Below are 144179 nucleotides of genomic sequence, written 5' to 3'. Positions count from 1 at the left end.
AGCTCCACAAAATGGATGCTGCCACCACAGACACGAGTCTGACCTCCTGCTGCTGGGAGTCCTTCCAGCGAGGAGAGCTTGGACAAAGGGTTTCCTGTCGAGGGCGGTGTTCGCACCGTCCCAGACAGGGTTTGTGTATTCTGGGTAGGTAGGGCTTTTGCGAGAAGGTGACTGCGGAGTGGCACCCCGGTGCTCACTACGCATCTGCCGGCCAGAACCAGTTCCAGGGGTGCCAGCCCTGGCCTGGGGAAAGCCCGGCAGGGGAGAGGGGTGTAACTACCCCCCTTCCTGGTCCCACCCTTAGGGCAGGACCTAGTCATGTACCCACCCCTTTCTTTAGAATAAAGGCCGGAGCGGGGACCCTTCCAAATTAGATCATCTTTGAATCAAGAACTACTTTCTACGAAAGGACACTAAAGACTCTTCTCAAGATTTCTCCCTTGTGGCTAAGGAGTAGTCACCCTGCATCAGCGGGCACCATCTAAGAACTCTGCGGTTTGCTGTAAGTCCTTCCTCAAGGAATCCGACGGCCCAGCTCGACGAGAACCGGCTTCCCTGGCACCTCTGACCTCTACCCACGTCATCAGCTCAGCTGTGATCTGTGGGTGCGACGAGACCTCGAGGGACCGGCCATCATCAGAACCTGCACGCTCTTAAACCAGCACGACCATCGAAGCGATTCCCTGGTGAGTGCTCTGGGGTCCGAGAAGCCCCGACCCTGAGCCGCTCTAGCACCGAAGTGCAGTCTCCCAGCATCTCCACGATCTGCGTGGGGCCCTTCTGCTCGCTGCTCAGCCTGTTGTCTGGTCACTAGCCGCTGGCTTGTGCCCTTCCTTGACGACGACCGACAAACAACTCTGCTGGTCTGGTTGCTCCAGACTGGCCCTTGCTTCCATCTTTGCGAGAAGCACCCCGGACCCTCCTGGTCCACTCAAGACGCCATCTTAGGCCCACCACGTGGCCCTGAGATTTGCCAAGGCTTGTTGCCCCATCCTGGGCCCAGCGACGCCGACAGCATCATTCTTCGTGGGACAGCTCGCACCTCCACCGTGGTCGCCGACAACGCCTCCTGGTCCGTGAGACTGCAGAGCCTAGCGTCGCCCACTCACCTAGTCGAGGTGACGGCCAACCGGTGCCCTCCTGGTACCCTCTGACTACTGGCTAGTAGTACGAACTTGGTCCCCTCTGCTTTCAGGTGTCATCACTCTTTGATCCAGGCTTGGATCTCTACGAACTATTCATCACTGGTCGCCGGCCAGCAACTCCTTTTCTTCCGGCTCCTGGCTCGTCAGCGAAGACCCCGACGCCTGTAAGACTTGTGCAGCCGCAGCCCTCGTGGCTAGGTAACTCGGCATTTCGGTGCCTGCATAGCCTCTTTACTCTAGGGTCCTGAGTCCCTCGCTTCCGACTTGCCTTATCGGGTCCGCCCGAGACCTTAAACTTTCCGTGTCCTCGGACACTTGTTTTAATTGTGCACTTGAAGTATTTTCCTAAGAGATTTGGTTTGTGCTTAGTACCCTGTCCTCATAAAGAGTACAGGGCTGTTGTGATTCTTAATAAATATCCTGTTTATTTTCATAACACTTGTGTGGTGTCCTTTCACTTGGTGTTCAAGGGGTACATGTGTGGTAAACAGCTGGCTTAACACGCCCTCTCGAGTCTTTAGCCTTAGACTGCTCGTATCCACGCTACTAGGATAGCTGGTCTATAGGTTGACTTACAACCAAACACCATAAGGGTCGTTGGAACGATACATAGCGGTCGCTAGAATAGCGAACGTTGCATATCGGGCCAACTTCTCACATTGGTGGCAGCGGTGGGATTTGAGCTTGCTGTTGTTTTACCACGCGTATCCTAAGAATATCTTGTTGAAAGATCACATAAGTACTATTAGTACATATAACTAAAGCTTAAAATACTCTGAGTTCTACTGAACCAGCTGTTGCAGCTCCCCAAGGCTTAGCACACCTTGGCTGCAACTCTTAGCAAGGGACCAGTAGGTAAACCCATAGTGTAGGTAGGTGCATCACTTACACCACACTAGAAACAGTATGTCGGACAAAGGAGGAAACCATGAGTCTCCCCTTGTGTCAGTTGACCCTCCACAGGTCATTCCTTCAAGATATACTGCGCTTAACTTCCATGAGTTACGACAAGTATGCACCTCTAGGAAGATTAAGCAAGGGGCTAACCCCACCACCTCCTTTCTGATTGGTCTCCTAGAGACTTATGATGCCAGAAAGGCTGAGAAGCTTCTTAGCCCTTCTAATCCAGAAGGAGACATGCCTCCCCTCGAGGGAACCAGAGACGATCCTGACCTCATCCACCTCGCAACTGAGAACGAAGATGTGGAGGAGGATGAGGATGAGGATCCCTCTGGGGATGAGGCAGATAAGGGACAGGTAGAAGTCGTTAGACTAAGCAGGTCCAACTTAAGCAAACATGACAGTGGTACTGGGGGACTCCTGGGGCCACTATCAGGTCAGCTTAACATTGGGAATGGACGAGCCAGATCTCTGTCAAGAGGCTCTGGCAGATCCCTTCAAACCAATGGCTCTCACAACTCTTCGCAAAGAGGGATGACGTCCCCTCAGCGGAGAATGTACGAAGCTAAGGAAAGGGCAGCTAATCTGAGGATCGAAAGGGAAGAACTTGCCCTGGCCAAAGAGAGGCTTGCCTTTGCTAGAGAGCAACAGTTAAGTGGGGCGGTCCCCACTGGTGGCAGCATTATACCTAGCAATAGGGAAAGGAGTTTTGATACAAAACACCTTGGTAAGATAGTGCCCCCCTTTAAACAAGGGGACGACATCCACAAATGGATTACTGCTTTGGAGAGGGCCTGCACTGTGCAAGGTGTACCCCAGAGTCAGTGGGCAGCTATCTTGTGGCTCTCCTTTGAAGGAAAAGGAAGAGACAAGCTCCTCACCACAAGGGTGGAGGATGCGAACAATTACCAAGTCTTGAAAAATACACTCGTTGAAGGGTTCGGCCTAACCACTGAGCAGTACAGGGTGCTGTTCAGGGATACCCAGAAAACGCAGTCTCAAGATTGGTCTGATTTTGTCAATTGTGCCACTAAGGCTTTTGAGGGCTGGTTGCTGGGCAGTAAGGTTACTGATTACGAAGGATTGTATAATTTGATGATGAGAGAACAAATTTTAAACAATTGTCAGAACCAGTTGTTGCATCAGCATCTTGTCGACTCGGATCTGACCTCTCCCCAAGAATTGGGAAAGAAGGCAGACAGATGGGTTCGTACGAGAGTTAAACAGAACCAGGGCCAGAATCAAGGTGGTCAAAAGAAAGCAGACCAGAAGGGTAAGGATTCTAAGGGGGAACAAAATGACCAGAAGTCTTCGACAGGTCCCCAACAACCCAAAGAGGGTGGGGGTCAGGCTCCCCAAAAGAAGAAAGAAGGCCAATCCAAAAGATGGTGCCAGTACTGTAAAAGTAAATCTCACTGGTTTAGTGAGTGCACCAAGAAAGGAGGAGGGCAGACTCCTGCCACTGCAGCCCCTAAGGCACCTGTGCCCCCTAGTACAGTCAGCAGTGGTAGTGCGCCTCCCAAGGGTTTAGTAGGGTTAACCCTGGGTTCTGAGGGGCGTGACACCTTAGTTGGCACGCTCACTCAGGCTGTCCTTGTCAGTACAGGGGACGCGGACGTGTCCCCTGACATAAGTCCCAATACTTTGGGCAAATACCGACAGACGCCTTTCATAAATGGAAAGATGGCTCAGGCCTATAGGGACACTTGTGCCAGCGTCACCATGGTGACGCCTAACTTTGTGGACCCTGGACAGATCATGCCAGGTACAGAATTCCTGGTGACCAATGCAAGCAATGTCACTACCAATCACAGTATGGCAATTGTAGCTTTCTCCTGGGGAGGGGTAACTGGCCAAAAGAAGGTTGTAGTTAGTCCAGACCTCCCAGTGGATTGTTTGTTGGGCAATGATTTGGAGTCATCACAATGGTCAGAAGTGGAGCACCGGACTCACATGGAAATGTTAGGTTTGCCAGCACATGTGTTCGCTGTGACTAGGTCACAGGTCAGGAAATGCCCCACTGAACAGGTGCTGGATCCTGGAACAACGGACCAGACACCTCCCAAGAAAAAGAGCGGTAGTGTTAAGGCTGCGCCTTCCCCCTTGCCCCAGGTCGTGGATCAAGTCTCAGAGGAGGCTGACCTACAGGAATTGAGGGAAACTGAGCCTAGGGAGTTCGAACTTGATCAAGTTGAATTCTTGGGTTCAGGGGGACCCTCAAGGGAGGACCTGGGGAAGGACCAGTTAGACTGCCCTTCTCTTGAACCCCTCAGACAGCAGGCTGCTGCTGAGGCTGCTGGGAACGCCACAGGTACCCACAAGGTATACTGGGAAGATGGACTCCTGTACACTGAGTCAAGAGACCCCAAGCCTGGCATGACCAGGAGGCTGGTTGTACCCTTGTCTCAGCGTGGTTTCCTACTTACCTTGGCCCACGAGATTCCCTTAGCAGGTCACTTAGGCCGGACGAAAACGTGGGACAGGCTTGTCTCACACTTTCACTGGCCTCATATGAACGAAGATACCAAGGAGTTTTGCCGCTCCTGTGTCACTTGCCAAGCCAGTGGTAAGTCAGGTGGCACGACAAAGGCCCCCCTTATACCAATGCCTGTGGTGGGGGTGCCCTTTGAACGGGTGGGGATCGACATCGTCGGTCCCATGGAACCACCGACAGCATCAGGGCACAAGTTTATACTGGTGGTAGTGGATCATGCCACCAGGTATCCTGAAGCTATTCCCCTTAGGACCACTACAGCACCTGTTGTGGCAAGAGCCCTAGTTGGAGTATTCTCCAGAGTGGGCTTCCCTAAGGAGGTCGTCTCCGACAGAGGTGCAAACTTTATGTCGAGCTACTTAACTGCTATGTGGAAGGAATGTGGTGTCAACTACAAGTTCACTACACCCTATCATCCACAATGCAATGGGCTTGTTGAGAGATTCAACAGGACCCTTAAAGGGATGATTCATGGACTACCTGAAAAGCTTCGGCGTAGATGGGACGTCCTGATCCCCTGCCTCTTGTTCGCCTACAGAGAAGTCCCACAGAAGGGGGTTGGCTACAGCCCTTTTGAACTTTTGTACGGGCATCCTGTAAGAGGACCCCTGTGTTTGGTGAAGGAAGGATGGGAGAGACCTCTCAAAAAGCCTGCAGCCAACATAGTGGACTATGTGCTTGGCCTCCGCTCGCGGATGGCTGAGTACATGGAGAAGGCATCTGAAAACCTTAAGGCCAGCCAAGAACTCCAAAAAGCTTGGCATGACCAAAAGGCTGTCTTGACTGTTTACCAGCCCGGACAGAAGGTGTGGGTGTTGGAGCCGGTGGCCCCAGCAGCACTCAAGGACAAATGGTCCGGGCCCTACACCATCCTGGAGAAAAAGGGAGAGGTCACCTACCTGGTCGACCTGGGAACTCCCCGGAGCCCCCACAGGGTGCTTCATGTCAACAGGCTCAAGGCATATGTCGACAGGAAGGACATGAGTTTGCTCATGGCCCTAGATGAGGGACAGGAAGAAGAGAGTGACCCTCTCCCCGACCTGCTCACTCAGAACCCTGACGATGGATCGGTAGATGGTGTTGTCTTTTGTGGCAGCCTCTCCGAACATCAACAGAGCGACTGTAAACAGGTTCTTCAGTCGTTCAGACATATGTTTTCTCTAACACCCAGTCAGACCGATTGGTGCACCCATGAGGTTGACACTGGTGACAGCTTGCCCGTAAAGAGTAAAATCTACCGGCAGCCTGATCACGTTAGAGACTGCATCAAGAGTGAAGTGCAGAAAATGTTGGAGCTGGGAGTCATTGAACCCTCGGATAGCCCTTGGGCTAGTCCCGTAGTTCTAGTGCCGAAACCTCACACCCAGGGTGGTAAGAGAGAGATGAGGTTTTGCGTAGACTACAGGGGTCTCAATGCAGTCACTAAGACTGACGCCCACCCAATACCAAGGGCGGACGAGCTTATCGATAGATTGGCTTCGGCCAACTACTTAAGTACGTTTGACCTGACCGCTGGGTATTGGCAAATCAGGTTAGCTGAGGACGCCAAGCCTAAAACCGCATTTTCAACCCCTGGTGGGCATTATCAGTTAGTGGTGATGCCCTTTGGTCTGAAAAAGCACCTGCCACCTTCCAAAGGTTGGTGAATCAAGTCCTTACTGGGCTGGATGACTTCTGTGCGGCGTATCTTGACGATATCGCTGTCTTTAGCTCCACCTGGGAGGATCACCTGGTCCACCTGCGGAAAGCGTTAGAGGCTCTGCAAGCGGCAGGCCTCACTATCAAGGCCACCAAGTGCCAGATAGGGCAGACACAGGTTGTATACCTGGGCCACCTTGTAGGTGGAGGCCAGGTTCAGCCACTGGAGAGCAAGATACAGTCAATCAGGGACTGGGCTCCTCCAACCACCCAGACTCAGGTTCGAGCTTTCTTGGGCCTGACTGGTTACTATAGGAAGTTTGTCAGGAACTATGGTTCCATCGTGACACCATTAAATGAACTGACAAGTAAGAAAATGCCAAAGAAGGTTCAGTGGACAGCGAGCTGTCAAAAAGCATTCGATGACCTAAAGCAGGCCATGCGCACGGCGCCTATCCTCAAGAGTCCGGACTACTCCAAACCATTCATTGTCCAAACAGATGCTTCTGAGTTGGGTGTGGGAGCTGTTCTTTCTCAACTGAATTTCGATGGTCAAGACCAGCCCATTGCTTTTATAAGCAGAAGGCTGACCCCTAGAGAGAAGAATTGGTCAGCTATTGAGAGGGAGGCCTTTGCTGTGGTTTGGGCCCTGAAGAAGCTGAGGCCATACTTGTTTGGCACTCACTTCAAGATTCAGACCGACCATAAGCCCCTCTTGTGGCTAAATCAGATGAAGGGTGAAAACCCCAAACTACTAAGGTGGTCCATTTCCCTACAGGGGATGGACTTTACAGTGGAACATAGACCTGGTACTGATCATGGCAATGCCGATGGGCTCTCCAGATATTTCCACTTAGAACAAGAAGACTCACCTGGTCAAGGTTAGCTTATTGTTCCGACGTTTGGGGGGGGGTCATGTAGGAGAGTAGGGTCTGCAATCCTATGATCACCCAGATTTTTTTTGCTTTTGTTTCACTGGTTTACGACTTCCTCTGGCTGTGGGCCTGCCAATCAGACCCACAGCCTGGCTGTTCTCTTTCTAAATTACGACATGTACCCTAGGTGCATTTACCAATTGGTACTGGGCCACCTTATCAGACCCTGTAACTCAGGGCATAGGTGTACCCAGGGCCGCCAGGAGCTGCAGCATGTATTATGCCACCCCTGGCTGGCCGCCTAAATTTGACACAACTGGCTGCATGACAGCTGGGGCGAAGTCGTGTAATCACACTTTGCTATAGATATAGTAGCTCTATATCTAACCATACAATGGACACCCGAGTCCCTATCAGTCACTCCTATGGCAGGCCTTAACAATCCTGAAGGCAGAGTGCGTGGGCTCGTGTGAGCTAGGTTCAGGCCCGAGCCGAGCCCGGTTGCAGCTTGCGGAACAAAGACCCAATGGCTGTTCCATGATAACGCGTACCACATCGGTAACTTCGGTGTCGCGTTATCAAGACATGTCGAGTAAGGTGTCATACGAATCGGGATGCGGCCCCCTCGCCAATTCTGGCGACGAGGTTAGCATTCCGCCCTTCTAGAGGGACACGACATGTACGTAACTGTGAACCCCGGTTAAAGTTAACTAAAGCCTCAGCTCCACAAAATGGATGCTGCCACCACAGACACGAGTCTGACCTCCTGCTGCTGGGAGTCCTTCCAGCGAGGAGAGCTTGGACAAAGGGTTTCCTGTCGAGGGCGGTGTTCGCACCGTCCCAGACAGGGTTTGTGTATTCTGGGTAGGTAGGGCTTTTGCGAGAAGGTGACTGCGGAGTGGCACCCCGGTGCTCACTACGCATCTGCCGGCCAGAACCAGTTCCAGGGGCGCCAGCCCTGGCCTGGGGAAAGCCCGGCAGGGGAGAGGGGTGTAACTACCCCCCTTCCTGGTCCCACCCTTAGGGCAGGACCTAGTCATGTACCCACCCCTTTCTTTAGAATAAAGGCCGGAGCGGGGACCCTTCCAAATTAGATCATCTTTGAATCAAGAACTACTTTCTACGAAAGGACACTCAAGACTCTTCTCAAGATTTCTCCCTTGTGGCTAAGGAGTAGTCACCCTGCATCAGCGGGCACCATCTAAGAACTCTGCGGTTTGCTGTAAGTCCTTCCTCAAGGAATCCGACGGCCCAGCTCGACGAGAACCGGCTTCCCTGGCACCTCTGACCTCTACCCACGTCATCAGCTCAGCTGTGATCTGTGGGTGCGACGAGACCTCGAGGGACCGGCCATCATCAGAACCTGCACGCTCTTAAACCAGCACGACCATCGAAGCGATTCCCTGGTGAGTGCTCTGGGGTCCGAGAAGCCCCGACCCTGAGCCGCTCTAGCACCGAAGTGCAGTCTCCCAGCATCTCCACGATCTGCGTGGGGCCCTTCTGCTCGCTGCTCAGCCCGTTGTCTGGTCACTAGCCGCTGGCTTGTGCCCTTCCTTGACGACGACCGACAAACAACTCTGCTGGTCTGGTTGCTCCAGACTGGCCCTTGCTTCCATCTTTGCGAGAAGCACCCCGGACCCTCCTGGTCCACTCAAGACGCCATCTTAGGCCCACCACGTGGCCCTGAGATTTGCCAAGGCTTGTTGCCCCATCCTGGGCCCAGCGACGCCGACAGCATCATTCTTCGTGGGACAGCTCGCACCTCCACCGTGGTCGCCGACAACGCCTCCTGGTCCGTGAGACTGCAGAGCCTAGCGTCGCCCACTCACCTAGTCGAGGTGACGGCCAACCGGTGCCCTCCTGGTACCCTCTGACTACTGGCTAGTAGTACGAACTTGGCCCCCTCTGCTTTCAGGTGTCATCACTCTTTGATCCAGGCTTGGATCTCTACGAACTATTCATCACTGGTCGCCGGCCAGCAACTCCTTTTCTTCCGGCTCCTGGCTCGTCAGCGAAGACCCCGACGCCTGTAAGACTTGTGCAGCCGCAGCCCTCGTGGCTAGGTAACTCGGCATTTCGGTGCCTGCATAGCCTCTTTACTCTAGGGTCCTGAGTCCCTCGCTTCCGACTTGCCTTATCGGGTCCGCCCGAGACCTTAAACTTTCCGTGTCCTCGGACACTTGTTTTAATTGTGCACTTGAAGTATTTTCCTAAGAGATTTGGTTTGTGCTTAGTACCCTGTCCTCATAAAGAGTACAGGGCTGTTGTGATTCTTAATAAATATCCTGTTTATTTTCATAACACTTGTGTGGTGTCCTTTCACTTGGTGTTCAAGGGGTACATGTGTGGTAAACAGCTGGCTTAACACGCCCTCTCGAGTCTTTAGCCTTAGACTGCTCGTATCCACGCTACTAAGATAGCTGGTCTATAGGTTGACTTACAACCAAACACCATAAGGGTCGTTGGAACGATACATAGCGGTCGCTAGAATAGCGAACGTTGCATATCGGGCCAACTTCTCACATTGGTGGCAGCGGTGGGATTTGAGCTTGCTGTTGTTTTACCACGCGTATCCTAAGAATATCTTGTTGAAAGATCACATAAGTACTATTAGTACATATAACTAAAGCTTAAAATACTCTGAGTTCTACTGAACCAGCTGTTGCAGCTCCCCAAGGCTTAGCACACCTTGGCTGCAACTCTTAGCAAGGGACCAGTAGGTAAACCCATAGTGTAGGTAGGTGCATCACTTACACCACACTAGAAACAGTATGTCGGACAAAGGAGGAAACCATGAGTCTCCCCTTGTGTCAGTTGACCCTCCACAGGTCATTCCTTCAAGATATACTGCGCTTAACTTCCATGAGTTACGACAAGTATGTACCTCTAGGAAGATTAAGCAAGGGGCTAACCCCACCACCTCCTTTCTGATTGGTCTCCTAGAGACTTATGATGCCAGAAAGGCTGAGAAGCTTCTTAGCCCTTCTAATCCAGAAGGAGACATGCCTCCCCTCGAGGGAACCAGAGACGATCCTGACCTCATCCACCTCGCAACTGAGAACGAAGATGTGGAGGAGGATGAGGATTAGGACTAATTTTATTGGACCTCTCTGCCGCCTTTGATACGGTCCCCCACCAACTCCTTTTGGCTCGCCTCACAGATATCGGCCTCACGGGGGCCGTTTGGTCCTGGCTGGAGTCCTTTTTGGACTCACGGTATCAGCAAGTTTGGATGCCCCCTCATTCTTCCTCGGCCAGGTTAGTTCAGACGGGGGTCCCACAGGGCTCAACACTGAGCCCACTTCTTTTTAACATCTATATGACCCCTCTGATCTACCTGGCTGAGAAGCTGGGTGCAAAAATTATGGCCTACGCCGATGACACCCAGCTTCTGTTCACTTGGGGTAAAACACAATCTGAAACGGCCACAGCACAAAGGTGTCTGGCGGCCGTATTCACTTGGTTGGCACAGGCTAGGCTTAAATGCAACGAGGGAAAATCGGAAATTATACTATATGGTCACTTTCCAGACCAATTTATTGAATTGGTTTGGCCCCCCGATTTCCCCCGTCCTCTCTCCGAGGGGGGCCCTGCCAAGAATCTGGGCATTTGGTTTAATGATGATCTGCGATTTGCAGAGCAGATTAAAAGACTGACGGGCGCCTGCTTTGGGACCCTTAAATCCCTAGGCAGATTTTTTCCTCTCCTGCCCCAGCCGGCCAAAGAAACAGTTGCCAGAGCCCTGATACTGTCCCGACTGGACTATGCCAATGCTCTCTACCTGGGCTCCCCCTCTTTTCTGATAAATAAGCTGCAGCTTATCCAGAATGCGGCGGCAAGACTTCTGCTGGGCATCCCTAGACACATCAGTATAAGATCACAACTGGCCACACTCCACTGGCTGCCAGTGGCCCAAAGAGTACAATTTAAGGCTCTGGTTCTCACTCACCGAGCCCTACATGATACTGGCCCGGCGTATCTGAAGAAAAGAGTGACACTTCACGTGCCCAGCCGACATCTCAGGTCGGCTTCTCAACGCAGGCTGGTAATTCCACGCTTCAAGCGCTCTAGACTAGGTGGCTCATCTTTTTCGGTTAAAACAGCTACCCTCTGGAACGCCCTGCCGTTCACTCTCAGGGACACTAAAGATCTGAACTGCTTCAAAAAGCTGCTCAAAACTCACCTTTTTAATCAAGCCTACTAATACAATGCTGTGCTCTCTCTAGGACTTCTCTGTGGTTATGATCCGCGCCAGGATACTCAAGAGTAGTTGTGCGCGTAACAAATACCCATATAACATAACATAACATAACATGAGGATCCCTCTGGGGATGAGGCAGATAAGGGACAGGTAGAAGTCGTTAGACTAAGCAGGTCCAACTTAAGCAAACATGACAGTGGTACTGGGGGACTCCTGGGGCCACTATCAGGTCAGCTTAACATTGGGAATGGACGAGCCAGATCTCTGTCAAGAGGCTCTGGCAGATCCCTTCAAACCAATGGCTCTCACAACTCTTCGCAAAGAGGGATGACGTCCCCTCAGCGGAGAATGTACGAAGCTAAGGAAAGGGCAGCTAATCTGAGGATCGAAAGGGAAGAACTTGCCCTGGCCAAAGAGAGGCTTGCCTTTGCTAGAGAGCAACAGTTAAGTGGGGCGGTCCCCACTGGTGGCAGCATTATACCTAGCAATAGGGAAAGGAGTTTTGATACAAAACACCTTGGTAAGATAGTGCCCCCCTTTAAACAAGGGGACGACATCCACAAATGGATTACTGCTTTGGAGAGGGCCTGCACTGTGCAAGGTGTACCCCAGAGTCAGTGGGCAGCTATCTTGTGGCTCTCCTTTGAAGGAAAAGGAAGAGACAAGCTCCTCACCACAAGGGTGGAGGATGCGAACAATTACCAAGTCTTGAAAAATACACTCGTTGAAGGGTTCGGCCTAACCACTGAGCAGTACAGGGTGCTGTTCAGGGATACCCAGAAAACGCAGTCTCAAGATTGGTCTGATTTTGTCAATTGTGCCACTAAGGCTTTTGAGGGCTGGTTGCTGGGCAGTAAGGTTACTGATTACGAAGGATTGTATAATTTGATGATGAGAGAACAAATTTTAAACAATTGTCAGAACCAGTTGTTGCATCAGCATCTTGTCGACTCGGATCTGACCTCTCCCCAAGAATTGGGAAAGAAGGCAGACAGATGGGTTCGTACGAGAGTTAAACAGAACCAGGGCCAGAATCAAGGTGGTCAAAAGAAAGCAGACCAGAAGGGTAAGGATTCTAAGGGGGAACAAAATGACCAGAAGTCTTCGACAGGTCCCCAACAACCCAAAGAGGGTGGGGGTCAGGCTCCCCAAAAGAAGAAAGAAGGCCAATCCAAAAGATGGTGCCAGTACTGTAAAAGTAAATCTCACTGGTTTAGTGAGTGCACCAAGAAAGGAGGAGGGCAGACTCCTGCCACTGCAGCCCCTAAGGCACCTGTGCCCCCTAGTACAGTCAGCAGTGGTAGTGCGCCTCCCAAGGGTTTAGTAGGGTTAACCCTGGGTTCTGAGGGGCGTGACACCTTAGTTGGCACGCTCACTCAGGCTGTCCTTGTCAGTACAGGGGACGCGGACGTGTCCCCTGACGTAAGCCCCAATTCTTTGGGCAAATACCGACAGACGCCTTTCATAAATGGAAAGATGGCTCAGGCCTATAGGGACACTTGTGCCAGCGTCACCATGGTGACGCCTAACTTTGTGGACCCTGGACAGATCATGCCAGGTACAGAATTCCTGGTGACCAATGCAAGCAATGTCACTACCAATCACAGTATGGCAATTGTAGCTTTCTCCTGGGGAGGGGTAACTGGCCAAAAGAAGGTTGTAGTTAGTCCAGACCTCCCAGTGGATTGTTTGTTGGGCAATGATTTGGAGTCATCACAATGGTCAGAAGTGGAGCACCGGACTCACATGGAAATGTTAGGTTTGCCAGCACATGTGTTCGCTGTGACTAGGTCACAGGTCAGGAAATGCCCCACTGAACAGGTGCTGGATCCTGGAACAACGGACCAGACACCTCCCAAGAAAAAGAGCGGTAGTGTTAAGGCTGCGCCTTCCCCCTTGCCCCAGGTCGTGGATCAAGTCTCAGAGGAGGCTGACCTACAGGAATTGAGGGAAACTGAGCCTAGGGAGTTCGAACTTGATCAAGTTGAATTCTTGGGTTCAGGGGGACCCTCAAGGGAGGACCTGGGGAAGGACCAGTTAGACTGCCCTTCTCTTGAACCCCTCAGACAGCAGGCTGCTGCTGAGGCTGCTGGGAACGCCACAGGTACCCACAAGGTATACTGGGAAGATGGACTCCTGTACACTGAGTCAAGAGACCCCAAGCCTGGCATGACCAGGAGGCTGGTTGTACCCTTGTCTCAGCGTGGTTTCCTACTTACCTTGGCCCACGAGATTCCCTTAGCAGGTCACTTAGGCCGGACGAAAACGTGGGACAGGCTTGTCTCACACTTTCACTGGCCTCATATGAACGAAGATACCAAGGAGTTTTGCCGCTCCTGTGTCACTTGCCAAGCCAGTGGTAAGTCAGGTGGCACGACAAAGGCCCCCCTTATACCAATGCCTGTGGTGGGGGTGCCCTTTGAACGGGTGGGGATCGACATCGTCGGTCCCATGGAACCACCGACAGCATCAGGGCACAAGTTTATACTGGTGGTAGTGGATCATGCCACCAGGTATCCTGAAGCTATTCCCCTTAGGACCACTACAGCACCTGTTGTGGCAAGAGCCCTAGTTGGAGTATTCTCCAGAGTGGGCTTCCCTAAGGAGGTCGTCTCCGACAGAGGTGCAAACTTTATGTCGAGCTACTTAACTGCTATGTGGAAGGAATGTGGTGTCAACTACAAGTTCACTACACCCTATCATCCACAATGCAATGGGCTTGTTGAGAGATTCAACAGGACCCTTAAAGGGATGATTCATGGACTACCTGAAAAGCTTCGGCGTAGATGGGACGTCCTGATCCCCTGCCTCTTGTTCGCCTACAGAGAAGTCCCACAGAAGGGGGTTGGCTACAGCCCTTTTGAACTTTTGTACGGGCATCCTGTAAGAGGACCCCTGTGTTTGGTGAAGGAAGGATGGGAGAGACCTCTCAAAAAGCCTGCAGCCAACATAGTGGACTATGTGCTTGGCCTCCGCTCGCGGATGGCTGAGTACATGGAGAAGGCATCTGAAAACCTTAAGGCCAGCCAAGAACTCCAAAAAGCTTGGCATGACCAAAAGGCTGTCTTGACTGTTTACCAGCCCGGACAGAAGGTGTGGGTGTTGGAGCCGGTGGCCCCAGCAGCACTCAAGGACAAATGGTCCGGGCCCTACACCATCCTGGAGAAAAAGGGAGAGGTCACCTACCTGGTCGACCTGGGAACTCCCCGGAGCCCCCACAGGGTGCTTCATGTCAACAGGCTCAAGGCATATGTCGACAGGAAGGACATGAGTTTGCTCATGGCCCTAGATGAGGGACAGGAAGAAGAGAGTGACCCTCTCCCCGACCTGCTCACTCAGAACCCTGACGATGGATCGGTAGATGGTGTTGTCTTTTGTGGCAGCCTCTCCGAACATCAACAGAGCGACTGTAAACAGGTTCTTCAGTCGTTCAGACATATGTTTTCTCTAACACCCAGTCAGACCGATTGGTGCACCCATGAGGTTGACACTGGTGACAGCTTGCCCGTAAAGAGTAAAATCTACCGGCAGCCTGATCACGTTAGAGACTGCATCAAGAGTGAAGTGCAGAAAATGTTGGAGCTGGGAGTCATTGAACCCTCGGATAGCCCTTGGGCTAGTCCCGTAGTTCTAGTGCCGAAACCTCACACCCAGGGTGGTAAGAGAGAGATGAGGTTTTGCGTAGACTACAGGGGTCTCAATGCAGTCACTAAGACTGACGCCCACCCAATACCAAGGGCGGACGAGCTTATCGATAGATTGGCTTCGGCCAACTACTTAAGTACGTTTGACCTGACCGCTGGGTATTGGCAAATCAGGTTAGCTGAGGACGCCAAGCCTAAAACCGCATTTTCAACCCCTGGTGGGCATTATCAGTTAGTGGTGATGCCCTTTGGTCTGAAAATGCACCTGCCACCTTCCAAAGGTTGGTGAATCAAGTCCTTACTGGGCTGGATGACTTCTGTGCGGCGTATCTTGACGATATCGCTGTCTTTAGCTCCACCTGGGAGGATCACCTGGTCCACCTGCGGAAAGCGTTAGAGGCTCTGCAAGCGGCAGGCCTCACTATCAAGGCCACCAAGTGCCAGATAGGGCAGACACAGGTTGTATACCTGGGCCACCTTGTAGGTGGAGGCCAGGTTCAGCCACTGGAGAGCAAGATACAGTCAATCAGGGACTGGGCTCCTCCAACCACCCAGACTCAGGTTCGAGCTTTCTTGGGCCTGACTGGTTACTATAGGAAGTTTGTCAGGAACTATGGTTCCATCGTGACACCATTAAATGAACTGACAAGTAAGAAAATGCCAAAGAAGGTTCAGTGGACAGCGAGCTGTCAAAAAGCATTCGATGACCTAAAGCAGGCCATGCGCACGGCGCCTATCCTCAAGAGTCCGGACTACTCCAAACCATTCATTGTCCAAACAGATGCTTCTGAGTTGGGTGTGGGAGCTGTTCTTTCTCAACTGAATTTCGATGGTCAAGACCAGCCCATTGCTTTTATAAGCAGAAGGCTGACCCCTAGAGAGAAGAATTGGTCAGCTATTGAGAGGGAGGCCTTTGCTGTGGTTTGGGCCCTGAAGAAGCTGAGGCCATACTTGTTTGGCACTCACTTCAAGATTCAGACCGACCATAAGCCCCTCTTGTGGCTAAATCAGATGAAGGGTGAAAACCCCAAACTACTAAGGTGGTCCATTTCCCTACAGGGGATGGACTTTACAGTGGAACATAGACCTGGTACTGATCATGGCAATGCCGATGGGCTCTCCAGATATTTCCACTTAGAACAAGAAGACTCACCTGGTCAAGGTTAGCTTATTGTTCCGACGTTTGGGGGGGGGTCATGTAGGAGAGTAGGGTCTGCAATCCTATGATCACCCAGATTTTTTTTGCTTTTGTTTCACTGGTTTACGACTTCCTCTGGCTGTGGGCCTGCCAATCAGACCCACAGCCTGGCTGTTCTCTTTCTAAATTACGACATGTACCCTAGGTGCATTTACCAATTGGTACTGGGCCACCTTATCAGACCCTGTAACTCAGGGCATAGGTGTACCCAGGGCCGCCAGGAGCTGCAGCATGTATTATGCCACCCCTGGCTGGCCGCCTAAATTTGACACAACTGGCTGCATGACAGCTGGGGCGAAGTCGTGTAATCACACTTTGCTATAGATATAGTAGCTCTATATCTAACCATACAATGGACACCCGAGTCCCTATCAGTCACTCCTATGGCAGGCCTTAACAATCCTGAAGGCAGAGTGCGTGGGCTCGTGTGAGCTAGGTTCAGGCCCGAGCCGAGCCCGGTTGCAGCTTGCGGAACAAAGACCCAATGGCTGTTCCATGATAACGCGTACCACATCGGTAACTTCGGTGTCGCGTTATCAAGACATGTCGAGTAAGGTGTCATACGAATCGGGATGCGGCCCCCTCGCCAATTCTGGCGACGAGGTTAGCATTCCGCCCTTCTAGAGGGACACGACATGTACGTAACTGTGAACCCCGGTTAAAGTTAACTAAAGCCTCAGCTCCACAAAATGGATGCTGCCACCACAGACACGAGTCTGACCTCCTGCTGCTGGGAGTCCTTCCAGCGAGGAGAGCTTGGACAAAGGGTTTCCTGTCGAGGGCGGTGTTCGCACCGTCCCAGACAGGGTTTGTGTATTCTGGGTAGGTAGGGCTTTTGCGAGAAGGTGACTGCGGAGTGGCACCCCGGTGCTCACTACGCATCTGCCGGCCAGAACCAGTTCCAGGGGCGCCAGCCCTGGCCTGGGGAAAGCCCGGCAGGGGAGAGGGGTGTAACTACCCCCCTTCCTGGTCCCACCCTTAGGGCAGGACCTAGTCATGTACCCACCCCTTTCTTTAGAATAAAGGCCGGAGCGGGGACCCTTCCAAATTAGATCATCTTTGAATCAAGAACTACTTTCTACGAAAGGACACTCAAGACTCTTCTCAAGATTTCTCCCTTGTGGCTAAGGAGTAGTCACCCTGCATCAGCGGGCACCATCTAAGAACTCTGCGGTTTGCTGTAAGTCCTTCCTCAAGGAATCCGACGGCCCAGCTCGACGAGAACCGGCTTCCCTGGCACCTCTGACCTCTACCCACGTCATCAGCTCAGCTGTGATCTGTGGGTGCGACGAGACCTCGAGGGACCGGCCATCATCAGAACCTGCACGCTCTTAAACCAGCACGACCATCGAAGCGATTCCCTGGTGAGTGCTCTGGGGTCCGAGAAGCCCCGACCCTGAGCCGCTCTAGCACCGAAGTGCAGTCTCCCAGCATCTCCACGATCTGCGTGGGGCCCTTCTGCTCGCTGCTCAGCCCGTTGTCTGGTCACTAGCCGCTGGCTTGTGCCCTTCCTTGACGACGACCGACAAACAACTCTGCTGGTCTGGTTGCTCCAGACTGGCCCTTGCTTCCATCTTTGCGAGAAGCACCCCGGACCCTCCTGGTCCACTCAAGACGCCATCTTAGGCCCACCACGTGGCCCTGAGATTTGCCAAGGCTTGTTGCCCCATCCTGGGCCCAGCGACGCCGACAGCATCATTCTTCGTGGGACAGCTCGCACCTCCACCGTGGTCGCCGACAACGCCTCCTGGTCCGTGAGACTGCAGAGCCTAGCGTCGCCCACTCACCTAGTCGAGGTGACGGCCAACCGGTGCCCTCCTGGTACCCTCTGACTACTGGCTAGTAGTACGAACTTGGTCCCCTCTGCTTTCAGGTGTCATCACTCTTTGATCCAGGCTTGGATCTCTACGAACTATTCATCACTGGTCGCCGGCCAGCAACTCCTTTTCTTCCGGCTCCTGGCTCGTCAGCGAAGACCCCGACGCCTGTAAGACTTGTGCAGCCGCAGCCCTCGTGGCTAGGTAACTCGGCATTTCGGTGCCTGCATAGCCTCTTTACTCTAGGGTCCTGAGTCCCTCGCTTCCGACTTGCCTTATCGGGTCCGCCCGAGACCTTAAACTTTCCGTGTCCTCGGACACTTGTTTTAATTGTGCACTTGAAGTATTTTCCTAAGAGATTTGGTTTGTGCTTAGTACCCTGTCCTCATAAAGAGTACAGGGCTGTTGTGATTCTTAATAAATATCCTGTTTATTTTCATAACACTTGTGTGGTGTCCTTTCACTTGGTGTTCAAGGGGTACATGTGTGGTAAACAGCTGGCTTAACACGCCCTCTCGAGTCTTTAGCCTTAGACTGCTCGTATCCACGCTACTAGGATAGCTGGTCTATAGGTTGACTTACAACCAAACACCATAAGGGTCGTTGGAACGATACATAGCGGTCGCTAGAATAGCGAACGTTGCATATCGGGCCAACTTCTCACAATGTGTAATAATATACTTGCAGCAATAACAAGAAGGCTTAGGAAAAACATAATTAATAATGTCACTATACAGTGACTACGGAGTGATTTACAATATGCACGTTTCTTGAGTTGTCTCTGTCTATCTCTCTCTCTATCTCGGTCTAGGGGATACATGTCAGAAACTAATTTAACCGATTCACCTAGGGGAGGACTTAAACAATTAAACTGTCTGACTTGCTAGACCGTAGCTTTAGTCTATACTCTTCGGAGGCGGTTTTCTCAACCAGGGGGAGTTTTGAGTCAGTTTGTGGAGGAGGGCAGGGCTTAGAGTCCAAGTCCGAAGGAAGTCCGTGGAATTTCTTGATGTGGCTCGAGTGCAGCCACCCTTTTCTGCCCTCCAATTTAACAGCCGTCCTTGTCGTCAGAAGAACCAACTTCGGGGTTTGCCAGCGGGGCTCCAGTGGACTTCTCCGGTCAAAATTCCTCACAAACACGAAGTCACCAGGGACCACTTCATGGGGCTTCACCTCGGTGTTGTCGGGAAAGGCTGCAGCTACCTGTGAACGACAAGATTGTAGTGCAGACATCAAGGAGGCAAGGTAATCTGTCAGCATGACACAATCAACATCTGTGATTTTACGAGGTATAGGCGTCCCCCACATATTTGGTGGCCTACCGAAGACCACTTCATACGGGGATAGCCCGGTTCGAGAGTGCGCAACCATCCTCATATAGAAGAGGGCAACTGGTAAGGCTACTATCCAGTCAACGCCTTTCTCTCTACATATTTTTGAAAGTCGGATCTTTAGAGTTTGATTATGGCGCTCCACGAGACCTGCTGCCTCGGGATGCCGGACACAGTGGAACTTCCACTGATACCCTAACAGGAGGGTTATGTGCTTCACAAGCTCGGATGAGAATGGCTGACCGTTATCTGAGTACACGATACGGGGCAAACCATACCGTGGGAAGAACTCGCGAACCAGTTGCTTGGCTGTGGTCGGAGCAGTATAATCTGGGACTGGGTATGCTTCTGTCCATCGGGAAAGTGCACATACGACTACGAGGACATACTTGAATCCTCGGCAACGTTCCATCTGGATATAATCCATCTGGAGGACTTCAAAAGGGTGATCGGGAGGCTGAAATCCACCTTTCTCTACAGGGATGCTCTTACCTGGATTGAACTGACAACAAATCATGCAAGTACGCACTTTTTGTTTCGCTGCTGTTCGTAAGTTCTTATTGTACCATATGTGTTGAATGCTATCTAGCATTGCCTTCTCTCCTAGGTGTGCTGGACTATGTACTGTGTTAATGATTACTTGAACCATAGAGTCGGGGAGAAACCATGTAGATTTTCCCTTCGTCATCCATCCCTGATCTGTTTGGATCCCTCCTAGTTCAGTCCACTTCTTTATTTCATCTGGTGTGGCATGTGTCTGTATGTCAATTACATCACGCGCGGGATCCCTGACTGTCATGCAGTGTGATGGTGTCGGAACTATTGTCTTTGTCAAGTCAGTTGCATGCATTCGATTCTGAGCAGTTTGCTTAGCTGTTCGGTCTGCCAGGTCGTTACCCTGGGAGGTCGTGTCGGTAACCTTTGTATGTGCCTTACACTTCATAATAGATATCGCAGTAGGTAGATGTATTGCATCTAGCAAGGCTTGAATGAGGGGACCGTGTTGAATGTTGGCACCGTGAGAAGTCAAGTAACCTCTCTCTCGCCAGAGAACTCCGAAATCGTGAACGACTCCGAATGCATAACGTGAGTCAGTGTATATGTTAACTCTCTTATTTTTGGCTTGAATACAGGCTTGTGTCAGAGCGATGAGCTCTGCTGCTTGAGCTGACAGGGTGTCGATACAATTTGTTTCTATAACTTCGGTGTCTGTTGTGACTGCGTAAGCTGCCACTAATTCTCCTGTACCTGTTCTCATACATGAACCATCCACATAAAGTGTCAGATCTGGGTCTGGTAATGGGACGTCTGTCAAGTCTTGTCTGGGTTTCGTCGTAATAGTAATGACTTCGATACAATCATGCTTCAGTGGGTCTACACCGCTTAATGGCAATAGTGTGGCAGGATTCAATGTGCTACAGCGTCTGATTTCTATGTGTGGTTGAAACAATGTCAATTCATAACCTGTCAGTCTTGCTATGGTCAAGTGTTGGGTCTGGGTACGGTTTAAAAGAACTTCCAAGGAATGTGGAACTTGTACTGTTAATTGATGCCCTAATACTATGGAATCGCTCTGTCTGATCGCTAAAGCTGTCGCTGCAACTGATTTCAAACATGCAGGTAAAGCTTGGGCTACTGGATCTAATGTGCTAGAAAAGTAAGCACACGGTTTGTGTGAACCTGCTTGTTCCTGAGTGAGGACTGACAAGGCAGTACCTTCACGTTCTGTAACAAAAAGTGTAAAAGGCTTACTGTAACATGGTGTTGCTAAAACTGGTGCTTGGCATAAGGCTTTCTTTAAGTCTTCAAAAGCTTGTGTATGTTCCTGAGTCCAAGGGAGGACAGTCGATGTCGCTGCCTCCTGAGTTGTCAACTGGATGAGTGGCTTTGCTAGAAATGCATATTGGGGAATCCATTGTCTGCAGTACGAGGTGAGGCCTATGAAAGCCCGCACCTCCTTTTGTGTTTTCGGTGGTGACATGTTTACAATTAACTGGATGCGATCTGGAGTGAGCTGTCTCCCCACTTTGGACAGCAAGTGACCCAGGTACACAACTTTGTGAACACAGAATTGTAGCTTTGAAGGGGAAACCTTGTGCCCCTTGTCAGCCAGGAAATTTAAAACCGTCAGTGATGCTTTTTCACATTCGGGTTCGCTTCGTGCGGTGATCAGCAGATCATCGACATACTGGAGTAGGGCGGTGTTAACAGGCATATGGATACTGTCAAGTTGTCTTTTCAGTGCTTGGCTATAGATGCTGGGGCTTTCTGTGAATCCTTGAGGTGCGCGTGAAAATTTGAAACTTTGTCCATTTAAACTGAATCCGAACAAGTATTGGCTTTCTGGATCAATTGGGACACTAAAGAAGGCGTTCTTGAGGTCAATTACAGTAAAGAACGCCGCTTCTGAATCAATAGCCGTCAGTAATGAAGAGATATCTGGAACCACAGGATACTGTGGTACAATGCATTTATTCAATTCGCGCAGATCAATAACTAATCGATAAACAGGTGGTGCATTTGGATCAGTACGTTTAAGAACTGGGATGATAGGAGAATTACATACATTGGAGTCCGTTTCCACGACCACTCCTTGTGCAATGAGCTCGTCAATGATTCTCAGCAAAGCCACTACAGCATCTGGAGGTAACTTGTATTGTCGAATTCGTGGTAATACCACTCCTGCTTTGAGTGTGACTCGATATGGTGTAATGTGCATACAACCTACATCAGTGGGGCCTTTCGCCCACAAGTGTGCAGGTACACTCTGTAACCGGGGATCCATGTCTCTTAATACATAATGGCCTTTAAAATCTCGCAAGAATAAGAGTACTCCTTCTGGAGAACAGCATATTATAGCTCCTAGAGCTTTCAGTGTCTTTATTCCTAATAAGTTTTCTGGACATGCTTTTGTAAGCAATAAATCTGTAGTCCGTGTCAAAGGACCGACTGCAAGGGGAAGTGGCTGTGATACTTCATTAATAATAGGCTTTCCTGAAAATCCAAGGGAAACATTCTGTGAGCCTGAGAGGGGTGCCCCTGGAACCTCATTGTGACTGATTGTGGTCCTGCTTGCCCCTGTGTCAATTAAAAACTTTCTGTCTTTTCCTAACACTTGACTGTGTACATAAGGACCCTCTTGATCTACGGGAACTTCAATAAGGGGCAAGCCAAACTCCCTCTCTAGGCTGTTTCATGTGTACCGCTGATAATCAGGGTAGTCATTCTGTGCGTACTGGTACATCTGTTGTGTTGTGTTCTGTGTTGCAGTAATAGGCTGTTGCTGTGGCACTGCTACAGTTTGTGATGAAGCTGGCATAGGCGGAATATGTTGTATATTCTGTGGTACTTGTTGCTGGGCCTGATCTTGTCTAGGTACGCGCGGTCTCTCCTTGGTCTTACCCGTGGAGATATTGTGTTTCAGAACTGCACAATCATTTACATAATGACCTGGCTGTTTACAATAGTTACATGTCCCTTTAACAGGAGCCGTCGAATTACTAGGCTGGGTCGCACCCTTTTTGTGACCATCAGCAGGAACTGACTGGGCAACTAACATTTTCATTTTCGTGTCTTTCATACGTCTTTGTTCATGTTCTTGTTCTTCTCTAATTCTATTCTGGTGGTACTGTAACATTTGTAACATTTGTGAAGGGGTGTTAGCTTGCCAAGTGCTTTCGACTTTCAGTACTCTGTTCTTAACCTGGGGCAGTGAATTCTCAACTAATTTTGTTACAAAAAGGTGTGGATATGACTCGCTACTTGGTTTCAGGCCGCTATTAATACCAAAACATTTCTCAAATCGAGTATAAAAGTCACTAGTGTCTTCATCGGGTTTCTGTTTACAGGCTGAAATTGCACCCCAATCTTCCTTTTTAGTACTTAATAAACGTGGCAACACTTGTACTAACAATCCTGGTAATGCTTTAACCTTATCCCCGAGCCCTTGGCCTGGAATTCTAGTATTTTCTTCGTTTTCTAATGCAGTCCAATCAATCTTTGCATTTCCCACTTCCCATTCTTTCTCTTTAAGTTTCTCATAAATACCAGGAGGCAGCAGTACTTTCAATATCTTCATTATGTCGGGATAAGTATAGTCACCCATGAGTAACATGTCTTTTAATTCACGGTGGAAACCTGCGGGATCTTTATCATGGCTAGGTACTAGTTTTTTCATTTCCAATAATTCTATTTTAGTTATGGGTGTGAACACAAACACTCGTCTAAGTGTATTGTCGGCATTCTGAACTGGGTGCACTTCTCGCAACGGATTCTGTCTATCCAGGTAATACATTTTTCTTTCCATGGAGTGTGCTGAATCAGATTGTGGACATAGGAAGGCACTATATCTGTGCCTCTGTTCTAGAATTACTTTAATTAGATCGGTACCTAGACCTCTCCATTTATTCATGAGTAGTTCTGCTAATATATCAGGCAGGGGGCCTGGGTCGGAATGTTGGCTCCTATACAATAGAAGTAGGTGTTGTATCATGTATGTACCAGCTAAACGCTGCTCACGTGGTGTCATATTTAAAAATGTGTGTGCTAACGCATCATCACTATATTTCTCGGGACTGTCAGCCCATTGTACTGCTGACCTCGCTAATTCTTGTTCATCCATAGAATCTAGTACATGGTACCCCATTCGTTCTCGAAGTCTGTTATCAGTAGCTTGGAATAAGTGTTCAGGAGTTCTTGGATTGCACATGGCTTCTTGGAACATTCTTTTACTTTCTGGACGCACTGGGCGCATTGAATTGTTAAAGGGTCTTCCTTTTCCTACATATGCTATCGTTTCTCTAACTGGTAATTGTGTTTGTCCTGTAGCTTCTTCTGATGGCTCCTCTTCTGAGGACTCAAACTTGTCTGATTCATTTTCTGGTTCTATCGGTCTTGTTCCATGTATTTTTATTACTTCGCTTCTAATTCTCTGATACATGTTTTTTATACTATTCTGTTTATCATGGTTCCCGTCTGCTATATTCTGACCCCATCTATGAAGTGCTTTCATTTCCTCCGGGTCCATCCCCGGCCTATCTTGTTCTCTTATTAAGCAGTTTATAAAAAACCGTAATATCTTGGCTTGAATGTCAACTTTCTGGTGAGCCATGGCTTCCTTAATACTTTCAGGTCCCTGCCCTGTTTGGACAAAATGATATATTCTGTCTAGATGTTCAACCATTCCGGGTAGGGTCAACAAAAAGTTGGTGACCCGTCTTAGTCGTACTGATGCTAGTATTAATCTTTCATCATTTCTACCGGGTACTGGATCATATCTACAATCCCCGAGACGGTCTTTCATTATATCGAAATCGGCTGATCGAGGTGTACGCTGTTGTGCTAGATCCCTATAAGTCAATCTATGTACCTGTGGAGGTGTCTGGAAACCTATCGCTCCTCCAGACGCGCCCCCTGAGGCACTGCCTCCGAAGGGGTTGTTCGGGTGTAAAGTGGGAGGAATGGGTGCGGGAAGAGCTGGAAGAACAGGAGGAAGACCAGGAAGGACATTCGGGACGGGAAGAAGAGGTGGAGGAGTAGCTTGTCGCGGGGGTAGGAGCTGATTGTCTCGGGGTCGGGCGCCGCCAGGAGGGGGTGTACGCGGCGGTGCGGCATTAACATATGCGGGTGCCACATCATCTAGATAGGAAGAAAGGAAAATGTCCTTCGCTGTTTTGGGATGCATTTTGGTCGGGAGTATGGGAGGTGGTAGATCTTTTGGTACTTCCGGAGTGGCCTTAGGTAAACCTTCGGCCAGGAGAGGATACATACCATTCCTAAGGGTGTTCAGTTGTCTGTCTACTTGTTCTATTTTTACTCGGATACCTTCCTCAACTAATACGTTTTCTTGGGCCTTGTCTGGATCCTCTTTCCTTTTCTCTTCTTTTCTAAGTGCTTTTTCTGTACGCCTATGTGATTCTTTACGCCATAATTCGATGGCATCTTTCTGTGACTGTCTGGCTTTCTTTTTTCGTAATGCTTCTTCTACTCTTATGATACACTCTGAATCCCAGGTCCCTGCAGCGGGCCATCTCTGATTCTCTGCTAGATCTTTAGTGTAGTCCACCCATAAATCGAGAAATAAAACGGCATCCAAGCCGTGCTTGTGATACATAAAGTACCCTGGAGTGTCCCTAGGTGGGATGGGAACAGCTTCCTCGAGTACCCCTTTTCTAGTCTTTATCTGTCTTAATTTGGAGAACAACGGCATCTTGAAAGTCTGGCTACTTAGTGCTTACTCAGATATGAATACAATGAACACAATAATCACAATAATGACGATCGAACAATCACTCATACCACGACATTTTGAGACACATTAAAACATTTTGACCTGAATGATAACAATTAGAATGTAACTAGCTAACTGCATAATACTAGATACACTGCTCAACAGTGCAAACTGGATATACTGCTAAACAGTACAGATACACTGTCTAAAACAGTGCAGACCAGGTCTGTGTACCCACACCTGTCTTGACCGGCACAAACTAATGCGCACGTCTAGATGCGTCCCCAGCAACGGTACTCACCGGGAAGCACGGAGACAGAAGGCCTCGGAAACCCTGGACTGGATTCGGACTGGATTCGGACTCGACTCGTGACGCAGATACTTCGGAACTTCGGAACCTGGTGGGCCTCCGTATACCTCGGATCTTGCTCTCTCAGCTAGGCTCTGGTCGGGATCCTCCGCACTTCTCACCGCCTCGTCTGGGTGTCGATCGCGGCCTCAGTCACCTCCGTTGGCCTGAGGGAGATACAGGAAATCCTGCGGGTACGCGTAGTTTCCGTCCGGCTGTGGCAGGGGACTAAGCCCGCAAAGCACCTCCGGCGCGTGAGAGGGGGGAGGGGTCCCTGTTCGGGCGCCAAAATGTCGTAAATATTTAATTTACTATCTTAATTTCTATGCGGTAAAGTCAATAAGAATAACTCATAATAAATAAGAGGCAAAATCCGTGATATTTGAGGTTTCTCAAAAAGGGTTTTATTCCTATAAAAGGAATTGGGTGAGTAGCATATTGGCTCGAGCCAAGGTGGCATACCGTTCCGTCACCACGCAGGTTCGGGAAGGGACAGACTGACAGAGTCAATGGTAATATGCGGGTATGCAAGTATGCGACAATACATTATTGACAGGCATTCATATATATAGTCAATGCATTACAGTAAAGGCATATGCAGGAGGCGTAACAGCTGAGAAGAGAGATAAGAGTGCATGTACGTAATACAAAAAGGCGTTACAATAGGCGTGCATGAAGGCGTGAACAAGAACGTCATTAAACATGATGTCACAAGTAGGCGGATCCATGAGTGAATCCGGCAGTGTCAGCAAAAATACATGGCAGAGATGCGCGCGCAGCAGTATGACGTGTAATGTACGTGTAACTTGAGGGGTGAAGGGGGACTTGACATTTAGCCCTTAAGTGGAGACGGATGTCTGGATGTCAGATCAACCTAATCCCAAATCGTATCTAATATCTCATGTTTAAGGAACTGTATTATCTGGAAGGAAAAGGTCTCTCGGACAAGAGGCTATTCTATACTGGCTGTGAGTGCGTGTATGAGCGTCTACGTGTCTGCATGAGATGCAAGGGGTGCGAGGGAGGGCATGGGCCTACCATGGAAACAGAGCCATGAATTACTTGCATAGAGACAGTGAGGCCAAACCCTTTGCTCTGCAGCTGGAAGGATGTTGACAGGAATCTACTAGACAGGAATGTATTTTCGAGGAGTGGAGCAGATATTTCGAAGGTTGAATACAGTCTTGGCAGGCAACAGGCTGAGCCAAGCACCGTTAGCCGCACAGGGAGTAAGGCAGAGGTCACGGGTAAAGATGCGAAGCCCAGGTTTGAGATTCAGAGTCAGGAGGCAGGAAAAGGCTCGATGGCAGATTTTCAGGGCCTACTTCGCCAGAGCTGGAAAACGTGTGAAGTACATTACATAAAGACGTTGGCATGGCATATTTAGGAACGGACTATTTGACCCATTCATGGTGGATCTGAAAGAGGACACGTTAACGTTGGACGCAAATGTATTTGCGTCTTCATAGCTTGAAGGGGAGGGAACATACATGTACTTGTAGCGTGTACACGGAGTCGGTGGGGTCTAAGATAGGGGACACAATCGATCATAAAATTTATATTTCCTCAACCAAACCAGCAGACTGTTGAATCGAAACAGCCGCTGCCGCTGTAGCTCTCAAACAACTCTGAAACGCTCTAGCTACCGGATCCAAAGTCAACGAAAAATAAGCACATTGACGCTGCTTATCGCCAAATTGTTGAGTCAAAACTGACAATGCACATCCCTCTCTCTCGTGGACATACAATTTGAAAGGCTTACTGTAGTCGGGAGTACCCAACACAGGAGCCGAACAAAACGCATCGCGCAATTCTGAAAAGCTTTTCTGACATTCGGCAGTCCAAGGAATAGGATTTGGAGTATCCTTAACAGTAAGAGCTATCAAAGGCTTCGCAAGCAACAAAAAATTAGGGATCAACTGTCTACAGTACGACGTAATACCTAAGAAAGCACGTACTTCTCTCTGTGTCTTAGGCACACTCATTTTCGCAATAGCTTGAATTCTTTCTGGGGTCAGTTTCCTTCCCTCCTTCGATAAGAGGTGACCTAAATAGGTAACTTCTTGTCGACAATATTGCAACTTCGAGAGAGAAACCTTATGATGGAAATCAGACAAGTGACGTAACAATGACAAAGTAGCCTCTCTACAGATCTCTTCATTGTCAGCAGCAACTAACAGATCGTCAACATACTGAATAAGGGCAGCACCATCAGGTAAAACCAACAAATCAAGTTGCGTCTTCAAAGCTTGGCTATAGATCGATGGACTCTCACAATTGCCTTAAGGAGCGCGCTTAAAGCGGAAACTTCGTCCTCCTAAAGAGAAGCCAAAAATATCTCTACTTTCCACGGCAATCGGGAAGCTGAAGAAAGCATTCTTCAAGTCAATCACCGAAAACCACGTGGCTGTAGCCGGGATCAAAGTCAGTAAAGCGGTGATATCAGGCACAACAGGAAATTGCGGAACAACGATCTTATTCACCTCACGAAGATCGATCACGAACCTATATACAGGAGGCTGTGAAGAATCAGTTCTCTTCAGAACAGGCAAATCTGGACTATTGCACACATTACCTCTCGTTTCCTCAATCAGACCTTTCTCAATCAGATCATAGATGATCGCCAAAAGTGCTCATTCTCCATCACTGGAGATGCGATATTGCGGAATGCATAGTAATCTAGCATTCGCTTTCAACGTCACAACAAATGGCGGAATCTCTAATAGACCCACATCGTTCGGACCAGTAGCCCAAAGAGAATCAGGGAGAGAAGACAATTCAGCTCTAAGTTTATCTTTAGATAAATACATCGGAGAGATCACTCTCTTACCAAATGTAAGGTGTACTCCTGAAGGAGAACAATGTAGCGTTGCATACAATCTTTTCAACAAATCTAATCCCAACAAGTTCTCACCACAACCTGTCGTCAAAATAAGGGGTGCTTCGAAAGGTCCAACAAAAAGAGACAAAGGACTAAAAATCGGATTACTAACTGGGGCGCCAGAAAAACCTACTGAAACATTTGTTAAGCCAGACAAAGGTGCGCCAGGGAGTTTAGAGTGCATGATAGAACTCTTCGCAGCACCAGTATCCAACAGAAAAGGCAGACACCTTTGGGGTACACACCTCTACTCCGGGGACCACAGCAGACAACTCAGAGGTACACATCTCTACTCCGGGAACAACAGCAGACACCTCTGGGGTACACAACGCTACTGCAGGGACCACAGCAGACACCTCTGGGGTACACACCTCTACTCCGGGGATCCCAGCAGACACCTCTGGGGTACACACCTGTACTTAGGGAGTCACAGCAGACACCTCTGGGGTGCACACCTCTACTGCGGGATCCACAGCAGACTCCTCAAAGGTACACATCTCTACTCCGGGGACCACAGCAGATACCTCAGAGGTACACATTTCTACTCTGGGGACCACAGCAGACACCTCAGAGGTACACACCTCTACTCCGGGTACCACAGCAGACACCTTGGAGGTACACACCTCTACTCCATGGAAAACAGCAGACACCTCTGGGGTACACACCTCTGCTCTTGGGACCACAGCAGACACCTCTGGGGTACACACCTCTACTCCAGGGACCACAGCAGACACCTTTGGGGTACACACCTCTACTCCAGGGGCCACAGCAGACACCTCTGTGGTACACACCTCTACTCCGGGTACCACAGCAGACACCTTAGAGGTACATACCTCTATTCCAGGGGCCACAGCAGACACCTGTGGGGTACACACCTCTACTCCAGGGGCCACAGCAGACACCTCTGGGGTACACACCTCTACTCCGGGGGCCACAGCAGACACCTCTGGGGCACACACCTCTACTCCGGGGACTACAGCAGACACCTCTGGGGTACACACCTCTACTCAAGGGACCACCGCAGACACCTCTGGGGTACACACCTCTACTCCAGGGACCACAGCAGACACCTCTGGGGTACATACCTCTACTCCGGCAGTCTACTCTGGGGCCACAGCAGGCACCTCTGGGGTACACACCTCTACTCCATGGACCACAGAAGACACCTCTGGGGTACACACCTCTACTCCGGGGGACACAGCAGACACCTCTGGGGTACACACCTCTACTCCGGGGACCACAGCAGACACCTCTGGGGTACACACCTCTACTCCAAGGACCATAGCAGACATCTCCCTGGTACACACCTCTACTCTGGGGACCACAGCAGACACCTCAGAGGTACACACCTCTATTCCAGGGACCACAGCAGACACCTCTGGGGTACACACCTTTACTCGATGGACCACAGCAGACACCTCTGGGGTACACACCTCTACTCCGGGGCCAACAGCAAACACCTCTGGGGTACATACCTCTACTCCAGGGACCACAGCAGACACCTCTGGGGTACACACCTCTACTCCAGGGACCACAGCAGACACCTCTGGGGTACACACCTCTACTCCAGGGACCACAGCAGACACCTCTGGGGTACACACCTCTACTCGATGGACCACAGCAGACACCTCTGGGGTACACACTTCTACTCTGGGGACCACAGCAGACACCTTTGGGGTACACACCTCTACTCTGGGGACCACAGCAGACACCTCTGGGGTACACACCTCTACTCCGGGGACCACAGCAGACACCTCTGGGGTACACACCTCTACCCCGGGGACCACAACAGACACCTCTGGGGTACACAGTTCTACTCTGGGGACCACAGCAGACACCTCTGGGGTACACACCTCTACTCGATGGACCACAGCAGACACCTCTGGGGTACACACTTCTACTCCGGGGACCAAAGCAGACACCTTTGGGGTACACACCTCTACTCCGGGGACCACAGCAGACACCTCTGGGGTACACACCTCTACCCCGGGGACCACAGCAGACACCTCTGGGGTACACACCTCTACTCGATGGACCACAACAGACACCTCTGGGGTACACACCTTTACTCCGGGGACCACAACAGACACCTCTGGGGTACACAGTTCTACTCTGGGGACCACAGCAGACACCTCTGGGGTACACACCTCTACTCGATGGACCACAGCAGTCACCTCTGGGGTACACACTTCTACTCCGGGGACCACAGCAGACACCTTTGGGGTACACACCTTTACTCCGGGGACCACAGCAGACCCCTCTGAGGTACACACCTCAACTCCAGGGACCGCAGCAGACACCTCTGGGGTACACACCTCTACTCCAGGGACCACAGCAGACACCTCTGGGGTACACACCTCAACTCCAGGGACCGCAGCAGACACCTCTGGGTTCACACCTCTACTCCGGGGGAGCACAGCAGACACCTCTGGGGTACACACCTCTACTCCATGGACCACAGCAGACACCTCTGGGGTACACACCTCAACTCCAGGGTCCGCAGCAGACACCTCTAGGTTCACACCTCTACTCCGGGGGAGCACAGCAGACACCTCTGGGGTACACACCTCTACTCCATGGACCACAGCAGACACCTCTGGGGCACACACCTCTACTCCAGGGACCACAGCAGACACCTCTGGGGTACACACCTCCACTCCGGGGATCACAGCAGACACCCCTGGGGTACACACCTCTACTACATGGACCACAGCAGACACCTTTGGGGTACACACCTCTACTCCAGGTAAGCGTGGGCGGAAAATCCGTTCCGCTCGCGGATTTTGCGGATTTTCGGGAAATCCGCAATCCGCGAGATTTGCGGATTTCCCGCAAAATCCGCAAATTCGCACGCAGCGGATTTTTTTGGCGGCGCGCGGCGTTGGTGATACAATTTTTGCGGCGCGCGGCGTTTATCATCGTTTGCCGAGTTGTTTTTTTCGATAGTTTGCGAGTGCTGCGCCATTTTGGATCTTGCTGTGTGATCCCGCGGGAATTGGCGAGCGCGATTACGTCATCGCGGCTTGCCAGCGATAGTTTGTCAACGCGAGTACGACGAGATCACGTCTCGCGGTACTTCGCAATTGCGAGATTTGAGATGCGGCGCGCGAAAATATAAATTTGCAATTCTGCACAAGAAATCCACCAGCAAGCAGCATAAACCTTCTAGAAATGATGATTTTTATGTGAATAACTCCTTAGTTTGACATTTGCCTGCACTTTTTTAGCGAGGAGTCCATTTTGGGGAGGGGGGCAGGGGGGTGGGAGGAAGGAAGTGCCCCATAGTCTTCAACTTCCTGTTCCTGTTCAGCAGGCTCCTCCCAGTGCTTTGTCCATCTCCTGGTCACTTTTCATTCGGATGTGGACCTGGAAGGATTACCTTTTGTGGATGCTGCTGGATCTTTGGATTTGAGGCCTTTTTGACTTTCTTTGGATCACTGTTGGATTAGAAATTTTACAAGTAAGTTTGTTTGGGGCATTACAGTTGCTGCAACTAAAATTTTGGGATTTTCGATTTTTGGGCTGTTTTGGGGCCTTTTCCCAGGGGTACTCAGTGGTGGGTGGACTGATTCTTTCTGTGGGTTGTCTTGAACTTAAACATCATGGAGGCCATAGATGAATTGGGATTGTGCTGATTTTTCTGTGTTTTTCGATTTTTTTTTTTTGTAAAATTTTGTGTTTTTCGATTTTTGACCTGTTGTTGGGGCCTTGACCAGGGGTATTTGAGTCTAGCATGGGCCTAGTCTTTCTGTGGGCTGTCTTGAATTTAAACATCATGGAGGCCATGGATGGAATGGGATTGTGCTGATTTTGCAGTGTTTTTCGATTTTTGGGGGTGTTCATGGGGAGGGACATGCCATGTGGCTGGTGGCCATTTTGAGTGCAGCTACAGGCACTGGCCATGTGCTGGCAGGCAAGTGGCCATTTTGAATGCAGGCTTTGTTGTTAGGCCTCCAACCATTTTGCCTACTTTTCAACCTTTATTTATGCCAGGGGTAGTGAGTCTTGCATGGGCCTAGTATTTCTGTGGGTTGTCTTGAATTTAAACATCATGGAGGCCATGGATTGAATGGGATTGTGATGATTTTGCAGTGTTTTTCGATTTTTGGGCCTGTACTTGTGGCCTTTTCACCAGGGGTATTTGAGTCTAGCATGGGCCTAGTCTTTCTGTGGGCTGTCTTGAATTTAAACATCATGGAGAGGCCATGGATGGAATGGGATTGTGCTGATTTTGCAGTGTTTTTCGATTTTTGGGCCTGTACTTGTGGCCTTTTCACCAGGGGTATTTGAGTCTAGCATGGGCCTAGTCTTTCTGTGGGCTGTCTTGAATTTAAACATCATGGAGGCCATGGATGGAATGGGATTGTGCTGATTTTGCAGTGTTTTTCGATTTTTGGGCCTGTACTTGTGGCCTTTTCACCAGGGGTATTTGAGTCTAGCATGGGCCTAGTCTTTCTGTGGGCTGTCTTGAATTTAAACATCATGGAGAGGCCATGGATGGAATGGGATTGTGCTGATTTTGCAGTGTTTTTCGATTTTTGGGCCTGTACTTGTGGCCTTTTCACCAGGGGTATTTGAGTCTAGCATGGGCCTAGTCTTTCTGTGGGCTGTCTTGAATTTAAACATCATGGAGGCCATGGATGGAATGGGATTGTGCTGATTTTGCAGTGTTTTTCGATTTTTGGGGGTGTTCATGGGGAGGGACATGCCATGTGGCTGGTGGCCATTTTGAGTGCAGCTACAGGCACTGGCCATGTGCTGGCAGGCAAGTGGCCATTTTGAATGCAGGCTTTGTTGTTAGGCCTCCAACCATTTTGCCTACTTTTCAACCTTTATTTATGCCAGGGGTAGTGAGTCTTGCATGGGCCTAGTATTTCTGTGGGGGTTCTTGAATTTAAACATCATGGAGGCCATGGATTGAATGGGATTGTGATGATTTTGCAGTGTTTTTCGATTTTTGGGCCTGTACTTGTGGCCTTTTCACCAGGGGTATTTGAGTCTAGCATGGGCCTAGTCTTTCTGTGGGCTGTCTTGAATTTAAACATCATGGAGAGGCCATGGATGGAATGGGATTGTGCTGATTTTGCAGTGTTTTTCGATTTTTGGGCCTGTACTTGTGGCCTTTTCACCAGGGGTATTTGAGTCTAGCATGGGCCTAGTCTTTCTGTGGGCTGTCTTGAATTTAAACATCATGGAGGCCATGGATGGAATGGGATTGTGCTGATTTTGCAGTGTTTTTCGATTTTTGGGGGTGTTCATGGGGAGGGACATGCCATGTGGCTGGTGGCCATTTTGAGTGCAGCTACAGGCACTGGCCATGTGCTGGCAGGCAAGTGGCCATTTTGAATGCAGGCTTTGTTGTTAGGCCTCCAACCATTTTGCCTACTTTTCAACCTTTATTTATGCCAGGGGTAGTGAGTCTTGCATGGGCCTAGTATTTCTGTGGGTTGTCTTGAATTTAAACATCATGGAGGCCATGGATTGAATGGGATTGTGATGATTTTGCAGTGTTTTTCGATTTTTGGGCCTGTACTTGTGGCCTTTTCACCAGGGGTATTTGAGTCTAGCATGGGCCTAGTCTTTCTGTGGGCTGTCTTGAATTTAAACATCATGGAGAGGCCATGGATGGAATGGGATTGTGCTGATTTTGCAGTGTTTTTCGATTTTTGGGCCTGTACTTGTGGCCTTTTCACCAGGGGTATTTGAGTCTAGCATGGGCCTAGTCTTTCTGTGGGCTGTCTTGAATTTAAACATCATGGAGGCCATGGATGGAATGGGATTGTGCTGATTTTGCAGTGTTTTTCGATTTTTGGGCCTGTACTTGTGGCCTTTTCACCAGGGGTATTTGAGTCTAGCATGGGCCTAGTCTTTCTGTGGGCTGTCTTGAATTTAAACATCATGGAGAGGCCATGGATGGAATGGGATTGTGCTGATTTTGCAGTGTTTTTCGATTTTTGGGCCTGTACTTGTGGCCTTTTCACCAGGGGTATTTGAGTCTAGCATGGGCCTAGTCTTTCTGTGGGCTGTCTTGAATTTAAACATCATGGAGGCCATGGATGGAATGGGATTGTGCTGATTTTGCAGTGTTTTTCGATTTTTGGGGGTGTTCATGGGGAGGGACATGCCATGTGGCTGGTGGCCATTTTGAGTGCAGCTACAGGCACTGGCCATGTGCTGGCAGGCAAGTGGCCATTTTGAATGCAGGCTTTGTTGTTAGGCCTCCAACCATTTTGCCTACTTTTCAACCTTTATTTATGCCAGGGGTAGTGAGTCTTGCATGGGCCTAGTATTTCTGTGGGTTGTCTTGAATTTAAACATCATGGAGGCCATGGATTGAATGGGATTGTGATGATTTTGCAGTGTTTTTCGATTTTTGGGCCTGTACTTGTGGCCTTTTCACCAGGGGTATTTGAGTCTAGCATGGGCCTAGTCTTTCTGTGGGCTGTCTTGAATTTAAACATCATGGAGAGGCCATGGATGGAATGGGATTGTGCTGATTTTGCAGTGTTTTTCGATTTTTGGGCCTGTACTTGTGGCCTTTTCACCAGGGGTATTTGAGTCTAGCATGGGCCTAGTCTTTCTGTGGGCTGTCTTGAATTTAAACATCATGGAGGCCATGGATGGAATGGCATTGTGCTGATTTTGCAGTGTTTTTCGATTTTTGGGCCTGTACTTGTGGCCTTTTCACCAGGGGTATTTGAGTCTAGCATGGGCCTAGTCTTTCTGTGGGCTGTCTTGAATCTAAACATCATGGAGGCCATGGATGGAATGGGATTGTGCTGATTTTGCAGTGTTTTTCGATTTTTGGGGTTGTTCATGGGGAGGGACATGCCATGTGGCCGGTGGCCATTTTGAGTGCAGCTACAGGCACTGGCCATGTGCTGGCAGGCAAGTGGCCATTTTAAATGCAGGCTTTGTTGTTAGGCCTCCAACCATTTTGCCTACTTTTCAACCTTTATTTATGCCCAGGGGTAGTGAGTCTTGCATGGGCCTAGTCTTTCTGTGGGTTGTCTTGAATTTAAACATTATGGAGGGCATGGATGGATTGGGATTGTGCTGATTTTGCAGTGTTTTTCGATTTTTTTGTGCTCTATAACTGAACTGATGTTCCTCTGTCTTCCATTTTTTTTAGGTGCACAAGACTCAAGAGAACCACCAGTGCCAGGAAGAAGTCCTGCAGCGGTGTGTGTGTGCAGCATAACGTCACGCGACGTCACGTCTGGCCTCAGACAACTCTACAATTCGTGCAACTGCGGCCTGCTGTCTGACCTGCTCTGAAGAAGATGGCCCCAAAGAAAGTTCTCCGTAGCTCCTCTAGCAAGAAAGTTGCTAGTAAGGAGCAGAAGAAGCAAGTTACCAAGGAGGCTGGTGTGCCACCCGCCACTTTTTTTGGGAGCAAAAAAAAAAGTACGCCTGCAGCAGCAGGATCTGCTGGGGACCAAGCTGAGAGCAGCACCCCTGCTCCATTGGGTTCAGTGCCTCCACCACCACGCCAACTTAAGTCAAAGCCCTTGAGTGCTTCAGAGGCAGTCAGTGTACTTCTCCAATCACCATCGACCAGTGATGTTGGCTCATCGCAAGAAAGTAGCAGCAATGTCCCTGAATCAACACAGGTTGTTGTAACTCATCTGACAAGTGTTGAACAACCACAGCCGCAACAACACCATGTGCAAGTACACGCCCAAGTACATGTGGAAGGAGAGGCAGCAAAAGGAGATGCGCAAGCAAAGGTGCATGGAGGTTCACAAGTGCCCACAATAGTTGTTCCTCCCGAAGTAGGGGCACATTTGGAAATCGACATTGAAGCTGAGGTATCATTGGAAGCCACTCCTCCTGATGATCATTCATTGTCTTCCACATCCCTAGCAAGGAAAAGATCAAGGGGGGTGTCTACATCTTCTTCAAGCCCACCTCGTTCTGGTGCAAGTGATCTGTCTTGGGAACCACAACTGCGGTCTGACAGTGAGGCAGAGGCACACCATGATCTGACACCGGCACCTAAGCGTAAAAGGAAGGTCGTCCAAAAACTCAAACCTATGGAGTGTGATGAGGCTCAACAAGAAGTGACAGATACTGCTGGTGATGAAGCCTCTCACGATGACGACGAGCCAGTCATCACAAAGGTCACTGCAGCCCCACCGGGCATGCAGCAAAGAGACATTTTGACCCTATCCCGAGAAGCTGCTGAGCGTGATGATGATGTCGGCGAGGAGGCAATGGAAATGGAATCATTAGATTTGGAGTTAAGTAGTACACCAAAACCTACCGCTTCCATATTTCTTCGCAAGAAGGTACCCACCTCGTCCTCGACCTCAATTCGTGGTGGTGAAAGTGCAAAACGTACTGAAGTTCGGCAATCCACATCTTCCACTTCATCTGTCATTAGCAGCAGGACCACCACCACCAGTATCGCCGCCTCCTCCGGCCCCCGAAGACATTTCAAGTCTCCAGTTTGGGACTTCTTTAGTGTTTGCCCAAAAAAGGAAAACGTAGCCATTTGTAGCCTTTGTAAGCTTCGATTTAGTCGTGGTAAGCTTGGTTCTAACTATGGTACCGGAGGCCAGAGAGGTCATCTTGAGAGAAGGCACCCTGTCCAATGGTTTCCGCACCTAGAGGCGATCAAGAAAGCCGGAATTGCACGTAATGAAAACGTTGATTTGTCATCTGCTGATGACGAGGAGGTAGAAGAAGACGATTCAAACACTTCACTTACACCCAGTTCCCATGTCAGCAGCACACCCCATGGGAGCCACACTAAGAGTGTGGGAGAGAGTGAGACATCAATGCGGAAAAGTTCATCAGCGAGCGTAACTGGGTCGAAGAGATCATCATCATCCCGTAAATCATTGGTCCAGGGCAACATTAAAAAGATGTTGTTTACAGAAGCGCAATATGAACGCAACCACCCAATGACCCGTCTGTATAACACTAAGCTGGCTAAAATGCTAGCTCTGGACCTTCTCCCTTTTTCTTTTGTAGAAGGGGTTGGTTTTCTAGAATTAGTGACAGCGCTCTGCCCTAAATGGAAGGTTCCTAGCCGGTTCTATTTTGCCCGAGTTGCGGTTCCAGCACTACATGAAGATGTTCTGAAGGTGATTGGGGCAGCTTTGCAGAAGAGTGCTGTTCACACTATACATCTGACAACAGACATGTGGACCAGTGGCGCAGGCGCTGATTACATGTGCATCACTGCACACTGGGTCTCTTTTTCAGGGGCTAAAGCAAAGCTAAACTCAGGTGTTGACACTAACATTGTTTTTAAAGGTGCTCGGAAACATGCAACACTAGCCATGTTTGGTTTGGAGAAACGTCACACAGCAGAAAACATTTTGGATGTCTTTAACACAAAGGTCCTTAACTGTCTGTCCCCACTAAAACGCAAGGTTGGTTATGTTTCCACGGACAATGGCTCCAATATAGTTAAGGCCATGAGGGACGGTTACTATTTCAGAGTGCCGTGTTTGGCGCACTGTATAAACCTGGTTGTCCAAAAATTCTTGGGTAATAAAAGCAGTGCAGCGTACAGTGTATTGGAGAACTGCCGAAAAATTTGCAAGCATTTCAGGCATTCTTTTAAGGCCCGGAAGCAGCTGAGGAGCATGCTATATCAATGTCAAATGCCAGTGAAAGCACTCATCCAGGAGGTGGTAACACGTTGGAACTCAACCTTCTACATGCTTGAGCGTCTGTATGAGCAGTATACGCAACTCGATCAATATTTCTTGAAAGAGGGTATAGAGGAGCTGAGGATGGGTGGGCCGCAATGGAACATAGTTGAAAGCCTAACACGCATGCTTCGTCCTTTTGAGGTCTTCACGCGTGCAGTCAGCAAGGAGGACTCTAATTTGGGAAAAGCTATCCCATTGTTGTACATGCTGGAGGACCAACTGAAGGAGGTGTGTTCTGTGTTTCGAAAAGATGACAAAAAGAAAGACTCTTTGCTTCTGGCTGAGCAATTATTAGAGCTCCTACAAGGTGATGAACGTCTTCAAAAGATCCACTCAGAACAGCATTACATTTGTGCTACTATTCTGGATCCACGCTACAAAAAGGCGCTGGCAGGCAGAGCATTCTTTCCTTTTGGTGATGAAGATGTTACAAAGTACAAACGTTGGCTAGCCTTGTCAGCCAAGAAGTTTGAAACAGAACGGCTGGAAATTGAAGGAAATGGCAGTACATCAGCAGGCCATCCCCAGTCAAAACAATCCACTTCTGCACCTGTGGCTGTGGCACAAGTGACCTCTCAGCCGTTAAAGACACCGGCAACCGGATCATCTGCACGAAAGACAACAGAAACATTGGAGGCTGAAGAGGATTGGCTAGCTCTGCGTGGGTTTGGTTCTCAAAAGGTCAGAGGCACAGCAAGAGCTACGCAAAGTGGAGGAACCTTGGAGGAGGACCTTGAGTCGATGGTGAAGGACTATCTGAATGACTCCACAGAGGTCTATGTTAATTCTGACCCATTGGCGTATTGGCATGGGAAAAAAGAATTGTGGCCACAGCTCACCAACCTGGCTATAAACTACTTGTCTTGCCCACTCGCAAGTGTGTCTTCTGAACGGGTTTTCAGTGCGGCTGGTGGGATTGTAACTCCCAAACGGAGCCGCCTCTCGCCCAAAAATGTGGAGAGGTTAACAATGATCAAGATGAATCAGCACCTCATACCACCAGATATAAGAGTACGAGAGAGCGTGCCGGATGAAGAGGAGGTGGCCAGCACCATAGATGAGGGAATTTCTACTCTGTCAGGTGGCACTGACCTCACCCGGGCTGAATTCGCAGAGTATGATGACGAAGCCTTATTCTTATTCCTGGACCGTGATACCGACTTCGAGCCCTGAAAATGAGACAACGAATCAATAACTTTCTTTTTCATCCTTATTCACTTTTATTCCTGTGTGTCTGTCTTTCTTTGTTGTGCACAGTTAATATAATTCAAACTTTAATCAGATAATCACAAAGACAAGCCCATCAGCAGAACTGTCTTCACTTGTTTGCTAATTTATTTGAAGGTGCCGCAGTCTGCATTCCTCAGGTTCACAACTTCAGAAGAACATGCTCCTCTATCCTCCTCCTCCAGACTCCTATTTCCATCAAAGCAGAGGGCTGGTTTACGCCCAATGAAGAAAGACTCAGCACTTGTGGGGGTGTTGTTCTACCTCTTTGCAGGTGAGTTGACGGGTCTGGGGCCATTGCTGGGAAGCACTAAAAGTGGTTTGTGCCAAATCCGAGGCGGAAAATTTTTTGTGTTTTTGATGACTTGCTTGCCTTTGAGGTGCTCTTAGGGGGGGTTCCGTCTGTTTGTGGGTGAGTTTCGTGGTCTGAGAGCATTGCTGGGACACTCTAATCTTGATTGCATTTGCTTTTCAGGAAATCCGTCGTGCCAACCCCGACTTATGGCCTAGCTACGCAGCGCGTTTGGACCGAAGGCCCAGAAATATTGCAAGTATGAGATTTTGCTTTTGGCCTGTTTGGGGGTGTTATGCTTCTTGGCGGGTGGGTTGCCGGGTCTTGGGGCATTCCTGGGAAGGTCTAATACCGGGTAGAAGTGGTTGGGACAAAATCCAGGCCGATTTTTTTTTGGGCTATTTCAGACATTTTGCTCTATGTAGCGTTTTCGGGGGCCTGTTTGGGGGGCTTCCTGGTGTTTGTGGGTGAGTTTCGTGGTCTGGGAGCACTGCTGGGACACTCTAATCTTGATTGCATTTGCTTTTCAGGAAATCCGTCGTGCCAACCCCGACTTATGGCCTAGCTACGCAGCGCGTTTGGACCGAAGGCCCAGAAATATTGCAAGTATGAGATTTTGCTTTTGGCCTGTTTGGGGGTGTTATGCTTCTTGGCGGGTGGGTTGCCGGGTCTTGGGGCATTCCTGGGAAGGTCTAATACCGGGTAGAAGTGGTTGGGACAAAATCCAGGCCGATTTTTTTTTGGGCTATTTCAGACATTTTGCTCTATGTAGCGTTTTCGGGGGCCTGTTTGGGGGGCTTCCTGGTGTTTGTGGGTGAGTTTCGTGGTCTGGGAGCACTGCTGGGACACTCTAATCTTGATTGCATTTGCTTTTCAGGAAATCCGTCGTGCCAACCCCGACTTATGGCCTAGCTACGCAGCGCGTTTGGACCGAAGGCCCAGAAATATTGCAAGTATGAGATTTTGCTTTTGGCCTGTTTGGGGGTGTTATGCTTCTTGGCGGGTGGGTTGCCGGGTCTTGGGGCATTCCTGGGAAGGTCTAATACCGGGTAGAAGTGGTTGGGACAAAATCCAGGCCGATTTTTTTTTGGGCTATTTCAGACATTTTGCTCTATGTAGCATTTTCGGGGGCCTGTTTGGGGGGCTTCCTGGTGTTTGTGGGTGAGTTTCGTGGTCTGGGAGCACTGCTGGGACACTCTAATCTTGATTGCATTTGCTTTTCAGGAAATCCGTCGTGCCAACCCCGACTTATGGCCTAGCTACGCAGCGCGTTTGGACCGAAGGCCCAGAAATATTGCAAGTATGAGATTTTGCTTTTGGCCTGTTTGGGGGTGTTATGCTTCTTGGCGGGTGGGTTGCCGGGTCTTGGGGCATTCCTGGGAAGGTCTAATACCGGGTAGAAGTGGTTGGGACAAAATCCAGGCCGATTTTTTTTTGGGCTATTTCAGACATTTTGCTCTATGTAGCGTTTTCGGGGGCCTGTTTGGGGGGCTTCCTGGTGTTTGTGGGTGAGTTTCGTGGTCTGGGAGCACTGCTGGGACACTCTAATCTTGATTGCATTTGCTTTTCAGGAAATCCGTCGTGCCAACCCCGACTTATGGCCTAGCTACGCAGCGCGTTTGGACCGAAGGCCCAGAAATATTGCAAGTATGAGATTTTGCTTTTGGCCTGTTTGGGGGTGTTATGCTTCTTGGCGGGTGGGTTGCCGGGTCTTGGGGCATTCCTGGGAAGGTCTAATACCGGGTAGAAGTGGTTGGGACAAAATCCAGGCCGATTTTTTTTTGGGCTATTTCAGACATTTTGCTCTATGTAGCGTTTTCGGGGGCCTGTTTGGGGGGCTTCCTGGTGTTTGTGGGTGAGTTTCGTGGTCTGGGAGCACTGCTGGGACACTCTAATCTTGATTGCATTTGCTTTTCAGGAAATCCGTCGTGCCAACCCCGACTTATGGCCTAGCTACGCAGCGCGTTTGGACCGAAGGCCCAGAAATATTGCAAGTATGAGATTTTGCTTTTGGCCTGTTTGGGGGTGTTATGCTTCTTGGCGGGTGGGTTGCCGGGTCTTGGGGCATTCCTGGGAAGGTCTAATACCGGGTAGAAGTGGTTGGGACAAAATCCAGGCCGATTTTTTTTTGGGCTATTTCAGACATTTTGCTCTATGTAGCGTTTTCGGGGGCCTGTTTGGGGGGCTTCCTGGTGTTTGTGGGTGAGTTTCGTGGTCTGGGAGCACTGCTGGGACACTCTAATCTTGATTGCATTTGCTTTTCAGGAAATCCGTCGTGCCAACCCCGACTTATGGCCTAGCTACGCAGCGCGTTTGGACCGAAGGCCCAGAAATATTGCAAGTATGAGATTTTGCTTTTGGCCTGTTTGGGGGTGTTATGCTTCTTGGCGGGTGGGTTGCCGGGTCTTGGGGCATTCCTGGGAAGGTCTAATACCGGGTAGAAGTGGTTGGGACAAAATCCAGGCCGATTTTTTTTTGGGCTATTTCAGACATTTTGCTCTATGTAGCGTTTTCGGGGGCCTGTTTGGGGGGCTTCCTGGTGTTTGTGGGTGAGTTTCGTGGTCTGGGAGCACTGCTGGGACACTCTAATCTTGATTGCATTTGCTTTTCAGGAAATCCGTCGTGCCAACCCCGACTTATGGCCTAGCTACGCAGCGCGTTTGGACCGAAGGCCCAGAAATATTGCAAGTATGAGATTTTGCTTTTGGCCTGTTTGGGGGTGTTATGCTTCTTGGCGGGTGGGTTGCCGGGTCTTGGGGCATTCCTGGGAAGGTCTAATACCGGGTAGAAGTGGTTGGGACAAAATCCAGGCCGATTTTTTTTTGGGCTATTTCAGACATTTTGCTCTATGTAGCGTTTTCGGGGGCCTGTTTGGGGGGCTTCCTGGTGTTTGCGGGTGAGTTTCGTGGTGTGGGAGCACTGCTGGCTATATATACTTTACTTTGCAAGAGGTTTGAAGCAAATCCATGGTGGCTGAGGGGACTTAGGGCCTAGCTGCAGAGCGCGCGCGGAGTGATTTGGGAAATTTGTGAAAAAGTGACTAAGTCCCCATTTTTGTACTTTTGCTCTTTGGCTGTTTGGGGGTCTTCTACTCGTTTTCTCCTGGGTTGACGGCTCTGGGGCCATTGCTGGGAAGCTCTAATACCGGATAAATATGTTTTGGACCAAATCCCAGGCGGAATTTTTTTTGTGTTTTTGATGACTTGCTTGCCTTTGAGGTGCTCTTAGTGGGGGTTCCGTCTGTTTGCGGGTGAGTTTCGTGATCTGGGAGCACTGCTGGGACACTCTAATCTTGATTGCATTTGCTTTTCAGGAAATCCGTCGTGCCAACCCCGACTTATGGCCTAGCTACGCAGCGCGTTTGGACCGAAGGCCCAGAAATATTGCAAGTATGAGATTTTGCTTTTGGCCTGTTTGGGGGTGTTACGCTTCTTGGCGGGTGGGTTGCCGGGTCTTGGGGCATTCCTGGGAAGGTCTAATACCGGGTAGAAGTGGTTGGGACAAAATCCGCGTGGAAAAGCCTTTAGTTTTGGCACTTTTTGTAACTTAGGGTTCGTTAGGGTTAGCCCTAGCAGCAGGATTGCATGTGTTTCGGGGTGTTCTAGATTTTTCAAACTGAGTTCTGGGGTCTTAGAGCACTCGTGAGAATGTGTAATTTTGGTTGCAAGTCATTTGAAGAAAATCCATGGTGGGAAAGGGGGGATTTGGCATAGTTAAAGAAAGCCTTTGCCACTATTCTTAACTTAGGGTTCGTTAGGGTTAGCAGTATTTCTATTGCATGTGTTTGAGTGGGGGGGATTTCGAGTCTTGGAGCGATGCTGGCTATGGCTACTTTTGCTTGGTTGCTTGCAAGTGGTTTGAATGCAATCCACGGTGGGTAATGGATAATTAGGGTACTTCGGCCTACTTTTACTTTCAAAGTAAGTTTTGTCACCAGTTTTCTGCTAGGCCTCGTTTTTTGAGATTTGATTGGGGGTCTTCTACATTTTTGCGACTGGCTTTAGTAAGGGTCTGGGTGGGAGCACTGCTAGGAAGATCTAATTTTGTTCTAAAACACAGTTTACAGTACACCTAGCTTGAGGGGCAAGATCCGATACATTAATTTGCCCATACATCCTTCAAAAGGTGACTCAGAGTACGCACTTTCAAAAACATTGTACTGTCTACTAGGAAAAACAAATTGTGACTTTTTGCACTCCACAGCCTACATGCCTTATATTTATTTATCAGTGGTGTTGTAATATTATATCACTTCCTGTTTTTCGTTGAATAATTACAGGCCGGGTTTCAGTCTCTGCAATGGGGAAAAAAGGATGGAGTCAGGCTTCACAGTAGCGAGCCACAATTCAGCATCAGGCAGGCAGTGGACAGGGTGTCTTCTGGTGACCAACATCGATGGACGAAGCGTCGGCTGCAATGGAGGAGTGCCGCTAATAGGAGGATTTTTTTTCTGCGGGCAACTTACTTACCACTTCCAACAGGACCACTACAACCACATAGATACAGTATCCCTTGCCTTTTTCTCTGACTGTGACTGCATTTCTTGGCTCTCTCTCTGCTTCTACATTGATCCCTTAACACATCACTTAGTCCACTCCACTATCACATCTGCACCACACATAGTCATTTGTAAGTGCTCCTACGTAATTCGCAAGTCGCAGCACGCCCCAGGCCGTAGAGGACTGGGATGGCCCCAATGATGAAGCATGTCACCAAGGGGCAACCCTGGTGAGTGAGGGGACACCTAGAAAAAAAGCAATTTCTCCTTTTCTATCTACTATACCTTCTTCTTGTATGTTAGGACAGCACTTCACTGATGCCTGTCTTGTCTTCTGTTACAGGTATCCTTTCCCTGCTGACCCTACCTTTACCCATCCCACATTTTTTATTTTAGTTTGTTATTTTTCTCCCCCGCCTAATGCCTCGAACACCCTGTGTTTACACTTCTGGGTGTTGGTGACATTTGGAAGTGGAACCATATTTGCATCGACTGGATCACGGGGAGTAAACCGGACACCTTCCAGACCAACCCCATTGAGTGTTGTTGTGAATGGATTTATAGTGACCAGCAAGGCTCTCGGGTATCTGGCTACAGAGACCTTATGTTGAATATCGTTATCAATAATTCCACACAGGCCCTGTACTGTCGCATTCTTTCTTTCCACAGTTGTCGATGATATATTCTTACTCAGCTTGACAAAGAACCATTGCTAATGTGAAAGAACTTCAACCGAATTAGTAGTTATACTTTACCATTTGTTAGGCTACAATGTGGCACTGCTCTACTGTACTTCTGTCACATGCTATATTCTCAGTTGTACCGTTGAATTGCTCAGGAGGACAAACCAGATTTCATTTTCTTTTTTTTCATAGGCATGCAACTGCCACTGTGTCACAACAATAGTACCACCGCTATGAGGAAATTTTATCCGACCAAGATTGCCAACGTTATTCGGTGTTTCCCGTGGAGCCAGCCCTGGGTCTAGCCCTACTTTCAAACACAAATTACAGGTAAGATAAGCGTTTGGTGGTTTGGGGGTATAATGGAGTATTAGTACGAGAGACGAGAGACTGAAGGTAGTACTACTAAAGTCCTAGGACTCTTGGATTCACTTCACTGAGTCTGTGAGAGGCACTTAGTGTTGAAAACATTTGGGCATTTACACTTAAAGGAAGAAAATGGAACTAAACTTTCAGGAAAACAGTCAACGTTAAACCCCCACCCACCAGGCAAGCAGTAAAAAACAGGTATGCTCAGATAAAGTTTGAAAAAGTATATTTATATCCCTAACAAAATAATCTCCCGCAAGACCCTCCCTAACCCCAACGATTGTCCTTCAAAAGTCCCCAAAAACCCAACTCCCAATTCCCACCCCCCAAAAGTCTCTAAAAAAGGGGCAAGGGACACTATGGGTGGATGCTGTTCACTTTTTGGGCCAGGGCATCATGCTCCTCGCGGAGCAAGGCGAGCTCCTGCTGAAGGCGGGACACCATCAGGGTGGTGCGGCGCAGGCGTGCCTTCACTGCCTTGCAGGTGCAATGCCTGTGAGAGGCAGCTGTTGGCCTTGCTGCTCGGTGGTGGCGTTTGCCTTTGGCAGCCCGGCTCAGTCTGGGTGGACCACTGTGCTGGGTGGCAGCCCGTGGGGCCACGGAGGCCGATGCAGACGACGTTGTTGTAGTTGTCGACTGCACACTTTCCACGTCCTCCAGGGCCACCAGCCGCCGATATTCCGCAACAGTGGCCTCGATCCTCCGTTGCCGGGCCGCTCTAGCCAGCTCCTTCCTCCTTGTCCGTTTGGAAGGAGAACCTATATGAAGAAAGAAAGACATAGTCTGTAACCAATGCTCTTTTAGATTAACTCAATCATTCAGCAGAAATTTGTGTTGCAGTACAACTAGCAACTTGCAAGCGCATTACATAACTATTGAGGCCAGTATCTATCTAACCTCACACTTCTTCATCCTTGCTCTAACATTAGTGGGAGTTTAAGGAACAAAGTCTACGAGCACTGTGGACTTCCATTGGAGTCGACTATGAAAGTACACCAGTCTTATTCTTCTTCTTATCTCTTGTTTTGGAAAATTGGTACGTTATTTTCTGCAAGCCGGCATAATGCCAGCGCGGTAAACTTGCACCCGAGAAAAAGAGACGCACGCCATGAGGAGTGACCTAGACTTGCGTTGCCGTTGCGTTACTGTACCCGTCCAGTACATGCAGGTGGTGAATCTCTTACTTTTCTAGTACGGGTGGCACTGAGAATACTCTGTTACAACTCAAGGGCTACTGCTTAATTAATTTAACTTTCACCCTACAGTGGAAATGAGTACTAGAAATGGAAAATTGAAGAAGATAAATAATCTGATTATCTATCACTTCACATGGGATGTTTTTGCTTATATATGGGATGACTTTAGGTGCTTTGCTTTTTATTGAGTGACCAGTGATACATCCACACATGAATGACTGAGTACTACTAAACTTATTAAGAGAGGTAGGGAGTGGCCACCATAATAACCGGATCTATGCAGTGCTTGCAATACAAACTACTGCTACTATTTATGGTAGTATTTGGACAAAATTAAAAGTTCTTTTCCTTGCCTTTCCTACACTGGAACGGACGTGCGGGTGCAGTGTTAGTGTTACATGCTCTTCAAAGTTACACTTAGTTCATCCACTGACCGTCTACTCTCTCTAGATCATGGGTACTCACAAACTTTCTCTCAGGGGCTACATTTACAGTGTAGTTTGGGGCCGAGGGCCGCACTGGTGGGGGCGGAGTCAGAGGGGGCGGGGCTAAAGCAAAACGATAACTTGTGACCATGAGGTTGCACACAGGTCCCTGCAGCAGATGCCCTCATCCACTGAGCCACCAGACCCAGCATTTACATACATCTCTCTCCCTCCTGCTCTCCCTCCTGCCCTCCCTCCATCTCTCTCTCCCTCCTGCCCTCCCTCTCCCTCCCCCTCTGTCATCTCACTGTGTGTGTGTCTATCTGTGTCAGCCTTCAGCCCGGGTTGAGACCGCTTCCTCAACGCGCACACACAGACAACAACACCAAAGTACTTAACAGGTCTTTAAAAGACCATTAACATATTATTGAGGCTTTGTTTGTTTTAGCGCCCCTGCTTCTCCACCCTGACAATCACTGCTTGCCCGGCCCCACAGAGCAGAGGCTTAGTTCTATTTCACCTCTTTGTGGCCTTGCATCTCCACTCTGCTCTGTGGGGGCCGGGGGAGCAGTGATTGTCAGAGTGGAGATGCAGGGGCGCTAACAGGTGAAATACAAAAAAGCCTCTGCTCTGTGGGGGCCGGGGGAGCAGTGATTGTCTGCAAGGTCAGCGCACCGCCAACGAAGGCTTGCCGGGCCACCACCGGCCCGCGGGCCGTACTAGGAGTACCCCTGCTCTAGATACACATATGCTATCTAAGAGTCAGATAGTAGCATGATCCAGGTATATGGACACATACAGTTTCTGTGTCACCCACCCAGGCTGTTGTCCTTCCACCCATCATTGCTTCATCATTCACCCAGCCATGCATCTCATATTCTTGCCTTCCCAGCTAGTCTTCAATCTCAATAAGTAAGGAATATATAAGAGCTTACCTCTGGCCGCCACCACCACCGTCTCAACTCTCACAGCTGCCGCCGCCGCCTCCTCCCCTGAAGCATCGCCCGATTCGCCCTCCGCCTCGGTGTCGAGCACCACCACCTCCACACTGGCCCCGCCACCAGATGTTCCACCTACAAAGTACATTTAAGAATGTTAGAATAAAGCAGTCACTAGTATTTGGTCTAGGAATGAAGACATGTGAAAACAATGTAATTTGTGACTGTCGTTAAAGTTAAAAAAAAATGTCCCTTTTTCCAGGGAAGGTTGTCTTGCTGCACTTTTTGGCACAACTGATGAAGGCTGTTTTTTTAACACGCACCATTTTTCTCCACACAGACAGAAGATGGACTTCTAACAACAAGATCAAGTTGAAACCAGGTGAGAGCTCGGCTCGACCACAAGAAATGTCTTCAATTAATCGTCAGCACTAACCACTTTTCCATTATCAGTTAAACGTTTAGTTTTATTATGACTTCATTTTAATAAATGTGTTTACTTTTAATAAAGCTTTTAAACTTAAATACAATCTGTGTTTTTTGGTCCAGACTAGAGTGACTGAGCGAAAGGTTTTGCAATTTTTGCAAGCATGAGTCCAGATAGAACACTTCAAAAGACATTATGGACAATCCCAGAGGACTGCACTAAGTTGATAGAGCTATTGCTGACTAGAATCATGGGAGTTTCGCCAACCGTGCAATCTTAGTTAGCTACACAGACAGACTAATAAGAATAATCTAGTAATACCACAGGGAGTCATAGTAGAGGCAGGATAAGAATTTAGATACAGTCTACAAGAAGAGCAAAGACAATTTTGAAAAAAGTCAAATGAGGAACGCTAGGAAAAATAGGTACTAGTCTAAAATGAAAACTTACTGGGGCCAGCAGAGGAGCCCTCGCCTGCCCGATCCTGGCCCTGTTGATGAACAGCATCCGCCGCCTGCTGCTCCTGTGTCCTCCTCTCGCCCCTGGGGGGAGCTGACGTACAACATGAAAGAAAGAACAGAAAACATGGATGATTGTTGCTTGTCAATGTCAACCAAATCAAACATTTCAAAAGAACAATAACAAAATATTTCTGCGAAATTATATTGATTATGGTTACTTTTCATTTATATGCGGACCTGTGACTTCGAAAGTCACGTAACTCACTAAACAAAGTACTGAAACGTTCACCTAGGACTGGCAGGCAGCAGTCCGCAGGCAAGACGCAAAGTGACAGACAAACTCCATTGTGATTTCAGTCAGATCAGTGACAACACTAACAGTTGCCTGCTACATTACCAGTCATTTAAATAGTCAAACTATCAATCCACCGCCACTATTTTTCTTATTGTCAGGGTTACAAAGGAAGGGGCAGATTTAAGCCCTTGCGGCTCTTTTGCGCCGTTCTTGCGTGACTTTTGTGACGCAGCAGCTAAACAAAAAAGGGCGCCATGGTGCGGCGTATAATATTATAACAACGTGACGCATTTGGGAGATGCATCCCGTTATAAAGCCCTGCGCCATCAGGGGGCGTTCCGGCGCAAGGGAGGGCATTCCTGCGCTGGAACACATCCTAATAGTGGCTGAGGGAAATCTACAAAATATCAATCAGTCACCTTTAGGACAATGATGCGTCACACAAACCCTGCACCTGCTTGAAGCAGACGTACGGCTTGACCCAGCATTGGGGAGATAGGGTACCCCAGAGCATTGATGGAGCTGCGCCATCGTTGCGACGCAACTCCAGCAGTAAAGCTTCGGTGACGTTTTGGGCCCATGGGGCGCCGCATTGCAAATACGGCGCACCATGTTTGGTGGTGGTAGCGGGCCGCACAATTAATGGCGCATCCCTGCTACTTTGCAGGGATGCGACGGTAATTGCAATTCTGCCCCTTAGGGGCATACTTACTTACGCGTTCTGGCGCATCTCCAGAGATGCGCCAGATCAAATGCGTCACGCAAAACTACCCTTGCGACACGGCAGATGTGCCTCATTTACAATGCGGCGCGCCCTGGCGCAAGGGTAGGCACTTGCGTGACGCATCTCGTCACGTAAGAGCGGCGCATCGCTGGAGTCACGTCGCCAACGCAATGCAACTCCAGTAATGCTCAGGGCCACCCAATACTTTACATGCTGTGTCAGTCCTTTCGCCTGCTTCGAGCAGACATAAGGAATTGAATTGACGTAGCAGCGTCGCAGAAGTGCCTGCGTTAAATCTTGTAGATTTCACGCAGGCAATTTTGCGAGGCGCACAGCCGCTGGACCGCCCACCCTGCGTACTAGGAACGCACCCATTGTGGTGCAGGCCCATGGCTTTATAACGTGACGCATCTCCCTAGATGCGTCATGCTGTAAATGACTTGCAGGGATGCGGCACGTTTACGCCGCTGTTGCGTCACGCAAGGAAACGTAAACGTGGCGCAAGGGGCTTGTAAATGTAATCTGCCCCCTAGTGTCTAGCATTACGCAGTTCTGTTAAGTACACTCATACATAATAGTTACTCAGGCCAATGAGACCACGAAATAGAAAACAAATAAGCATAGTAGCAACCCCACTGAGAAGGAGAGCAGTGCACCTGAAATGCACAGAAGATTTTGAAATATAATTTAACTACAATGTAATCGTCATCAGCGGCATTATTGGCTTGCTCCATGTAAAAAACAAATATTTGCAATACAACAACACAGAGCAGGAGAAAACATCATAGTAGTGAGTGATTAAATGCCAATGGCTACTACTACTCACCAAGCCCGGGGATCTCCAAGCCGAGCTGGTCCAGCAGGTCGCGCTCGCGGTCCAGGAGGTCCGTCCAGCGATGGGTGACCTGGCTGTAGGTGCGCTGGACCCCGTAGAGGTGGGATATGGCCCAGCACACCTTCTCCCACCGCTTCCGGCGCTCCCGCATGTTGTAGCCGCCGGCCGCGATCCTGCCGCCTCCCGCGATGGTCCTGGGCAGGCGGCGCTGGACGAAGTAGACCAGCGCGCCCACTTCCTCCGGGCTGAATATCTCCCGGCGCGTCACCTGCTCCCCCCTCGATCTCACGCCTGCTGTCCTGCCACTGGGTCCAGCACTACTCCCCGCCGCCGCTGCGGCCCTCAAGTGCCTGGGCAGCTTCACGGCGCCTGGCTTGACCATGGTCTGGGCAGCTAAGGTAGGAAGAAGTAGAAAATTAAGAAAGAATAGGATAGGGAAGAAGAAAAGAAAAGAGTTTACAAAAGTAGTTTAAAAGTAAAGAAAAATAGCAGAAAAGACAAAAATATACAGCTAGGAAAAGAGAGGGATAGATAAGAAGCAAAATCGTAAAAAAAAAACTGAAAACAAGCAAAGGATGGGAAAGATATCAAGAGGATTAAACACCATGCCCAGACACAGGAAATGAATGAAAAACAAGATGGCCGGCGCCCGTTTCCGAGCGCGAAAGTCAGTTCGCGCGAGATTTTCCTCGCGATCTCGTGCGAACCTCTAGATTTCCCGCGCGATCTCGTGCGAACCTCTACTCGCAATGCGCTTACTGCGCGAGATTATACATAGCGGGCGGAAACGGAAATACGTCACGCAAACAAAATGGCCGCGCCCGTACTCGACCTTGGGGTAAATTCGCGTGTTGCGCTGCAAGCGGCTCGCGAATACTGCAAAAAAACTCGCGAAACAACAAGCCGCAAAAAAATAAAATGCTCATTCGCACGAATTGGCGGCTTCCGCGGTCGGTTTCGCACGACGCCGCGCCCCGCGAATAGCGCGAAAAAAACCGCAAAACGATTTCAGCAAAAGCAAAAGCAATGAGCAGGTGCAAAAGGTCAACCTCATGATTTGTAACGATTCTTTGTATTGCTTCCTGAGGGGGCCCTCCAGAATTCGGTTGCCTGCTTGCAACTATTGTGTGACCCTGCTCTGACCTTAACTGTATGCCACAAAGGTCCTGATTTACAGCTAAAGGAGCAGACAAGCAGGTGCCAGGCTGGAACTTTAAATTCTTTCAGTGACACATTAATTAGCCCCTAATTCATTATTGTCAGTTGGGGCAGGGCAGGTGTTGTAACTAATTTTGCAACAATGAAAGCACTTAGCAAGTGCAAAAGATCACTAATCAGGGCGCACTAAGGAAGCAGGTGCCAGCTAAAAAAATATTCTGTGACACATTAATCAGCCCCAAATTAATTCAGGTCACTTGAGGCAGGGAAGGTGTGCTTTGCTTTGCCGAAAATAATGTACACTGGACAACCAGAGGGTGTGGTGATGAAACAGAGGGTGGCATGGGTGGGCCAGAGGGTGGCATGAGTAGTCAGAGAGTGGCAGTGGTGACAGAGAGTGGCAGTGATGAAGAAGAGTGTCCCAAACAGGCTGGACATGTAGAAACAACAAGTTCGCAAAACTTGCGACCCGACAGGTAAGTTCGCAAATTGCGAAATTGTAAAAACCCTCGCGAACTGGCAGAAACACGGGCGAACACAAAAAAAAAAAAAAATCCGCAAATTCGCGGGAATTCGCGGATTTTGCGGATTGCGAATCCGCAAATCCGCAAAATTCGCGAACGCGAGATCCGCAAAATTCGCCCATGCTTAACTCCAGGGATCACAGCAGACAACTCTGGGGTACACACCTCTACTCCATGTACCACAACAGACACCTCTGGGGTACACACCTCTACTCTGGGGACCCCAGCAGACCCCTCTGGGGTACACACCTCTACTCAATGGACCACAGCAGACCCCTCTGGGGTACACACCTCTGCTACGGGGCCATAGCAGACACCTCTGGGGTATACACCTCTACTCCGGGGACCCCAGCAGACACCTCTGGGGTACACACCTCAACTCCAGGGACCACAGCAGACACCTCTGAGGTACACACCTCTGCTACGGGGCCACAGCAGACACCTCTGGGGTACTCACCTCTACTCCAGGGACCGCAGCAGACACCTCTGGGGTACACACCTCAACTCCAGGGACCACAGCAAACACCTCTGGGGTACACACATCTACTCAATGGACCACAGCAGACCCCTCTGGGGTACACACCTCTGCTACGGGGCCACAGCAGACACCTCTGGGGTATACACCTCTACTCTGGGGACCACAGCAGACACCTCAGAGGTACACACCTCTACTCCGGGTACCACAGCAGACACCTTGGAGGTACACACCTCTACTCCATGGAAAACAGCAGACACCTCTGGGGTACACACCTCTACTCTTGGGACCACAGCAGACACCTCTGGGGTACACACCTCTACTCCAGGGACCACAGCAGACACCTTTGGGGTACACACCTCTACTCCAGGGGCCACAGCAGACACCTCTGTGGTACACACCTCTACTCCGGGTACCACAGCAGACACCTCAGAGGTACATACCTCTATTCCAGGGGCCACAGCAGACACCTGTGGGGTACACACCTCTACTCCAGGGGCCACAGCAGACACCTCTGGGGTACACACCTCTACTCCGGGGGCCACAGCAGACACCTCTGGGGCACACACCTCTACTCCGGGGACTACAGCAGACACCTCTGGGGTACACACCTCTACTCAAGGGACCACCGCAGACACCTCTGGGGTACACACCTCTACTCCAGGGACCACAGCAGACACCTCTGGGGTACATACCTCTACTCCGGCAGTCTACTCTGGGGCCACAGCAGGCACCTCTGGGGTACACACCTCTACTCCATGGACCACAGAAGACACCTCTGGGGTACACACCTCTACTCCGGGGGACACAGCAGACACCTCTGGGGTACACACCTCTACTCCGGGGACCACAGCAGACACCTCTGGGGTACACACCTCTACTCCAAGGACCATAGCAGACATCTCCGTGGTACACACCTCTACTCTGGGGACCACAGCAGACACCTCAGAGGTACACACCTCTATTCCAGGGACCACAGCAGACACCTCTGGGGTACACACCTTTACTCGATGGACCACAGCAGACACCTCTGGGGTACACACCTCTACTCCGGGGGCAACAGCAAACACCTCTGGGGTACATACCTCTACTCCAGGGACCACAGCAGACACCTCTGGGGTACACACCTCTACTCCAGGGACCACAGCAGACACCTCTGGGGTACACACCTCTACTCCAGGGACCACAGCAGACACCTCTGGGGTACACACCTCTACTCGATGGACCACAGCAGACACCTCTGGGGTACACACTTCTACTCTGGGGACCACAGCAGACACCTTTGGGGTACACACCTCTACTCTGGGGACCACAGCAGACACCTCTGGGGTACACACCTCTACTCCGGGGACCACAGCAGACACCTCTGGGGTACACACCTCTACCCCGGGGACCACAACAGACACCTCTGGGGTACACAGTTCTACTCTGGGGACCACAGCAGACACCTCTGGGGTACACACCTCTACTCGATGGACCACAGCAGACACCTCTGGGGTACACACTTCTACTCCGGGGACCAAAGCAGACACCTTTGGGGTACACACCTCTACTCCGGGGACCACAGCAGACACCTCTGGGGTACACACCTCTACTCCGGGGACCACAGCAGACACCTCTGGGGTACACACCTCTACCCCGGGGACCACAGCAGACACCTCTGGGGAACACACCTCTACTCGATGGACCACAACAGACACCTCTGGGGTACACACCTTTACTCCGGGGACCACAACAGACACCTCTGGGGTACACAGTTCTACTCTGGGGACCACAGCAGACACCTCTGGGGTACACACCTCTACTCGATGGACCACAGCAGTCACCTCTGGGGTACACACTTCTACTCCGGGGACCACAGCAGACACCTTTGGGGTACACACCTTTACTCCGGGGACCACAGCAGACCCCTCTGAGGTACACACCTCAACTCCAGGGACCGCAGCAGACACCTCTGGGGTACACACCTCTACTCCAGGGACCACAGCAGACACCTCTGGGGTACACACCTCAACTCCAGGGACCGCAGCAGACACCTCTGGGTTCACACCTCTACTCCGGGGGAGCACAGCAGACACCTCTGGGGTACACACCTCTACTCCATGGACCACAGCAGACACCTCTGGGGTACACACCTCAACTCCAGGGTCCGCAGCAGACACCTCTGGGTTCACACCTCTACTCCGGGGGAGCACAGCAGACACCTCTGGGGTACACACCTCTACTCCATGGACCACAGCAGACACCTCTGGGGCACACACCTCTACTCCAGGGACCACAGCAGACACCTCTGGGGTACACACCTCCACTCCGGGGATCACAGCAGACACCCCTGGGGTACACACCTCTACTACATGGACCACAGCAGACACCTTTGGGGTACACACCTCTACTCCAGGGATCACAGCAGACAACTCTGGGGTACACACCTCTACTCCATGTACCACAACAGACACCTCTGGGGTACACACCTCTACTCTGGGGACCCCAGCAGACCCCTCTGGGGTACACACCTCTACTCAATGGACCACAGCAGACCCCTCTGGGGTACACACCTCTGCTACGGGGCCATAGCAGACACCTCTGGGGTATACACCTCTACTCCGGGGACCCCAGCAGACACCTCTGGGGTACACACCTCAACTCCAGGGACCACAGCAGACACCTCTGAGGTACACACCTCTGCTACGGGGCCACAGCAGACACCTCTGGGGTACTCACCTCTACTCCAGGGACCGCAGCAGACACCTCTGGGGTACACACCTCAACTCCAGGGACCACAGCAAACACCTCTGGGGTACACACATCTACTCAATGGACCACAGCAGACCCCTCTGGGGTACACACCTCTGCTACGGGGCCACAGCAGACACCTCTGGGGTATACACCTCTACTCCGGGGACCCCAGCCGACACCTCTGGGGTACACGCCTCAACTCCAGGGACCACAGCAGACACCTCTGGGGTACACACCTCTGCTACGGGGCCACAGCAGACACCTCTGGGGTACACACTTTAACTCCAGGGACCACAGCAAACACCTCTGGGGTACACACCTCAACTCCAGGGACCACAGCAGACACCTCTGGGGTACACACCTCTGCTACGGGGCCACAGCAGACACCTCTGGGGTACACACCTCTGCTACGGGCCACAGCAGACACCTCTGGGGTACACACTTCAACTCCAGGGACCACAGCAAACACCTCTGGGGTACACACCTCAACTCCAGGGACCACAGCAGACACCTCTGGGGTACACATTTCAACTCCAGGGACCAGAGCAAACACCTCTGGGGTACACACCTCAACTCCAGGGACCACAGCACACACCTCTGGGGTACACACCTCTACTCCGGGAGCCACAGCAGACACCTCTGGGGTACACACCTCTACTCCATGGACCACAGCAGACACCTCTGGGGTACACACCTCTACTCCGGGAGCCACAGCAGACACCTCTGGGGTACACACCTCTACTCCGGGGGCCACAGCAGACACCTCTGGGGTACACACCTCTACTCCAGGGGCCACAGCAGACACCTCTAGGGTACACACCTCTTCTCCAGGTACCACAGCAGACACCTCTGGGGTACACACCTCTACAAAGGGGACCACAGCAGACACCTCTGGGGTACACACCTCTTCTCCAGGCACCACAGCAGACACCTCTAGGGTACACACCTCTACTCTGGGGACCACAGCAGACACCTCTGGGGCGCACACCTCTACTCCCGGGGACCCCAGCAGACACCTCTGGGGTACACACCTCTACTCCGGGAGCCACAGCAGACACCTCTGGGGTACACACCTCTACTCCAGGGACCACAGCAGACACCTCTGGAGTACACACCTCTACTCCATGGACAACAGCAGACACCTCTGGGGTACACACCTCTACTCCGGGAACCACAGCAGACACCTCTGGGGAACACACCTCTTTTCCAGGCACCACAGCAGACACCTCTGGGGTACACATTTCTACTCTGGGGACCACAGAAGACACCTCTGGGGTACACACCTCTGCTCCAGGGACCACAGCAGACACCTCTGGGGTACACACCTCTACTCTGGGGACCACAGCAGACACCTCTGGTTTACACACCTCTACTCCGGGGACCACAGCAGACACCTCTGGGGTACACACCTCTTCTCCAGGCACCACAGCAGACACCTCTAGGGTACACACCTCTACTCCGGGAGCCACAGCAGACACCTCTGGGGTACACACCTCTACTCCGGGGACCACAGCAGACACCTCTTGGTATACACACACCTTCACTCCAGGGACGGCAGCAGACACCTCTGGGGTACACACCTCTACTCCATGAACCACAGCAGACACCTCTGGGGCGCACACCTCTTCTCCAGGCACCACAGCAGACACCTCTGGGGTGCACACCTCTACTCCGGGGACCCCAGCAGACACCTCTGGGGTACACACCTCTACTCCGGGGGCCACAGCAGACACCTCTGGGGTACACACCTCTTCTCCAGGCACCACAGCAGACACCTCTGGGGTACACACCTCTACTCCAGGGACCACAGCAGACACCTCTGGGGTACACACCTCTACTCCATGGACCACAGCAGACACCTCTGGGTTCACACCTCTACTCCGGGAACCACAGCAGACACCTCTGGGGTACACACCTCTTCTCCAGGCACCACAGCAGACACCTCTGGGGTACACACCTCTACTCCAAGGACCACAGCAGACACCTCTGGGGTGCACACCTCTACTCTGGGGACCACAGCAGACACCTCTGGGGTACACACCTCTTCTCCAGGCACCACAGCAGACACCTCTGGGGTACACACCTCTACTCCATGGACCACAGCAGACACCTCTGGGGTACACACCTCTACTCCATGGACCACAGCAGACACCTCTGGGGTACACACCTCTACTCCATGGACCACAGCAGACACCTCTGGGGTACACACCTCTACACCCGGGACCACAGCAGATACCTCTGGGGTACACACCTCTTCTCCAGGCACCACAGCAGACACCTCTGGGGTACACACCTCTACTCCAGGGACCACAGCAGACACCTCTGGGGTGCACACCTCTACTCCGGGGGCCACAGCAGACACCTCTGGGGTGCACACCTCTACTCTGGGGACCACAGCAGACACCTCTGGGGTACACACCTCTGCTACGGGGCCACAGCAGACACCTCTGGGGTACTCACCTCTACACCTGGGACCACAGCAGACACCTCTGGGGTACACACCTCTGCTACGGGGCCACAGCAGACACCTCTGGGGTACTCAACTCTACTCCAGGGACCACAGCAGACACCTCTGGGGTACACACCTCTACACCTGGGACCACAGCAGACACCTCTGGGGTACACACCTCTACTCCAGGGACCACAGCAGACACCTCTGGGGTACACACCTCTACTCCGGGGGCCACAGCAGACACCTCTGGGGTGCACACCTCTACTCTGGGGACCACAGCAGATACCTCTGGGGTACACACCTCAACTCCGGGGGCCACAGCAGACACCTCTGGGGTACACACCTCTTCTCCAGGCACCACAGCAGACACCTCTGGGGTACACACCTCTACTCCAGGGACCACAGCAGACACCTCTGGGGTACACACCTCAACTCCAGGGACCACAGCACACACCTCTGGGGTACACACCTCTACTCCGGGAGCCACAGCAGACACCTCTGGGGTACACACCTCAACTCCGGGAGCCACAGCAGACACCTCTGGGGTACACACCTCTACTCCGGGGGCCACAGCAGACACCTCTGGGGTACACACCTCTACTCCAGGGGCCACAGCAGACACCTCTAGGGTACACACCTCTACTCCATGGACCACAGCAGACACCTCTGGGGTACACACCTCTACAAAGGGGACCACAGCAGACACCTCTGGGGTACACACCTCTTCTCCAGGCACCACAGCAGACACCTCTAGGGTACACACCTCTACTCTGGGGACCACAGCAGACACCTCTGGGGCGCACACCTCTACTCCCGGGGACCCCAGCAGACACCTCTGGGGTACACACCTCTACTCCGGGAGCCACAGCAGACACCTCTGGGGTACACACCTCTACTCCAGGGACCACAGCAGACACCTCTGGGGTACACACCTCTACTCCATGGACAACAGCAGACACCTCTGGGGTACACACCTCTACTCCGGGAACCACAGCAGACACCTCTGGGGAACACACCTCTTTTCCAGGCACCACAGCAGACACCTCTGGGGTACACATTTCTACTCTGGGGACCACAGCAGACACCTCTGGGGTACACACCTCTGCTCCAGGGACCACAGCAGACACCTCTGGGGTACACACCTCTACTCTGGGGACCACAGCAGACACCTCTGGTTTACACACCTCTACTCCGGGGACCACAGCAGACACCTCTGGGGTACACACCTCTTCTCCAGGCACCACAGCAGACACCTCTGGGGTACACACCTCTTCTCCAGGCACCACAGCAGACACCTCTAGGGTACACACCTCTACTCCGGGAGCCACAGCAGACACCTCTGGGGTACACACCTCTACTCCGGGGACCACAGCAGACACCTCTTGGTATACACACACCTCTACTCCAGGGACGGCAGCAGACACCTCTGGGGTACACACCTCTACTCCATGAACCACAGCAGACACCTCTGGGGCGCACACCTCTTCTCCAGGCACCACAGCAGACACCTCTGGGGTGCACACCTCTACTCCGGGGACCCCAGCAGACACCTCTGGGGTACACACCTCTACTCCGGGGGCCACAGCAGACACCTCTGGGGTACACACCTCTTCTCCAGGCACCACAGCAGACACCTCTGGGGTACACACCTCTACTCCAGGGACCACAGCAGACACCTCTGGGGTACACACCTCTACTCCATGGACCACAGCAGACACCTCTGGGTTCACACCTCTACTCCGGGAACCACAGCAGACACCTCTGGGGTACACACCTCTTCTCCAGGCACCACAGCAGACACCTCTGGGGTACACACCTCTACTCCAAGGACCACAGCAGACACCTCTGGGGTGCACACCTCTACTCTGGGGACCACAGCAGACACCTCTGGGGTACACACCTCTACTCCGGGGGCCACAGCAGACACCTCTGGGGTACACACCTCTTCTCCAGGCACCACAGCAGACACCTCTGGGGTACACACCTCTACTCCATGGACCACAGCAGACACCTCTGGGGTACACACCTCTACTCCATGGACCACAGCAGACACCTCTGGGTTCACACCTCTACTCCGGGAACCACAGCAGACACCTCTGGGGTACACACCTCTACTCCGAGGACCACAGCAGACACCTCTGAGGTACACACCTCTACTCCAGGGACGGCAGCAGACACCTCTGGGGTACACACCTCTACTCCATGGACCACAGCAGACACCTCTGGGGTACACACCTCTACTCCATGGACCACAGCAGACACCTCTGGGGTACACACCTCTACTCCAGGGACCACAGCAGACACCTCTGGGGTACACACCTCTACTCCATGGACCACAGCAGACACCTCTGGGGTACACACCTCTACTCCATGGACCACAGCAGACACCTCTGGGGTACACACCTCTACTCAAGGGACCACCGCAGACACCTCTGGGGTACACACCTCTACTCCATGGACCACAGCAGACACCTCTGGGGTGCACACCTCTACTCTGGGGACCACAGCAGACACCTCTGGGGTACACACCTCTACTCCAGGGACCACAGCAGACACCTCTGGGGTACACACCTCTACTCCATGGACCACAGCAGACACCTCTGGGGTACACACCTCTACTCCATGGACCACAGCAGACACCTCTGGGGTGCACACCTCTACTCTGGGGACCACAGCAGACACCTCTGGTGTACACACCTCTACTCCAGGGACCACAGCAGACACCTCTGGGGTACACACCTCTACTCCATGGACCACAGCAGACACCTCTGGGGTACACACCTCTACTCCATGGACCACAGCAGACACCTCTGGGGTACACACCTCTTCTCCAGGCACCACAGCAGACACCTCTGGGGTACACACCTCTACTCCGGGCACCACAGCAGACACCTCTGGGGTACACACCTCTACTCCAGGGACCACAGCAGACACCTCTGGGGTACACACCTCTACTCCATGGACCACAGCAGACACCTCTGGGGTACACACCTCTACTCCATGGACCACAGCAGACACCTCTGGGTTCACACCTCTACTCCGGGAACCACAGCAGACACCTCTGGGGTACACACCTCTACTCCGGGAACCACAGCAGACACCTCTGGGGTACACACCTCTACTCTGGGGACCACAGCAGACACCTCTGGGGTACACACCTCTACTCCGGGGGCCACAGCAGACACCTCTGGGGTACACACCTCTTCTCCAGGCACCACAGCAGACACCTCTGGGGTACACACCTCTACTCCATGGACCACAGCAGACACCTCTGGGGTACACACCTCTACTCCGGGAGCCACAGCAGACACCTCTGGGGTACTCACCTCTACACCTGGGACCATAGCAGACACCTCTGGGGTACACACCTCTGCTACGGGGCCACAGCAGACACCTCTGGGGTACACACCTCTGCTACGGGGCCACAGCAGACACCTCTGGGGTACACACCTCTACACCTGGGACCACAGCAGACACCTCTGGGGTACACACCTCTGCTACGGGGCCACAGCAGACACCTCTGGGGTACTCACCTCTACACCTGGGACCACAGCAGACACCTCTGGGGTACACACCTCTACTCCGGGGCCACAGCAGACACCTCTGGGGTACACACCTCTACTCCAGGGACCACAGCAGACACCTCTGGGGTACACACCTCTACTCCAGGGACCACAGCAGACACCTCTGGGGTACACACCTCTGCTACGGGGCCACAGCAGACACCTCTGGGGTACTCACCTCTACACCTGGGACCACAGCAGACACCTCTGGGGTACACACCTCTACTCCGAGGGCCACAGCAGACACCTCTGGGGTACACACCTCTGCTACGGGGCCACAGCAGACACCTCTGGGGTACACACCTCTGCTACGGGGCCACAGCAGACACCTCTGGGGTACACACCTCTGCTACGGGGCCACAGCAGACACCTCTGGGGTACACACCTCTGCTACGGGGCCACAGCAGATACCTCTGGGGTACACACCTCTACTCCAGGGACCACAGCAGACACCTCTGGGGTACACACCTCTACTCCAGGGACCACAGCAGACACCTCTGGGGTACACACCGCTACTCTGGGGACCACAGCAGACACCTCTGGGGTACACACCTCTACTCCGGGGCCACAGCAGACACCTCTGGGGTACACACCTCTACTCCATGGACCACAGCAGACACCTCTGGGGTACACACCTCTTCTCCAGGCACCACAGCAGACACCTCTGGGGTGCACACCTCTACTCTGGGGACCACAGCAGACACCTCTGGGGTACACACCTCTACTCGATGGACCACAGCAGACACCTCTGGGTTCACACCTCTACTCCGGGAACCACAGCAGACACCTCTGGGGTACACACCTCTACACCTGGGACCACAGCAGACACCTCTGGGGTACACACCTCTACTCTGGGGGCCACAGCAGACACCTCTGGGTTACACACCTCTACTCCGGGGACCCCAGCAGACACCTCTGGGGTGCACACCTCTACTCTGGGGACCACAGCAGACACCTCTGGGGTACACACCTCTACTCGATGGACCACAGCAGACACCTCTGGGTTCACACCTCTACTCCGGGAACCACAGCAGACACCTCTGGGGTACACACCTCTACACCTGGGACCACAGCAGACACCTCTGGGGTACACACCTCTACTCTGGGGGCCACAGCAGACACCTCAGAGGTACACATCTCTACTCCAGGGACCACTGCAGACACCTCTGGGGTACACACCTCTACTCTGGGGGCCACAGCAGACACCTCAGAGGTACACATCTCTACTCCGGGAACCACAGCAGACACCTCTGGGGTACACACCTCTACTCTGGGGGCCACAGCAGACACCTCAGAGGTACACATCTCTACTCCAGGGACCACTGCAGACACCTCTGGGGTACACACCTCTACTCCATGGACCACAGCAGACACCTCTGGGGTACACACCTCTACTCCGGGAGCCACAGCAGACACCTCTGGGGTACTCACCTCTACACCTGGGACCACAGCAGACACCTCTGGGGTACACACCTCTGCTACGGGGCCACAGCAGACACCTCTGGGGTACACACCTCTGCTACGGGGCCACAGCAGACACCTCTGGGGTACACACCTCTACACCTGGGACCACAGCAGACACCTCTGGGGTACACACCTCTGCTACGGGGCCACAGCAGACACCTCTGGGGTACACACCTCTGCTACGGGGCCACAGCAGACACCTCTGGGGTACACACCTCTGCTACGGGGCCACAGCAGACACCTCTGGGGTACTCACCTCTACTCCAGGGACCACAGCAGACACCTCTGGGGTACACACCTCTGCTACGGGGCCACAGCAGACACCTCTGGGGTACTCACCTCTACACCTGGGACCACAGCAGACACCTCTGGGGTACACACCTCTGCTACGGGGCCACAGCAGACACCTCTGGGGTACACACCTCTGCTACGGGGCCACAGCAGACACCTCTGGGGTACACACCTCTTCTCCAGGTACCACAGCAGACACCTCTGGGGTACACACCTCTACAAAGGGGACCACAGCAGACACCTCTGGGGTACACACCTCTTCTCCAGGCACCACAGCAGACACCTCTAGGGTACACACCTCTACTCTGGGGACCACAGCAGACACCTCTGGGGCGCACACCTCTACTCCCGGGGACCCCAGCAGACACCTCTGGGGTACACACCTCTACTCCGGGAGCCACAGCAGACACCTCTGGGGTACACACCTCTACTCCAGGGACCACAGCAGACACCTCTGGGGTACACACCTCTACTCCATGGACAACAGCAGACACCTCTGGGGTACACACCTCTACTCCGGGAACCACAGCAGACACCTCTGGGGAACACACCTCTTTTCCAGGCACCACAGCAGACACCTCTGGGGTACACATTTCTACTCTGGGGACCACAGAAGACACCTCTGGGGTACACACCTCTGCTCCAGGGACCACAGCAGACACCTCTGGGGTACACACCTCTACTCTGGGGACCACAGCAGACACCTCTGGTTTACACACCTCTACTCCGGGGACCACAGCAGACACCTCTGGGGTACACACCTCTTCTCCAGGCACCACAGCAGACACCTCTAGGGTACACACCTCTACTCCGGGAGCCACAGCAGACACCTCTGGGGTACACACCTCTACTCCGGGGACCACAGCAGACACCTCTTGGTATACACACACCTTCACTCCAGGGACGACAGCAGACACCTCTGGGGTACACACCTCTACTCCATGAACCACAGCAGACACCTCTGGGGCGCACACCTCTTCTCCAGGCACCACAGCAGACACCTCTGGGGTGCACACCTCTACTCCGGGGACCCCAGCAGACACCTCTGGGGTACACACCTCTACTCCAGGCACCACAGCAGACACCTCTGGGGTACACACCTCTACTCCAGGGACCACAGCAGACACCTCTGGGGTACACACCTCTACTCCATGGACCACAGCAGACACCTCTGGGTTCACACCTCTACTCCGGGAACCACAGCAGACACCTCTGGGGTACACACCTCTTCTCCAGGCACCACAGCAGACACCTCTGGGGTACACACCTCTACTCCAAGGACCACAGCAGACACCTCTGGGGTGCACACCTCTACTCTGGGGACCACAGCAGACACCTCTGGGGTACACACCTCTTCTCCAGGCACCACAGCAGACACCTCTGGGGTACACACCTCTACTCCATGGACCACAGCAGACACCTCTGGGGTACACACCTCTACTCCATGGACCACAGCAGACACCTCTGGGGTACACACCTCTACTCCATGGACCACAGCAGACACCTCTGGGGTACACACCTCTACACCCGGGACCACAGCAGATACCTCTGGGGTACACACCTCTTCTCCAGGCACCACAGCAGACACCTCTGGGGTACACACCTCTACTCCAGGGACCACAGCAGACACCTCTGGGGTGCACACCTCTACTCCGGGGGCCACAGCAGACACCTCTGGGGTGCACACCTCTACTCTGGGGACCACAGCAGACACCTCTGGGGTACACACCTCTGCTACGGGGCCACAGCAGACACCTCTGGGGTACTCACCTCTACACCTGGGACCACAGCAGACACCTCTGGGGTACACACCTCTGCTACGGGGCCACAGCAGACACCTCTGGGGTACTCACCTCTACTCCAGGGACCACAGCAGACACCTCTGGGGTACACACCTCTACACCTGGGACCACAGCAGACACCTCTGGGGTACACACCTCTACTCCAGGGACCACAGCAGACACCTCTGGGGTACACACCTCTACTCGGGGGGCCACAGCAGACACCTCTGGGGTGCACACCTCTACTCTGGGGACCACAGCAGATACCTCTGGGGTACACACCTCAACTCCGGGGGCCACAGCAGACACCTCTGGGGTACACACCTCTTCTCCAGGCACCACAGCAGACACCTCTGGGGTACACACCTCTACTCCAGGGACCACAGCAGACACCTCTGGGGTACACACCTCAACTCCAGGGACCACAGCACACACCTCTGGGGTACACACCTCTACTCCGGGAGCCACAGCAGACACCTCTGGGGTACACACCTCTACTCCGGGAGCCACAGCAGACACCTCTGGGGTACACACCTCTACTCCGGGGGCCACAGCAGACACCTCTGGGGTACACACCTCTACTCCAGGGACCACAGCAGACACCTCTGGGGTACACACCTCTACTCGGGGGGCCACAGCAGACACCTCTGGGGTGCACACCTCTACTCTGGGGACCACAGCAGATACCTCTGGGGTACACACCTCAACTCCGGGGGCCACAGCAGACACCTCTGGGGTACACACCTCTTCTCCAGGCACCACAGCAGACACCTCTGGGGTACACACCTCTACTCCAGGGACCACAGCAGACACCTCTGGGGTACACACCTCAACTCCAGGGACCACAGCACACACCTCTGGGGTACACACCTCTACTCCGGGAGCCACAGCAGACACCTCTGGGGTACACACCTCTACTCCGGGAGCCACAGCAGACACCTCTGGGGTACACACCTCTACTCCGGGGGCCACAGCAGACACCTCTGGGGTACACACCTCTACTCCAGGGGCCACAGCAGACACCTCTAGGGTACACACCTCTACTCCATGGACCACAGCAGACACCTCTGGGGTACACACCTCTACAAAGGGGACCACAGCAGACACCTCTGGGGTACACACCTCTTCTCCAGGCACCACAGCAGACACCTCTAGGGTACACACCTCTACTCTGGGGACCACAGCAGACACCTCTGGGGCGCACACCTCTACTCCCGGGGACCCCAGCAGACACCTCTGGGGTACACACCTCTACTCCGGGAGCCACAGCAGACACCTCTGGGGTACACACCTCTACTCCAGGGACCACAGCAGACACCTCTGGGGTACACACCTCTACTCCATGGACAACAGCAGACACCTCTGGGGTACACACCTCTACTCCGGGAACCACAGCAGACACCTCTGGGGAACACACCTCTTTTCCAGGCACCACAGCAGACACCTCTGGGGTACACATTTCTACTCTGGGGACCACAGCAGACACCTCTGGGGTACACACCTCTGCTCCAGGGACCACAGCAGACACCTCTGGGGTACACACCTCTACTCTGGGGACCACAGCAGACACCTCTGGTTTACACACCTCTACTCCGGGGACCACAGCAGACACCTCTGGGGTACACACCTCTTCTCCAGGCACCACAGCAGACACCTCTGGGGTACACACCTCTTCTCCAGGCACCACAGCAGACACCTCTAGGGTACACACCTCTACTCCGGGAGCCACAGCAGACACCTCTGGGGTACACACCTCTACTCCGGGGACCACAGCAGACACCTCTTGGTATACACACACCTCTACTCCAGGGACGGCAGCAGACACCTCTGGGGTACACACCTCTACTCCATGAACCACAGCAGACACCTCTGGGGCGCACACCTCTTCTCCAGGCACCACAGCAGACACCTCTGGGGTGCACACCTCTACTCCGGGGACCCCAGCAGACACCTCTGGGGTACACACCTCTACTCCGGGGGCCACAGCAGACACCTCTGGGGTACACACCTCTTCTCCAGGCACCACAGCAGACACCTCTGGGGTACACACCTCTACTCCAGGGACCACAGCAGACACCTCTGGGGTACACACCTCTACTCCATGGACCACAGCAGACACCTCTGGGTTCACACCTCTACTCCGGGAACCACAGCAGACACCTCTGGGGTACACACCTCTTCTCCAGGCACCACAGCAGACACCTCTGGGGTACACACCTCTACTCCAAGGACCACAGCAGACACCTCTGGGGTGCACACCTCTACTCTGGGGACCACAGCAGACACCTCTGGGGTACACACCTCTACTCCGGGGGCCACAGCAGACACCTCTGGGGTACACACCTCTTCTCCAGGCACCACAGCAGACACCTCTGGGGTACACACCTCTACTCCATGGACCACAGCAGACACCTCTGGGGTACACACCTCTACTCCATGGACCACAGCAGACACCTCTGGGGTACACACCTCTACTCCATGGACCACAGCAGACACCTCTGGGGTACACACCTCTACTCCGAGGACCACAGCAGACACCTCTGGGGTACACACCTCTACTCCAGGGACGGCAGCAGACACCTCTGGGGTACACACCTCTACTCCATGGACCACAGCAGACACCTCTGGGGTACACACCTCTACTCCATGGACCACAGCAGACACCTCTGGGGTACACACCTCTACTCCAGGGACCACAACAGACACCTCTGGGGTACACACCTCTACTCCATGGACCACAGCAGACACCTCTGGGGTACACACCTCTACTCCATGGACCACAGCAGACACCTCTGGGGTACACACCTCTACTCAAGGGACCACCGCAGACACCTCTGGGGTACACACCTCTACTCCATGGACCACAGCAGACACCTCTGGGGTGCACACCTCTACTCTGGGGACCACAGCAGACACCTCTGGGGTACACACCTCTACTCCAGGGACCACAGCAGACACCTCTGGGGTACACACCTCTACTCCATGGACCACAGCAGACACCTCTGGGGTACACACCTCTACTCCATGGACCACAGCAGACACCTCTGGGGTGCACACCTCTACTCTGGGGACCACAGCAGACACCTCTGGTGTACACACCTCTACTCCAGGGACCACAGCAGACACCTCTGGGGTACACACCTCTACTCCATGGACCACAGCAGACACCTCTGGGGTACACACCTCTACTCCATGGACCACAGCAGACACCTCTGGGGTACACACCTCTTCTCCAGGCACCACAGCAGACACCTCTGGGGTACACACCTCTACTCCGGGCACCACAGCAGACACCTCTGGGGTACACACCTCTACTCCAGGGACCACAGCAGACACCTCTGGGGTACACACCTCTACTCCATGGACCACAGCAGACACCTCTGGGGTACACACCTCTACTCCATGGACCACAGCAGACACCTCTGGGTTCACACCTCTACTCCGGGAACCACAGCAGACACCTCTGGGGTACACACCTCTACTCCGGGAACCACAGCAGACACCTCTTGGGTACACACCTCTACTCTGGGGACCACAGCAGACACCTCTGGGGTACACACCTCTACTCCGGGGGCCACAGCAGACACCTCTGGGGTACACACCTCTTCTCCAGGCACCACAGCAGACACCTCTGGGGTACACACCTCTACTCCATGGACCACAGCAGACACCTCTGGGGTACACACCTCTACTCCGGGAGCCACAGCAGACACCTCTGGGGTACTCACCTCTACACCTGGGACCACAGCAGACACCTCTGGGGTACACACCTCTGCTACGGGGCCACAGCAGACACCTCTGGGGTACACACCTCTGCTACGGGGCCACAGCAGACACCTCTGGGGTACACACCTCTACACCTGGGACCACAGCAGACACCTCTGGGGTACACACCTCTGCTACGGGGCCACAGCAGACACCTCTGGGGTACTCACCTCTACACCTGGGACCACAGCAGACACCTCTGGGGTACACACCTCTACTCCGGGGCCACAGCAGACACCTCTGGGGTACACACCTCTACTCCAGGGACCACAGCAGACACCTCTGGGGTACACACCTCTACTCCAGGGACCACAGCAGACACCTCTGGGGTACACACCTCTGCTACGGGGCCACAGCAGACACCTCTGGGGTACTCACCTCTACACCTGGGACCACAGCAGACACCTCTGGGGTACACACCTCTACTCCGAGGGCCACAGCAGACACCTCTGGGGTACACACCTCTGCTACGGGGCCACAGCAGACACCTCTGGGGTACACACCTCTGCTACGGGGCCACAGCAGACACCTCTGGGGTACACACCTCTGCTACGGGGCCACAGCAGACACCTCTGGGGTACACACCTCTGCTACGGGGCCACAGCAGATACCTCTGGGGTACACACCTCTACTCCAGGGACCACAGCAGACACCTCTGGGGTACACACCTCTACTCCAGGGACCACAGCAGACACCTCTGGGGTACACACCTCTACTCTGGGGACCACAGCAGACACCTCTGGGGTACACACCTCTACTCCGGGGCCACAGCAGACACCTCTGGGGTACACACCTCTACTCCATGGACCACAGCAGACACCTCTGGGGTACACACCTCTTCTCCAGGCACCACAGCAGACACCTCTGGGGTGCACACCTCTACTCTGGGGACCACAGCAGACACCTCTGGGGTACACACCTCTACTCGATGGACCACAGCAGACACCTCTGGGTTCACACCTCTACTCCGGGAACCACAGCAGACACCTCTGGGGTACACACCTCTACACCTGGGACCACAGCAGACACCTCTGGGGTACACACCTCTACTCTGGGGGCCACAGCAGACACCTCTGGGGTACACACCTCTACTCCGGGGACCCCAGCAGACACCTCTGGGGTGCACACCTCTACTCTGGGGACCACAGCAGACACCTCTGGGGTACACACCTCTACTCGATGGACCACAGCAGACACCTCTGGGTTCACACCTCTACTCCGGGAACCACAGCAGACACCTCTGGGGTACACACCTCTACACCTGGGACCACAGCAGACACCTCTGGGGTACACACCTCTACTCTGGGGGCCACAGCAGACACCTCAGAGGTACACATCTCTACTCCAGGGACCACTGCAGACACCTCTGGGGTACACACCTCTACTCTGGGGGCCACAGCAGACACCTCAGAGGTACACATCTCTACTCCGGGAACCACAGCAGACACCTCTGGGGTACACACCTCTACTCTGGGGGCCACAGCAGACACCTCAGAGGTACACATCTCTACTCCAGGGACCACTGCAGACACCTCTGGGGTACACACCTCTACTCCATGGACCACAGCAGACACCTCTGGGGTACACACCTCTACTCCGGGAGCCACAGCAGACACCTCTGGGGTACTCACCTCTACACCTGGGACCACAGCAGACACCTCTGGGGTACACACCTCTGCTACGGGGCCACAGCAGACACCTCTGGGGTACACACCTCTGCTACGGGGCCACAGCAGACACCTCTGGGGTACACACCTCTACACCTGGGACCACAGCAGACACCTCTGGGGTACACACCTCTGCTACGGGGCCACAGCAGACACCTCTGGGGTACACACCTCTGCTACGGGGCCACAGCAGACACCTCTGGGGTACACACCTCTGCTACGGGGCCACAGCAGACACCTCTGGGGTACTCACCTCTACTCCAGGGACCACAGCAGACACCTCTGGGGTACACACCTCTGCTACGGGGCCACAGCAGACACCTCTGGGGTACTCACCTCTACACCTGGGACCACAGCAGACACCTCTGGGGTACACACCTCTGCTACGGGGCCACAGCAGACACCTCTGGGGTACACACCTCTGCTACGGGGCCACAGCAGACACCTCTGGGGTACACACCTCTACACCTGGGACCACAGCAGACACCTCTGGGGTACACACCTCTGCTACGGGGCCACAGCAGACACCTCTGGGGTACACACCTCTACACCTGGGACCACAGCAGACACCTCTGGGGTACACACCTCTGCTACAGGGCCACAGCAGACACCTCTGGGGTACACACCTCTACACCTGGGACCACAGCAGACACCTCTGGGGTACACACCTCTACTCTGGGGGCCACAGCAGACACCTCAGAGGTACACATCTCTACTCCAGGGACCACTGCAGACACCTCTGGGGTACACACCTCTACTCTGGGGGCCACAGCAGACACCTCAGAGGTACACATCTCTACTCCGGGAACCACAGCAGACACCTCTGGGGTACACACCTCTACTCTGGGGGCCACAGCAGACACCTCAGAGGTACACATCTCTACTCCAGGGACCACTGCAGACACCTCTGGGGTACACACCTCTACTCCATGGACCACAGCAGACACCTCTGGGGTACACACCTCTACTCCGGGAGCCACAGCAGACACCTCTGGGGTACTCACCTCTACACCTGGGACCACAGCAGACACCTCTGGGGTACACACCTCTGCTACGGGGCCACAGCAGACACCTCTGGGGTACACACCTCTGCTTCGGGGCCACAGCAGACACCTCTGGGGTACACACCTCTACACCTGGGACCACAGCAGACACCTCTGGGGTACACACCTCTGCTACGGGGCCACAGCAGACACCTCTGGGGTACACACCTCTGCTACGGGGCCACAGCAGACACCTCTGGGGTACACACCTCTGCTACGGGGCCACAGCAGACACCTCTGGGGTACTCACCTCTACTCCAGGGACCACAGCAGACACCTCTGGGGTACACACCTCTGCTACGGGGCCACAGCAGACACCTCTGGGGTACTCACCTCTACACCTGGGACCACAGCAGACACCTCTGGGGTACACACCTCTGCTACGGGGCCACAGCAGACACCTCTGGGGTACACACCTCTGCTACGGGGCCACAGCAGACACCTCTGGGGTACACACCTCTACACCTGGGACCACAGCAGACACCTCTGGGGTACACACCTCTGCTACGGGGCCACAGCAGACACCTCTGGGGTACTCACCTCTACACCTGGGACCACAGCAGACACCTCTGGGGTACACACCTCTGCTACGGGGCCACAGCAGACACCTCTGGGGTACACACCTCTGCTACGGGGCCACAGCAGACACCTCTGGGGTACACACCTCTGCTACGGGGCCACAGCAGACACCTCTGGGGTACTCACCTCTACTCCAGGGACCACAGCAGACACCTCTGGGGTACACACCTCTTCTCCAGGCACCACAGCAGACACCTCTGGGGTACACACCTCTGCTACGGGGCCACAGCAGACACCTCTGGGGTACACACCTCTTCTCCAGGCACCACAGCAGACACCTCTAGGGTACACACCTCTACTCCGGGAGCCACAGCAGACACCTCTGGGGTACACACCTCTACTCCGGGAGCCACAGCAGACACCTCTGGGGTACACACCTCTACTCCGGGGGCCACAGCAGACACCTCTGGGGTACACACCTCTACTCCAGGGGCCACAGCAGACACCTCTAGGGTACACACCTCTACTCCATGGACCACAGCAGACACCTCTGGGGTACACACCTCTACAAAGGGGACCACAGCAGACACCTCTGGGGTACACACCTCTTCTCCAGGCACCACAGCAGACACCTCTAGGGTACACACCTCTACTCTGGGGACCACAGCAGACACCTCTGGGGCGCACACCTCTACTCCCGGGGACCCCAGCAGACACCTCTGGGGTACACACCTCTACTCCGGGAGCCACAGCAGACACCTCTGGGGTACACACCTCTACTCCAGGGACCACAGCAGACACCTCTGGGGTACACACCTCTACTCCATGGACAACAGCAGACACCTCTGGGGTACACACCTCTACTCCGGGAACCACAGCAGACACCTCTGGGGAACACACCTCTTTTCCAGGCACCACAGCAGACACCTCTGGGGTACACATTTCTACTCTGGGGACCACAGCAGACACCTCTGGGGTACACACCTCTGCTCCAGGGACCACAGCAGACACCTCTGGGGTACACACCTCTACTCTGGGGACCACAGCAGACACCTCTGGTTTACACACCTCTACTCCGGGGACCACAGCAGACACCTCTGGGGTACACACCTCTTCTCCAGGCACCACAGCAGACACCTCTGGGGTACACACCTCTTCTCCAGGCACCACAGCAGACACCTCTAGGGTACACACCTCTACTCCGGGAGCCACAGCAGACACCTCTGGGGTACACACCTCTACTCCGGGGACCACAGCAGACACCTCTTGGTATACACACACCTCTACTCCAGGGACGGCAGCAGACACCTCTGGGGTACACACCTCTACTCCATGAACCACAGCAGACACCTCTGGGGCGCACACCTCTTCTCCAGGCACCACAGCAGACACCTCTGGGGTGCACACCTCTACTCCGGGGACCCCAGCAGACACCTCTGGGGTACACACCTCTACTCCGGGGGCCACAGCAGACACCTCTGGGGTACACACCTCTTCTCCAGGCACCACAGCAGACACCTCTGGGGTACACACCTATACTCCAGGGACCACAGCAGACACCTCTGGGGTACACACCTCTACTCCATGGACCACAGCAGACACCTCTGGGTTCACACCTCTACTCCGGGAACCACAGCAGACACCTCTGGGGTACACACCTCTTCTCCAGGCACCACAGCAGACACCTCTGGGGTACACACCTCTACTCCAAGGACCACAGCAGACACCTCTGGGGTGCACACCTCTACTCTGGGGACCACAGCAGACACCTCTGGGGTACACACCTCTACTCCGGGGGCCACAGCAGACACCTCTGGGGTACACACCTCTTCTCCAGGCACCACAGCAGACACCTCTGGGGTACACACCTCTACTCCATGGACCACAGCAGACACCTCTGGGGTACACACCTCTACTCCATGGACCACAGCAGACACCTCTGGGGTACACACCTTTACTCCATGGACCACAGCAGACACCTCTGGGGTACACACCTCTACTCCGAGGACCACAGCAGACACCTCTGAGGTACACACCTCTACTCCAGGGACGGCAGCAGACACCTCTGGGGTACACACCTCTACTCCATGGACCACAGCAGACACCTCTGGGGTACACACCTCTACTCCATGGACCACAGCAGACACCTCTGGGGTACACACCTCTACTCCAGGGACCACAACAGACACCTCTGGGGTACACACCTCTACTCCATGGACCACAGCAGACACCTCTGGGGTACACACCTCTACTCCATGGACCACAGCAGACACCTCTGGGGTACACACCTCTACTCAAGGGACCACCGCAGACACCTCTGGGGTACACACCTCTACTCCATGGACCACAGCAGACACCTCTGGGGTGCACACCTCTACTCTGGGGACCACAGCAGACACCTCTGGGGTACACACCTCTACTCCAGGGACCACAGCAGACACCTCTGGGGTACACACCTCTACTCCATGGACCACAGCAGACACCTCTGGGGTACACACCTCTACTCCATGGACCACAGCAGACACCTCTGGGGTGCACACCTCTACTCTGGGGACCACAGCAGACACCTCTGGTGTACACACCTCTACTCCAGGGACCACAGCAGACACCTCTGGGGTACACACCTCTACTCCATGGACCACAGCAGACACCTCTGGGGTACACACCTCTACTCCATGGACCACAGCAGACACCTCTGGGGTACACACCTCTTCTCCAGGCACCACAGCAGACACCTCTGGGGTACACACCTCTACTCCGGGCACCACAGCAGACACCTCTGGGGTACACACCTCTACTCCAGGGACCACAGCAGACACCTCTGGGGTACACACCTCTACTCCATGGACCACAGCAGACACCTCTGGGGTACACACCTCTACTCCATGGACCACAGCAGACACCTCTGGGTTCACACCTCTACTCCGGGAACCACAGCAGACACCTCTGGGGTACACACCTCTACTCCGGGAACCACAGCAGACACCTCTTGGGTACACACCTCTACTCTGGGGACCACAGCAGACACCTCTGGGGTACACACCTCTACTCCGGGGGCCACAGCAGACACCTCTGGGGTACACACCTCTTCTCCAGGCACCACAGCAGACACCTCTGGGGTACACACCTCTACTCCATGGACCACAGCAGACACCTCTGGGGTACACACCTCTACTCCGGGAGCCACAGCAGACACCTCTGGGGTACTCACCTCTACACCTGGGACCACAGCAGACACCTCTGGGGTACACACCTCTGCTACGGGGCCACAGCAGACACCTCTGGGGTACACACCTCTGCTACGGGGCCACAGCAGACACCTCTGGGGTACACACCTCTACACCTGGGACCACAGCAGACACCTCTGGGGTACACACCTCTGCTACGGGGCCACAGCAGACACCTCTGGGGTACTCACCTCTACACCTGGGACCACAGCAGACACCTCTGGGGTACACACCTCTACTCCGGGGCCACAGCAGACACCTCTGGGGTACACACCTCTACTCCAGGGACCACAGCAGACACCTCTGGGGTACACACCTCTACTCCAGGGACCACAGCAGACACCTCTGGGGTACACACCTCTGCTACGGGGCCACAGCAGACACCTCTGGGGTACTCACCTCTACACCTGGGACCACAGCAGACACCTCTGGGGTACACACCTCTACTCCGAGGGCCACAGCAGACACCTCTGGGGTACACACCTCTGCTACGGGGCCACAGCAGACACCTCTGGGGTACACACCTCTGCTACGGGGCCACAGCAGACACCTCTGGGGTACACACCTCTGCTACGGGGCCACAGCAGACACCTCTGGGGTACACACCTCTGCTACGGGGCCACAGCAGATACCTCTGGGGTACACACCTCTACTCCAGGGACCACAGCAGACACCTCTGGGGTACACACCTCTACTCCAGGGACCACAGCAGACACCTCTGGGGTACACACCTCTACTCTGGGGACCACAGCAGACACCTCTGGGGTACACACCTCTACTCCGGGGCCACAGCAGACACCTCTGGGGTACACACCTCTACTCCATGGACCACAGCAGACACCTCTGGGGTACACACCTCTTCTCCAGGCACCACAGCAGACACCTCTGGGGTGCACACCTCTACTCTGGGGACCACAGCAGACACCTCTGGGGTACACACCTCTACTCGATGGACCACAGCAGACACCTCTGGGTTCACACCTCTACTCCGGGAACCACAGCAGACACCTCTGGGGTACACACCTCTACACCTGGGACCACAGCAGACACCTCTGGGGTACACACCTCTACTCTGGGGGCCACAGCAGACACCTCTGGGGTACACACCTCTACTCCGGGGACCCCAGCAGACACCTCTGGGGTGCACACCTCTACTCTGGGGACCACAGCAGACACCTCTGGGGTACACACCTCTACTCGATGGACCACAGCAGACACCTCTGGGTTCACACCTCTACTCCGGGAACCACAGCAGACACCTCTGGGGTACACACCTCTACACCTGGGACCACAGCAGACACCTCTGGGGTACACACCTCTACTCTGGGGGCCACAGCAGACACCTCAGAGGTACACATCTCTACTCCAGGGACCACTGCAGACACCTCTGGGGTACACACCTCTACTCTGGGGGCCACAGCAGACACCTCAGAGGTACACATCTCTACTCCGGGAACCACAGCAGACACCTCTGGGGTACACACCTCTACTCTGGGGGCCACAGCAGACACCTCAGAGGTACACATCTCTACTCCAGGGACCACTGCAGACACCTCTGGGGTACACACCTCTACTCCATGGACCACAGCAGACACCTCTGGGGTACACACCTCTACTCCGGGAGCCACAGCAGACACCTCTGGGGTACTCACCTCTACACCTGGGACCACAGCAGACACCTCTGGGGTACACACCTCTGCTACGGGGCCACAGCAGACACCTCTGGGGTACACACCTCTGCTACGGGGCCACAGCAGACACCTCTGGGGTACACACCTCTACACCTGGGACCACAGCAGACACCTCTGGGGTACACACCTCTGCTACGGGGCCACAGCAGACACCTCTGGGGTACACACCTCTGCTACGGGGCCACAGCAGACACCTCTGGGGTACACACCTCTGCTACGGGGCCACAGCAGACACCTCTGGGGTACTCACCTCTACTCCAGGGACCACAGCAGACACCTCTGGGGTACACACCTCTGCTACGGGGCCACAGCAGACACCTCTGGGGTACTCACCTCTACACCTGGGACCACAGCAGACACCTCTGGGGTACACACCTCTGCTACGGGGCCACAGCAGACACCTCTGGGGTACACACCTCTGCTACGGGGCCACAGCAGACACCTCTGGGGTACACACCTCTACACCTGGGACCACAGCAGACACCTCTGGGGTACACACCTCTGCTACGGGGCCACAGCAGACACCTCTGGGGTACACACCTCTACACCTGGGACCACAGCAGACACCTCTGGGGTACACACCTCTGCTACGGGGCCACAGCAGACACCTCTGGGGTACACACCTCTACACCTGGGACCACAGCAGACACCTCCGGGGTACACACCTCTACTCTGGGGGCCACAGCAGACACCTCAGAGGTACACATCTCTACTCCAGGGACCACTGCAGACACCTCTGGGGTACACACCTCTACTCTGGGGGCCACAGCAGACACCTCAGAGGTACACATCTCTACTCCAGGAACCACAGCAGACACCTCTGGGGTACACACCTCTACTCTGGGGGCCACAGCAGACACCTCAGAGGTACACATCTCTACTCCAGGGACCACTGCAGACACCTCTGGGGTACACACCTCTACTCCATGGACCACAGCAGACACCTCTGGGGTACACACCTCTACTCCGGGAGCCACAGCAGACACCTCTGGGGTACTCACCTCTACACCTGGGACCACAGCAGACACCTCTGGGGTACACACCTCTGCTACGGGGCCACAGCAGACACCTCTGGGGTACACACCTCTGCTTCGGGGCCACAGCAGACACCTCTGGGGTACACACCTCTACACCTGGGACCACAGCAGACACCTCTGGGGTACACACCTCTACTCTGGGGGCCACAGCAGACACCTCAGAGGTACACATCTCTACTCCAGGGACCACTGCAGACACCTCTGGGGTACACACCTCTACTCCATGGACCACAGCAGACACCTCTGGGGTACACACCTCTACTCCGGGAGCCACAGCAGACACCTCTGGGGTACTCACCTCTACACCTGGGACCACAGCAGACACCTCTGGGGTACACACCTCTGCTACGGGGCCACAGCAGACACCTCTGGGGTACACACCTCTGCTACGGGGCCACAGCAGACACCTCTGGGGTACACACCTCTACACCTGGGACCACAGCAGACACCTCTGGGGTACACACCTCTGCTACGGGGCCACAGCAGACACCTCTGGGGTACACACCTCTGCTACGGGGCCACAGCAGACACCTCTGGGGTACACACCTCTGCTACGGGGCCACAGCAGACACCTCTGGGGTACTCACCTCTACTCCAGGGACCACAGCAGACACCTCTGGGGTACACACCTCTGCTACGGGGCCACAGCAGACACCTCTGGGGTACTCACCTCTACACCTGGGACCACAGCAGACACCTCTGGGGTACACACCTCTGCTACGGGGCCACAGCAGACACCTCTGGGGTACACACCTCTGCTACGGGGCCACAGCAGACACCTCTGGGGTACACACCTCTTCTCCAGGTACCACAGCAGACACCTCTGGGGTACACACCTCTACAAAGGGGACCACAGCAGACACCTCTGGGGTACACACCTCTTCTCCAGGCACCACAGCAGACACCTCTAGGGTACACACCTCTACTCTGGGGACCACAGCAGACACCTCTGGGGCGCACACCTCTACTCCCGGGGACCCCAGCAGACACCTCTGGGGTACACACCTCTACTCCGGGAGCCACAGCAGACACCTCTGGGGTACACACCTCTACTCCAGGGACCACAGCAGACACCTCTGGGGTACACACCTCTACTCCATGGACAACAGCAGACACCTCTGGGGTACACACCTCTACTCCGGGAACCACAGCAGACACCTCTGGGGAACACACCTCTTTTCCAGGCACCACAGCAGACACCTCTGGGGTACACATTTCTACTCTGGGGACCACAGAAGACACCTCTGGGGTACACACCTCTGCTCCAGGGACCACAGCAGACACCTCTGGGGTACACACCTCTACTCTGGGGACCACAGCAGACACCTCTGGTTTACACACCTCTACTCCGGGGACCACAGCAGACACCTCTGGGGTACACACCTCTTCTCCAGGCACCACAGCAGACACCTCTAGGGTACACACCTCTACTCCGGGAGCCACAGCAGACACCTCTGGGGTACACACCTCTACTCCGGGGACCACAGCAGACACCTCTTGGTATACACACACCTTCACTCCAGGGACGGCAGCAGACACCTCTGGGGTACACACCTCTACTCCATGAACCACAGCAGACACCTCTGGGGCGCACACCTCTTCTCCAGGCACCACAGCAGACACCTCTGGGGTGCACACCTCTACTCCGGGGACCCCAGCAGACACCTCTGGGGTACACACCTCTACTCCAGGCACCACAGCAGACACCTCTGGGGTACACACCTCTACTCCAGGGACCACAGCAGACACCTCTGGGGTACACACCTCTACTCCATGGACCACAGCAGACACCTCTGGGTTCACACCTCTACTCCGGGAACCACAGCAGACACCTCTGGGGTACACACCTCTTCTCCAGGCACCACAGCAGACACCTCTGGGGTACACACCTCTACTCCAAGGACCACAGCAGACACCTCTGGGGTGCACACCTCTACTCTGGGGACCACAGCAGACACCTCTGGGGTACACACCTCTTCTCCAGGCACCACAGCAGACACCTCTGGGGTACACACCTCTACTCCATGGACCACAGCAGACACCTCTGGGGTACACACCTCTACTCCATGGACCACAGCAGACACCTCTGGGGTACACACCTCTACTCCATGGACCACAGCAGACACCTCTGGGGTACACACCTCTACACCCGGGACCACAGCAGATACCTCTGGGGTACACACCTCTTCTCCAGGCACCACAGCAGACACCTCTGGGGTACACACCTCTACTCCAGGGACCACAGCAGACACCTCTGGGGTGCACACCTCTACTCCGGGGGCCACAGCAGACACCTCTGGGGTGCACACCTCTACTCTGGGGACCACAGCAGACACCTCTGGGGTACACACCTCTGCTACGGGGCCACAGCAGACACCTCTGGGGTACTCACCTCTACACCTGGGACCACAGCAGACACCTCTGGGGTACACACCTCTGCTACGGGGCCACAGCAGACACCTCTGGGGTACTCACCTCTACTCCAGGGACCACAGCAGACACCTCTGGGGTACACACCTCTACACCTGGGACCACAGCAGACACCTCTGGGGTACACACCTCTACTCCAGGGACCACAGCAGACACCTCTGGGGTACACACCTCTACTCGGGGGGCCACAGCAGACACCTCTGGGGTGCACACCTCTACTCTGGGGACCACAGCAGATACCTCTGGGGTACACACCTCAACTCCGGGGGCCACAGCAGACACCTCTGGGGTACACACCTCTTCTCCAGGCACCACAGCAGACACCTCTGGGGTACACACCTCTACTCCAGGGACCACAGCAGACACCTCTGGGGTACACACCTCAACTCCAGGGACCACAGCACACACCTCTGGGGTACACACCTCTACTCCGGGAGCCACAGCAGACACCTCTGGGGTACACACCTCTACTCCGGGAGCCACAGCAGACACCTCTGGGGTACACACCTCTACTCCGGGGGCCACAGCAGACACCTCTGGGGTACACACCTCTACTCCAGGGACCACAGCAGACACCTCTGGGGTACACACCTCTACTCGGGGGGCCACAGCAGACACCTCTGGGGTGCACACCTCTACTCTGGGGACCACAGCAGATACCTCTGGGGTACACACCTCAACTCCGGGGGCCACAGCAGACACCTCTGGGGTACACACCTCTTCTCCAGGCACCACAGCAGACACCTCTGGGGTACACACCTCTACTCCAGGGACCACAGCAGACACCTCTGGGGTACACACCTCAACTCCAGGGACCACAGCACACACCTCTGGGGTACACACCTCTACTCCGGGAGCCACAGCAGACACCTCTGGGGTACACACCTCTACTCCGGGAGCCACAGCAGACACCTCTGGGGTACACACCTCTACTCCGGGGGCCACAGCAGACACCTCTGGGGTACACACCTCTACTCCAGGGGCCACAGCAGACACCTCTAGGGTACACACCTCTACTCCATGGACCACAGCAGACACCTCTGGGGTACACACCTCTACAAAGGGGACCACAGCAGACACCTCTGGGGTACACACCTCTTCTCCAGGCACCACAGCAGACACCTCTAGGGTACACACCTCTACTCTGGGGACCACAGCAGACACCTCTGGGGCGCACACCTCTACTCCCGGGGACCCCAGCAGACACCTCTGGGGTACACACCTCTACTCCGGGAGCCACAGCAGACACCTCTGGGGTACACACCTCTACTCCAGGGACCACAGCAGACACCTCTGGGGTACACACCTCTACTCCATGGACAACAGCAGACACCTCTGGGGTACACACCTCTACTCCGGGAACCACAGCAGACACCTCTGGGGAACACACCTCTTTTCCAGGCACCACAGCAGACACCTCTGGGGTACACATTTCTACTCTGGGGACCACAGCAGACACCTCTGGGGTACACACCTCTGCTCCAGGGACCACAGCAGACACCTCTGGGGTACACACCTCTACTCTGGGGACCACAGCAGACACCTCTGGTTTACACACCTCTACTCCGGGGACCACAGCAGACACCTCTGGGGTACACACCTCTTCTCCAGGCACCACAGCAGACACCTCTGGGGTACACACCTCTTCTCCAGGCACCACAGCAGACACCTCTAGGGTACACACCTCTACTCCGGGAGCCACAGCAGACACCTCTGGGGTACACACCTCTACTCCGGGGACCACAGCAGACACCTCTTGGTATACACACACCTCTACTCCAGGGACGGCAGCAGACACCTCTGGGGTACACACCTCTACTCCATGAACCACAGCAGACACCTCTGGGGCGCACACCTCTTCTCCAGGCACCACAGCAGACACCTCTGGGGTGCACACCTCTACTCCGGGGACCCCAGCAGACACCTCTGGGGTACACACCTCTACTCCGGGGGCCACAGCAGACACCTCTGGGGTACACACCTCTTCTCCAGGCACCACAGCAGACACCTCTGGGGTACACACCTCTACTCCAGGGACCACAGCAGACACCTCTGGGGTACACACCTCTACTCCATGGACCACAGCAGACACCTCTGGGTTCACACCTCTACTCCGGGAACCACAGCAGACACCTCTGGGGTACACACCTCTTCTCCAGGCACCACAGCAGACACCTCTGGGGTACACACCTCTACTCCAAGGACCACAGCAGACACCTCTGGGGTGCACACCTCTACTCTGGGGACCACAGCAGACACCTCTGGGGTACACACCTCTACTCCGGGGGCCACAGCAGACACCTCTGGGGTACACACCTCTTCTCCAGGCACCACAGCAGACACCTCTGGGGTACACACCTCTACTCCATGGACCACAGCAGACACCTCTGGGGTACACACCTCTACTCCATGGACCACAGCAGACACCTCTGGGGTACACACCTCTACTCCATGGACCACAGCAGACACCTCTGGGGTACACACCTCTACTCCGAGGACCACAGCAGACACCTCTGGGGTACACACCTCTACTCCAGGGACGGCAGCAGACACCTCTGGGGTACACACCTCTACTCCATGGACCACAGCAGACACCTCTGGGGTACACACCTCTACTCCATGGACCACAGCAGACACCTCTGGGGTACACACCTCTACTCCAGGGACCACAACAGACACCTCTGGGGTACACACCTCTACTCCATGGACCACAGCAGACACCTCTGGGGTACACACCTCTACTCCATGGACCACAGCAGACACCTCTGGGGTACACACCTCTACTCAAGGGACCACCGCAGACACCTCTGGGGTACACACCTCTACTCCATGGACCACAGCAGACACCTCTGGGGTGCACACCTCTACTCTGGGGACCACAGCAGACACCTCTGGGGTACACACCTCTACTCCAGGGACCACAGCAGACACCTCTGGGGTACACACCTCTACTCCATGGACCACAGCAGACACCTCTGGGGTACACACCTCTACTCCATGGACCACAGCAGACACCTCTGGGGTGCACACCTCTACTCTGGGGACCACAGCAGACACCTCTGGTGTACACACCTCTACTCCAGGGACCACAGCAGACACCTCTGGGGTACACACCTCTACTCCATGGACCACAGCAGACACCTCTGGGGTACACACCTCTACTCCATGGACCACAGCAGACACCTCTGGGGTACACACCTCTTCTCCAGGCACCACAGCAGACACCTCTGGGGTACACACCTCTACTCCGGGCACCACAGCAGACACCTCTGGGGTACACACCTCTACTCCAGGGACCACAGCAGACACCTCTGGGGTACACACCTCTACTCCATGGACCACAGCAGACACCTCTGGGGTACACACCTCTACTCCATGGACCACAGCAGACACCTCTGGGTTCACACCTCTACTCCGGGAACCACAGCAGACACCTCTGGGGTACACACCTCTACTCCGGGAACCACAGCAGACACCTCTTGGGTACACACCTCTACTCTGGGGACCACAGCAGACACCTCTGGGGTACACACCTCTACTCCGGGGGCCACAGCAGACACCTCTGGGGTACACACCTCTTCTCCAGGCACCACAGCAGACACCTCTGGGGTACACACCTCTACTCCATGGACCACAGCAGACACCTCTGGGGTACACACCTCTACTCCGGGAGCCACAGCAGACACCTCTGGGGTACTCACCTCTACACCTGGGACCACAGCAGACACCTCTGGGGTACACACCTCTGCTACGGGGCCACAGCAGACACCTCTGGGGTACACACCTCTGCTACGGGGCCACAGCAGACACCTCTGGGGTACACACCTCTACACCTGGGACCACAGCAGACACCTCTGGGGTACACACCTCTGCTACGGGGCCACAGCAGACACCTCTGGGGTACTCACCTCTACACCTGGGACCACAGCAGACACCTCTGGGGTACACACCTCTACTCCGGGGCCACAGCAGACACCTCTGGGGTACACACCTCTACTCCAGGGACCACAGCAGACACCTCTGGGGTACACACCTCTACTCCAGGGACCACAGCAGACACCTCTGGGGTACACACCTCTGCTACGGGGCCACAGCAGACACCTCTGGGGTACTCACCTCTACACCTGGGACCACAGCAGACACCTCTGGGGTACACACCTCTACTCCGAGGGCCACAGCAGACACCTCTGGGGTACACACCTCTGCTACGGGGCCACAGCAGACACCTCTGGGGTACACACCTCTGCTACGGGGCCACAGCAGACACCTCTGGGGTACACACCTCTGCTACGGGGCCACAGCAGACACCTCTGGGGTACACACCTCTGCTACGGGGCCACAGCAGATACCTCTGGGGTACACACCTCTACTCCAGGGACCACAGCAGACACCTCTGGGGTACACACCTCTACTCCAGGGACCACAGCAGACACCTCTGGGGTACACACCTCTACTCTGGGGACCACAGCAGACACCTCTGGGGTACACACCTCTACTCCGGGGCCACAGCAGACACCTCTGGGGTACACACCTCTACTCCATGGACCACAGCAGACACCTCTGGGGTACACACCTCTTCTCCAGGCACCACAGCAGACACCTCTGGGGTGCACACCTCTACTCTGGGGACCACAGCAGACACCTCTGGGGTACACACCTCTACTCGATGGACCACAGCAGACACCTCTGGGTTCACACCTCTACTCCGGGAACCACAGCAGACACCTCTGGGGTACACACCTCTACACCTGGGACCACAGCAGACACCTCTGGGGTACACACCTCTACTCTGGGGGCCACAGCAGACACCTCTGGGGTACACACCTCTACTCCGGGGACCCCAGCAGACACCTCTGGGGTGCACACCTCTACTCTGGGGACCACAGCAGACACCTCTGGGGTACACACCTCTACTCGATGGACCACAGCAGACACCTCTGGGTTCACACCTCTACTCCGGGAACCACAGCAGACACCTCTGGGGTACACACCTCTACACCTGGGACCACAGCAGACACCTCTGGGGTACACACCTCTACTCTGGGGGCCACAGCAGACACCTCAGAGGTACACATCTCTACTCCAGGGACCACTGCAGACACCTCTGGGGTACACACCTCTACTCTGGGGGCCACAGCAGACACCTCAGAGGTACACATCTCTACTCCGGGAACCACAGCAGACACCTCTGGGGTACACACCTCTACTCTGGGGGCCACAGCAGACACCTCAGAGGTACACATCTCTACTCCAGGGACCACTGCAGACACCTCTGGGGTACACACCTCTACTCCATGGACCACAGCAGACACCTCTGGGGTACACACCTCTACTCCGGGAGCCACAGCAGACACCTCTGGGGTACTCACCTCTACACCTGGGACCACAGCAGACACCTCTGGGGTACACACCTCTGCTACGGGGCCACAGCAGACACCTCTGGGGTACACACCTCTGCTACGGGGCCACAGCAGACACCTCTGGGGTACACACCTCTACACCTGGGACCACAGCAGACACCTCTGGGGTACACACCTCTGCTACGGGGCCACAGCAGACACCTCTGGGGTACACACCTCTGCTACGGGGCCACAGCAGACACCTCTGGGGTACACACCTCTGCTACGGGGCCACAGCAGACACCTCTGGGGTACTCACCTCTACTCCAGGGACCACAGCAGACACCTCTGGGGTACACACCTCTGCTACGGGGCCACAGCAGACACCTCTGGGGTACTCACCTCTACACCTGGGACCACAGCAGACACCTCTGGGGTACACACCTCTGCTACGGGGCCACAGCAGACACCTCTGGGGTACACACCTCTGCTACGGGGCCACAGCAGACACCTCTGGGGTACACACCTCTACACCTGGGACCACAGCAGACACCTCTGGGGTACACACCTCTGCTACGGGGCCACAGCAGACACCTCTGGGGTACACACCTCTACACCTGGGACCACAGCAGACACCTCTGGGGTACACACCTCTGCTACAGGGCCACAGCAGACACCTCTGGGGTACACACCTCTACACCTGGGACCACAGCAGACACCTCTGGGGTACACACCTCTACTCTGGGGGCCACAGCAGACACCTCAGAGGTACACATCTCTACTCCAGGGACCACTGCAGACACCTCTGGGGTACACACCTCTACTCTGGGGGCCACAGCAGACACCTCAGAGGTACACATCTCTACTCCGGGAACCACAGCAGACACCTCTGGGGTACACACCTCTACTCTGGGGGCCACAGCAGACACCTCAGAGGTACACATCTCTACTCCAGGGACCACTGCAGACACCTCTGGGGTACACACCTCTACTCCATGGACCACAGCAGACACCTCTGGGGTACACACCTCTACTCCGGGAGCCACAGCAGACACCTCTGGGGTACTCACCTCTACACCTGGGACCACAGCAGACACCTCTGGGGTACACACCTCTGCTACGGGGCCACAGCAGACACCTCTGGGGTACACACCTCTGCTTCGGGGCCACAGCAGACACCTCTGGGGTACACACCTCTACACCTGGGACCACAGCAGACACCTCTGGGGTACACACCTCTGCTACGGGGCCACAGCAGACACCTCTGGGGTACACACCTCTGCTACGGGGCCACAGCAGACACCTCTGGGGTACACACCTCTGCTACGGGGCCACAGCAGACACCTCTGGGGTACTCACCTCTACTCCAGGGACCACAGCAGACACCTCTGGGGTACACACCTCTGCTACGGGGCCACAGCAGACACCTCTGGGGTACTCACCTCTACACCTGGGACCACAGCAGACACCTCTGGGGTACACACCTCTGCTACGGGGCCACAGCAGACACCTCTGGGGTACACACCTCTGCTACGGGGCCACAGCAGACACCTCTGGGGTACACACCTCTACACCTGGGACCACAGCAGACACCTCTGGGGTACACACCTCTGCTACGGGGCCACAGCAGACACCTCTGGGGTACTCACCTCTACACCTGGGACCACAGCAGACACCTCTGGGGTACACACCTCTGCTACGGGGCCACAGCAGACACCTCTGGGGTACACACCTCTGCTACGGGGCCACAGCAGACACCTCTGGGGTACACACCTCTGCTACGGGGCCACAGCAGACACCTCTGGGGTACTCACCTCTACTCCAGGGACCACAGCAGACACCTCTGGGGTACACACCTCTTCTCCAGGCACCACAGCAGACACCTCTGGGGTACACACCTCTGCTACGGGGCCACAGCAGACACCTCTGGGGTACACACCTCTTCTCCAGGCACCACAGCAGACACCTCTAGGGTACACACCTCTACTCCGGGAGCCACAGCAGACACCTCTGGGGTACACACCTCTACTCCGGGAGCCACAGCAGACACCTCTGGGGTACACACCTCTACTCCGGGGGCCACAGCAGACACCTCTGGGGTACACACCTCTACTCCAGGGGCCACAGCAGACACCTCTAGGGTACACACCTCTACTCCATGGACCACAGCAGACACCTCTGGGGTACACACCTCTACAAAGGGGACCACAGCAGACACCTCTGGGGTACACACCTCTTCTCCAGGCACCACAGCAGACACCTCTAGGGTACACACCTCTACTCTGGGGACCACAGCAGACACCTCTGGGGCGCACACCTCTACTCCCGGGGACCCCAGCAGACACCTCTGGGGTACACACCTCTACTCCGGGAGCCACAGCAGACACCTCTGGGGTACACACCTCTACTCCAGGGACCACAGCAGACACCTCTGGGGTACACACCTCTACTCCATGGACAACAGCAGACACCTCTGGGGTACACACCTCTACTCCGGGAACCACAGCAGACACCTCTGGGGAACACACCTCTTTTCCAGGCACCACAGCAGACACCTCTGGGGTACACATTTCTACTCTGGGGACCACAGCAGACACCTCTGGGGTACACACCTCTGCTCCAGGGACCACAGCAGACACCTCTGGGGTACACACCTCTACTCTGGGGACCACAGCAGACACCTCTGGTTTACACACCTCTACTCCGGGGACCACAGCAGACACCTCTGGGGTACACACCTCTTCTCCAGGCACCACAGCAGACACCTCTGGGGTACACACCTCTTCTCCAGGCACCACAGCAGACACCTCTAGGGTACACACCTCTACTCCGGGAGCCACAGCAGACACCTCTGGGGTACACACCTCTACTCCGGGGACCACAGCAGACACCTCTTGGTATACACACACCTCTACTCCAGGGACGGCAGCAGACACCTCTGGGGTACACACCTCTACTCCATGAACCACAGCAGACACCTCTGGGGCGCACACCTCTTCTCCAGGCACCACAGCAGACACCTCTGGGGTGCACACCTCTACTCCGGGGACCCCAGCAGACACCTCTGGGGTACACACCTCTACTCCGGGGGCCACAGCAGACACCTCTGGGGTACACACCTCTTCTCCAGGCACCACAGCAGACACCTCTGGGGTACACACCTATACTCCAGGGACCACAGCAGACACCTCTGGGGTACACACCTCTACTCCATGGACCACAGCAGACACCTCTGGGTTCACACCTCTACTCCGGGAACCACAGCAGACACCTCTGGGGTACACACCTCTTCTCCAGGCACCACAGCAGACACCTCTGGGGTACACACCTCTACTCCAAGGACCACAGCAGACACCTCTGGGGTGCACACCTCTACTCTGGGGACCACAGCAGACACCTCTGGGGTACACACCTCTACTCCGGGGGCCACAGCAGACACCTCTGGGGTACACACCTCTTCTCCAGGCACCACAGCAGACACCTCTGGGGTACACACCTCTACTCCATGGACCACAGCAGACACCTCTGGGGTACACACCTCTACTCCATGGACCACAGCAGACACCTCTGGGGTACACACCTTTACTCCATGGACCACAGCAGACACCTCTGGGGTACACACCTCTACTCCGAGGACCACAGCAGACACCTCTGAGGTACACACCTCTACTCCAGGGACGGCAGCAGACACCTCTGGGGTACACACCTCTACTCCATGGACCACAGCAGACACCTCTGGGGTACACACCTCTACTCCATGGACCACAGCAGACACCTCTGGGGTACACACCTCTACTCCAGGGACCACAACAGACACCTCTGGGGTACACACCTCTACTCCATGGACCACAGCAGACACCTCTGGGGTACACACCTCTACTCCATGGACCACAGCAGACACCTCTGGGGTACACACCTCTACTCAAGGGACCACCGCAGACACCTCTGGGGTACACACCTCTACTCCATGGACCACAGCAGACACCTCTGGGGTGCACACCTCTACTCTGGGGACCACAGCAGACACCTCTGGGGTACACACCTCTACTCCAGGGACCACAGCAGACACCTCTGGGGTACACACCTCTACTCCATGGACCACAGCAGACACCTCTGGGGTACACACCTCTACTCCATGGACCACAGCAGACACCTCTGGGGTGCACACCTCTACTCTGGGGACCACAGCAGACACCTCTGGTGTACACACCTCTACTCCAGGGACCACAGCAGACACCTCTGGGGTACACACCTCTACTCCATGGACCACAGCAGACACCTCTGGGGTACACACCTCTACTCCATGGACCACAGCAGACACCTCTGGGGTACACACCTCTTCTCCAGGCACCACAGCAGACACCTCTGGGGTACACACCTCTACTCCGGGCACCACAGCAGACACCTCTGGGGTACACACCTCTACTCCAGGGACCACAGCAGACACCTCTGGGGTACACACCTCTACTCCATGGACCACAGCAGACACCTCTGGGGTACACACCTCTACTCCATGGACCACAGCAGACACCTCTGGGTTCACACCTCTACTCCGGGAACCACAGCAGACACCTCTGGGGTACACACCTCTACTCCGGGAACCACAGCAGACACCTCTTGGGTACACACCTCTACTCTGGGGACCACAGCAGACACCTCTGGGGTACACACCTCTACTCCGGGGGCCACAGCAGACACCTCTGGGGTACACACCTCTTCTCCAGGCACCACAGCAGACACCTCTGGGGTACACACCTCTACTCCATGGACCACAGCAGACACCTCTGGGGTACACACCTCTACTCCGGGAGCCACAGCAGACACCTCTGGGGTACTCACCTCTACACCTGGGACCACAGCAGACACCTCTGGGGTACACACCTCTGCTACGGGGCCACAGCAGACACCTCTGGGGTACACACCTCTGCTACGGGGCCACAGCAGACACCTCTGGGGTACACACCTCTACACCTGGGACCACAGCAGACACCTCTGGGGTACACACCTCTGCTACGGGGCCACAGCAGACACCTCTGGGGTACTCACCTCTACACCTGGGACCACAGCAGACACCTCTGGGGTACACACCTCTACTCCGGGGCCACAGCAGACACCTCTGGGGTACACACCTCTACTCCAGGGACCACAGCAGACACCTCTGGGGTACACACCTCTACTCCAGGGACCACAGCAGACACCTCTGGGGTACACACCTCTGCTACGGGGCCACAGCAGACACCTCTGGGGTACTCACCTCTACACCTGGGACCACAGCAGACACCTCTGGGGTACACACCTCTACTCCGAGGGCCACAGCAGACACCTCTGGGGTACACACCTCTGCTACGGGGCCACAGCAGACACCTCTGGGGTACACACCTCTGCTACGGGGCCACAGCAGACACCTCTGGGGTACACACCTCTGCTACGGGGCCACAGCAGATACCTCTGGGGTACACACCTCTACTCCAGGGACCACAGCAGACACCTCTGGGGTACACACCTCTACTCCAGGGACCACAGCAGACACCTCTGGGGTACACACCTCTACTCTGGGGACCACAGCAGACACCTCTGGGGTACACACCTCTACTCCGGGGCCACAGCAGACACCTCTGGGGTACACACCTCTACTCCATGGACCACAGCAGAAACCTCTGGGGTACACACCTCTTCTCCAGGCACCACAGCAGACACCTCTGGGGTGCACACCTCTACTCTGGGGACCACAGCAGACACCTCTGGGGTACACACCTCTACTCGATGGACCACAGCAGACACCTCTGGGTTCACACCTCTACTCCGGGAACCACAGCAGACACCTCTGGGGTACACACCTCTACACCTGGGACCACAGCAGACACCTCTGGGGTACACACCTCTACTCTGGGGGCCACAGCAGACACCTCTGGGGTACACACCTCTACTCCGGGGACCCCAGCAGACACCTCTGGGGTGCACACCTCTACTCTGGGGACCACAGCAGACACCTCTGGGGTACACACCTCTACTCGATGGACCACAGCAGACACCTCTGGGTTCACACCTCTACTCCGGGAACCACAGCAGACACCTCTGGGGTACACACCTCTACACCTGGGACCACAGCAGACACCTCTGGGGTACACACCTCTACTCTGGGGGCCACAGCAGACACCTCAGAGGTACACATCTCTACTCCAGGGACCACTGCAGACACCTCTGGGGTACACACCTCTACTCTGGGGGCCACAGCAGACACCTCAGAGGTACACATCTCTACTCCGGGAACCACAGCAGACACCTCTGGGGTACACACCTCTACTCTGGGGGCCACAGCAGACACCTCAGAGGTACACATCTCTACTCCAGGGACCACTGCAGACACCTCTGGGGTACACACCTCTACTCCATGGACCACAGCAGACACCTCTGGGGTACACACCTCTACTCCGGGAGCCACAGCAGACACCTCTGGGGTACTCACCTCTACACCTGGGACCACAGCAGACACCTCTGGGGTACACACCTCTGCTACGGGGCCACAGCAGACACCTCTGGGGTACACACCTCTGCTACGGGGCCACAGCAGACACCTCTGGGGTACACACCTCTACACCTGGGACCACAGCAGACACCTCTGGGGTACACACCTCTGCTACGGGGCCACAGCAGACACCTCTGGGGTACACACCTCTGCTACGGGGCCACAGCAGACACCTCTGGGGTACACACCTCTGCTACGGGGCCACAGCAGACACCTCTGGGGTACTCACCTCTACTCCAGGGACCACAGCAGACACCTCTGGGGTACACACCTCTGCTACGGGGCCACAGCAGACACCTCTGGGGTACTCACCTCTACACCTGGGACCACAGCAGACACCTCTGGGGTACACACCTCTGCTACGGGGCCACAGCAGACACCTCTGGGGTACACACCTCTGCTACGGGGCCACAGCAGACACCTCTGGGGTACACACCTCTACACCTGGGACCACAGCAGACACCTCTGGGGTACACACCTCTGCTACGGGGCCACAGCAGACACCTCTGGGGTACACACCTCTACACCTGGGACCACAGCAGACACCTCTGGGGTACACACCTCTGCTACGGGGCCACAGCAGACACCTCTGGGGTACACACCTCTACACCTGGGACCACAGCAGACACCTCTGGGGTACACACCTCTACTCTGGGGGCCACAGCAGACACCTCAGAGGTACACATCTCTACTCCAGGGACCACTGCAGACACCTCTGGGGTACACACCTCTACTCTGGGGGCCACAGCAGACACCTCAGAGGTACACATCTCTACTCCAGGAACCACAGCAGACACCTCTGGGGTACACACCTCTACTCTGGGGGCCACAGCAGACACCTCAGAGGTACACATCTCTACTCCAGGGACCACTGCAGACACCTCTGGGGTACACACCTCTACTCCATGGACCACAGCAGACACCTCTGGGGTACACACCTCTACTCCGGGAGCCACAGCAGACACCTCTGGGGTACTCACCTCTACACCTGGGACCACAGCAGACACCTCTGGGGTACACACCTCTGCTACGGGGCCACAGCAGACACCTCTGGGGTACACACCTCTGCTTCGGGGCCACAGCAGACACCTCTGGGGTACACACCTCTACACCTGGGACCACAGCAGACACCTCTGGGGTACACACCTCTGCTACGGGGCCACAGCAGACACCTCTGGGGTACACACCTCTGCTACGGGGCCACAGCAGACACCTCTGGGGTACACACCTCTGCTACGGGGCCACAGCAGACACCTCTGGGGTACTCACCTCTACTCCAGGGACCACAGCAGACACCTCTGGGGTACACACCTCTGCTACGGGGCCACAGCAGACACCTCTGGGGTACTCACCTCTACACCTGGGACCACAGCAGACACCTCTGGGGTACACACCTCTGCTACGGGGCCACAGCAGACACCTCTGGGGTACACACCTCTGCTACGGGGCCACAGCAGACACCTCTGGGGTACACACCTCTACACCTGGGACCACAGCAGACACCTCTGGGGTACACACCTCTGCTACGGGGCCACAGCAGACACCTCTGGGGTACTCACCTCTACACCTGGGACCACAGCAGACACCTCTGGGGTACACACCTCTGCTACGGGGCCACAGCAGACACCTCTGGGGTACACACCTCTGCTACGGGGCCACAGCAGACACCTCTGGGGTACACACCTCTGCTACGGGGCCACAGCAGACACCTCTGGGGTACTCACCTCTACTCCAGGGACCACAGCAGACACCTCTGGGGTACACACCTCTTCTCCAGGCACCACAGCAGACACCTCTGGGGTACACACCTCTGCTACGGGGCCACAGCAGACACCTCTGGGGTACACACCTCTTCTCCAGGCACCACAGCAGACACCTCTAGGGTACACACCTCTACTCCGGGAGCCACAGCAGACACCTCTGGGGTACACATTTCTACTCTGGGGACCACAGCAGACACCTCTGGGGTACACACCTCTACTCTGGCAGGGGCAGGTGAACGGCCCAGTTGGGACAGACCCCTCTAATGTCTGCCAGGCGCTGGTGGAAACGCTGGTCCTGCCAGGGCGGCGCTTCTCTCTTGTAATACATTATTACAAACTAGTGACATCATTTTACAAATGCAGCTTTTTTCTGATGTCAGAAATATCTAAGGCACTACCTCCTTCCCGACCATATGGAGATTACAATATTTACATAATAACACATTCTAAAGACTTGCACTTCACTCTTCACCCCTCCAAATCCTCACAGTTAAACTATTTCTTTTTTCACAGCAGACACGACATTTCTTATTAGAAATAACAACTAAAGAGAAGAGAAAGCCCCCCTTTTAGAGGTGACTGTTAATGAGGAGAGAACATGTGTGCGGCTCCGCTCCCGGGCGTCTAATGAGGGCTGTAAAGTTAAACACTTGACGCTTAATTAGCGCGCGAGTCTTTGATCTCTAGCGCCCAGACTCCCAGACACGCTCCCTCCAGGCTCTTTGTACACGAAGGTCGCGGGCTCCGAGCAGCACGCGGCGCCCTGCACAGCTGGCGGGGACTGCCGGCCTCTGAGCGCTTCGTACCCTTAGCGATAGAACAGACTCAGCCTTTCATCCTACCATACTGACAGAACACACTCAGCCTTTCATCCTAACATGGAGGCAGAAAACACCCTTCCTTTCATCCACCCACGGCTAGTACCCTGGACATGAACACGTAGACCGAGAACGCACTCAGCCTTTCACCCTAATACACCGACAGAACAACATACGCAGTCTTTCATCCTACGATGCTGACAGGGCTACTGTAAACAGAATATGAACACGCTTCATGCCTTTCACCTTAACATACCTAGTGATCATACCCAGCCTTTCTTCCTAACATACCGACAGATCATACCAAGCATTTTACCCTAACATACCAACAGATCATACCAGCCTTTCACCCTAACATACCAACAGATCAAACCCAGCCTTTCACCCTAACATACCAACAGATCATACCCAGCCTTTCAACCTAGCATACCAACCGATCAAACCCAACCTTTCACCCTAACATACCAACAGATCATACCAGCCTTTCACCCTAACATACCAACCGATCAAACCCAACCTTTCACCCTAACATACCAACAGATCATACCAGCCTTTCACCCTAACATACCAACAGATCAAACCCAGCCTTTCACCCTAACATACCAGCAGATCATACCAGCCTTTCACCCTAACATACCAACAGATCAAACCCAGCCTTTCACCCTAACATACCAACAGATCATACCAGCCTTTCACCCTAACATACCAACAGATCATACCAGCCTTTCACCCTAACATACCAACAGATCAAACCCAGCCTTTCACCTTAACATACCTAGTGATTATACCCAGCCTTTCTTCCTAACATACCAACAGATCATACCAAGCCTTTTACCCTAACATACCAACAGATCATACCAGCCTTTCACCCTAACATACCAACAGATCAAACCCAGCCTTTCACCCTAACATACCAACAGATCATACCCAGCCTTTCAACCTAGCATACCAACCGATCAAACCCAACCTTTCACCCTAACATACCAACATATCATACCAGCCTTTCACCCTAACATACCAACAGATCAAACCCAGCCTTTCACCCTAACATACCAACAGATCATACCAGCCTTTCACCCTAACATACCAACAGATCAAACCCAGCCTTTCACCCTAACATACCAACAGATCATACCAGCCTTTCACCCTAACATACCAACAGATCATACCAGCCTTTCACCCTAACATACCAACAGATCAAGCCCAGCCTTTCACCCTAACATACCAACAGATCAGACCCAGCCTTTCACCCTAACATACCGACAGATCATACCAGCCTTTCACCCTAACATACCAACAGATCAAACCCAGCCTTTCACCCTAACATACCAACAGATCATACCAGCCTTTCACCCTAACATACCAACAGATCATACCAGCCTTTCACCCTAACATACCAACAGATCAAACCCAGCCTTTCAACCTAACATACCAACAGATCATACCAGCCTTTCACCCTAACATACCAACAGATCAAACCCAGCCTTTCATCCTAACATACCAACAGATCAAACCCAGCCTTTCAACCTAACATACCAACAGATCAAACCCAGCCTTTCACCCTAACATACCAACAGATCATACCAGCCTTTCACCCTAACATACCAACAGATCATACCAGCCTTTCACCCTAACATACCAACAGATCAAACCCAGCCTTTCAACCTAACATACCAACAGATCATACCAGCCTTTCACCCTAACATACCAACAGATCAAACCCAGCCTTTCACCCTAACATACCAACAGATCATACCAGCTTTTCACCCTAACATACCAACAGATCATACCAGCCTTTCACCCTAACATACCAACAGATCAAACCCAGCCTTTCACCCTAACATACCAACAGATCATACCAGCCTTTCACCCTAACATACCAACAGATCAAACCCAGCCTTTCACCCTAACATACCAACAGATCATACCAGCCTTTCACCCTAACATACCAACAGATCATACCAGCCTTTCACCCTAACATACCAACAGATCAAACCCAGCCTTTCAACCTAACATACCAACAGATCAAACCCAGCCTTTCAACCTAACATACCAACAGATCAAACCCAGCCTTTCACCCTAACATACCAACAGATCAAACCCAGCCTTTCACCCTAACATACCAACAGATCATACCAGCCTTTCACCCTAACATACCAACAGATCATACCAGCCTTTCACCCTAACATACCAACAGATCAAACCCAGCCTTTCACCCTAACATACCAACAGATCATACCAGCCTTTCACCCTAATATACCAACAGATCATACCAGCCTTTCACCCTAACATACCAACAGATCAAACCCAGCCTTTCAACCTAACATACCAACAGATCATACCCAGCCTTTCACCCTAACATACCAACAGATCAAACCCAGCCTTTCACCCTAACATACCAACAGATCAAACCCAGCCTTTCACCCTAACATACCAACAGATCATACCAGCCTTTCACCCTAACATACCAACAGATCAAACCCAGCCTTTCAACCTAACATACCAACAGATCAAACCCAGCCTTTCACCCTAACATACCAACAGATCATGCCAGCCTTTCACCCTAACATACCAACAGATCATACCAGCCTTTCACCCTAACATACCAACAGGTCAAACCCAGCCTTTCAACCTAACATACCAACAGATCATACCAGCCTTTCACCCTAACATACCAACAGATCAAACCCAGCCTTTCACCCTAACATACCAACAGATCATACCAGCCTTTCACCCTAACATACCAACAGATCATACCAGCCTTTCACCCTAACATACCAACAGATCATACCAGCCTTTCACCCTAACATACCAACAGATCAAACCCAGCCTTTCAACCTAACATACCAACAGATCATACCCAGCCTTTCACCCTAACATACCAACAGATCAAACCCAGCCTTTCACCCTAACATACCAACAGATCAAACCCAGCCTTTCACCCTAACATACCAACAGATCATACCAGCCTTTCACCCTAACATACCAACAGATCAAACCCAGCCTTTCAACCTAACATACCAACAGATCAAACCCAGCCTTTCACCCTAACATACCAACAGATCATACCAGCCTTTCACCCTAACATACCAACAGATCATACCAGCCTTTCACCCTAACATACCAACAGATCAAACCCAGCCTTTCAACCTAACATACCAACAGATCATACCAGCCTTTCACCCTAACATACCAACAGATCAAACCCAGCCTTTCACCCTAACATACCAACAGATCATACCAGCCTTTCACCCTAACATACCAACAGATCATACCAGCCTTTCACCCTAACATACCAACAGATCAAACCCAGCCTTTCACCCTAACATACCAACAGATCATACCAGCCTTTCACCCTAACATACCAACAGATCATACCAGCCTTTCACCCTAACATACCAACAGATCAAACCCAGCCTTTCAACCTAACATACCAACAGATCAAACCCAGCCTTTCACCCTAACATACCAACAGATCATACCAGCCTTTCACCCTAACATACCAACAGATCATACCAGCCTTTCACCCTAACATACCAACAGATCAAACCCAGCCTTTCAACCTAACATACCAACAGATCAAACCCAGCCTTTCAACCTAACATACCAACAGATCAAACCCAGCCTTTCACCCTAACATACCAACAGATCAAACCCAGCCTTTCACCCTAACATACCAACAGATCATACCAGCCTTTCACCCTAACATACCAACAGATCATACCAGCCTTTCACCCTAACATACCAACAGATCAAACCCAGCCTTTCACCCTAACATACCAACAGATCATACCAGCCTTTCACCCTAACATACCAACAGATCAAACCCAGCCTTTCAACCTAACATACCAACAGATCATACCCAGCCTTTCACCCTAACATACCAACAGATCAAACCCAGCCTTTCACCCTAACATACCAACAGATCATACCAGCCTTTCACCCTAACATACCAACAGATCATACCAGCCTTTCACCCTAACATACGAACAGATCAAACCCAGCCTTTCAACCTAACATACCAACATATCATACCAGCCTTTCACCCTAACATACCAACAGATCAAACCCAGCCTTTCACCCTAACATACCAACAGATCATACCAGCCTTTCACCCTAACATACCAACAGATCATACCAGCCTTTCACCCTAACATACCAACAGATCAAACCCAGCCTTTCACCCTAACATACCAACAGATCATACCAGCCTTTCACCCTAACATACCAACAGATCATACCAGCCTTTCACCCTAACATACCAACAGATCAAACCCAGCCTTTCAACCTAACATACCAACAGATCAAACCCAGCCTTTCACCCTAACATACCAACAGATCATACCAGCCTTTCACCCTAACATACCAACAGATCATACCAGCCTTTCACCCTAACATACCAACAGATCAAACCCAGCCTTTCAACGTAACATACCAACAGATCAAACCCAGCCTTTCAACCTAACATACCAACAGATCAAACCCAGCCTTTCACCCTAACATACCAACAGATCAAACCCAGCCTTTCACCCTAACATACCAACAGATCATACCAGCCTTTCACCCTAACATACCAACAGATCATACCAGCCTTTCACCCTAACATACCAACAGATCAAACCCAGCCTTTCACCCTAACATACCAACAGATCATACCAGCCTTTCACCCTAACATACCAACAGATCATACCAGCCTTTCACCCTAACATACCAACAGATCAAACCCAGCCTTTCACCCTAACATACCAACAGATCATACCAGCCTTTCACCCTAACATACCAACAGATCAAACCCAGCCTTTCAACCTAACATACCAACAGATCATACCAGCCTTTCACCCTAACATACCAACAGATCATACTAGCCTTTCACCCTAACATACCGAGATCATACCAGCCTTTCACCCTAACATACCAACAGATCAAACCCAGCCTTTCAACCTAACATACCAACAGATCATACCAGCCTTTCACCCTAACATACCAACAGATCAAACCCAGCCTTTCACCCTAACATACCAACAGATCATACCAGCCTTTCACCCTAACATACCAACAGATCATACCAGCCTTTCACCCTAACATACCAACAGATCATACCAGCCTTTCACCCTAACATACCAACAGATCATACCAGCCTTTCACCCTAACATACCAACAGATCAAACCCAGCCTTTCACCCTAACATACCAACAGATCATACCAGCCTTTCACCCTAACATACCAACAGATCAAACCCAGCCTTTCAACCTAACATACCAACAGATCAAACCCAGCCTTTCAACCTAACATACCAACAGATCATACCAGCCTTTCACCCTAACATACCAACAGATCAAACCCAGCCTTTCACATTAACATACCAACAGATCATACCAGCCTTTCACCCTAACATACCAACAGATCATACCAGCCTTTCACCCTAACATACAAACAGATCGTACCAGCCTTTCACCCTAACATACCAACAGATCAAACCCAGCCTTTCACCCTAACATACCAACAGATCATACCAGCCTTTCACCCTAACATACCAACAGATCATACCATCCTTTCACCCTAACATACCAACAGATCAAACCCAGCCTTTCACCCTAACATACCAACAGATCATACCAGCCTTTCACCCTAACATACCAACAGATCATACCAGCCTTTCACCCTAACATACCAACAGATCATACCAGCCTTTCAACCTAACATACCAACAGATCATACCAGCCTTTCACCCTAACATACCAACAGATCATACTAGCCTTTCACCCTAACATACCGAGATCATACCAGCCTTTCACCCTAACATACCAACAGATCAAACCCAGCCTTTCAACCTAACATACCAACAGATCATACCAGCCTTTCACCCTAACATACCAACAGATCAAACCCAGCCTTTCACCCTAACATACCAACAGATCATACCAGCCTTTCACCCTAACATACCAACAGATCAAACCCAGCCTTTCACCCTAACATACCAACAGATCATACCAGCCTTTCACCCTAACATACCAACAGATCATACCAGCCTTTCACCCTAACATACCAACAGATCAAACCCAGCCTTTCAACCTAACATACCAACAGATCAAACCCAGCCTTTCAACCTAACATACCAACAGATCATACCAGCCTTTCACCCTAACATACCAACAGATCAAACCCAGCCTTTCACATTAACATACCAACAGATCATACCAGCCTTTCACCCTAACATACCAACAGATCATACCAGCCTTTCACCCTAACATACAAACAGATCGTACCAGCCTTTCACCCTAACATACCAACAGATCAAACCCAGCCTCTCACCCTAATATACCAACAGATCATACCAGCCTTTCACCCTAACATACCAACAGATCATACCATCCTTTCACCCTAACATACCAACAGATCAAACCCAGCCTTTCACCCTAACATACCAACAGATCATACCAGCCTTTCACCCTAACATACCAACAGATCATACCAGCCTTTCACCCTAACATACCAACAGATCAAACCCAGCCTTTCACCCTAACATACCAACAGATCATACCAGCCTTTCACCCTAACATACCAACAGATCATACCAGCCTTTCACCCTAACATACCAACAGATCAAACCCAGCCTTTCAACCTAACATACCAACAGATCAAACCCAGCCTTTCAACCTAACATACCAACAGATCATACCAGCCTTTCACCCTAACATACCAACAGATCAAACCCAGCCTTTCACATTAACATACCAACAGATCATACCAGCCTTTCACCCTAACATACCAACAGATCATACCAGCCTTTCACCCTAACATACAAACAGATCGTACCAGCCTTTCACCCTAACATACCAACAGATCAAACCCAGCCTTTCACCCTAACATACCAACAGATCATACCAGCCTTTCACCCTAACATACCAACAGATCATACCATCCTTTCACCCTAACATACCAACAGATCAAACCCAGCCTTTCACCCTAACATACCAACAGATCATACCAGCCTTTCACCCTAACATACCAACAGATCATACCAGCCTTTCACCCTAACATACTAACAGATCATACCAGCCTTTCACCCTAACATACCAACAGATGATCAGATTAATGAACATTGAAAATAACGTATGATTATTGCTCAGCCATCTCAACTTCAACAACTTTAAGAAAAAAAATTAAAAAATAAAATAGTGATTTTTCCTTCTGTTCCGAAACCCTCTGTTGAGGTTTCACAGACCCCAAAATATCAGAAACTAGTATGAATGACCTGAAGAACATAAGTGTCTCGTTGATTTTGCGTGATTATGAAGCTCGTGACATTGAAGATTCAGTTAGGGGCATGCAGGTTGAAGCAATACCTGTCCGGCAAACACATCTCATGTTATCCCTGCTCTGTCTAAACACATGCCATTGATCTGCTCTTTGAGATGGAATATCAAGAAATGTATTTAATGAAGAAACCCAAGGGCAAAAACAATCTGAGGTAGAAAGAAAGAGAGGACTTGACTAGGGGTGGGCAGAGAATTCCGCTTCGTGGCGGAGTTCGTGGAGCTACGCCCACTCCGCACGGAGTGGAGCTTTTTCTCGTGAGCGGCTCGTCAATATTAAGTTGGCGAGCACGAGTAATCGCCCACCAGACCCCCTCCCGTGAGGTATCTGAACGCAGGCGGTCATGTAGAAAATAGAAACCTTCCCAGGGGTCTCACTGACACTTGGTCCTTTTAAACCAACAAAGAAGAAATTGCCACAGAAGCTGAAATATAAAAGTAACATCTTTAATAACCTTAAAAGAGGGAGACTATGGCGCACAGAAGCCGTAGCAACTGAATGAGGCAATCTGAGGAGTACAGAAAACAGAGGCCTTACATATGCTTAGGGTTACATAGTCAGCATAAGACCAAGGGGCAGTCCTGGCTCATGTAAGCATGCAAAATGACTAATATGGACCTGCAAGATTTGCTTGCTCAACAAAGTGGGAGGAGAGTTACTTCTCCTTACAGCAGCAAACATAGCCTGACAGTTCTAAACTAGGAGCTGGTGCATTCTACTAGCTAGGCCCTTCTGGGCATGTGCAAGGCTCTGAAGAGGGAAACAGCTCATGGTGAGCACATGGCTAACTAAAATGGCTGATAACCAAAGAATGTACAAAGTTCCCCATTGGGGAACTTTGTACATTCTTTGGTTATCAGTTTGTAGGACACGTACACTGGACCCCGGTAAATATTGTCCTCAATCTGTCCCTCCTTGTTGTTAAATAACTAAAATGGCTGCCAAAATACAAAATGGCTTTCATAATCCCTGCAATCTTTAAAAGTCGTGGCAGGTCGCTACCGCTAGCATTAAGAACGCTGGTGCTCGCGTTGAGAAAGGTGCCGCACGCGTTGAGAGGCAGAAAGAATCAACGCCCTCTGGTGCTACATGTGATGCTGTTGGCGTTAATTTTACTGCATGGGAGAAACTCTTGGCACTAAAAATCTGTGCGAAAAGCGCAACGTATCAGACTCTGCCCCTCAATCCACGAGGTAAAGCTTGGCTTACCCACTGGTTGAAGAGGACGGATCCTCTTCGGCAATCCTGCTCACCTGAACGTATCCACAACCTGGCCCAGCTTCTTCTGCATTGTGGCTCTCCTGCGAATCTCCGGTGCTGCAGACATCTTCTCCCTTGCAAATCTAACAACGCAGTGAACACCCTCCCTGCAACACTGCACCTATTTTGCCGTCGAGCAGCACAGCTAGTCTTCCTGCTACGCTGCCCTACGTCAAAGGAAAAGGGCAGGAATTTGCTGTATCTATCTAATACGGGTCATTCCTGTCCCCTTCCCTGCGCTGGCGTTCAATTGGCCGCCATTAACCAACGCAGGCGCCCTTGCACGTACGTCTGCACTGTAGGGATGATTATTTTTGTGCAGGAAGGAGAACCTTCCTGCACAAACGCAATCACTGGAGGCGAATTCCTTTTTCTTGAATTGTGCACACGTAGAAAGATGAAAAAACGAGAATAAATAATGTTATTTCTCCTCTTTGCGCCTGTCCTATGCATTACCCGTGCTTTTGATGCTTTCGCACCGAATGTGTCAAATGACAGGGGTGTTACATGGGAACATCCATGGTAACGCCCATGGCACGCCTCCCAATCGCAGTGCGAGGCAACGCAGTGACGTGCGCTGCGTTGCCTCACTCCATAAGTAGAAGGCTTTACGTGGCCTTGTTTTTATTTATTTATTTATGCAATTTATATAGCGCACAAATACCCTGGGGTGTCTCTGTGTTGTGAAGTTATTTATTTATAGTAGATATGGCTAAGCCCAGTGCGCCCTTGAAGTGTCACAAAAAGTGGCGTACCGGTGGCGCACAGAGCTTGTGAACGAGCCCCTTTGTGCCCAGCGTTGAACACACAAGGTGTACCTTAATGTGTAATTTGAAAACACGATGTAGCTTCAACTGGGAGCGCTGCAACTTAAAGCATAGCCATTGATTACTGGAATTCAGTGCAGCAATAGATTCATTATGGTTACAGCTCAACGCGCACTACATTACATACATATCACAACAACGCTCTCCAGGACTGATGGTTTTTTTTGTTGTTACTTTTTTAAAATACTTTTTCATCTCTCCCTTTGACTACCCACGCAACATGTTTGGTCTCCTCCGTAACCTCCAGTGATTCTTCTGCTAGAACATTCAGCTAATTGTTACTGCCCTGACAGACCTTGGCGAAATGGCCAACCTTTCCTCAACTTTTAAAAACTGCACGTTTGCAGGACAAGGGGGCCCATGGGAGAGTGGTCAGACATCCATATCGGAAGCAAATGCTATTTTGTTTAAAATTTTACCTTTATCTCCCTTCATGTAGTCAAGTTTATTTTTCAGGGACCCGCCCCTAGAAACACTTTGATCTTTGATCAATTACGTGTTGACATCTTCAAATTCTCAATCAGCAGCCACAACACGCAAAGATGCCGTGTATGTGTCAATTGATTCCCTGGCGCTGCTCACTGGGGAAAAATGTGTGTCTATTGAAAGCCAAACTTTGTTGAATATCAAACTGTGTTTCCAACATTTTAACCACTTCTTGATATTCATCAAACCTCCTGATTTTGTGGTAAGTGTTCAGACATTGCCTGCCCTCCTGAAGGACCGGATTTTAGAACCCAGTGGCGTCAGGGAGAACGCCTGAAACCTTCGAGTTCCCACTGCCTTGGCAAACAGAGACACGGGACACTTCTTGATGACGTCAAAGACCAAAGATTTATTGGCTGCAACCAGGAACAGAGATCTACGAAGCACACACGGGTGGTTCGTCAGAGACTGCACAAATTCAATGAGCGGAGCATGGTCTTTTATGCCAAAAATCAAGCCTCAGGCAACTTTTCAAATTAGCATTCGGTGCATACAAACTGACCAATGACAATGTAACATTTTGAAAGTAGCGTATGACGACAATCTCAGACAATCCCATTTTCCGTTGTCCAGCCCATCAGAAGTGACCAAGCAAATTCCAAGTATCCTGTTCGATCAGGCCGGACAAACCCATCATAAAACCTTTAACCCAAATCAATGATTATGTCGTAAAGGAAAGGCAGAAACAGATTGGAAGTGAGATAGAAGGGTGGGTGCAGTGTACTGTAAACTCAGGCACGTCCTGCTCTTTGATCTTTATCAGACCAGCTGCTGAACAAGGAACTGGCTCAGCGAGGTCAGCCTCGGGCAAGGAGTCAGTTCGGCCAGGTCACTCAAAAGTCAGCTAAGGCATACATGTCTCAAGGACTCGTTCGGCCACAGTTGTCGGGCCTATGTGAGGGCAACCATACAAAATGGCTGCCGTACACAAAATGGAACCCGGAGGTTCAAACTAAATCCTCGAATACGGAGTGTTCTCTTATATTGATTCACACGAAAACACTCAGACACGCTACACTCGCAATTTGCCGTCTGCTGACACCAAAATCGTCCATTTCCGACGACCTTTGTTGAACAGGTTCGGAACCATCGAACCTCATTCACAAACCATGGAACTACACTGCAAAAGCCAAATTATGCTCAAGCAACAATCTTTTCCTCTCTGACAGACTCATCGTTGTTATGGGCCTGATCGGTTTTAGACTTCCAGGCCAATAATTTACCAGCCCCTTCGCCATACTGGAAATGAGCTATTTTGCTAGCCTTCCATTTCTGTAAAATTCTCTGATTTAAGACAGGACCAAGCTGTCCTTTTAAAGAAAGTAACTTATTATGTAATGATGATAAAATAGATTCAGAAGCAGTGATATCAGCTTGGATTTTGAGTATATCAGCTTCTATGGAGGCAACTTCCTGTTTATACTGCTTCCTTCGGAAAGTGACCTTATTTGTAATAAGACCTCTCCAACAGGCCTTAAAGGCATCCCATACTGCACCGTAGGTAGCTGACCCCATATTGACTTGCATATAGTACTGGGCTTCGTTTTTAATGAAGGAGATATCCTCAGATGATGAGAGTAGAGAACGATCAAAGGACCAAGATCTGGAAGAGGTTTTAGTGACTCCGGTAAGTTCCAAAAATACTGATGAATGATCTGAGAGATGAGAAAGAAAGGAACGAACACTCTTAACGGAGTCCACTAACTTGTCACTGTGTATACAAAGCATTATTTCGATATAACAATATCTTAAAAGCACATGACAATAAAAATACAATTCATGTTGTTAAAAAACACTTAATAAATAATTTTAAAAAAAAACAGTTTAAAACAGTATTAAACAATTTACAGCTTTGGTTTTAAAAGAGGAAGAAACGAGGGATTAGCTAAGAAAGGATTCGTCACATAGCTTTACATCTGATCACCCATGCCCAACTAAGGAATTTGGCTACCCCGCACGCCAGTACTGTGTAAGGATTAGATTGTAAAATTCTTAGTGCTGGGGCATAGCCTCTAGTCTCAAGAAGGCGACAGACTGGTTTAAGCCATTTGGATCTAGGCTTATTGTAGGCACTGCAGACAAAGAAGACATGTGGAATAGTTTCCAGTTCGGTGCTGTAGTGCGGACAGGTGCCAAGCGCCTGGTAGGGGGTTTCCATTTAGAGGTGTGTTCACGGACTGGTAGGCTTCCTATTCTAAACTGTACATATAATGCCCTATCTTTGGGTTTTCTAATAAAGTCCATGTAGGGTTCAAGTAAGGGTACAGTTTTGTGCAGTCGAAACTCGTCGGTGAGTCTGCCCAAGTTATCTGCTCTAGATTCTTGGGCGTCGACCCACCGCCAGTAAGCCCGCTTGACTTCTAGTTTGGATAATAAAGCACCGGACTCCCACGCCATCCAAAGGCCAATGGCCGTCAGAAGTTCCTTTATTTTAGAAAGCCAGACTATTTTTTGTGACCCCTGCAAGCTCATGATTTCTTTGAGGCCGTCTGCGTAGCTCTCTAGCTCTGGTGTACGCCACAGGCGAGCCCAATAAAGAAGCGGACGCAGTAACTTGTGACTGATTAAAAAAAAATCTATTCTTGATTGGTGGTGATACTTGTAATTATGAAAAAAAACTCCTTGTTGTTGTCCTGACCTGATCCTCCAGATATCTACATAACCATATTGCTTCATGCAATTCAACAAGAAAGCTCTAGATTTCGAAAGGGCCAACGGTCTACCGATAGGGGTCTTGTCTAACAAGGGGTCCAATACTATATTAAACCCCCCCCCAAAATGGTCGGTTCCGTAAAAGACAGAAGTTGTGAGAATAGAGCTTCCAGGACCGTAGGATCGTCCTGGTTAGGCCCATAATACCCAACCAACGGAATTTGGGCCCCTGCAATATCTACTGTGGTGATGACCCATCTGCCACCTGGGTCAACCATCTGCGAAACTACTCTAGTTCCAACTGATTTTTTAAGAATGATAGTCACTCCCCTGATATTCATCCTTTGTGAACTAGATATCGACACATCGATCCACCTATTTTTCTTAACCAGTGCGAGTATCTCTGTCTCGATTAAATGTGTCCCCTGGAGTATAATGACCTGCGCACCTGAATCACGCAGATATCGCATGATCTTACCCGCTCTAGGTCTAGTGCGCAGGCCATTAACATTCCAGTAGAGCATCTTGAGACTACTCATAAGGTACCCAACTTCTGATTTCATTGAATTCAAAAAGAAAAGGTTAACATGATCCGCAATTCCTGCAAGGCTAGCACTTTTTGACAATATAAAATTGCTATTAAAACTAAATGAAACCATACAGAAAATGAGGAAAGTTTTAATTTTTCTACCCCCCCCCCACCCCCCTTAGTGCCCCAGTGCCCTGGGATACCCCCCCCCCCATGAGAAACCCTTGATCTATCTAACCGGAACAAGTCCAGTAGATAGTACCCCTACCCGAGCTCCTACATAGTGACCACATCTGATTTATTAAAACATTTTTTTTTTAAAAAGTGACAAGAGAAGGGTAGTATAGAGGCAGTAGAGGGCGAAGAAGGAAGAGGAAGGAAGAGCAAGAGACTCCCCCATAGTAATCTTTGAAAGCACCTTCTATCCCAACTAAACTCCGACTATACTCCACCTACCCGTACTGTCAACCCTAATGAAAAAAGAATAATAACTAATATTTACAACCTTTTTTTCCCCTCTTTTTCCTTTTTTTTCTTTCCATTCTTCTTATTTCTTGTTTTCTGTTTTGTTTTACTTTATGATAGACTTTCCAATCTAACTTCATAAATTGCAAAAGGAAAAGAGCTTATACGCTTATAAGCCTATGTTTATTTTAACCAGAGGGTCCCTTATCCTTCCCCAGGGTCAGCAATAGCTCATCTGCCGCCTGAACTGTACGAATATTAAACATCTTATTTTTGTACATTATTTTCAGCATGGCAGGAAAACCTAGTTGAACTGTTGCACCCAAATTCCTAAATGCATCCATCCTCCTGCCGAACTCCCACTGCTTCTCCAAAGTGGCCCTTGATAGATCAGACCTTATTTGGAAACTAAACCCTTTCCCCGCCAGAAACTTTTGCTTTAGGGCTAGATTGAGGATGTGTTCCTTAAGAGAGTATGTATGGAAATTCACAAGAATTTTTCTCGGTTTAGACCTTTGAGGGTTCCGCCTAAAAGGGTCTCAGTGGATCCGCTGAATATCCGTAGACAACTCTTCCATATATTGGTCCAGACCATTGCCTCTTTTAAGAGGGAAATTACAAAATGTTTAATGTCTGAGCCCTCACTGCCCTCCGGGACATTAAGGATGCGTATATTACTGCGTCTTGCGTTATTCTCCAGAGTCTCCATCCTCTCAGCCAGAGTAAGGTCTTCCTTTTAAAGCTTTATTATGTCTTCTTTGGCCTGATCCAAGTATATAGATAACTCAGACACTGTATCCACCAGGCCTTCTGTTCTTGAGGTTAAACCGTCAATCTTATTATCCAGCGATTCGCAAAAGTTTCTGATCTCTCTCTGATTGGCCGTAGACTCCTCAAAACCCTTTTTTATGTCCGAAGAGAGAGTGGCAAACATTAATTGCAAGGAAGCTACTGTGATACCGGTGATGGCAATATCACTGCCCTCTACACTGGCAATAGGGGAGATGATGATAGCCCCTTGCTGAGTATCAACGTGCGCCTCCGGTGCCCCTGGCGACGCCTGCACCTCTTGCACTTCTTCCTTCTGATCATTGAACTCTACCTCAGCATCAGCAACAGCGTCACCCCTAGTAGAAACACCCCCCTCAGTGCCGCTGGGCTCACCAGATGGGGAAGGGGATAATGTAGGTATTGAAGACTGAGGGGTTGCCCGTGAAGCTAGGTGCTGGTGGGTCTTATCCAAGGTGGGAGTTAAGGATGCTTCTCTTCCTTCCTCCACAGCGGGGTCCACCCGTACTGCTTCCATAGATTGAGTTACTGGCAAGCCAGACATTAGCGAGAGGGAGATATCTAATTGAGCAAGTGCGATGGGAAAATTCATAGGGCCCAATATGGGAGGGGCGCGCTCTTCAGTAAGATCCAATACCTGTGGCACAAACTTAAAGTATGAGCGTAGCGAGGGCGTAATTTATGAACCTGGGTTAGGCACTGATTTAAGCTTCTTCACAGCCTTGTTACTTCCCTTAGCCTGTTTTGTTTTAACCTCTGTGGATAAAAATGACGAGGTTTTTGGCAGGTTTTTTCCTTTAATTAAGGAAGCCCCCGGGATCACAATACCACTTAGAGGGGCTATCCCAGGCTCTACTACTGTGGAGATAGAGGCAGTAACCCCAACTGAGGCTATGTTCAAGTTGTGTGGTTTCACTGCACCTCTTACTTCTTTCTTTTTGTTTCCTCGCTTACCTTTGCGTTGAGACGCCTGGCCAGACATGAATGCAGTACTAGGTATGGATAGGTCCGACAGCGACGCTGGGGCCGCACTCACCACACTCTCCCCCACTACACACAGGTGATGCAGCCTCTAGCAGGAGCTCGGAACGGAGCACCACAACAGCCTAACCTGCTGCCGCCATGTTTCCCGTGGCTTGTCTACAAGCGCTGGGACTTTTTCTTCTGACATAGAAATCAGAAGTGCATTTAGGGAATTCTTCGATTCTATATATTACAAAGACACAAAGATTGCTCCAGAGCGTATCAAGAGTGGGGCTGAGTGAGATCTCATTACCTCTTCTTTCCCCAGAACAACGTACCTTTCTCGATAGTGCTATCTCCGAGGAGGAGGTTAGGGTTGCAATTCAAGGCAGTAAAGGGGGTAAGGCGGCAGGTCCAGACGGCTTACCAGCTGAAATATACAAAGCCCTGGAAAAATAAATAACTCCCTTTCTTACTATTGTATTCAACCAAACACTAAAAGAAGGGTTATCACCTCCAGATACTTGGGATAACGGATCCATCACTCTTATTTTGAAGCCTGGGAGGCCGGCTTCTAATTGTGGTTCATATAGGCCAATCTCGATACTAAATGCAGACTATAAAATCTTTGCTGCTATTTTAGCAAAGAGGTTGGGTCTGGTTGAGCCCGACATTTTACATCTGAACCAAAAAGGGTTCGTTAAGGGTCGGCACAAATGAGTTGACATATGACTTGATAGGGGCCATTGACATGGCAACCACTGATTCCATACCTCTAGCTGTCCTTACGTTGGATGCCACCAAAGCCTGCAACAGGGTAAACTGGCTATACCTGTTGGAGGCTTTAGCAAAATTTAATATTGGGGACGGCTTTCGCAGAGCAGTCAATCTCCTATATCAGCGCCCCACTGCTTGTGTTCTGGTGAATGGAGATTTGTTGGACCCTTTTACGATCACAAGGGGGACAAAGCAGGGCTGCCCTCTTTCCCCTCTCCTATTCGATATCTATATAGAACCCTTTGCTCAAAAATTAAGACATGATATCAGCATCAAGTCCTTCATCTATAGGGGTTGGGAAAAGAGGGTGGCCCTATATGCAAACGATATTCTGATTTTTTCATCTGAGATCCGCACTGCGTTTCCAGCAGTTATTAAGCTGGCTTTGGAGTTTGGTGGAATTTCAGGATACGAGGTGAATGCCTTGAAGACTGAAATGATGGTTTGGAATGATGATGCTAGCGAGATAAAATTGAAACCCAGTCCAAGTCTCCGATATCTAGGTTTCAGTATTGTCATAGAGATAAATCAGATTGTTGCAACTAACTTTGTTGCTGTGGCTAAAGATTGCCGTAAATTAATGCGATCTTGGTCACATCTCCCATTATCCCTGTTAGGTAGAGTCAATTTGGTGAAAATTACTATTTTGCCTAAGATTTCGTTTTCATTTAATACAATACCTCTTCATTTTGATGCTTCTCTATTAGCTAAATTTCAGGGAGATATCTCTTCTTTTATTTGGAATAAACGTGGTACAAGGATCGCATGGAAGAAACTTAGGCGTCGTAGGGAGAAAGGCGGCCTAGCAGGTCCGGATCTGCAGATCTATGCATGGGCGTTCCAACTTTCCCATGCCCGAATGCTATTAAAGATGTCCACAGATGTGGGCATCGGTAGCATGTTTTCAGCTTTGTTAAAAGGGGAAGGAGTTGGTCAATCAAGTTGAAGGTGCTGCAGGGTTTGGCAAAAACTTGGGCCAGGTTGAGGTCATCTATAAAGCTGGGTTACTTTTCTAGCAGGTCTCCCCTTTGTGGTCTTCCAGAGAGCCCCGGTTGGATGGGTGACAGTCTAGCAGTTCCATTGAGGGACGCAGGTATTTGAGGTTTGGGGAGATCTGTTTGTGGAAGGGTGCTTGCTCCTGTGGGAATGTTTAATAAACAAAGTTGGGCCTAACCTTTCAAGATTTAAGTACATACAGATAGTTAGTTGGGCTCAATCACACGCCTCCCAGTCCTCCCTGGGAAGTAGTTCACCATTAGGGGGGGGGGGGGGAGCCAACTTGAGTCCCTGCTTTTGGATAAACCCCCCGCTAAGAAGGAGATCTATCTATGGTACAATCTAATCCTGGAAGAATTTGACAGTGAATTCCAACTACCTGAGTCCTTGTGGGGCACTGCATTTCTTGGCCAAAATGTGCAAGATCTTTGGTTGACATCCTGCAAGGTTCTGTGGGACATTGTTAAGCCGGCTTGGCTTTGCCGAAATCACCTCTTTACCAACATAGGGCATACTATTCCCCACAAAGGCTGTCAAAATTCTCCTCGGGAGGCCCTGTGACATGCGCCCGGTGTGGCCTAAAAGCAGCTCCAGATGTGCATATGTTCTTCAACTGTCCTCATCTGGTTCCATTCTGGGACTCAATAGGCAATACACTAACGTCCTCACTCGGCTTTCAAGTATCAGATGACCTCCGCCTTATCATTTTTGGTGTTTTAGATCATGCCCGGAGTCCAGCCTATAACCTCTTGTTCTATTCCATCTTATTGGCACAAAGGGAAATTTGCAGAAGATGGAAGGATTCTACTCCTCCTTCTCTTAATGATTGGTATGCCTCAGTTCTGCAGATCTCAAGGTTAAACCTTGCTAGGGCTGGAAACCAAGACAAGAGATCTTTTTGGCGTTTGCTAAACTGGGTCCATTGACGGTACCAGGGTTTCCCTCCCCTCCCCCCACCCCTCCTCCCCCCTGGTCCAATGATTATGCAATCATGGTTTAATTCTTACTGGTAAGCCTTTTTCCTGTTGGAATTGTGGCATGTGATGGAAGTAACGGGCATATTCGGTCTTACTCCTTGTCTAAGTCTCCCAGGTGTTGACCTCCATAGAAAGTGTCGTTGCTGTTGGGTGTCGGATTCACTCGTAAATAGGAGCCCTGCCAGTTTTGTAACTGAGGCAGCATGACGTTCTTTCTAATTTGGTTGTCGATCTTTGAAACCATGGTGGTTAATGAGGACAAAAAAAAACAACAACAATCTTTTCCTCTCTGGACAGTACCTTTTGCACCCAGCCTCATCCAAATACTTCATAAAAACTCTAAACCAGCTTTCCTATTGAATAGGAAGATCCCCCGGGGTTTCGAGTCACTGAACACGCGGACAGAAACGTCTCATCATGATGCAACCAACGTTTATGCGATTCCCGTCATCACATTATCAAATATTGTCCAGTGCTTAATTTGTAAACTAATACGTGCCGGGGCTCTCGTCAGGAGGCCATTGTAGCTTGCAACACAAGTACTAACCCTCACACTCCCACAAGTGTGACTATTCACACTATTTCAGGCCTCCAAAGCTTTAAGAACGGCTTGGGAGACAGGTAATAGTCCGTTCAATGTGTATTAAATGAATTACCTGTTGTTATGGTCAAATGAGTGAGACAGCACCACCTTGAGGCAGCTGTCACAAATGCTGGTGTTGAGAGTTATGTGCCGGTTCGAGCACCCGAAACCACCGGCTCAAATTAAGCACTGGTTGAAAATCACCCCTCCCGCTTATAAGGGAGGGATAACTTGCAACTTATTTCACCAATTGAAGTTAACGACCTCAGCCAAATAACACTATATCAGTTGTTTTCTGTACAGGTAATTCACTGTGCAACATAACTGTGCAGTTCATATTTCATTTAAAAGCAACCTGGCTGCACTCACAAGCAACGCCGGTGTGTAGGAACTTATCCTCGCTGCATAGAAGGAAGCATGGTATATTATTAATATTATTATTTATATGGCGCACAAATCATCCTCAAAGGGATCTCTCGGTGCCCAAAACCAGACTCTTTTCGCCCGTTTCTCAAAGACAGCTCAGGTCCTTTCCTCAAAACTCACTCAGAACAATCCCTGTCTACGGCTGTACATGGGAAGTTAGTGGATAGATGTGAACCCTACTCAGAATGCCAAATATAGGGGCATATTATCAAGGGATTTATCTCTGCTTTTTTGGCTTTAAAAGCCAAGAAAGCGGAGGTGAAATTATCTTCCTATCAGCAACAGTGTGCTTACACGCACCCTTTTTCTCTACGCTTCCCCTTGCATCTCTAATGAGATGCAAAGGGGGCGTTCCAGAGCAAAATAATAGGAGAAATGTTGTTAAGCGACATTTCTCCCATTATCAAGGATTTCGCTAACCCTGTTAGTGATAAAAAAAGCAGCGCTAACCGCGGTTAGCACTGCTTTTTTTACACCTGGTATTTTCCTGACTTAGCCATGATATCCTATGGAAGGTGGATATCATGGCTAAGTTTGTGAGCCCCTATCATCAAGCTAACGCCAAACTTCGAGAGATTATCATTGGTTTTCCAGCGATAATCTCTCAATTGTCAGTTAGCGCGAGGATTTTTATCACTTCTGAGATAAACCTTGCTGATAGCAAGTTATCTCTGTGATAATTTCCGGCGATGCTTAGCGTTAAAAAATTTCTTGCTAAGCCTCGTTAGCGATAAATATCGCTAATCGTTGGTAATATGCCCCTCAGTATCTCACAAGAGTTCCTGATTTTCGTATTCCCCTCAAATATATGCCCCTCCCTTCAAACACCTCAAGAAATTGAAGGATAAAATGGTATGCTTGCAGAAATCCTACCAATGCAATCAAAAATGATTGGTTGCAGTCAGAGCCAGCGCAAGGGCTGTCCTTCATTTAAAACATAAGACCTTTCTTATATGAATAAGGAGCTCGAGGGTCGACAGACTCATAAGAATGGGACTAGGGGCGTCGCTTTAGTGATGCTGTCGGTGCATGGGAACTTTAGGTTAGAAAGGAGAGCTCTTTATTTCAATTCATCCCTCAAGCCCTCTCTGGCTGTCAGCAGCTTCTCCAGAAAGATTTTAAAACGGGGCTTAGAGTAAATACATCAAGCAAATATCTGGGGGATGATAAATCCATAAATATTTGAATTTTTCCAATTAAAATTCTACTAATATTTCCAAAGAGTACACGCGAACATGTAATATTTATTACCAAATAACACATAAAACATAACATAATCAGGTTTTCATAGCTGGATATGCTGATAACGCCTATAATCTCTATGGGCCTCATTTATGAGGCTGTGCGTCACTTTTACGCCGCAGGTGCATCACTTTTTGTGACGCACCAGTGGCGTAAAAAAAGCGCCTTGTTGCACCATATTTACAAAGGGACGTATCTAGGTAGATGCGTCACTTTATAAACTCCTGCTCCACATTATACCTGCGCCAGGTATAATGTATGCAGAGGGGGAGTATTGACGCAAGGAAGGGTCATAGAAGTGACACAATGAAATCTATGAGATTTCACTGCGCCATTTCTTGGTTGCTAATGCGTCAAAATCTTATGCCTGCTTCATGGCAGGCGTAAGACTGACACAGGCACTAACAACATGGGACTTGCCCATGTGAAAGGACACATTGCTGGAGTTGCGTCACTTTTGTGACACACTCCAGCAATGCGTCACTTTTGTACCTACAGATATATCAGAAATACTGACGTTTCTGTAACTCCTTGCGACATGATGCGTCATATTATAAATATGACGCATCAGGAATGTCGCAAGGAGTGTGCACTGAGAAGTGACGCATCGCTGCTTTCACGCAGCGATGCGTCATTTCTCATAAATGAGGCCCTAAATATCTGGAGGGCTGAAGGGGCACAATGCACACTCACATACATTGTGGATGTGCACACCTAATCAGTTCTCACCCTGCCAGGAGTGCCCCGGAAGTCCATTCACGCCGAGGCCTGCCAGTCCCAGCAGAGCCTTGAAACTGCCTCCGACCACAGCCCCGCTCACCGCTTTACTCCCTTCTCTGCAGCTCACCGACTCCGATCGAGGTTCAAGCAATGAAGGAAACTCTGCTATTAAAAAGTCGGCACCTGCAACATTCTTCTAGAGCATTCCCATGTTGCTCAATTCTATAAACCCAGCCCAGAGAAATAAGTGCTGGGGCTTAGCACTGGAAAGCACCGGCACAAATTAAGCATTTGTTGCTTGCCATATAGTTGATGCCAATAGAGAAAGAGATGCCAACAGGATTCCTGCTCGAATAGGTGGTCATTCACACAAGTGGGTTATGGAATGGCTGGTGTGACGGGTGGGACCTCGTCGCCAAATTGTAGAAACGTCATCACCACAATCCCAGGGAGCATTGATCAGGATGCTTCAATCACGACCAGCCCAGAGCAGCACCAGAAACCAAATGCCACTTAAGTCAAAGCATCACAGTCCATGACAGAATGTAAAGCACATTACAAGACTTGTGTCCTGCAGACAAGACTTAAAATGCAGCACTCAACATTCATCCTGCAAAGGTTCCTAGTGGGAGAACCTTAACCCGCTCTAAAGTATATTAAATGGCGACCATTATCATTGTCCGAATGTACTTTAAAATGCACCAGTGGTCACATATTGTCCAGAAGAATACACCCGTATGTCATGTAGCGTACCCCAACGGTGAAAGGGGACCACCAAGTAATTTTGACCCAAGTTCTGTAGATGGCTCTGCGACCACTGTTTGTGGTGTACGCCCGTCTCCTTGTTTGCACAATCCATGAAATATGAAATACCAGCATTTGTAAAGCGCACAGCTACCTCCAGAGAGGTGTCCCGGTGCTGGGGGCTGTCGGGAATTAAGCGAGCTATTGCCCAGAGTCACATGGTGCTGGGCTAACCTGATGCCAGTGCCGGGGATCGAACCATGAACCCCGTGGTCCGGAGTCAGGGACCCTGGCCGCTGCGCCACACCCATGAAGCGTGAGCCTAGTTGTGGCCCTGGAGCAGGGCACCTTCATGCCCAGACCTACCAGGGCCACAGTCGGCTGACTTCACACCACTCTATGGGCTTCTTTCATGAGCCGTCCCTCCCTGGAGCCGAGCCCCGGCTGAGATTCCTCCTGCTCCGAGACATTAACTTTCATATAACTCCGAGGAGCCCCGGCAGGCCGGACCATTGGCTGCCCAGGGCCCTGATAATAACTCAATTTATTTACGTCACACGTCCATGTATTGATTCAGCGGGGTAGGCACTTTCATGCCAGCTAATAATCAGTAATGTGATAAGGACCGCCCTATGTGTCACATTAGGTCACAGGCCCTGGCTGAGGCCCCGGTGTACGACTGCTTCGATAAGACATCTTTTAATTAAAATGATTACACAGCATACATGCTTATCAATACACTGTCACCGAAAAGAGGAAGGAATGTCACTAGTTTCAAAGCTAACAAGTAGCATACATTACATCACCGGACATGACAAGGTCAACGCCAGTCGACCCCAACTCCCTCAGCAGCTGTAGACCCATCTCGCTCTGGCCTTTTCCAGCTAAAATCATTGAGAAAGCCATCAACACCCAACTCGCAGACCACCTAGAACTCCATCGACTCCTAGACAGCTCTCGATCAGGCTTTCACGTCATCCACGGCACGGAGGCAGCCCTCATTGCGGCCACTGAAGGGCACAACGAGCATCCTTGACCGAGGAGAAACAGCTGCATTCATCCTTCTCGATCTCTCTGCAGTTTTCGATGCGGTCTCCCACAAGTCACTCGTCCGAAAACTTTAGCACTTGGGTATGTGTGGACAGAGCCTCACATGGATATCCTTCTTCCTCGCGGACAGAACTTGACGGGTTAAGCTTCCCCCTATACCTCAGAACCCAAGAAACTCAGCCGCAGATTCCCTCTAGGATCGTCGCTTAGCCCAACACTCTTCAACGTCTACATGACCCCCCTCGCAGACATTGTCAGGACCCACAGCATCAACATACTATCCTATGCCGATGACACACAATCGTCCTCTCCCTCACACATTCCATCAGCAGTGCCAAAGCAAAGTTCGCAAGCTGCATGAGAAACGAGGCTGCTTGGATGAAAAACCAGTGCCCCCAGCTTAACACAGATACAAATGAAGCCCTAATCTTCTTCAACAACCAATCCTTCTAGGTCACCTCTTGGTGGCTCTCCAAGCTTGGACCCCCACTCACCCCTGCAGACCATGCCAAGAACCTCTAGATCCTCCTGGATAATAACCTCTCCGTGAGCAGACATGCGCACACATCCTGCACATTTGATGCAAGATTTTCAAGTGACTCTCCCTGCACACCGAGGGAACGGCCACTCAGGCTCTTACCACAAGTAGACTTGATTACGGAAATGCCCTCTAAAGGCCTCTACATCGGAATCTCAGCCCATGTCCTGCACCTACTCCAAACTAACCAGAACACCCCCGCCAGCCTCACCCTGAACATCCAGCGAAATAACCACATCTCTCCACACCTCGACAATCTTCACTGGCTCCCCGTCCAGGTAAGATGTAAGCTCAAGGTACTCAACCATGCATACAAAGCTCTCCACAACACCAGTCCAGCTTACCTCAACAACCGTCTCAGCATCTACCAACCCACCAGACACCTTCGATCTGCGTTCCAGGCATGATCAGACCTCCCTCGCATCAAGAAGACCAGAAGCGGTAGACTCTCCTTCTCATACCTCGCAGCCAACACCGGGAACAACCTTCCAAAACACCTCAGAACCTCCCCCTCCCTTGTGGACTTATGAAGGAACCGCAAGACATGTTCTTCATGTTTCCTCTAGTCCCTTTGCTTCAGGGCTCCTGGAATGGGACGCGGAGGCTGGAGGCACTATTGGTTGTGGCCTCCCTATTATAGAAAGGAATGTTATGGCTTCTGAGAGTCCCCATCATGTCAGGGCTGTCCCTTTCTAGACTTCAGATCTTCTGGATACAGAGTGGCTCATGCCTCATTGCTCAGACGTCTCCAGGCCTGGAGGGTCCGGCAGTCGAGGCATGAGACCACTTTGGAATCCAATGACCCCCAACTGGTCCTTCCAGCACTGACCTACACGCAATAATCTGCAGTCCTGATGTGGGGATGGGTCACCGTTGGTTCAGTTTCTTACAAAATGTTTGCAAAGAGGCTGACGCTCCAGAGTGAGAATTCATGGCTGAACCAAGGCTGAGCTGGGCTGAGGTCGAGCCCTCTGCCCTATAGGAGGAAGGTGGGCACACACTGCCTCACATCCCAGCACTCAGTTTGCCCCATAGTACATACAGTGCATGATAACACTTACTTTGGTGTCAAGCTTTAGGTTTTCACCCTTGTTGGTGCAGCCAGTGCTGTGTACCTCTGCTCTCTAGCCCTGCTGAGTTTGCTATGCCAGTGATTGGTTCCTTTACTGGATCTTTCCTTAATGCTGCATACCGAAAATAGCTGAAAGTCACTTGGCCACAGAATCACAACAAGAAGCAGGAGGCCTAGAACACGGAATGCTTGCAGTCCTATTAAAAAAGCACACTGGCTGCCTACACAAAATGGCCGCCAGCCGCATGGTCACAACAAGAAGCAGGAGGCCTAGAACAAAGTACGCTGACTGGATACAGAAAATGGCCGCCAGCCACAATGTCAATGAAACACAGCAATAAGCAGGAGGCCTCAAAAACAAAGAACGCATGCAGGCCTATGGTAAAAGCACACTGGCTGGATACACAAAATGGCCGCCAGCCACATGGTTACAACAACAACAACCAGCAAGAAGGCATTGGCACATCAAAGAAGACATGCAGGGCAATGGCAAAAGTACGCTGGCTGTATACACTAAATGGCTGGTTGGAAAGCCAATTGTCAGACTAAGACACATAGTGACTTCAATCAAAATGTCAAATATATTAAAAAACATGGAGAAAATGTAGTAAACTGTGAAACATTTTTTCTTTACAAAAGAAGAAAAATTAAATGCAAGGAAATCACTATGCCCCTACTGAAACAACATGCCACCCACCACAATACATTTAAAAAATCAACTAAAAGTGCAAATAAATCCAGGTGCATGGCTCCAATCAAACAAATAACACCAGCTTTTCAAATTACTTGTGAAATCTCAAATCCAAAAAGTCCTTAAAGCCACTGGGATATGCAGCAGACACAAAGAGTGATCCTTTCCACTCCAAATCCAAATGAAAAGTGACCACCCCGCTCCCACCTCCCAGCTGCTCCTCCCTCCCACTGGGCACTTAAGGTTGTGGCCGTGCGACGGGGAGCTGTGACCTAACCTGACCTCGTCAGTGCCGGTCGCTCAACCCGCCGCGTGGCTCCTCCTGAGGTCACCCGGTCCCCCCGTTACCGCCGCCTGCTCGCAGCTGTCCCTGGAGTCGAGATCTTCTCTGCCCCCTGGTCTCTCCTCCGTTAGTATCAGTATTTGTCCGCTGTGCCCCTGATTGTGTAATTCTGTTTTTCAGTATTTGCCCGCTGTGCCCCTGATTGTGTACTTCTGGTTTTCATCTGTTTTTCGACTGTGCCCCTGATTTTTGTATTTCTCTATCTCTCGCGTCTGCCGCCTTTTTCCCGCTGTCCCATCCCGCTCCCTGCCGCTGCTCCCCCGCGGCCCCCGCCCCCTTTCCTTCTGTTCCCTCTCCCCTCTCCCATTCGCCACCCCGCTCCCACCTCCCAGCTGCTCCTCCCTCCCTCCTCCCCCCCACTCTCCATTTATGGCAGAGTCCGCACGTATGCGCAGCGTTCCCGCGCAGCAAGTGCGCTGATTGTGCGCCGAAGGTGCGCCAAAGGCAAGCCCGTCTACGCCCGTCCGCGCCTGGACCGCGCCCAGCACCAGGACCCCTGGCCCTCGTCGAGGCCAGCGCACCCGCCGGACTTACGACGCCGCCACCCTCAATGCACTCAACACCGGACGGATCACCACCTGCTGCCAAGCCTGCCCGAAACGCACCCACGGACCCTTCACCTGCCAAGCCTGCAAGTTCAACTGCCTCTGGACCTGCACCGCACCCGCCAAGCCGAGCACCGGCAACAACCACCTCAAGTGCATCCTGCTCAACACCCGCTCCATCCACAGACACGCCGTCGAACTCTGGAACCTGCTCGACACAACATCACCAGACGTCGCCTTCCTCACAGAAACCTGGATGAACGCCTCCTCAGCACCCCACATTGCCATAGCCATCCAGGTCGGATACAAGATCCCCCGGAGGGACCGCGTCAACCTGACTGGAGGAGGCATCGCCATCGTACACAAGAACACCATTCGCATCTCGACCAACTCCAACGACACCTTCACCGCCGCCGAACACCTCCACTTTCAAATGCACACCGACCCCAAGACGACCCTCAGAGGCTCCCTCATCTACAGACCCCCGGGACCACTTACACAATTCAGCGAAGACATCGCAGACTTCATCAGCCCACACACCCTCCCCTCCGCTGACTACATCCTCCTAGGGGACCTCAACTTCCACATGGAGAACAACAAGGACAGCAACACCACCACCCTGCTGGACAACCTCGCCAACCTCGGACTCAAGCAACTGGTGAACACCCCCACCCATTACGCCGGCCACACGCTTGACCCCGTCTTCTCCTCCAGCAAGAACATCTCCTTCAGCCACTCCACCGGACTCCATTGGACTGACCAAAGCTGCGTCCACTTCAGCTTCAGAAGAACCACCACCCACCACCACTCACAACAGGTTCCTCGCCGGAGCTGGAGCAAGATCATCGCCGAACAGCTCACCACCTCCCTCAGCCAGAACCCTCCCACCAGCACAACGGACCCCAACGAAGCAGCCAGCAACCTCACTCAGTGGCTGACAGCCTGCGCCGATGACCTCGCACCACTAAAGAACCCTCCCAGCAGACCCGGCAGCAAGAAAACCCCCTGGTTCCCCGATGAACTCAAGGACTCCAAGAAGAACTGCCGCACCCTCGAGAAAGCCTGGCGCCACGACCAAACCACAGACAACCTGACCGCCCTCAAGCACGCCACCCGCAAGCACCACCAGCTGATCTGCACCACCAAGAAGACAGCACTCAAAGAACGACTGGACAGCAACGCCCACGACAGCAAGGAACTCTTCAGCATCGTCAAAGAGCTATCCAACCCCAGCGCCGGAAACAACGACATCACTCCTTCGCAAGACCTCTGCAACTCTCTTGCCTCGTTCTTCCACCGCAAGATCGCCGACATACACAACAGCTTCGGCGCACCAACCACGCACACAACCGCCGAACCAATGCCCCCCACCACCGCCCTCTGCAACTGGACCCCGGTCAGCACTGAAGACACCACCCGCACGATGAACACCATCCACTCCGGATCACCAACCGACCCCTGCCCCCACCACGTCTTCAACAAGGCCGACTCCATCATCGCACCCCAACTCCGGGACATCATCAATGCCTCCTTCAACACCGCCACCTTCCCGGAGAGCTGGAAGCACGCCGAGCTCAGCGCCCTCCTGAAAACACCAACAGCGGACCCCACCGACCTCAAGCACTTCCGCCCCATCTCGCTCCTCCCCTTCCCTGCCAAAGTTATCGAGAAGACCGTCAACAGACAGCTCGCCGCCTTCCTCGAGACAAATGGATCCCTCGGCCCCTCGCAGTCCGGTTTCCGAGCCAACCACAGCACCGAGACCGCCCTGATTGCAGCCACCGATGACATTAGATCCCTGCTCGACAACGGAGAAACAGCGGCCCTCATCCTCCTGGACGTCTCTGCAGCGTTTGACACTGTCTGCCACCGCACCCTAGTACAGCGCCTTAGCAACATCGGAATACAAGAGAAGGCACTGGAGTAGATCATCTCGTTCCTCGCCGTAAGAACCCAGAGAGTCCGCCTCCTCCCGTTCAGATCCAAGGCCACCGAAGTCATCTGCGGCATACCACAAGGTTCTTCACTCAGCCCTACCCTCTTCAACGTCTACATGAGCCCCCTCGCAGCCATCGCACGCCAACACCACCTCAACATCATCTCCTACGCCGACGATACCCAGCTGATCCTCTCCCTCACCAACTACCCCGCCACTGCCAGAACCAACCTAAACAAAGGGATGAAAGACGTCGCCGAGTGGATGAAGAACAGCCGCCTGAAATTGAACTCAGACAAGACGGAAGTCCTCATCCTAGGATCATCGCCCTCCGCCTGGGACGACTCCTGGTGGCCCCCTGCCCTGGGCACCGCTCCCAAGCCAACGGACCACTCACGCAACCTGGGCTTCATCCTGGACTCCTCCTTCTTCTCGATGACCAGACAAGTCAATGCCGTCTCCTCATCATGCTTCGACGCCCTACGCACGCTCCGTAAGATCTTCCGATGGATCCCCACCGAGATCAGGAAGACCGTCACCCAGGCACTCGTCACAAGCCGACTGGACTACGGGAACACCCTCTACGCCGGAACCACAGCCAAACTTCAGAAAAGACTCCAACACATCCAGAACGCCTCAGCACGACGCATCCTGAACATCCCCCAACACAGCCACATCTCCGGCCACCTGAGAGACCTGCACTGGCTCCCTGTCAGCAAAAGGATCAAGTTCAGGCTCCACGCACACAAGGCTCTCCACGACCTGGGCCCCAAGTACCTCAACGACCGCTTGCCCTTCTACACGCCCACCCGCCAGCTACGATCAACCAGCCTCGCCCTCGCCGCCGTACCACGCATCCGCAGAGCCACCGCCGGAGGAAGATCCTTCTCCTACCTGGCAGCCAAGACTTGGAACTCCCTCCCCATCCACCTACGGCTGACCCTGGACTATCTCTCCTTTAGGAAGCAACTGAAGACCTGGCTGTTCGAGCAGTAGCGGACCCCCCTCCCCCAGCGCCTTGAGACCCTTCCGGGGTAGTAGCGCGCTTTACAAATGCTATGATTGATTGATTCATTCATTGACCAGTAGATGGGCAAAGCACTGTGAGGAGCCGGCTGGACAGGAACAGGAAGTTGGAGTCTCTGGGTCGCTTCCTTCCCATTCGAAAAAATAGTTTAAAAAAAAAGACTCCTTGCACAACAAAGTCAACACCAAATGTAAATACGAGGATAGCTTTTTACTCCAAATTGTTCATCCGGTAAGATTTTGATGCTGTTCTAGGAGAGAATCGTCTCCAGATTGCAGCCACATTAGATTCTGCGTGTTCGGGATCGCGTATGGCAGAAAACATCCGCTGGAGGTCGCTGATGCGCCCAAATGACGTGTGGGCGGCAGCAAAATCTCGCAGGCGCATACGACCGGCTAGCAAATCTCGTGGTGCCTGCAAGCGGCCCTAAAAATCTCATGGGCAAAATGACATTTTGAGCGTGTTGCTCCCAAAAAAAATCTGCTCCTTTGTGGAGTGCAGAGTTTAATTGTAACTCTGTGTTCTACGTGGAACACAGATTTGCCGAATTCGCAAACTTCGCAATCAGAGCGGGCTTTTATGCTCAGGCTTACCTTCAATAATGTTTCCCACTCTATTCTCCCAGACAGATTACGGGATGTGGACATGGAGGGCGTTCACAAAGGGTTTTTCTTCCTCCCTTTACAAAAGGTTTCAGATTGCTATATGTGACATTTTCATAATTTCAATGTAATTATGAGTGACACTCAACAGCTATGAGTGACACTTTCTCATGAGCAAAAATCAAGCAATGAAAATGAGGGAAACATATAAATATCAGAAATTCCACCCATTTCAGCAATGAGAAGTTCTTAAAACTGAAATGAACTCCTCCCATGCTCATGCCGAGCTCAGCTCGTCATGAGCCACGGTTGCGCTGTGCTCATGACGAGCTGAGCTGGTCATGACCCGGCCGGTGCTCACACGCGGGGATAGTTCCCCTGCTGTGCTGAGCGTTCTAAAGAAACTGGCGTGGTCGTGACGAGCTCAGCGCCACTGTGCTGCATGACGAGCCGAGCTCGCCATGAGCACCGGGGCGCTGCACGCGCCCCCCACCCCCCAGCACAGCGGGGAAATTACCCAAGTGGCCAAACCTAATGCCCTTGTAACCTGATCGTTCTATTAAACAAATATGTAAGCAATAACAATTAAACAGATCCTGCCTTAGACTGTGTTCTCCTTTTTGTTACATTTAATTAATCACCTGCCTGCACTGATCAGGCCAGGCGGCTCCTCCCTGGCAACCAATCAAATGAATGCAGCATCATGACACACAGAGAGCCTGTCAGGCTCTCCACATGGGACCCCTGAAACAGGAAGTGAGAGGCCCCAGTGCATTCCATTCTGATAATCCTTCACAGGCGTCTCAAGGGGAAAGCGTCAGTCCAATGAGTCAACAGACCGGCGTTGCCAGACCAGGCTGATGCATGTAAATTTAAAGAGTATGCTTGCGTTTTGACATGGTGATAGAGCTATGAAAACAGAAACATTTAGATGAAATGCACTGTAAGGTGAACATGGCATGCAACTAAAAGCAGTAGGTGCAGTAGTTTAAATACTTTAGACATGCTGCTGCGTGCCTCTGTGTGGCGCTCTTGAGCAGGGTTTCCCATGGAGCAGTCACGACACCTGAGAGACTCACGACTCGGAGCGCAGCTTCAGTGCAGACAACGACTGCAGACTGACTGGGAGCTCAGCGGCTGCCTCACCGTCACACCACTGGGCAAGCCGCGCCTCAGGAGAGAGACGGAGGCAGGCGCTGCACACACGGGACAGTGACACTCACGGGTCTGTGCGAGCGCCATGAATGGCTGGCCAGCCACCATGACGGACCTTCGCCTGGCCGGGCAGCGCAAGGACTGTGGACGGTCCGGAACTCTCAACTCGCTGAGGCGTAACGGCTGCGCACTGCCTGACTGCAGTGCAGGTTCAGTGGTGAGAGTACTCCGGACAGCTGCGGAGGCGCTATAAATGCGTGACTTTGCATATCAGTGATGCGGAGCATTACATAGAAAAATGTGTTAGTCTAAAGCCTGATGCGTAGTACTTGGCAGGGCTGCATTTACATCGACAACTAAAGTACCTCTGGGCTCTGCTCTGCGCCCAAGGCTTTTTAATATTTACTTGGCCCTTTTGGCTAAGCATGTGGAGGCATGGAGCTGTAAATATGTCCTTCACACTCTGGTAACATAAAAACTAAACTATGCGCCTAGCCTGCGCTTAGGTTTATCATCCTATCGGCTCCATCGCCTGCAGAACATCCAGAACGTGGCAGCTCGGCTGATTGCGAAGTTACCTGCTCGCGCCTCGGTCAGGGCTCCCTTGCGCAGTCTTGATTGCCTGTCCATTGCTAGCCACATCAAAGTTAAAGCCCTACGCTCGCCTACAGAGCATGTGACTTAAACCTCTACATGTCTCAAGGATCAGTAAGGCATGAAGAGGCAGCCCCTCCTTTTCTTACTTACTCACCAAACGACCAATTCTTTGCCTTTAACCAGAGGCGGCTCCTCCAATAGGGCGGAGGAGCACCGTCTCACTCCTTTCTTGCAGCGCGAGAAGCAGAAACATAAAATAGTATTTTAAATACCATTTATGTCTCTGCTTTTCGCGCAGCGAGAAAGCAGAAGGGTATGCCTAGTTGGGGGCCGGCGGGTGGGCGGTTTGGGGGGGGGAGTGGCTTGCCCACTGTTGTGGGCCCTGACTCTTTGGTTGGTCCTCCGGGGCCGACCAAACCAGGCATGCTCACTCTGAATTTTCTCTATGTAGGCTGCATGCAGGCTATATAGACAAAATGGCCTCCCCATAGGCGCCAGGCTGGATGTTGTCCCCACCAATCACAACGCTGAAATGCAGCGTTGTGATGGGCTTAGGGGAGGGGAGGGAGGCTGGAAAAAGCGGGACCCGGCCAAGAGCAGAGGTGGTGTCGGACCCCAAAAGGTGAGTTAAAAAATGTTTTAAATCCCCCATGCGAACTCCCCGCAGCCCCCCCTCCCCCTCACCCCTCCCCCCGCCGACCCGAGAGTGGTGCCTGCCTTTACCCCTCCATTTCAGGCCCTCTGAATCAGTCTTCCATAAACTCTTGGGAGGCGGCCATGCGCTTTATGAATCCTATGGTATTGTATTGTAACGAAATGAAGGCCCTCTAGGGCGGCAAAATATCAGGAAAAGGGAAACAATTAACAAAACATATGTATGAATCAATTTTGCTGAAAAAAAATTTCAAACACAAATACTCTGTGGAAATAAAAAACGCCAGTTCATGTGCTAGGAAGCACAAGACACTTTTGAACCGTGTGTAGTACATATTTTTTGCCATAAATCTGCTGATTAAAGAGCTGGACCCCGCGGCGCTTCCTCCATATGGTCCGGGTGAACTCGCGAAGGTGGGGGGTCAGCGACAAATATCAAAGGTGTAAATAGAAAAGCGCTGAGCGCGCTGACGCGCGGCCTCGAGGCACGCGGAAGCAATCTTGCAAACCTGCTGCGGTGACCCCTGGGTGTGAACCTGTTTGCGTCCTGCTGTGCCTGTTTCTGAGAAGCATGTTTGCTGGACGTCATTTCAAGAGGAAGTCCTTTTTTCCTTTTTTTAAAAATATTCTTTATTGAGATGTTTCGATAAGTTGATGTATAAAACAAAAATCATCATATATATCATATCATTACACAATCAGAATAAATACATTAACAACAATAAATAGTAAGTACAAAGAGGCAGATGATATTAAAAAACTTTCATATTGGGACGGATCAATCAATAAATAGATAAAAGCATGAGGGCAGCCCAACAACATACGCACTTCCACTTGTATTTTCAGCATCTAGATTCCCTCCATTTCCTAACGGGGGCCCATATGTTTCTACCCATTTCGCGTGTTTTCTTTCCCTTAAAATCATACAGGCACTCCTCAATATTGTGCATTCCTAAAAACCTAGTTAACCACTGCTGGAATGTGGGTGCTGTGGTGTCTTTCTAGCTAGCGGAGATTAATAAGCGCAATACAGCTACTGATAATAAAAACAAGGGCTTCAGCCCCCCCTTCTGCCTTCAGCTTGCCGTCAGTACCTACTAAAACCACAGTAGGGGATAGAACGATGTTTTGTTCTAGCAGCCCCTCCAAAAATATCTGTATCTCCCTAATGATCGGGGTCAGATTTGGGCAGTGATAAAACATATGGAGTAAATCTGCTGGACCCATATTATACCTGGGGCACCTGTCGTTGTCTCTTACGCCCCAAGCGAACAATTTAGAGGGAGTAAAATACAAATTAAAAAGGGTCTAATAGTGCTGAGCCCTCAAGTTTGAGGACCGAAAGATCTTTTTATTCAGAACTAGGGCCAAATCTACGTCCACATCTGGATCGCCAATTTTCTGAGCCAGGGTAGTTTCTGTTTTTTCCATATTGTGGAAAATTGATTCGTATTACTAAACATTATCTGCGCCATCTTGCCCTTTTTTCAATGCCACACTTTCGCACACTGGAGCCATTTTAGATGCCTTGGTCAGACCCTCTCTCTGCATGCCGCCGATCTCCAGCGCGGCTCCCCACCCTCGCAAGCATCTCCCCCACGCACTGGTCACCCCGCTCTCTCTCTCTCATGCATGGGCCATAAACCCCCTCCATCTGCGCTGCTCTTCCCTGAGAATCACATCCCGTGCCTGCCCGACACCTCCCTTTCATCCTATTCACTATCACACCCTCTGAGACTCCTCTTCCTCCGTGTCCGATTGTCCAGGCCGGTCCCAGGCTATCACCTAGCCCTGCGGAAGCAGTTTATGGCCCCAACTGTAAAGAATCACCCCTCTTCAAAGGAATTACAGTAGATCAAGGCCCCCACCCCATGAGATCTGTCACACCACACGCGTTCCGAGAATCGGCGGAATGCCCCGCTGTTCCTACCATCCGACAACGATCCTGTATTGTGATTGGGGAGGGGATTCTCACTGTAAGGGTGTGTGGGAACGGGCCTGAAGCGGAAGATTCAGAGGATGTCTTTCATACTCCAAAGTACCTTTATTGTAATAAAGAATGTCTTCCTGCCATAAATACGTGTATAAGAGTCCAGGCCTCAGAGATGCAGTTAGAGCACCACGAGAAGATTCCCTGTTGGTCTGATCTGATGTGTTCTCCTCCGGAGAGAATAAACCCTTGTTTCCTGCCTTCCAGTCTCCAGCGCCTGCCTCTTCATTGATTAATACTTTGTGGGTTAAAAGGCGACATCGCCGGGCAATACTTAAGGTTATTTCGTTCGTTGATTGCCTTCCCGTTTAACAATTGGCGTCCCAAGCGTGGGGCCCACCAGCGACACGTGGATCCAGTGGGAGAGGTCCTGACGACAGAGTGAACGACTGCAACGATCGGGAAAGAGCTCCTGCCCGATAGACCCTCGTCTGGCAGCCGATCATCCGAACTTCACTGGTTCCGAATCGACCTCTCTCGAGTGATCTACGGTCCTGACTGGGAACCATCAGGAGTGCCGCGGCAATATCGGAGATTGAAGGACGATCGGGCGCTGGAAGCGGAAGACGAGAAACAGCCCATGCGGTCCGGGTAAGGTCGTGTAAAAACGACAAATTGCGAAACGATGATGGTTCTTTGAGACATTCGCTGCTTACAAACGAGGAAGAGTACAAATACTCTATCTTCCTTTGTGGACAGTGAAGGGTGGGTAACGCAGACTTTTGTCCCCCTTTGTAATCTGTCGTGCCTATCTTTTCTCCCCACTGTTTGTTTGATTGATTGATTGTCAGGGTAGCTCCCTTTTTGATTGTTAGAGTAGCTCCTTTTTGAGATATATTTACTGTTTGCAAACAACGTAGAATAGCAATATTCTGTCTAGTCTTTGCAGGTAGTGAAGGATAGGTAGTGCGGACCTTTGTCCCCCTTTGTAATCTGTCATGCCTATCTTCTCCCCACTGGTTGGTAGCTGGTTCAGCCCGGACCGCTTGTTAGAGGTGGATCATCCAGTCCCACTGGAAGGCACCCCTAACAAGGACATGTTCACAAAGCATGGACTAGTCGCCATAGCATATAGCAAATTATGGCACAGGTATACGAAGAAGGAACCCCAGAGTCAGTGGCCACTGATAGGCTCCTTTGAAGAGAGCAAACTAGATGCATTAGATGAAGTTCTAAAAACTCGTAGAACGACACCGACCATGCTAGACAGCGCTGGCCTGTGGCGCAAAGAAGCTGTACAGCGAAAGAAGAAAGAGGAAGCTAGGCTAGACAAGGAGCTACGTAAAGCAGCCCACCTAGCCGCAAAGAAACTAGAGGAAGAAATAAAGGAGAGAGAGGAAGCTAAGCGAAAACAAGAAACCGAAACATCGAGTCAGTGTCCTGTTAGAACACCCTCTACGCTCTACCCTGAATTACCCTCGAAACAGCGAGCCAACGATGATCTCTTATTAGGTCCCCCGAACATCTACATGCTCCGTCCATATGCCCCTTCCCAACCTTCAGTACAACACCCGCTGCCCCCAAGCACAGGCGAGAGTAGCACCAGGGCCTCGGTCCCCATGGCCTCCGCGCCGGCCGAACCCCTTGTACCAGATACAGCACAAGCGACAATGTTAGATGACCATGAGGCCCGAAAGACAGATTCCACGAGGACGAACAGGTTGAGCAAAGAAGAGCGAGCAGGGATTGACAAGGTAGTCAGGACACTGGTAGAACAAAAGGAGAGTGAGGAGCACATCATGGATATGTTCAAATCATATGCGGGAAGCCACAGATGACACTTTGTCGTACGACTGTGTTATCATGCCCTAAATGTCTATGAGGACCGATATCAAGACAAAGGTCCCGAGAGCCTAACGACTCTGTATAGAAAGGTTGATATCGGGGATGAGGGCGAGTGTGATGTGACGGACCTCCTTGCGCGTATGCTTGAGGTTTTCCGCCACCTCACTGAACCAGGGTTGGAAGCTAAACCTACGACACCTGTAGCGACCGAACCGCGAGTAGAACAACCTAGCACCATGATGCCAATAAGAGAGGCTACCCCCTACTGGGTCCCCCCATGAGGTCAGGGAACACACGAGGATGTTAACCATCAGGATCCAAGAGGGAGGGTAGTGTACAACTGGGTCTGCCAACCATGGGATCGGCAGGATATTCTGACGTTCCGAAAATCCCTGCCTGATTTACGAAAAAACCCCACTGCCTTCTACACTGAACTAGGTACAGCCTTAGGTTCCACTATCATGACCCTAGCGGACATCGATTTGTTCTTCAGGTTATGTCTGCCAGCTGATGTGTGGAAGCAGATCCGCAAGGTCGACCACCTTGAGCTGTTCGGACATACCTGGGGACAACTCGATGAGATCGACAAGCAACGAGGTGCCGGACAGAAACCCGTAAAAGTTATTCTTGAACTCCCGGACAAGATCGTCCAGAAACTCAAGACCCTGCTTCCCGAGAAGAAAATAGACTGGTCAATAGTGACGGCCTGTAGACAGAAACCACAAGAAGACGCTTCGGAATACTTTTCTAGGTTCGAAACGGTGTTCTCCGACTACAGCGGCCAAGATATGACCACTGCAACCGGACACCACTTGTTCGTCCAGAACTTTGTGAAGGGTCTGGTGCATGAGGTTTCTCAAAAGCTGCAGGCGAGCGAAAGCAGCTGGGCAGCCTCTAAACCTGCGGCGATTCTCCAGATGGCCCAATACTATGAGCATCAGAAAAATGAGAACGACAGGGCATCCGAACGTAAAAAGAAGGAGTTGAAAGAGAGGGTCATGATAGCTCAGCTGCAGGGGGTGACGATAGGTAGGGAACCCTTGAAAGGAAACTACCAGTCGACAGCCCCTAAGAATACACCCTCCAGAGAATGAACGTCCGCACCCTATGCAGGCCGAAGGGACTTAGACGAAAACCAATGCGCGTTTTGTAAGGGATACGGTCACTGGAAGTCGCAGGGCCCGGTCCTTCATGAAACGAACAAGAACCGAGAGGCTAGGGGCGGGACAAACGGACAAAAGAACAGGGACCAGGGACGGGGACACACCAATGACGCTAACTATGACAGATCAAGCCGACCTAACACACTTGACCGCCCCCGATAGAATCAGTATCAGCAGTCCGATTGCGAGAACGCCCACGATTTTGCATAGGACAGCCAGGGACAAGGGAGAGATCCAGTCGAGCTTTGTGTTGACCAGCAGGGTCCTTACGTCACTGCTAAGGTCCTGGGTACTGTGAGAAGTTGGCCCGATATGCAACGTTCGCTATTCTAGCGACCGCTATGTATCGTTCCAACGACCCTTATGGTGTTTGGTTGTAAGTCAACCTATAGACCAGCTATTCTAGTAGCGTGGATACGAGCAGTCTAAGGCTAAAGACTCGAGAGGGCGCGTTAAGCCAGCTGTTTACCACACATGTACCCCTTGAACACCCAGTGAAAGGACACCACACAAGTGTTACGAAAATAAACAGGATATTTATTAAGATTCACAACAGCCCTGGACTCTTTATGAGGACAGGGTACTAAGCACAAACCAAATCTCTTAGGAAAATACTTCAAGTGCACAATTAAAACAAGTGTCCGAGGACACGGAAAGTTTAAGGTCTCGGGCGGACCCGATAAGGCAAGTCGGAAGCGAGGGACTCGGGACCCTAGAGTAAAGAGGCTATGCAGGCACCGAAATGCCGAGTTACCTAGCCACGAGGGCTGCGGCTGCACAAGTCTTACAGGCGTCGGGGTCTTCGCTGACGAGCCAGGAGCCGGAAGAAAAGGAGTTGCTGGCCGGCGACCAGTGATGAATAGTTCGTAGAGATCCAAGCCTGGATCAGAGATTGTGGATACCTGAAAGCAGAGGGGACCAAGTTCGTACTACTAGCCAGTAGTCAGAGGGTACCAGGATGGCACCGGTTGGCCGTCACCTCGACCAGGTGAGTGGGCGACGCTAGGCTCTGCAGTCTCACGGACCAGGAGGCGTTGTCGGCGACCACGGCGGAGGTGCGAGCTGTCCCACGAAGGATGATGCTGTCGGCGTCGCTGGGCCCAGGATGGGGCAACAAGCCTTGGCAGATCTCAGGGCCACGTGGTGGGCCTAAGATGGCGTCTTGAGTGGACCAGGAGGGCCCGGGGTGCTTCTCGCAGAGATGGAAGCAAGGGCCAGTCTGGAGCAACCAGACCAGCAGTGTTGATTGTCGGATGTCGTCACAGAAGGGCACAAGCCAGCGGCTAGTGACCAGACAACGGGCTGAGCAGCGAGCAGAAGGGCCCCACGCAGATCGTGGAGATGCTGGGAGACTGCACTTCGGTGCTAGAGCGGCTCAGGGTCGGGGCTTCTCGGACCCCAGAGCACTCACCAGGGAATCGCTTCGATGGTCGTGCTGGTTTAAGAGCGTGCAGGTTCTGATGATGGCCGGTCCCTCGAGGTCTCGTCGCACCCACAGATCACAGCTGAGCTGATGACGTGGGTAGAGGTCAGAGGTGCCAGGGAAGCCGGTTCTCGTCGAGCTGGGCCGTCGGATCCTTGAGGAAGGACTTGCAGCAAACCGCAGAGTTCTTAGATGGTGCCCGCTGATGCAGGGTGACTACTCCTTAGTCACAAGGGAGAAATCTTGAGAAGAGTCTTGAGTGTCCTTTCGTAGAAAGTAGTTCTTGATTCAAAGATGATCTAATTTGGAAGGGTCCCCGCTCCGGCCTTTATTCTAAAGAAAGGGGTGGGTACATGACTAGGTCCGGCCCTAAGGGTGGGACCAGGAAGGGGGGTAGTTACACCCCTCTCCCCTGCCGGACTTTCCCCAGGCCAGGGCTGGCGCCCCTGGAACTGGTTCTGACCGGCAGATGCGTAGTGAGCACCGGGGTGCCACTCCGCAGTCACCTTCTCGCAAAAGCCCTACCTACCCAGAATACACAAACCCTGTCTGGGACGGTGCGAACACCGCCCTCGACAGGAAACCCTTTGTCCAAGCTCCCCTCACTGGAAGGACTCCCAGCAGCAGGAGGTCAGACTCGTGTCTGTGGTGGCAGCATCCATTTTGTGGAGCTGAGGCTTTCGTTAACTTTAACCGGGGTTCACAGTTACGTACATGTCGTGTCCCTCTAGAAGGGCGGAATGCTAACCTCGTCGCCAGGGTTGGTGAGAGGGCAGCATCCCGATTCGTATGACACCTTACTCGACATGTCTTGATAACGCGACACCGAAGTTACCGATATGGTACGCGTTATCATGGAACAGCCGTTGGGTCTTGATTCCGCACCTGCAACCGGGCTCGGCTCGGGCCAGAGCACAGTTCACACGAGCCCACGCACTCTGCCTTCAGGATTGTCAAGGCCTGCCATAGGAGTGACTGATAGGAACTCGAGTGTCCATTGTATGGTTAGATATAGGGCTACTATATCTAAAGCAAAGCGTGATTACACGACTTCGCCCCAGCTGTCATGCAGCCAGTTGTGTCAAATTTAGGCGGCCAGCCAGGGGTGGCATAATACATGCTGCAGCTCCTGGCGGCCCTGGGTACACCTATGCCCTGTTTTACAGGGTCTGATAAGGTGGCCCAGTACCAATTGGTAAATGCACCTAGGGTACATGTCGTAATTTAGAAAGAGAACAGCCAGGCTGTGGGTCTGATTAGCAGGCCCACAGCCAGAGAAAGTCGTAAACCAGTGAAACAAAAGCAAAAAATCTGGGTGATCATAGGATTGCAGACCCTACTCTCCTACAGGTACGAAGTCCCCATTTTTGGTGGACACTGGAGCAACACGTAGTGCGTTATCCAAATGACTGATCCCAAGGGCACCCTTGTCTGGCTCACACGTGACATCAATAGGCTTTGATGGAACGCCCTCTACTAATCCCTTATCTGCACCGATTCCCTTTGACTTAGAGAACAACATCACGGACATGACCTTCCTGCTATCCTCCAACACCCCCAACGCCATTATGTGTCTTGACCTCCTGAAACACTTTCGAGCCACCATTCGGTGTTCCCCAGACGGAGTACGAGTCATACTGTACGATAACCAGAATCTGTTCAGGCCTTGTCCCACCCGACGCATGTTTTCCATCACTGACGCTGACTTGTCCCTACTCGACACTTTACCCTCGTACCTTTGGGCCAAGACCGACTCAGACGTAGGACGCATGATGATAGACCCTGTACACATCACTGTACGGTCAGACGCTATGCTCCCAAAGCTCCCACAATATCGGATATCGCCCGAGGGCGAGAAGGCATTTGTAGAAATCATTCAGTCCTTAGTCGATGCAGGAGTGGTAGAGGAAGTAGTCGTCTGTAACAGCCCTATCCTACCCATTGTTAAGAAACAAGGCGAGGGAGATGAGAAGGCTTATCGCTTCATCATTGACCTCCGAGAGGTGAACAAAGTAGTTGTACCTCAGTACCCAGTAGTCTCCGACATCACCACTATCTTGACCCTGATCCCCTCCACTGCCACTGTCTTCACCGTCATAGACCTCAAAAATGCTTTCTTTTCCATCCCCATCCACCCAGACAGCCGATACTTCTTCGGCTTCACCCTAAAGGCCCGTTCATATAGATTCTGTAGAGCACCCCAGGGCTACACTGAGAGCCCCAGCATCTACAGCCAGGCTCTGAAGAGACAGCTGGACGCAGTCCAGCTCCCGGACGGAGTGGTGTTAATCCAGTATGTCGACGACATTCTCCTGGCAGCCGACACCACTCCACTTGCCATCACAGCCACCATCCAACTCCTGCACTTCCTCGCGGAGAACGGTCACAAGGTCTCCAAGAAGAAGCTGCAGTTCTGCCAACCCCAGGTGACATACTTAGGCCACCTCCTGTCCAAAGACGGGAGGAAGCTCACACCCGATCGGATCCAGACCATCCTAGAGACCCCTGTTCCCAAAACTCAGAAACAAGTTCGCTCCTTAGTAGGCCTCACGTCCTTCTGTCGGCAGTGGCTACCAAACTTTAGTCTCATTGTCAAACCTCTACTCTCTCTGTTAGCGAAGGATGTTCCCTTCCCACTCCCTTGGACCCCTGAATGCCAATCCTTCTTTCAAGAACTACGAGATGCCCTTTGTTCAGCCCCTGTCCTTGGAACCCCTGACTACACCAAACCCTTCTCCCTCTTCACCCACGAAAGGGAGGGGTGCGCTTTGTCTGTCCTAACACAACCCATATGTCCCAAGCAACGCCCTTGTGCCTACTTCTCTGCCACTCTCGACCCCGTAGCCAGAGCTCTGCCCGCCTGCCTTCGAGCGGTAGCTGCCGCTGCCGTCTCTATCCAACAAAGTGAAGGGATTGTACTTTCGAATTCCTCACAGTGCTGGTCCCCCATGCTGTCGACACCCTCCTGAACCAGACTAAGACTCAGCACCTGACTAGCCCACGACTGACTGGTTACGAATTGACTCTGCTTGCACCCCACATCACACTGAAACGATGTACCACTTTGAATCCTGCCACTCTGTTGCCCCTCCCTGATGATGACCCCAATGTGTCCCCTATGCATGACTGTGTGACCCTCACGGACGAGCAAACTAGAAGTAGGGCTGACCTCCGTGACACTGCTATCCCAGACCCTGATGGAGAGCTATGGGTAGACGGCTCGTGCATTAAGCTCCCCGACGGCACGACCTCAGCTGCACATGCAGTCACCACAGCCCGGACGGTAGTTGAGACGGCCCGCATCACCCAACGGTCCGCACAAGCAGCAGAACTGATTGCCCTCACACGAGCGTGCATCCTAGCAGCAGGCACAGTTGCAAACGTTTACACTGACAGCCAGTATGCCTTCGGGGTGGTTCATCATTTTGGACTCTTATGGAAAGAAAGGGGATTCCTGACTTCGCATGGCACACCCATCCTTCACGGAGATCTAGTCTCTGCCCTGACCGAAGCAGTCCTCCTCCCCAAGCGGTTAGCGGTGATAAAATGCCAGGCACACAAGAAGGTAACAGATCTCATTGGACAAGGAAACGCACTAGCTGACATCACAGCTCGGACCACAGCCGAGAATAGGACGACCACACACATGTACGTGACTAGGTCACAGACGGATAAATGGAAGGACGCCAGAGAACACATTAGGGACATACAGATGGCCTGCTCCCCCCAAGAACTGACTGAATGGGCACGGGTGGGACTGAAAGATGATGAAGGCTGCTGGCTGACAAAAGACACGAACAAATGGCTGCTACCCAATTCCTACTTGATCCCCATACTGACTATGGCACACTCCCCAGCACACATAGGATCTGCTCCCATGATTGAACTCATCACCTGAGTCTGGCACAACAACAAGATTCCCGACTCTGCTAGACGCCTAGTTCAACAATGCTTAATCTGCTTGTAACACAACCCAGGGAAAGGAACTGTTGTCCCACGGGGTGGGTTCGGGGTCCCCGACCATCCCTTTGAAGTCCTACAGATGGACTACATTCAGCTAGAACGTTGCCTGGGTTTGAAGTACGTCCTTGTTGTCGTGTGTGCCTTCAGCAAATGGGTGAAGGCCTATCCCACACACGACAACACTGCCATGACCACTGCCAAAGTCCTGTTAAAGGAGTTTTTCCCCCGATATGGCCTTTGTCGGATTTTATGGAGTGACAATGGCCCCCACTTCATAGCTGAAGTTATCCAACTTATCCTAAAGGGGTTGGGTGTAAAACAGAAATTTCACGCAGTCTTCCACCCCCAATCTGCAGGCCTGGTCGAGCGACACAACACCACTCTCAAGCTAAAAATCTCTAACATTGTTGCCTCCACCGGAATGAAGTGGCCTGATGCCCTCCCACTGGCATTGCTATCCATGCGTTCCACCCCCACTAAGCACCACTTGACCCCCTACGAAGTAGTATTCGGGCGACCTATGAACATTTGGGCCGCGCCTAGGCCAACATCGATCCATGATGTCCCAGACGTCCTAATGTCTGATTATCTGTACACCCTCACTAAAACCTTAACTGTCATTCATCAGCAGGTGCTGCAAGCCATCCCAGACGCTTCCAGGGGCCCAGGACACGACATTCGCCCAGGGGATCTCGTCTTGATCCGCAACTTCCAGCGTGCCAGAAGCTTGGAACCTCGGTGGACGGGCCCCTGGCAAGTCCTGATCACTACACGGACGGCCCTTCGAGTGGAAGGCAAGCGTCACTGGGTGCATGCGCACCATTGTAAACGCGTCCCATCAACCCTGACGACGGAAGAAGACATTGTGACTCAAGAAGAGCTCCTGACAAAAGACAGACCATCATTGAGCTGTTACACCGACCCAGAGACACTCAAACTGGCAAAGTTTCCCGATCCCACTGTGCCGTCCAGGGAAGGGTACAACCTACGTAAAAAAGGAGGAGCTTCGGCAAAGCAGACCACTGGCTAAGTCAAATCTCAGAGCGGTAGCCTAACACACTCAAGGTTGCCAGAAGAGAAGTCAGAGGAAGCTGGTGGTTCTGCCCGCTACCGAGCACTCTGAAGATGATGGAAGCGCCCGATTCCCCAATGATGGAAGCAACCGGATATCCGAAGATGACCTACCGAAACCCAAAGACTGACAAACTGCACAGCTCAAAGACTATAGCCATTTTCATTACCCTTCTCCTTTCCCTCCTCCTCATGACAACCTTCTGGATCGTCGAAGAAAGCACACCCGCTCACAAAACACTGCTCCCCACTGAACTGCCAATGACTACCAAAGAACACTTCCTGATTGCCCTTTCACCACAGCTCCGAGAAAGGCGCAGGGCGATCTGGAATAACTCCTTTGCACAACTGCTGCACCAAAACAACCTTGCCGCCAATGCCACTAATTGCTGGATCTGCGGGCTGCTGCCCCATGCCACCGGACGCTCCATCCCATTCATTCCTTCGCCTTTTTCCATCCACGGCTCCTGTCTTGCCTGGCTGATCCTTCTGCAAGAAAGCTTTAAAGACAATACCACTTTGGAAAGAACTGCTTCGCATTTCTATCACGGGGTATGGCTGAATAAGACTGGGCGAACCGCTGCTCCTTTTTGCCCTCTGACCTCTGGTGCCTCTATTCACATGGACATCCCTGCCAAAGAGCGAGTGAAAATGCAGGTGTTCCATAATCCAGCCATACCCACTTTCTCCTACCTCCGGAAACGAACAGCCGCCACTCTGACTGTGGCCCTGCCTGTCGTCAACGTCTCAGGCCTTGTGTGCATCGAAGGCCTGGGAACGCAACTGGTGGGCCACAGCACCTGCGCCATCACCAGGACACTGGATTCATCCGACCCTCCCTCCTTTGTTACTTCTCCAAATATGTACTTTGTTTGCGGCACCAAAGCATACACCTGGCTCCCTAAAGGTTGGGGGGGCACTTGCTACATTGCCTTCATTCTTCCACCTACGTATGTGGCCCCAGCAAGCCATCACCGGCAAAAGCGTGCAAGGGACATCGACCAGGCTGACTCTACAGGAGCACAGTTCCTGGATGCCGTGAAGGGACTTGTGCCATTCTGGGGTCCGATGGCGAACAGCCGTGCCATCCGGCATTTGACCCAGGCAGTTGAAACCACCATGAACATCACAGCTGGCATCTTGACCAATAACACCGCAGAGCTTCAAGCAGTCCGCCTGGTGGCTCTTCAGAACCGCCTCGTTCTAGATGTGGTTCTGGCAGACCGTGGAGGAGCATGCCGCATCATTGGGTCCAGCTGTTGCACCTACGTGCCAGACAATTCGCCTTCTGTTTACAAGGCCATTGAACACCTCCATAGACTCTCCTCCGAAGTACACCAGGAACAAGAAGGATGGTCGCTTGGGAGCTGGTTCTGGGACTCACTGAAAGCCTGGGGGTGGAGGTTGTTCACATTCATTCTAATTCTGATTGAGGTGCTATGCGGGTGTTGCTTAGGTATTCAATGTTTGTCTCCTCTGTGTTCATTATTTTCAAATTGCATTTGCCCAAAGACTTTGGACTTACAGACCGAACACATGAAAGCTTTGTATGATGCAGAAATACGTGGCATTATGGGGATCGATCCGAATTAACAAGTTGGCGAGAAATGTTAAAAGGGAGGACTGTGGAAAATTGATTCGTATTACTAAACATTATCTGCGCCATCTTGCCCTTTTTTCAATGCCACACTTTTGTCGCACACGGCAGCCATTTTAAATGCCTTGGTCAGACCCTCTCTCTGCACGCTGCCGATCTCCAGCGCGGCTCCCCACCCTCGCAAGCATCTCCCCCACGCACTGGTCACCCCCGCTCTCTCTCTCATGCATGGGCCATAAACCCCCTCCATCTGCGCTGCTCTTCCCTGAGAATCATATCCCGTGCCTGCCCGACACCTCCCTTTCATCCTATTCACTATCACACCCTCTGAGACTCCTCTTCCTCCGTGTCCGATTGTCCAGGCCGGTCCCAGGCTATCACCTAGCCCTGCGGATGCAGTTTATGGCCCAAACTGTAAAGAATCACCCCTCTTCAAAGGAATTACAGTAGATCAAGGCCCCCACCCCATGAGATCTGTCACACCACACACGTTCCGGGAATCGGCGGAATGCCCCGCTGTTCCTACCATCCGACAACGATCCTGTATTGTGATTGGGGAGAGGATTCTCACTGTAAGGGTGTGTGGGAACGGGCCTGAAGCGGAAGATTCCGGGGATGTCTTTCATACTTCAAAGTACCTTTATTGTAATAAAGAATGTCTTCCTGCCATAAATGCGTGTATAGGAGGCCAGGCCTCAGAGATGCAGTTAGAGCACCTCGAGAAGATTCCCTGTTGGTCTGATCTGATGTGTTCTCCTCCGGAGAGAATAAACCCTTGTTTCCTGCCTTCCAGTCTCCAGCGCCTGCCTCTTCATTGATTAATACTTTGTGGGTTTAAGAGGCGACATCGCCGGGCAATACTTAAGGTTATTTCGTTCGTTGATTGCCTTCCCGTTTAACAATATCATCCTCAAGCTCTTGTTGTAGGTAGTTGTACCCTATTCTAATTTTACTACCCCCCTTTCTCAGATAGTCGAGTATTGGATTACTCAACGGGAGAGAGATCCTAGGCCTAATGGAGCGAAGTGTTTGAGCGATTTGCCCATATAATAGCCACTGACCTGCTGGGATACCACATTTCTGCTGCAGTATATTGAAACCAAGGATATCATTGCCTACCATGGGGGCGTGGCCAAGCACGCGATGTAGAAAGACGTGCCCGAGCTGAGCTCCGTGCGAAGCTCCCCTGCCACGGGCATTTTATCCTGAATTCCTGGCGGTACCGAGCCCAAACTCGGACCGAGTGCACCCGGACGCCCGACCCTCCTCCAGGGCGATTTTCGGGCATATCGGAGCGACTGACCCTCCGACCGGCAGCGGCCCTGAAGACTGGCCGCCTGGGGTGCACTTCCGGCCGGCGGCCCAACTGCCTGAGGTCGGGGATCCGGCCCTGCGGGATAGGCCGCAAAACGAATGCCCTGCAACGTGCGATCCGGCGGAGGAACAGGACCGCGTCCCACACACCGGACGCCTACCAGTGACCAGACCCTGCAGGGGCCCCGGACATCAGCGGAAATTCGACGCCCAGACCCACGGTAGGCCGCGAAAATAACGCGCCTCGCCCGCCGCCACTGGGGGCATCCCACCGAGCCCCGGGACCACCAGGGGGTGAGTGCGCGAGCCTGGCTGGAGGCCCGCATTAACGCGACACCGCCCCAGGGCCCTGCCGACCCACGACGCACACAGGGAACCCACAACACGGTGCCAGAAGTCCCCGGCGACCCGGCCACCCGAGGGCCCTCAGCGCTGCAAACACCCACACAGAGCCGACCCGTGGCGGTCTGGGTCACTGCCCCTCCGCACCTGCAGGCACTGGAGTCACCCGAACCGGCTGAACAGGCACCTGTGAGCAGCCAAGCTGGGCCACCACGAGGCCCACACAGACCACGTCACCACCAAGCTCAGCGGACCCGGAGGCTGCACGGCCCTTTCCTACCAGACCTCTGCGCCTGCCCATCTCATAAGAGACGACACGGATCACCATCGGACCCTCCTGGCGCCGCGAGGCCTAAATCGCGCCACTCACGAACTGTGGCCGCGTTTCACCGGCCCCGCCACTACCCGGCCCAACGCTGAGAGACTCTCCCGCCCCGGCGCCACGAGGCCTACGCAGCTCACATGCCCCACATCCACCGGACTAGTACCGGACGAGCTAGACCCACGCGCGGCGCTTGGTGTCGCCTAGCATCATCCGGCAGAGCGCGTCCTCCCAGGCTCAGCAGACGGACACATCGAGGGAGACCCACCACTCCGACCTGCTGGACCGCCGAGTGGCTCAGACGGGAGGCGAACGACAACCGGGACCTCCGCGGCACTGACCGCCACGTTCGGGAGCCCCCTCAACGGCCGCCACGCAACCACCCTGTCCTCCCTAGGCGGCCACGTGCTACAGATCCCCGGAACCCAACGGTGGGACGGCCCTCCCCCCCCCGCCTACGGCTACGCGGCATCCACAACAGGGAACACAGAGAACCTGACCAAGAGACCCACGTGCTCTGGCCCCTCCGCCGCGCATTGCGAGAATATACACACCCGCCTGACCGGCCGCAAAGGCCTCCCACATGTCAGGGGGGACCAGGGCAAAGACTGGCACAGGAGGGACCCTCGGCAAAGGGAAAATGGTGAAAAACGCAGAGGCTGACCAGACTGCTTCCAAGCTAGACACCATGCTGGCGGCCATGGAGCACCTGGAGGAATCCATGCAGCTGACCCGCACGTCGCTGGAGAACAGGATCGACAGGTGGCCGTGGATCTGACACTCCTCCGGGCGGACCACAAGAAACTATCTGACCGCACCACGACCCTGGAGCAAACGATGGCGGAGGCCACCCCCAAACTAGCACAGACGGACAAGCACGTCCAGGACCTGCTCAACCGGGTGGAGTTCCTTGAGGATAGGGCAGAGGACGCGGAAGGACGGGCCAGGAGGAACAACGTGCGCATAGTGGGCCTACCGGAACGCTGGGAGCGGAGAGAGACAGCGGAGCACATGGAGACCTGGCTCAGAGAATTATTGCCAGAAGGCACACTGTCGCCATACTTTGTAGTGGAACGGGCACACAGAGTACCAGCCCGCCCACCCCCGGAAGGTTCCAACCCAAGGCCGATGCTCATGCGGGTATTGAACTACCGCGACTGAGACGCCATCCTCCGCGAGACGCGGAAACTGTCAAATATACAGATAGACAACGCCAAGGTGATGTTTTTCCCTGATTATACCATACAAGTTCAGCGACGACGTCAATCCTTTCTTGAGGTGAAGCACCGGCTCAGACGCTTGGCTCTCAAATACTCGCTGTTGTTTCCGGCACGCCTCAGAGTGGTGGCATCAGACAAGACCCACTTCTTCGACACCCCAGAGGCGGCAATGGCCTGGCTGGATTCGGGAGTGGACACGAACCCCGAGCCCGCGGCGAGAGAACAACGCCGGAATCGAGGCACCCGCAGACGGAGACAGCGACACATTTCGAGGGCCGGGTCGCCGACCGTGGACACGGAAATCGGCCCAACCCCGGAGCAAATACAGAATGAACAATTGGAAGCCGTCCGCATAACAGCTGTGATCAGCGGGTCGCAATCACCTCTACTGCTATCCAATGCCAGCCCGCGTTCACGCGGGAGCGAGGACGACGACTACATGTACGGTCTACCAGACGACTCGAACCCAGGGGGCCTGCCAGACGTCACCCCCCAAACATCAGATCTGATATCGTAAGTGCTCCTCCCCAACCCAGCCCTGGCTGGACCAACGCGACTCGCACAGAGGAACAGTCAGCTCCCCCCCATCGATGGCCCGATCGGGGACTCACATAGATGCTTCTGAAGGCCCTGACGGCTGCGGCTGCCGCCTTCTCCGAGACCTATGCTTTGCTGCCGAACGCCGCTTTCCGGATTGCCACGGAGCTACAGTGGCACCGGGTGGGGGGCCGGGGCTCCTCTGCTGGAACGTCACCGGGACCTTGGCTTTGGAGGGGTGGACGGACCCCTAGAGGTGAGTGCCCCTCCTCCGGGGGAATGAAAGATGGGGCCCCGCCGTGGGACCAAGGCTCTGAGTCAAGTGACACTGGGAACCCTACACTAGCCACAGACACTATCACTGACTCTTGGTGCTCTTCTGGCCCACTGCCCGTGGAGGGGAGCCGCTTCGGCTCTTTCGGCATAACGAACTACCCTGTTTACTTTCAGTGCTGTACTTAGTCAACCCCCCATTGAACT

The 144179-nt window shown here is 52.5% G+C and overlaps 1 protein-coding gene across 1 annotated transcript; it reads right to left on the bottom strand.

The window, feature by feature from the left end:
- Window positions 1-45263: 45263 nt before the first annotated feature.
- On the bottom strand, window positions 45264-103653 carry LOC147706697 (uncharacterized). Its single transcript, XM_086925319.1, has 4 exons — window positions 103580-103653; window positions 48876-49024; window positions 47996-48133; window positions 45264-46197 (listed from the first exon to the last, which is right to left on the bottom strand). Exons 1-4 carry the CDS (start codon window positions 103651-103653, stop codon window positions 45797-45799), a joined length of 762 nt encoding a protein of 253 aa, XP_086781445.1. The 3' UTR covers window positions 45264-45796.
- Between the last annotated feature and the right edge of the window lie 40526 nt (window positions 103654-144179).

The sequence above is a fragment of the Lissotriton vulgaris genome, chromosome 6 (assembly GCF_964263255.1).
Source record: "Lissotriton vulgaris chromosome 6, aLisVul1.2, whole genome shotgun sequence".
Classification (NCBI taxonomy): domain Eukaryota; kingdom Metazoa; phylum Chordata; class Amphibia; order Caudata; family Salamandridae; genus Lissotriton; species Lissotriton vulgaris.
Note: the sequence above shows the minus strand (reverse complement) of the source record. Positions and strands in the feature narration are given on the sequence as shown.

Excerpts from the sequence above, each read along its gene's own strand:
- LOC147706697 (XM_086925319.1), bottom strand. The coding sequence starts at position 103,653 with ATGTCTGCAGCACCGGAGATTCGCAGGAGAGCCACAATGCAGAAGAAG. Across the intron at positions 49,025-103,579 it reads CAGGTTGTGGATACGTTCAG|CAACAATCATCCATGTTTTC; the intron begins GTGAGCAGGATT and ends GACATTGACAAG. Across the intron at positions 46,198-47,995 it reads GGTGGTGGTGGCGGCCAGAG|GTTCTCCTTCCAAACGGACA; the intron begins GTAAGCTCTTAT and ends TTCTTCATATAG.